Source organism: Mytilus californianus, unplaced genomic scaffold (assembly GCF_021869535.1).
Source record: "Mytilus californianus isolate M0D057914Y unplaced genomic scaffold, xbMytCali1.0.p SCAF_1, whole genome shotgun sequence".
Taxonomy (NCBI): domain Eukaryota; kingdom Metazoa; phylum Mollusca; class Bivalvia; order Mytilida; family Mytilidae; genus Mytilus; species Mytilus californianus.
This window is the reverse complement of record NW_026262581.1, coordinates 127,721,768-127,865,946: the sequence shown is the minus strand read 5'-3', so window position 1 is coordinate 127,865,946 and position 144,179 is coordinate 127,721,768. Positions and strand designations below refer to the sequence as shown.

The window sequence follows — 144,179 nt, the reverse complement described above, 5'->3', positions numbered from 1 at the left end:
CAACATTGTGTTATAATCTTCATCACTATGAAAACAAACAAATATGTTAACAAAGAAAAACAAAATGGCATATAGACAAAGCACATAAGCAAAAATGAAAGACAAGAATACAAAAAATGACCCTAGCACAATAACACAATGACGGGATGTATAAGTATAAGTACCGAGCCACGCCAAAGGAATATTACCAAAAATGGACTAAACAGTAAAGGTAATAATTTACAAAGACAAATAAAAGAACACTATAACACGTAATTAAGATGATAAACAACGTCAGTATCTAGAATTTATACTTCAAGACCATCATGTATTATTTGTGAAGTTGAAACGGAATATTTATCAACAAGGTCTTGGTATCTTCCGATGAACTTTTTTTAGAAAAAGGACGATACGTTACAATCTGAGTAGCAGCTGCAAGCTCTTTGGAAATGGGCGTATTACTTACACTTTTATTAATTTCTAAATTATTTTCGAAATGTGATGAATATAAGGGTCTTTTTGTCAGAAGTCTCCCGTTTACACAAATTTTTACAATAGGATGAAAGAACATCTTTAATGACCTAACAATACTCTTTCCTATTAATTTTCGATGAAGGATGATATTTGGTCCTTTTTCTGAAAGTTTATAACATCTCGGTCATGACCGATGTTAATGTTAATTACATGGCCAAAGGAAACATATCTTAACTTCGATGTTTCACAGGTACACGTTGAAAGAGCATTGTTTCTTATACTAATGTCGTATCAAAAAGTTTATTTGCAAGGTTGTTCTTCCGCTAGTTATTACTTCTGTCGGTAATGTGGTGATGGTTAAACAATATAGTTCAACTACTAAATTGTTGACGTATGTAGCTCTGAGTACATGTTTCTCATTAGACTCGTAGTATTGGTCTTTGGTTTAGTTTTGTCCTTAATCAATGGTGCAGAGCGAAACATCTCTCTGGAATCAGTCACATCTGTGCAAAACGTTGAAGCATTGGAGTTGGCACCATTTGGTACCTATCGTGCATGTCATTAGAACCCGAACCTACTCCCTTCTTTTTTGACTAACCAAGATGTATTTCTAATATATTTACTTTACAAAAATATGGCTATTCCAAATACTAGTTATCCTACTGATAAACCTACTCCCCAATTTGAGCTACTCCCCAATTTGAGAAATCTACATCTTTTTCAATTTCCCTTAAATTTATCAACTTCACAATTTAAGTATTCATAGTGATTTGTTAAATCGCATTAAGTTCACTTGGTAGTACTACGGTCTTTTAGTGGAATTTGTTTAGTCTAATGACACGATCTCTTTAATGATAAATTGTCTGGTTAAACCAAAAAGAAGAAGAAGAAAAACCAATTTATTAACAAAAATAAATCGAACTATACAATTGCTTCATTTTCAGCAATCATACATATAACATTTTGTATGTGCTCTCCGTAGTCCCAAAAGCCTTAAATACTCTAAAATAGGCTCTTCGTCATCGGGTTCTTGCAAGGGTTGTGGGAATAAACGATTTCTAATTTGCAAACAAATACAGAATACCCAGACTTTTAACAGCCATTCCACTGGTACGAAATACACCATATTTTGCAATGTTACTTGCAAGACGACAAATACTGTGTATCATCTCCTACAGTGAAACTGTGGTACACAGTATATTGGTGAGTCAAAACAGCCATTTCCCACTTTACGGCCGTCGTAGTGACTACGGATGTAAGTTAGACCTTCCTCCCAGTCGACGACGTTTATGATCCACTGGCCACGGTAAAACAGATTTCAATCGACTGACTACTACCATCATTGACCATAACACTGATTGGTCTAGGGAAGAGAAAATTACTCGGGAAAGATTTTGGATAAGAAAAAAAAAACAAAAAAAAACGTTGGCACAAAATGGGCGGTGCTAACTACTGCAGAAGGATGTGTTAGGTTGATTTGGGATACACAAATACTAAGCCTCTGTAAATACAAAATTTGCGTGAACTACGAAATCTAAGAATTATACAAGCGTGGTTTGGCTTTTAATTTATATTACTTTCAAGATTATTTAAGAAAGTTCCGAACATATTGATATTTATAGATCTGTATTGCAAGCCCACAGACACACATCATTATCTTTCTCCCCTGAGTTGTCATCCTAAACGTTGCACCAAGAGCATGCCTTACAGCCAGGCCATGCGAATGAAGCAAATTTGCTAAACCAATAATACTGAAAAAGAGACTATTACAAGAACTTCGCAGTCACCTGAAAATTCGGGGCTACAGAAGAAAAGACATTGATAGAGGTTTCTCTCATGCTAACAACATCAGCCGAGATAAACTTTTACAATAAAAGAGAAAAAGGTTAACAACAGAGTCCTGTTTGTGCTGACTTAACGTCCTAAATTTGACAAGTTATCACACCTTATCAGCAAAAGTTGGAAAGAAATCGAAAACCTAAACTATCCAAGATCTTCCCGGAGCCACCCGTACTGGCTTTACATAGGCCCAAAAGCAATAAAGACTTGCACAATTATCATCTCAAGCAGGCTCTTAGTCTGTGGGCTCTTTCAATGGTTGTGGGAACAAAATGTCTGACTTGCAAGCAATTACTGAATACCCAGACTTTTAACAGTATGTTAATTGCAAGACTACAAATGCTGTGTATCTTCTACAGTGTAAATGTGGTAAACAGTATGTTGGTGAGTCAGAACAGCCATTTCACAAACTATGAACGGCCACCGTAGTGACTATGAATGCAAGCCAGACCTTCCTCTCAGTCGACATTTGAGATTCCCTGACCACACTTAGGCAGATCTCAATTGACTGACTATTACCATCATAGACCACAACACTGTTTGGTCTAGGGAGGAGAGAATCTCTCGGGAAAGATTTTGGATAAATAAATAAAAAACGTTGGCACCAAATGGGATCAATGTGTAGTTCAAATCGCGCAGTGCTATTCATTTTGGTTGGATAACTATACGCACTCTTTTTTTGTAATTCTTTTACCTTCGTCACTTCTGAAATTATAGAGTTATATCATGTCAAATCGGACAGTGTTTTTTATTAGGGATGGATATCTACGCAGTCTCTGTTGTAATAAAGTAAATTTCGTCGCCTATGAAATTTTAGATTTGTACCAGCTCATACCGCACATTACTAATCTTTTTGGATGCATATCTATGCAGTCTCTGTTGTAAATACTTAATCTGCGTCAACTGGCTTTGCAATTTTAGAATTATACCAACATGGTTCAGTTTTTAAATTGTATAACGTTAAAGATTGATTTAGTTAACAGCATAGATTGATATGATTCATATTACATCATCATTCTCATACAGATGAAGGATATTTGTTATCCGAAATATTTATTCATACTTAAATTCCTTTTTTAATATTGGTGTTGTTTTGTACACTTTTTAGGCGTATATAAATATGTTCTTTGTGCTGTATTTAGACCCCTCTACCAAGAAATTTGTTTTGCATGCACACGTATAAAAATTGCGGTTTTTATCCAACGCAATCATAGGTTTGAACGTTGTTTTCAATTTAGACTTGTTTATATTTTTTCGTTTGGGCTTGTATTATATTTTCCTTCGGGTTAATATGATCCGTTCATCCTATTTCGACTCTTTAAAATTCAAGAGTCTATCCTAAATTGAGGTGAATTTTATGGCCCTCCAAATACTGTTTCGATCCCTAACATCACTGACGAGACATTTATTGTCGAAATCCGGATATGGTGTACTAATTTTTGCACCTTTTGTTTGCGTTATACCATCTTTACTGCAATTTTATTGTTTTCTGTTTGGTATTACAAAACTGTAAATTCATATTATTAAAGATCCATTTTGTTACATCTTGTGATCCGTTTATTTGGCAATCGCCAATGGCAGTCAGCAGGGTTTAAGAACATTAGTTGTTCGACCTGTAAGTGAAATGCGTTTTGTTAAAATATACTTTTTCACTTTTTTGGTCTTTTGGAAAATGTTGTTTGTGCTGTATTTATGTTATGCTGATTGGGGGATGTTTTTCAGCTTTCTAAAATAAACAGAAGTTCTTTTTTAAAATAAGTCTTTATTTCTGTAACTCCAAATATAGAATGAGGCTAAACCTTAATTTTGGTTATTTCAAATTTTTAGTCACATGATCTTTGGAATTACGAACTTCTGCTATTTTCTCCAATCAACTTCTTAATTGAAATTTAGTGACCTCCCTTATTAATTTTTTATTGGTCAATAACTGGACACTGACCCGATTTCTATCTGTCTTTCATTTCTCAATTATCTTTAGCGTCACCTTTAAAACGAATTATCTTGCTTATTACTTGAAGACAAAGAATGAGAACATTTTCTTTGCTCACTAGGATTAGCATATCTACACAAGATTTATTCGATTAATCTTATACAAAGATTTTATTTCCTAAGTGTCTAGCAAGCTATTCTTTTCCTATTTTCTAGTTAAAAACTATAATTTATGCTAAAAGTTTACGTAATACTATTTACAAATCGCTTTGTCTACTATCTAACAAATCCAAACTTATTTACGTGTCTTCTTATTTTATCTAACAACTAGCTTTTTGTGAAATACTATTTACACGTTCTTTTCTTCTCTTAAATCCAACTTTATTTTCTATCCTTAACATAGTTACTTATTTTAATAACTTATTTAAGTATTCAATGTAATTGTTGCGTTCTTTAATATTTCTTTATTTCTAACTAAAATGCAGAAATATAAACTATGAAAAATCTTTTTATATTAAAACATATTTAAGGTGTTTTTAATGTCACAATATATCCCTCAGCGACAGAAGACTTTGTTCCCACAAAGTTTTATATATACATGCAAATTAAACAACAGCTAAAAAAAATGGTTACTATGGTTAACATATATACAATTTTTGTTTCTATAGATACTACTATAACTTTACATGGTGAACATCTTCATATTTTCTTCATTTGCTTTCATTGCTCTTAGCAACTGTATTTTCCATTTTTCTGACAAAGATTCAGTTGGATGAACACCATCAACTAATTTTGAATAAATATATCTAGTTTTTAGACCTGAAGACTTGTGGATATAAGTGTGTAGAAATGGGGTTACCAAATTTTTGAGCTCATTTGTCATGGTGGTAAATTTGTTTATTTGCTTAATGAAATGGTTTAAGTGTGCTTGCATTATCTCATATTCTGGAAAATATAATAATTTTTAAGTGTTACCATTATCAAATCTGTGAGCATTCCAATTTCTAATATTCATTGTGGTTATGGGTACAAAAACCACTTTTCACTGAATGCTTTCTAATCCGTCTCTAATGTTCATAAAAATGTTTTTAATGTCTTCTAATTTGGTTGTATTTAAATAATCAAAATAACTTTCTTCATATCCATGACTTTTCACTCTAGTGCAGATATCTGGTATACCTGCCATAATATAGACAATTTTCTTTTCTTTTATGCTTTTTAATTTAGAATATGCGATTTGTCCTAAATCTTCTAGTTTTCCACCCGGTTTGATAAATATCTCTCTACACGAAATTTCATTTTGAATGCATCTTCCACGACTTGAGGAAAAGAAATAAGTGTTGTTGAGTATCTATAGAAATAGAATAATAAAAAAAAATGTGTGAAATAAAAGACAAAATAAAATACAATATTATACCTATATTTCTCTAATTCTTCGTCAATTTATCCCTTTCTGCACCCATTGTATAAAAAAAATTTAATCAACGTGTGGTTCGTTTGATCTCAGTTCTTCATTGGTTAAAATCCGATTATGACGTCGAATTTTCTTGCTTTCCTCTGAATTTCCTATTGTGACGGCATGAAAAAAGGCGACCATGCCTGATGACGTAACATAGAAAGAACACATCTTCTTGCAGATCATTCGAAAAGAAGGAATAAATTTGCCTGCGTATTGTTTGAAAATCATTAGAGAAACAGATTCCACCACCAAATCTCGTGTAATACGGTATTTATCCACTCTCGACAGTTAAATTTGAAAATTTAACTGTCTCGAGTGGATAAATATCGTATCACACTCGATGCAGTGGTAGAATCTATATAAACATGTCATCAAATAATTAATATCATAAAATCATATTCATTCAATAAGTAATATCTGAACTCTTTATAAAACAAAGCATGCAAATGTAAATATAAAATATAAAGTGTGAGCAATGTAAAATAAAATAAAAAAGCCAAAATAAGGAACATATGCGAGTGTACTGTTTACCTGTGATAAATTTAGTAAAAAAATATATGTCATTGCTCACAGCATGTATATCATGTATATTAAACACATGTATATTTTAATATTTTTATTCATGTCCATAATAAATCTCTCGCAGTCACTTATGATCCTGTTGGATGTCCTGAATTTTTCACATTTGTATTTGTAATCTCACTAATTCACACGGGTTTCCTTTTTGTATCCTTGTTGATATGAATCCTGGTGCTATTTTATATTTTTACGGATGGTACACATTGAGAATGGGTTTTTCGGCACTGTCCTGATCACAAGTCAATATAGTTCTTAAATTTACTATGTTCTATGTTCTATTGTCCTATCTAACTGATTATACACATTTGAAGGTAGAAAATTTTGTGTGCATTGTATTGAAAATTAATCTTCTATTTGGTTTAAAACTTTGAATTCATTTTGATGTGACAGAAGTATATAAACACAGTAAGGTTGTTTTAAAAATTTTTTTAACTGTAAACTTTGGAAGATTGATACTCTGACATTTTTGGGGATGGGTAATGATTTTTCAGTAAGTTTTGTTTTTTAATATGAAAGTCCTCCCATTGAATCATTAAAGTATGCTTAAAAGTACCCATGACCTCAAGTGACTCTATTGCCGGCGGCATACTGATCTCCCAATAAGAGGGACATAGTGGCGATTTAATAAGCGGAACTTTCAAACAAGAAGTTCCAGTGGTAATTTCCATTAACAGGTACGTAAAATGGGATGTTGATTTTCTTCTTTTAAATAAAATTAATCCAATAAATATAATCAAAATACCAATTATAAACAATAAAATGTGGTTCATATTGAATTCCTTCTCAAATATATGTGATATTAAAGAGTTAGTGGTTGTGGTTTCCGGTTTAAAAATAAACGAAGGCACAGCAGCAGAATAAGAATTTGATGTCTTTTGTAAAATTAAAAGAGTGGTAGTCAAAGTTCTAATTTTGAAAAATTACCAAATACAGTAAATAAAAGTAATACTTGCTAAAAAGGCTCCAATTCAACCTAATGTACCATTTAAGTTTGGCCAATTATTTTTAATATCTATTTGTCCATCTAATAAAGGTTCTTCTAAACTTTGAAAAATAATTCCTTCTTTTTTAGCCACTTTAGCCATTTTCTTTAAACTTAGATGTTCTTGTTGATCTTTTACCAAAAATGATGAGCATGAATGATTATAAATCTTAAAATCAGGAACATTAATGTTGATCTTCTTTATAAATGTAGAACTACCATTTATTTCTTTTAACTGATCAGATGTGAAGAACTGCTGTAGCAATGCTAAATTAATAGGATGAACAACTGTTATATTACTGGACTTTTTACATGAAGTAATTGAAGGGGGATAACTCAATAATTTAGTAGCAATTGAACACTGACATGGAATATTCATAATGCAAAAGTCACAACCTTGATGAATAATTTGTTTTCCTGAGCAGTCTAGTGAAATCTCTGGGGTTTTATACAAAACTAATGATGAAGATGTTAAATATATAATTTTAGGTGCTATATGGTTATGTAAAAATCTGAAATCATACAACGAGTGCACTTTATCTTTATTATTATTAAAAATAGAAACTATACACGAATTTTCACTTGATACAAATGACTGTAACAAAGGACAGTACATATTGTTATTGTGCTTTTTGCACTTCATAACTTGTTGACCTGTAAGGGGCAAATACATATTCTTGTCATTTGACAGAGCTAAAAATTCGGGAGTATCCATATTGGGTTGCATGTAGGGAAGTGTTAACAGGGACTGGGAGGGCAGTTATTGAAAATAACTCAAACTTGGCCATTTTAAATGCAACTTGGATTTTTATCATAATAAATATATCAGATCCTTTTTTTCGAATACACAAAATCTTGTGAGGAGTAGTAATAATTAACGTCTTTTTGAACAACGTAGAATCCAGGATATTTACGATGTAAGTGAAATTCAATATGTTTCAAAGTTTTACTTAGAGTAGATGGTTTTATCAACAAGGGAGATTATTTTCCTTCTACTAAATTAAAAATTCCCAATTTTAAATTATTTAATTTATGTTTCACTTCAGTATCCATAGTGATTGTATTCAAAATTGTATTTGATATAGTAAAAAATAGTTTTTCCAAGGATTTTAAGTTATTTCTCATTACACTTTGAAGTAAATCTATTTCAGCATGTGTATCTTTTATTTCATTTATAATGTCAGAAATTCTTTTATTTACTAGAGATATAAATGATGATTGATGATCAGAATGTACAGCCATTTCTTTGGTTAGTTTCACTGTTCTTTCTGTTAGGGCATTTATGTGTTTAGCAAGAATCTGTACATCTGAAATTGTGACAGTACCGAAAATTGTTTTTGATAATTCTCCAACAAAGCCTAAAATTGCTTTTTTTGTTCTGTTCTTGGCTTTTCCTTTATTTGCTGATGTTGGAATAAGGCTCTTTATAATGGATACAGTTTCATTAAGCTCTTTGATCGTTTGGAATTGTAGTAAATTTAATTCATTTGCTAGTTTATTGAAATTTTCACAAAATTCCTTTGCTGTACAAGGACTTATTAATCTTATCCCTTTTTTCACTGGCAATCTAATTTGGAAAGTGTGCATCCAAACATAGTTAGTGAAATGCACGTTGGTTTCTTTTTCAAAGAGAATGTCATAGTTTAATCTCAAGATTGATTTTTCCCTCGCCTCAGTTATCGAGAACATAACTATTACCATGAGTGTTATTTTCAATATTTTCACAATGGGCTTTAGTCTTGGAAGTGCCTTTAAGGTTGCCTACAACATAATAATTTAGAGTTTGTTAAAGCCAAGTTAATATGAACGCGTTTCATATTTAGCACTAATTTAAGTAAAATGTGTTACTAATTTACTAAAATTCATATGGCCTTATCGAAATCAAATTAATTTATTATTCTATAACATTGACATTAAGTTGTGGTTGAAATTACACTACATGTATATGAGGCGTTTCAAAAGTGAAATTTGTTTATTATTTAATTTATTCACTTGATAATACTATTATCTTGTTTTGTTTTATATGTGCGCACATATTATTAAAGTCATAATTTCTTCTTTTTTTTTTATCTATATTATTCTTTTAATCTATTTTAATTTTTTTACTGTATATTCATTTACTCTTTATTTATTCTTTATTCCTCTCTTATTTATTCTTCTATCTATTTACTATTTATTCATCTATTATTTTCTCTCTATTCTTTATTATTTTCTCTTTATTTACTTAATATTCTTCTATTATTTACTTAATATTCTTCTCTTTATTTACTATATATATATATTTCTTATTATTATATTCTTGAATTTTGTGATTGTTTCAATTATAACTTTCAATTTATTCATCATTTTTCTTATCAAAACAAGTGTTTTGTTTCCTTTTTCTTATTTTACCCTCTTTAATGAATTTTGTATAAAGATCTACTAATAATCCTTCGCCTATATCTTCTTCTGGTACCCATGTTGTTTGTTTGTAACCTAACCATTTTACTTTATAAAAATGTTTGCCGTTTCTTCTTTTCTTTGCATTTTTATTGTCATTTATTAATTCATTTTGAGTATCATTAGGGATTATATTATCATTATTTTCTGTATCCTCAGGATTTTGTTGATTTTCATCATTGACTATTTACCTATGATCTCTTGGATCTTCATAATGCTTTATTCTGTTAGCATGAATTCTAGACTTTACAATTTTATGATTTGAAGCTCTTCTTAGCTTATATGTATTATTTTTACCCACATCAGTAATATAAAATGGGCCAACCCATTTTGCCTGAAGCTTTTTTGATAAGCCTTTAGGAACTTTCATGCCTTGTAGCAAAACCCTATCTCCTACTCTGAAGTCTGGTTCTTTAGCCTTTTTATCATAATTTTGTTTAGATTTTTCTTTGGCCTCTTGAACATTTTGGGTGGATATCTTTTTTTACAACTTTTAAATGATCAATTAGTTCATGCAAATGTTGTTTGGCTGATTTTGATAAATTTTCCTTAGGAAGTACTGAAATATCAAATGGAATATTCATTTCTTTGCCAAAAACCATATGATATGGTGAAAAACCTGTTGATTCAGTGTTTGGGGACATTCTTATAGCCATCATTATACTAGGTAGTAAATCTGCCCAATTTGTTTGATTTTTATCACAATATGTTCTTAAATTTTGTGCAATTGTACTGTTCATTCGCTCACAAATAGAATTTGATTGGGGATGGTAAGAACTGGTGTGGTGCCTAGTAACCTGAAATAGATCACAAAGAGCTTTAACTAGCCTCGAGCAAAAATTGGCTCCCCTGTCAGATACAAGGCAAGCTGGTGCCCCGAAACGGGTAAATACTTGGTTATAAAGAATGCCTGCTATTTCTTGTGCTTCTTGAGTTTTTAATGGAAAACTTTCAGACCAGCGTGAAAAACTGTCGACCATCAGTAAGATATGCTTATAACCTTGAGATGGCTCAGGTAAGGTTGTCAAATTATCCATATGCCATCGATCAAAGGTATCAGCCACAGGCAAGGGCATCAAAGGTGCAGTTTGCTTGTGTGCTGGTCTCTTTGCTTTTCGACATTCGTCACAAGATGTAACATATGAGTACACCTGTTGGTACATTCCAGGCCAAAAATACTTCAAATGCAAAGCTGCATATGTTTTCTTAATTCCTGTATGACCACCTCCATCTTTACAGTCATGAAAGGACAGAAGGGCATCCTCTCTTAAAATTTTAGGAAGCACTAATTGTTCTATCATGTTTTCAGCTCTAGGTACACCCTTAGTTCTAGGCCACCACTGATGAATTAATTCACCATGTTGTCCTAATCTATAACTATCTTTATCAAAGTACACTGTCTTAGCTTTCTTTTCATCATCAGGTAATTTACCTGTTTCTAAAACCTTAATCAAATCTGACAACTCTGAACATTGCCATTGCAATTTAGCAATTTTTTGTTCATTAAGTGACGCCACAATTCATGCGATAGGGTGTTCTTGATCATATTCAAATCTTATTTCAGTGAATGAACCATCATGTGCCTCAATTTCATCTTCAGTTTGTCTGACTGAACTTATAATGCGACAAGGGGTATTCTCTAAATCTTCAATTGATTCTTTATCTACACATTTTAAATCTTTTGGTGGGTATGGGATCCTAGAAATAGCATCCGCATTCTGATTATTTTTCCCTTCCTTATAGATGAAAAATCATAGTTTTGAAGTTGCAAAGCCCATCTGCCTAACTTAGCATTTTATCTTTAGTCTTATGAAGCCATATTAAAGCTTTATGATCTGTAAAAACTTTAAATTTATGGTTTGATAAATAAGCATTATTATGTTTTATTCCTTCTAAAACTGCTAGACATTCTTTTTCACTAATTGTCCAATTTTTCTCTTCATTTTTCAAGGCCCTACCACCATAGGAAATAACTCTTTCTCTTTTATTATCATCTACTTGTCCAAGAATATATCCAATAGCAGACCCTGATGCGTCATATTTTAAAGTGAATGGTTTTTCTAAATTTGGGAAAGCTAAAATTGTGGCGGAAGTCAAACCTTTTTGAGTGTTTCAAATGAATTTTGACACTCATCTGTCCATATAAATGCTTTTTCTTTCTGTAACAATGTATTTATAGGGACTGTAATTTTTGAGTAATTTTTCACAAATTTTCTATAGTAATTACATAATCCTAAAAATTGTAACACTTCTTGTTGGGTTTTTGGAATTGGATACTTCTTGACAATTTCTATTTTATCTTCATCTACTAGAATTCCCTGTTTTGATAAGACATGGCCTGAATATTTAATTTTTGGGACTCCAAAATGACATTTAGTTGGCTTTAAAGTTAAGTTTGCATTTTTTAATGTACTGAAAAATTGAGTTAAATGGGTAAGATGTTCTTCAAAATGTTTGGAAAAGATCAAAATATCATCCACATACACTAGTACATTTTTCCAATTTAGGCCTTGTAAGACCTGGGAAACGACCATCTGGAATGTGAATCCACTATTGTCCGACATTGTCGATCGGGTGACATAATAAGAAAGTACAGGAACACTCATGATATACTGCTATGTGGAGACTTGAATGGGTCTGTACATTGATCAAAAACATCTCATGATCCTCTATTAAAGATAATTTTGACAGAAAACTCATTGGAACTAAGCCCAGATTACCCAGAGAAAGAAACATTTTTCCATCATAACGGAAAATCTTCTAGACAAATTGATTATTTTTTCTCATCAAGTAAAGAACTAACACAAAATGTACAGATCTTATATATGGAACCAGAAAAACACATCTGACCATGTACATGTCATAGCTACAATCAAAAGAAAAATAGTTCGGAAATCCAACAAACCAAAATCAATCATTGTGATAACAAAATGGGGAAAAAATCTACAAAAAAATCAATTTGATCATATCTGATGGAGTGGAAAAAATACTTCAAGGTAGTAACAAGAATATAGAGGAGGACATAACATCTACAGAAAAAATGATAAAATGCATACAATGATGCTATACCGAACTACAAGTCAATAAGAATTAAAAGCACTGGGAAATCCCTTTGAAATAAGAATATATCAGAAGCATAAAAAATTACTAAAGAAAAGCATGCTCTATGGGGAAAATGGAGGAGCACAAAAAGACAAAAAATAATCCCCTTAAATCATAGCTAAAACAACCACAAGGCTCATAGGCAAGCATATGTCTCACAAAGGGAAAAATTGGCAAGCCAGATAATGACAGCATCTTCCTCGGACAATAAACTTTTCCACAAATTACTAAGAACACAAAGGTCATATGGTAACCGATTTACCAAGATCTATGAAGGGGTAACTAAGTTGCTGAGACTATAAGCAGGATTTGAATACAAAAAATATGAGCTCTCATCCCTGTAAAATACTATAATCGAAAATATCGAAAAAGGGAATTGAACCAATAAAAGAGGAGGATGCTGTTAAAAAAATGAGAAACGCTAAGGCCGAGATTCTACCGCCCATATTGCATATCCTCAATACAGTAATAGAACAACTTGACATCCCACAGATGCTGAAAGGAGATATAATGACACCAGTATTGAAGAAAAATAAGGACCGTCAAAACCCATCACTCTATAGAGGAATAACAGGGACCAAAATCTTAAATAAAATCCTACAAAAGTGTATTAAAATCCAGAATAGACATAAAGATCCATCAAATCCAAAACCAACTACAACGAGGATTTACTGAAGCCATACCCATGATATTTGCCGTAATATATAAAGAGAAATGAGCATTAAAATGAAATGGGACGATCTTGTTTCTGACAAATTATCTGTCAACCAAGGAATTCAGCAAGAAGCAAAACTCTCAACCTCCTTAAAAAATACTATAGTAATGCCATTCTAGATATAGTAACAGCAAAGTGACTTAGGAGGCCATATGGGGACAATAGGCATTGCTACACCAACATTTACAAATGACATATTAGTACTGGCAAAATACTGAAAGTGAGCTGCAGGGTATTATAGACATTGTACACCATGATACATAGAGACCCCAGTCAAAATCAATCCACAAAATTGAAATACCATTCAAAACATCTAGCAGGTATAACTAGAAATGAAATGAATACAATTGATATTGATGAAAAACTGAAAGTAGAAAAGGCCACCATCTAAGGCATGTTAGGAGCTAGACTCCAAACAAGGAAAGTGTTTTCTCCTATTGTATTCCACAATCTTTGGAAGGTATATTCCGAAAATGACATATGGGATGGAGGTCGTGCCTATTAAGAATGATTTTTTTTTAATAATTTGAATGAAACAGAAGCTGGATAATAGGAGACTATAAACGTATACGTATATCGCTTCGTATTATCTTTACCTCTGTATTTGTATAGGAAAATGACTTATTGCTGGCAAAATAGTCAAACAATTATGATCTTTTAAAATATCAATAAGGTTTTTTTTCAAAGTACATACATGAAGCAGTCATACTTTTAATTTTAGTAAAGATTGGAATACTTCCTGGTGTGAAATTAACTCTGGTAAGATTGACCCTTTCTCTCTGTCTCATTGTCAGAAATGCATCTTACATAAGAATGCGAAGAGCAGAAAATTTGCATCAATTGATTACGTACATGTAGACAAAAATCTACTCAAACAGAACTTAAAACAAAATACATTTATATTAATGTTTCTGTTAATCAAGGAGTTTTTAATATGTTAATCAAGGAGTTTTTAATATTTTGTCGATTAAAAATATAACCTTCTCTTACTCTTTGGTATAAAACCAACAATATTTCGACATTATAGCTCTCCAATTCAGTTTGTTTTCTTTTCCATTCTACAACAGTTCTAGTCTGGGCTTTTTTTAATTATACATACTGCCCTTTAATTCAGTAGAAGTAAATATCAGTGTATGATGTATGAAACAAAACCTGCGAGATACACCATTACTACAACAAAAAGTCTTAACATCGACCAGAAAGTTTTGTTTATATTGGTCCTTTATAAAAACAGAAACAGTAGTTAATAGTCTTGGAATAGTAATGAACTCCCATCATAAGCTTCAATATATAAAATGTAAGCAAAGCCGTAAATTATGTAAAATGTTGTCTGCATTTTTAACTACTGCTGCGTTTTGGTGGCCTTCTTCTGGACATATGATACATCGTTTTGTGTTAACAGAATTCATACAAAATTCGGAATAAAATGAGTTGTTTCTGTTCAGTTCAGAAGTACAGATAGAAGTTGTTTTCTGTATGTGATTGTACGATACCGAGTTGGACCACTGGTTTCCTTTAAAAACATTGAAGACCTCAAGTGAACAACATAACATACGTGTTATCCAAATCCTTATTAAAGACAATTTTCAATATGAATACATTTGAAATGAAGAGTTTTTCTAAATCGTTATAAAAGCATTAGGCGAACTTATTTCCTACTTTCTTTGTCACAGTCATTTATTTAGGAAGGCTTACAATGTTACTAAAAACATAAATTTTGCATCATGATTTATTATTGTCAAGCTGCTAAAAGCCTTTGTCATTGCAGAGATAGTGTCATCCAATAAACAAATGAAGAAACTTTATGTTTCAGTTTATTCTAATTTTAAACACATATCATACTAGATGAAGAGAGGACAATAATTTACACGGGTCGTGGAATATCTGTATCATATAGTTTTCGTAGAACTATTTTCTGGTTGATAGTAAAATATACATTATTATTTTGGTTCCTTTTAATAACTTTTATTTGGGTTTATTTACAATATTAGAATATAGTAATAAAATTACTTTGTAGACTATTTTTGTTTACGTACTGTTGAAATAGATTCATAACGTGAATTTAATCATTTTGATAGGTTATTTTTGGTTTTCTTAATAGATTGTGGCACTATACAGATGTAATAATTGTATACATGCATATGAAATGCACCAAAAAATCTATAGGTATGATATAAATCATTGTAATTTATCTAACATGATAATGATAAATAAAATTGAACATTAATAATTCTACTATAATATTGTGTAACAGTGATAACAGTACGTCTGTGCGAAAATTCCATGTGTTGTAATACTTTTAAACCTTATTAGCCGCATGGGACCTTAGGTTATGTATTTTGTCTGTTCGTCTGTCAGTCCGTTTATCGCACTCTTTCTGTAATGTATTTAATCTATTGATTGGATATTTGGTATAATATAATCATATTATAAGAAGCAACAGATCGAATTTGAGTTTCGTTCCGGTTGAGGGATTTCTACTGTAGTTATGGCCCGTGAACATAGACCATTTGCCTTTCCCTTTAATAGTTGCTTGAAAATATCAGTTTTCCAAGGGAGATATAAAGTTGATTCCTCTACAGTTGGGATGGGCTGGCAATTGTTAAAAATATCCGCATTTTAAGTAAGTATTCTGGACAGATCAATGATAAGATGAAAATTCCAAATTATATCTGTTATTACTCTTTCCGAATACCATGATGAATTGAAAATGCAACAGTCCCCATTCCCAAATGAATGCTTGTCATATATAAGTGTACACTCATCCGATGTTCCTGTTGGCAGCGAATATTGTATTGCATATGCAATACCTTCGAAACGCTTGTTTTAATTAACTCTTAGTGTTCTGTTGTTATAGTTAACAATCCAACATCTCATGAAACTGCTCGTTGAATCACCAGACTAAAAGCTTCTTCAATGCAACTAGTCAATGGACGAGGATTTTAAAAATTTTGTCCTTCATCAATGAGCAAAACAAAAATGAAAACAACACGTTATAAATTTCATGCGTCCGAAGCGCTTTTCTGGATTTACCTTCATCAGGAACGCTCAAAGCCGAATATTTGAAAGCCAAGGATGTATAATAATCTAAACAGTTGAAGAGCTATATAACCAAAAAGGACATAAAAAAATGGCCAAAACCAATACCGTACAGTAAGCTATAAAAGGCCCCGGCGTGACAAATGTGAAACAATTAAAAAAATAAGAATAACCATTTATGCTCAACACAATAGACGAAAAACTAGTGTGACATGTAACAACTAACGACAACTACTTGATAAGAGGTCCGTCACTCACTTATTAGTCCAATGATAATCATCTGAAGAGATTGTACCCGATATTGGATAGTTTGTTCAAATCCATCCTAACTTTCAAACGCATCTAATTAAACTGTTATGAGAAACATGCATGTGTATTGGTGTCAGGTGTACCTGATAAGGAGAGACGAAAGATACAAAAGGAACATTAAAACTCATAAGTCGAAAATAAGCTGACAACGCCATGGCTAAAAAAGAAAAAGACAAACAGACAGACAACAGTACACAAAACACAACATAGAAAACCAAAGATAGAGCAACACGAACCCCACCAAAAACCGGGGTTGATCTCAGATGATCTCAAATATTATAATCAGAAACACATGTCGCGGTCTAGGGCGAATCTGATTACTGGTATTTCCAGTTTTGATTTCGGGCGTACCTGATGAATCTTGTTACCAGTCGTGGACCTGGTAAATGTTATAACCAGAAACACATGTCGTGGTCTCGGGCGTTCCTGATAAATGTTATTTCCAGTATTGATTTCGGTCGTACCTGATGAATTTCATTACCAGTCATGGTCACGGGCATACTTGATAAATGTTATGACCAGAAACACATGTCATGGTCTCGGCAGTATTTGTTAAATGTTATTTCCAGTATTGATTTCGGTCGTACCTGATGAATGTTATAATCAGAAACACGTGTCGTGATCTCGGGCGTACCTGATGAATGTTTTAAACCAGTCGTGATCTCGTGCGTACCTGATGAATGCTATTACAAGAAACTGGTGTCTTGATTTCGGGCGTAACTGAAGAATGTTATTTTCAATGACACATGCCGTGATCTCTGGCGTACCTGATGAATGTTATTTCTTATGACACGTGCCGTGATCTCTGGCGTACCTGATGAATGTTATTTCTAATGACACGTGCCGTGATCTCTGGCGTACCTGATGAATGTTATTTCTTATGACACGTGCCGTGATCTCTTGCGTACCTGATGAATGTTATTTCTAATGACACGTGCCGTGATGTCTGGCGTACCTGATGAATGTTATTTCTTATGACACGTGCCGTGATTTCTGGCTTACCTGATGAATGTTATTTCTAATGACACGTCTCGTGATCTCTGACGTACCTGATGAATGTTATTACCAGAAGTACGTCTCGTGATCTCTGGCGTACCTGATGTATGTTATTTCCAGAAACACTTGTCGATATGTCGGGTGCGGGAGTTCCTGTTAAATGTTATTTTCAGAAACCTTTGACGTGCTCTGGTTGTACCTTCGAGAAATACGTGTCGTGTGCACAGATCTCGGTATCATATATGTATATTGATATCACAGTTTTTCGCAAATGGCTTGTCTTTTCTAGCGGACAATAACAGTCTCCCTGGATTTATGCAACCTAGTTATATAGTACATATTTATAGTTATTCAACAGTTTTTAATCAGCTTAATAGCACAGCGGCGCGTATTTATATTATGTTTTGTGTTAGACAAACGTAGATAATATTTTGTCATGTCGATACTGATAAAGTATTGTTTTTAATCAATTCCTACAAGAGGATGTGTCAAGTCTAGTGTAGACTTTGGTACAATTAGCTAGAATAATTAATTAAAATAAGATTTAAGATTTGATATCTACGCTGAATAAATGCCGATATGGTCTATGTAAAGTCAATACACGTCCCGTGTTTGGGATCAATACGTAAGCCCTAATATTTGGCATGGGAAGTTATCACAGCTTAAGCTTTAATACAAGGCGTGATCAAGCACCCTAAATATTCATCAATAGATTGCACTGATATTTAGCTTTTTATCGATGTAAGCAAATTACCGTTGTTATTTCTGAGTATTTAAATCCATATATATATATATTTAACAAAGTTTGAGATTTTTCCCGTAATCTTTTACGAGTTTACCTAGACATCACGCAAAGACTTTTGTTTTGTTGGTTTTATCAGATGAAATGAGTATTTTGTTCGACATGGCATTGGACAAATTTCACTTTACTTTTATTTTTACAAAGTGTGTAGTAGAAGGATCATGTTTATGAGAGACATTTTTAAATTTTCTGTGTTGAAAGTTTGAAAGTTTTCCCAAGTCAATGGCTTTAACAACACGATACGAGTCCATTTGTTCAAATTCATCTTCACTATCATACGAGTCTAAATCATCATCATGAGCACTTGGGTAAAACGATGAAGCACCTTGGCTAACAGGAATTTCAGTCCTATCCCTATTTGTAGCATCAATATCAACACCATTCCATTCTCTTGCGGCTTCTTCGACTGCAATTGTGTCTGCCTCTGATACTATCGACCGGTTGGTATCAGAGGCTCGCGAAGAACTTCTCATCTGATCCTTGGACATCCCAGAAATTCTTATATCACTCAGAAAGTCGTTTTTAGATTTAGCATCACTATGGATACCAGGCATTAATTTATGTTTTAAACGAACCAATTCCGCTTCATTCATTGGTTTTGATTGCCTCATTTGATTTCCGTCTCGGTCTTTGAACTGATATTTAGTTTGCATTAAACGAGCATTTAATAAAGCTCTATCATTGTCGTAATTAAGAATAGGCTTTTCTGGAAGAATAACGTTTTCTTCTGGGTCTTCTGCAAATGTTACTCGCTTCTGCGATTTTTGTTTTCCATTCCTACTTGCACTGCTTGCTGTACTTAGATTTGATTTGAATGCTTTACCTACAACATTATATGTAGTAATATCAGATGTCGATTCCGATACCATACTTCCACCATCACTTAAATTAGACATTTTAGCCGAGATATGTTTGCGTAAATCTTCAAATTGTTTGTCTAACTGTTTCATTACAATCTTTTTCTCATAGATTTGATCCAGGGTAGCATAAAGCAAATCTGTTTCAGGATGTTTGAGCGATTTTGACACCTGGAATGATGATGGTCTAGGATTTGGAATTGACCGTCCTTGTAAGGTAATATTTTCTTGACTTATCATTATCGGTTTTTCTTTTACAACTTTGTCTTCCTTATGATTAGATTTCAAATGATCGTGTGTTATTGTAGTATTTGAACTTGGTTTCGACGCAAACTTTGAGTTTTCTTCTGTGTTTTCTTCAAATTCATTCGATTTTCCCTGAATATTTTTACCAACTAGTAAATTTGGCATCCCACCATACGACTTTACTGATGTCTTCTTAAATGGATGAATGTTTTGTTTCTTTTCAAAAGTCAGAGAATTCTGAGCGTCGGTTGATTTTCTGCGTTTTACCGGAAATAAGGCAGGCAAAGATTTGGCGCGATACATATTTGAATCTTGATTTGGGGATGTGGTGTACTCACGAATGGCCGAAACTGAGGATGGTTTCGGCTGGTTTATTGATTCTGTTGCATCCAATATGTCAATAGCCTCGCATGTTGATATCGACGTAGTTGCCCTTTGTTCTGGTTTCTTCTTCAAAGTCGCATACCTGTGTCGCGGACTATTTGACCTTGCTAATCTTACCTTTGTCGGAGATGATATCCAATCACGAGATCCGTCCAAACTGTTTATATCATCCATATTTTTCTGTAGAGACACTGCAATTTTGATTTCCTGTTTTGGAGCCGATTCCAAATCACGTGACAGAGGCCTTGATCTAGATAATGTTATATTTCTTTTGCGATTTTCAATTTCTTTCTCCGATGCTTGATGACCTGATTTCTTATTGAATATAGGTTTCTTTTTCGAAAATTTCTGAGGAACCTCCATGAAAGCCTGTGGTTTTGGAATTGATATTTGCCGGTCCCTTTGAAGAAACAAATTTGATATAACATTAACTGTATTGCGAACGGTGTCTGCCGAAGATGGATGTTTTTGTTTGTTTTCATTGTTTACGGAAGCAACAATATTTATCAAAGCAGCTTGTTGAAAATTATCCTTCATATCTGTGAACCTTCTTGGTGAATTTTCTCCTCTGAAGGCGACAGAAGCCGAGCTTGTTAGTCTTGGATCATTTTGTGTTTTCCTAAGATATGGATACTGGTCTTTTATTTCTTTCAGGGGGTAAACCCGCCCGGCAGATTGTGTTCGCATTTGTGTAACCTCTGTCATTATGTCAAAGTTATGAATAAAACATTTAAATTTAAATCTACTTCGGAATTATATGTAAAACATTCTTTTATATATCCGTTGTTTTTATTAGTATTACATCCATAAGTAGCAATTATCCAAGTAAATATTTCTAAAACACTGTAACATACTGTCCTCCAAGAAACCTGCAAAGAAAACATTAAATAATAATAATCCTAATTGCTGATATTTTAAATATACTTGTATGTATTCTCTGCATACTGTAATTTTATATCAATAGCTATCTACATTTAAAATCACGCTAGGTGAGTTATTTAGAAGACAAAAGAATGTTTTGATATCATACCAGATAACTCTGCCATTTACTGGGAGCTAAAACTGATAAAATAATATGTTCAAGTGGTGAATAAGGTGAAAATATTAAAAAACTAATGTGAATACATCAATGAAAAAGTAAAACGTTCTAATGTAAATATAATTGCGTAATCAACACTTTTCTTGAATTGTCCTTTGTTGAGAATACTGCTGGGCTAAAGTTATGAAGGCTAAAAGTGAAGAAATACATTGAAAGATAGAATTTAAAATTATTTGCTAAAACCTTTTGCGGCCAATTTTGAATTTGTGTGTTGTAGCAGATATTATCAGATAATATATAATAAGGGTATTTGGTATGATTGTCAATGAAACATATATCCACCAGAGTTCAAATGACGTGAATTTAAGCAACTATAGGTTTCTCTACAGCCTTAAGACAGAATGCATCAACATATATGACAAAAATACATTAAGTTACTTGTCCACGAGCATGTCACGTGTATCTGGAATGTAACCTTCATTTTCTATGCTGAAGACATAAGTTTGAAAACCAAATGTATGAAACGTATGAGAACATAAGTTGTTTACATCCACGTCATTGGGAGTCTGGTGGATACTAATAGATAGTTGTCTTCATCCACATCATTGGGGGTCTGGTGGATACTAATAGATAGTTGTCTTCGTCCACGTCATTGGGAGTCTGGTGGATACTAATAGATAGTTGTCTTCATCCACGCCATTGGAAGTCTGGTGGATACTAATAGATAGCTGTCTTCATCCACGTCATTGGGGGTCTGGTGGATACTAATAGATAGTTGTCTTCATCCACGTCATTGGGGGTCTGGTGGATACTAATAGATAGTTGTCTTCATCCACGTCATTGGGAGTCTGGTGGATACTAATAGATAGTTGTCTTCATCCACGTCATTTAGAATCAATTTGTAAGGCTAAAAAAACTGATCCCAAGGAAAAGCTATAACTTTGTAAGGCTAATCAAAACTGGTCCCACAAATAGCAAAAACTGTGTAAGGCTAATCATAATAGGTCCCAAAGAATAGCCCAAAACCTTGTAAGGCAAACAAAAACTGTCACCAAAGAATGGCCAACACTTTGTACGGCTAATCAAATCTGGTCCCATGCAATAGCCGAAACCTTGTTAAGCAAACCAAAAACTGGTCCCAAACAATACATCAGACCTTGTTAGGCTAACTAAACTTGATCCCGAAAATTTGCCAACACTTTGTATTGCTAATTAAAACTGATCTCAAAGAAAAGCAAACAACCTTATAAGGCTTATCTAAACTGGTCATTAAGCATATTCAAAACCCTGTAAGAATCACTAAAACTGGTCCTAAAAAATAGCCTAAACCATGTAAGGCTAACCAAAACTGGTCCTTTTGAATAGCCAAAACCCTATAAGACTCATCAAAACTGGTCCTTAAGAATAGCTCAAACCTTCTAAGGCTAACTTTGCAAACCCAAAACTTTGTAAGGCTTAATTTTCATAGTCAAAACCCTGTGAGAATAATTTTGCATGAACGAAAGCAACTTTTGTTCTTGTATTATGAAGTTTATGCCAAACAAAAGCAATAAATGGGAAAAACCAATATATTGACCCACTGAGTAAAGATGTTTGCCTGAAATATCTTAGTGTCTCGGGCATTGGAATCACAAAATGCTGATAACTGTGTAGATATCTGCCTGAGAGATCTGAGTCACACAGTAATTACAATTATAAAATACTGAATACTGAGTAGATGCTTGCCTGAGAGATCTTTGTCCTCTAGCAATGCCAATGACCCAGTATAAGAAAATCAAAACCAAAGTAAATCACATTTTTGTGTTCAAATTACATTAACAACAATAAGTCAGATAGTTACGTTACGAAGTTTAATAGGACAATGGAAGCTAGATTTGAATGATGAATATTTATAAAAAAAAAGGGAAATTTAAAAAAATAATGCTTTGATGTATTGATATGGGTTTCATCAAAGTAAATAAATATACAAGGACAATTTTCTATTCACATGCTAACGATCTTCTAAAATTAATAAAACTATTCATTATAATTCATATATTTTGTAATAGAGAAAATTAAAGTTATGTTAGTGTAATAGTTCAGTCACCAACAAAACTATGCATAATAATCGTTATTCATGTTCATATTCAAGAGAAACATATCTCAACAATATATCTTTTTCAGACGAATAAACGTTTATAAACGTTTATAAAAACATCATCATATAAATACAAGCAAGGCGTAAAACAGCAGGGACCCTAGGATCCTTTTTTGGGCGAAAATTATCTTTTAATACGTTTAATTGATTCACGACCCCCTAAATTTTCGTTGGGTCACATTGGTTTCCATGACATTATATTATTTTGTAGTTGTCTTATTATGAAAAAATCTAGTACCAGTGATAGTTTGTATAAATAGTGATCGTGATTACAATGCTTCCAACCAGTCGCACTTGCCGAAGCAAAAACATTATTGTATATCCCATTTGTAACATAAGCCAAGCATTAAAGATAATTTCGAATGTTGCTAATGTTTGTTTTTTTAAGTTATGACTAGATTAAAATTCATGTGTAACTGTTTAAAATATGGTATATATATATTTATATGGATATGAAGTAAACTGTTTATAGGGTCACTGGAGAAGATAATTGACTAAAATCACTAATCTTGATAAAGAAAACAGTACTAAACTACTTTGTAACAAAAAAGATATATTGCGTTAAACAGTTAGCCTAACAGATACTAACAATGTCGAAAATTTCCGTTAAACAATTGATTCTTTATCATAAATATTTAACAAAGTTTTGATCGTTTATAATTTGTGTTGAATGGGTATTTAATCAAATGATTCTTTGGATGTTCAAATATTAATAAAAACATCAAACAATTTATGTTTATTGACACCAAGACATAGAATTATATCAAAGGAATATAACGTTTACATGATAAAATACATGTTTAAATAAAAACTGAAAGTAGTTAGATAAATAACTCTGTGTAAAAGGTCATCAAATTGTCAAAAACAAAAGGATTTAGTCTAATGAAAAGTTTATGTTTCTCCGTGTTATGGATGAAAATGGCATTGGAACTAACAAGAAACAATATGTCTTCATCGTACCCTTAACTTTAAGTTTACGAGGATGTTTCATCTGAAAGTACTAACTGAAAAAAGGGATAATTGAATGAAACGACATTGTCTATATATTTGAAAGTAAAATACATGTTTTTATCTCTTGTCGTTAAGAAATTTGTATTAACTTACCTTCGTTTTTGGTATAGGGGGACTAGTGTTGAGGCACAAATAGTACAAGAATCTAAGAAAGGGGTCCCGTGGAACTTCAGAAGACCGCATTGATAAGGGTATAGAAGTGTTATGATTACTTAATTTATTGTTGATACCAACATGTTAAGTAGTAAATTTTCAAAGAAGTCCGCTCAAACCGGTGCTAAGGGGCGTCTTAAACTTGCAGTGAGGTGAGAGTTTTTGAAGGCCATACTGTGACTTTGAGATGAAGAACAGCAATAAAAGCGCTGCTCCTTTGCTTTTTTTGTTTGTTTTTTGCTTGGCATGTACTGATTTTTTGTCAGGGATAGACATCCCATATAATTTTCTATTCTATTAATCACTTAAAACGTGAAGGAGATCATCAACTGGTTAATGATCTTCAAGAGCTAAGACCCACGTCGGAAGGTAAGATATAAAAGGCTCATGATATACTGAAATATAAAAATATGCTGATGTGTAGACTGTTTCCTAGACCAGGATATCAATCAGAACACTTCTGGCAGGATTTAGTATTAAAACATAAACAGTCTCAGAAACAGTGACATTGTTTGTATCGAAAAATGAGATAAAAATACGTCATATGTAATGTATTTCTAGAGGTTTCTCTGTTGTGGTCTAACTAGCAAAATATAGATTTGAATAAATGCAGTTGATGGGTATACGTTAATGATACAGTAACAAAATGACAAAAATAAGCAAACGACATCTAAAGGGCATCATACAGTTTTCAAAAAAAAAAAGGCATCTATACAACATGTCAAGCTCTTAGTCCTGCCGAGTCTATACAAGTTGTTGTGCATAAACTAAACAAATCAAAGATCTTCCATCGACGTCATATTCTCCAAATGATAAAGTACAGTAAGATAAGACAACCGCTAAGAATGTACCGGACTTGGAACCGGCACATGAAAAGGTGGCGAATCTAAATTAGACGTTTAAATCACAATCCTCCTCTTTTTTCCAATCTCAATCAGCAGACTAACAAAACAAGCAAACTAACCAAATAAAAAGCATAATCAACAACAACCATAAAGCTCTGGCCTTTTTTTTTTAGTGCGCTTATCGAACTCCGACTCAGAAACCAACCAATCGAACTACTGTGGTGTTTCGAGCACATATTTGTACTACGTGTACTCAGGAACATATATCGATTAGATATACTGTTCCCAGGTGTACTGAGTAGAGTTTTATGACCGTTATCATACGCCTTGCGGACATAAACAGTTCAAGTACGATTATCGTACTCACATGCACTCAGAATTTAATAAATCAAAATGCTGGATTTGGTGTTTCGAGCACATATTTCTTTTTATCTAATTTAAAATCTCTCATATTCGAACACTTGTTGAGTTTTTTCCCCTTACAGCTGTTCAGTTACCGTTTTGAAGTTTCAGGGCAATTTTTTGATACTAAATTCTCAGTAGCAGCATCTTATATATCAACTTCCAAATATAGAAAATAAATATTTGTCTTACCTTTATCCCCAGTTCATAAAGAAGTTAAAGATCCTTGTGAATATTCTGTAATAAATACATGAAATTTACATTAGATAAAATATTTAAGTATAATTATCATGCTGTCTTTGTAAAACGTACACATTAAATGATATTAAAGAACAATCTTCCTTGTAAACATTTCAAATTTAAAACTTTCTGTTTCACAGCAGGTCATTAGATTTTAAATTTTGTAATTTACAGTGATTTAAAACATTTAAATGCTTGACAACGTTGCAGATGCGTAGAAACAAACACAAAAATCACGATAGAAAGTCGTAAATATTTTAAACCGACATGCGTTTGTGGGCAAGCGAAAAATTTATAGACATCGAATGAATTTAAAATTTGAGTGATTTTAATTTTCTTTTTTTTCTAATGAACATTTTTTTTTTGGTTGTTTAAGTCAGGTTGATTTTTTTACGAGTGCATGCGTATATGGAAATGGATTGAAGAAAATGTGACCAGACCATATCTAATAAACACAACGAGGCGAAATCAACTCCGATAATTTTAGTCGGTACGGCCGCGCACTTTTTTCTCCAATGATATAAAAAAATCCTTGTAAAAAGCAAATATGACCCCATAGATTGATGTCACTGGTTAAGGTACAATCAAAGTGTCTACAGCTACTCTCTCTCTTTAGAATATATCATTTATTGAAAATGAATGGAACGAGAGAAATCTGAACTTAATCCTCATTTTATATTGATTTAATAGATTTATTTGACAAATATATGCTTATTAATATAAAATGAGCGAAAACGGATTACGTCTTGAATTCTTTAATATGGAGTATGTATTATTTATCCTGCAATCAGCCAACTATTGTACAAATAACAGGTACACAAATAAATTTTTGCTTTATTTGTACTTGTACAAATAAAGTCTCCTGTTACCCCTCTTCCATGCTGAGCAAGCGGTAATGTGGATATTTCTTTTTGCGTACCAGTTCATTTTGGTGTCCTCTTCGCGGTCCGCGTTTAAACTATGTCGATTTCTTTGAAAAATTAGAGACAATGATTTAAATTTTAACAACTAAAGTTTCAAGTGTTGGGTGTAAATTTCAGGATAAAAACAATATATGTACATTGTCGGAAAATATAAAATGTATTTGTACTCGCTGCGAAACAGGAGAAAAGCTCGGCGAGCCTCGCTTTTCGTCCTGTTTCTAAAGCTCATACAAATAAATTTTATATTTTCCGACAATGTACATATATTGTATATTTATGTGTATTATAATGTCTTTACGACTGTTATTTTTGTAACTTTACAATACTTTTCATTATAAGTGTTTGATTATTGATATTTGACATACTATATAGTAGGATGTTTTCCAAAGAATGCAAGTGAACAGCAATCAAACCATAAACATTCAAAATAAAGTCAATCTGAATCTAAATCATATTACTCAGACAGAACTGCGTTCAAATATCTTGCTCTCGCTTGTCTGGATAATACTTTGCAGTCAATATTTTTCTGGCAATTTAAAAAACAAGTGACTGTTGATAAACGAACTCTGAACAAAACTGATACCCGTTCTTACTTTGTTTATGTAGATAATAAATGAAGTATTGAAGAGTCCCCCCCCCCCCCCCCCCCCCCAGATAAAAAAATCAGGCACTCTGTCATTGTTTTTGTATTATTTTGTCCATTTAGAAATGTGATAATGGCAGTTCATTGGTAGTCTCTGTTGGTATAAGAATAAGAGATGTGGAATGATTGCCAATAAGACAACTCTCCACCAGACACTAAATGACATAGAAGTAAGCAACTGTTGAATTCATTTTGTGTTTCAGGATTTCCCTGATAAAGTATTTTACTGTTAGTCATGTAACTGATCCAAAAATTCAAAGGGTCAGTAAAAGCTGAAATCATCTCTTCGAAAATTTTACGGACGTCATCATGACAGGGTTGACCGTTAAAGAAAATCCGTGTCACAGATGACTAAGAATATGTACCATTTGTCGTAGCCATCATCATTCCTTCTTTCCTCGTATAATATTATTATCACCGAACATTTACTGGTCATGCGCAACAAGACGGGTGTAACTTGTGGAGCATGACTTGCTTCTTCTAGAGCACGCACGTTCACTCGCAGATTAAAGTGGGTTTCGTGTTGCCCAATCTTTAGTTTTCAGTGGAGTTTTGGTCTTTTTTCTTTAGAGCATGTGTCCTTCTTCGAAATATGAATTCGATTGCCACCGTGGTACATATATGATGTATCTTTAATTGCCACCGTGGTACATATGTGATGTATCTTTGATTGCCACCGTGGTACATATATGATGTATCTTTGATTGCCACCGTGGTACATATATGATGTATCTTTGATTGCCACCGTGGTACATATATGATGTATGTTTGATTGCCACCGTGGTACATATATAATGTATCTTTGATTGCCACCGTGGTACATATGTGATGTATCTTTGATTGCCACCGTGGTACATATATGATGTATCTTTGATTGCCACCGTGGTACATATATGATGTATCTTTGATTGCCACCGTGGTACATATATGATGTATCTTTGATTGCCACCGTGGTACATTTTTGATGTATCTTTGATTGCCATCGTGGTACATATATGATGTATCTTTGATTGCCACCATGGTACATATATGATGTATCTTTGATTGCCACCATGGTACATATATGATGTATCTTTGATTGCCACCGTGGTACATATATGACGTATCTTTGAATGTCACCTTGGTATCTTTGTCTAAACTCAGAAGTGTGTAGAGCTGGACATATGGTCCTGAATGTCTATCATTTTTTAAACAATACACTGGTTTTGAAAATTAAGTCTAAGATTGAAAATTAAGTTTCATATTGAAAATTGAGCTTACTATTGAAAATAAGGACTTTCTAAAAAAAATGAAACAATAGTTCTATTTCAACCAAGGTTTGAATTATGCTTCCAAAAATAGCATTGAATGAAGCAAAAAAAAATTCTTTATTCTTTAAGATAAAGTTTTGCATTAATTTGCACTCTTGTTGTTTGTTTTTGTTTAAACATTCTAACCGAAAAAAATTGGTCGGCCGAATTGATATAAAACATATGAACATGAAACTCTATTAATTTGAAACGTGAACGATTTAACCACAAAATATAATAGTGTATATAAATCAACATCGTGGGAAACTATCTAAATTAAAGTTAGCTTTCGTCTTGAAAATAAAATCTTTAAAGGCAATAATTACTAATTCACATAAAATATTTCTATAATATTATAGTATGTATAATGACTTTTAGCCTTTTAAAAGTCGGCAAATATAATTAAACTGAAACATTATGCAATAAGGTAGATTTAAAAGCAACTTTTATTTTGTTCGTTTGTGATTTCCAATATTTTTCGGTCTGCATGTTGTTTTGTCTCAACCAAGTCGATTTTCATTTTCGTTTTTTTTTGTATCAAGTAACTAATTCAATTAAAAACAAATCTTCTTACCTGCATAGGTAAACTCCAGTTTTAATCAATTCAAAAAAAATTGTCAGTTTTAACAAGTAAAGGTGTAAATAGCAACTGAACGACAATTAAATTGTCAAAATTAAAATACACCATTATTTTGGTATACCTTGATTTACGTTTGATATTTAAATAAAAAGGAGCTTTAGAATGACCTCGGGTTTTATCGTAAGATGGCAATGGAAACGTTATTTAAATCCAATGAGATAAAGTAGCAAAACATTTGTAAAGTATATAATAAAGATGTATTAAATTGGTGCTATGGTTGACCTCACACCATTTCAACAAAGACAAATACAATCAAATATCTACTGCAAATAATTCAAAACTTGTTGACTCAAATATACGATCATATTTTAAATTTTATAACCTTAAGATCAACTATATCAAGTAACGATCTCTTGAAAAACCGACAATACTTTTGGAATCTTCTTCTATCTATTGTCGCAAAACACTGGAAATTAGCCTTTAAATTGAAGCTACGTTAAGACTGTTGGTGAAAGCTAATGGTATTATACATGTATGTATACAGATGTTACGGTGTTCATACTATTTGTTTTAAATATATCTAAATTTCTATTTTGATAGATCTATCCCTTCCATGCTGATAGATTTCATGGTATTTGGTTATTTAATTCATATTCAAATTACTGAGAAGAAGGTGTTATTTTACAATAATCAATAGCTTTACTTGTTGTCTCATGGAAAACAAAGCATGATGTGCAAATTAATGAAATGTAAATATTGAATCTCAGATATATGTACATATTGCAATCAAAATTTACATTAAAGCAAATAATAAAAATTGAGAATTGCTCATTCACGTATACGGAATTGTAATTACATCTTTGACTTAAATATTGACATTTAGAATGAATGTCTTCGTTGTGATAGCTGCTTTGTGTAAATGAAGGATAGTAGAGATTAAACAAAGCAGGTATCCCTGGCAGATTATATAAAGCAAACAAAACTTCAAAAATCATTAAAAAAAAACCTCGGGAGACTGAATATCCTTGCGTTGTTGTTGTTGTTGTAGAAAGTTCCTTTCTAGCGTTAATAATTTGAAGTAAAACTTCTGACTCCTTATCTTAATGATCTTATTTCATTCAATGAATTTGAAGAGATCCATCTTTGAGAAACTCATTGCAGATAAAAGAGAAAAAGTAAACAGGTAAAAAAATCAAATGACAACTTGAATGAAATGAAATGAATAAGTAGATGTAACCAAAATGACATGTCTAAGAAGAACAGACAAAAATGTGGTCTAAAGACAAACGATTTAAAAGAATTTGATAGTCTATTTAACATTTATACAATTAACAAGAACCCCACTAACAAGCGGAGATAAACTCAGGTGCTCCGGAAAGGTAAGCTGTGTTCACCACTAGTGACACCATTCTTATAGTATCAAGCAAATTATTCTAGTATACGCAATGATTATTGAGCTTAAATTTGTTACACTTCTAACTATACTGAAATGGAAGCTTGTAGAACAATGTCACGGCTTACTCAAAACCTGTAAATGAAAAATACATATGGTACGCGCACCTGATACAATGTGATCGTAATCAAAATATAAAAAATAAAAGAAACTGTATGCCATTGTGTTCTAATCCCCATCCACATAGTCACACAGTACACACATCTGAAGGTATCCTCCGATATTTTCCAGTCTTTATTTCGTTTTCTTATTCATACGTAATTCTTTCTGTTGCTCATTCGATTTTCTGAATCAAAAATAGGATAAAAAAATAAAAATAAAATCTGTTTAATTTTACTATGATAGACGAAACCTCAATATAGGTACCATTCATCAAGTAGTTGTGGATTACACGTCCAGGAAGCAACAACACAAACAAAAAACACAAACAAAACAAGAAAATGCAAGTTATTATACAGAACAGACGGTTTATCTCATGAATGCATCTTGGTGTTTATTGAGTTGATAAAAAGGTTTTTCGAAACATTTTTAGTCTGAAATTTCAGATAAAATACATTCTTTCACGCAGATCTTTAAAATGGGTCATTAAATTTTCATTTTAATTCTCGACCGACCTTGTTAGCAGATAAAATACCTTAATTGGTTTTCCCTTGTTTTAATCAGTTTACTAAATCTACAAAAACGTTTCATTTAATGATTGAATTTTCTGTCGAGACGAAACATTTACTTTCCGTAGAACATTAATTTTCGATAAAAGAAGCAAATAATGGTCAAATTAAAGTTGAAAAGTAATAACTCCAGAATGCAAAAAGAAACAATATTAGTATTTATGTTACACATGGATATGACCTATTTACCAGTATCGAACACTATAATTAACTAACGACCGTATGATTATAAAAAAAGCACAACTTTGTCTCCAAACTAGAAAAAGTAATGTAAATTATTAGGAATAAAGTTATATGCGTTCTTTGTCATAAATAATGTATATTGAATGCAACAAACATAAATATGAAAGCAATCCATTTATACTTAGGAATGAAAGAAATAGAATTGTGATTAAAAATGTGTCACGTTCTTTTATTGTCCGATCAAGAACGTGCAATGAAATCACTAAAATTGGAAATGTTATTTCATGTCAAGTTATTATGTCACAACACCTACATAGTAATCTGATTGCAAATAATAAATAAGCCATATACCGTGTCATTTTGTCAATTGCCTCTTGAAATTTGTGATTGTATTCAGAATGAAAATACAATCGTTCAATGTCGATGCCAAAATGTAATATAACTTTTAATAAGCGGTATAAAAATTATAATTGTCATTTTACTACAATACACACTCTACTATTTTTTTTTTTTTTTTGCTGTTAGTAACGTCGTTCCCATCAATGTTACCAAACCCTTACTGTATTTTTTCTTATTTTTTTTTTCTATCAGAAATGTTTCATTACAATATTCACAAAAATCTGGCTGAATTGGTCACTTAGTAAATGAAGATAACACTTTATACATTTCGCGGGACCGACCATGTTTAATCCACCATTTTCTACATAAGGAAATGCCTGTACCAAGTCAGGAATATGACAGTTGTTTTCCGTTCGTTTGATGTGTTTCAACTTTTGATTTTGTCATTTGATAAAGGACTTTCCGATTTGAATTTTCCTTGGAGTTCGGTATTTTTGTCATTTTACTTTTTTCTGGATGTACCGTTTATCAGAAACACTGCAAACGATGTATAACGTATTAATAGTGACTATACTGCACAGGCATATGGTTACCTAATTCAAAAGAAGGTTTTTTCCACTAGTGGAAACGATCAACGTTCCCATCTACCACTTTCAGTACTCTAGAGCTAGCAAAAGTTTTTAAATCCATCCATCAATTCATTGTTAGATATTCCACCAAGAGCAGCCTAACAACAAAACTCCACTGATTTGTACATTAGTATTTATCTTTTTAATTTTTGCACATTATTCTAGTTTAGAATTACATCGTGAAGAACGTTTTTTAATTGTGAGCGTGTGGCAAAACCAAGTACCATAGGTGACATATAGATCACGTAGCAATCAGAAAGGCACCAAGGTGACAATGTAGAGGACGAGCAAACAAAAAAAAAACAAACGAAGCAAAATAAAATAAAAAAAATCCCCAGAGGAACACGGGTTACGTGAAGGACTATTCAAGATCAAATACAATCAAACAGATGTAAAGAAGAAGAATAGGTATAAGAAATACAGTACGGAACCAAGCAAGAGCCAATTCTGCACAGGAGAGTCAATGAAGAGGACCTTGCAAAACCAAACACAGCCTGGCACAGGCAAAGAAATGGACTAGGCATATAGGCATGACCAAATACAGCACACAAAAAAAAGATAAAGATGTGAACGATACACCATGACACATGTAAAGGAAAGGACTAAGCCTGTTCATGTACAATGCAACGCAGATAAAGAAGAGGACTAGGCAAGACCAGATACAAAGCAACACAATACAAATCAATGTAAAACAGTATTTTATCCAAGGGATTTGTTGGGCATCAAGGAAGGCAGCAACCTGTTGCTACATATACGCCAAGGACAACACAGGCACGCACAGGTAAAACGAGGACTATACAGCCCGAAAAGGACAAGTGCAACGCGAAACAGGTTATTAAAAGGCAAGACCAAATACAATACGACACAATAAAAATCAATGGAAAACTGTATTTTCTCTGGATAATTGGGTCTCAAGAAAGGCAGTAACTTGTTGCTCGATATGCACCAGTCCATATATAAGTCAACAACTATGAAAACAGAATTCTTTTAACAGTCTATCGTCTCATAACGAAGAATTCCTTGTTTGAAAATTTGTTCGTTTTAAAGAGATGGGGCAAATTTTCCCTGTATTAAAGTTCACAGGGTCAAAATCTAAAGATACCAAAGCCTACTGGAAATTGAATATTTAAGAATCTTTATTATGTCTTTTAAATATTTCAACAATTTTACATAATTCTATAAACTCAAAATGGTACTCAGCGCTACATGTTGCTGTTGATGGCATTTTGATACAAATTGTAGATTCTACATGCTTTTGTCAAATTTTGAATCTAAGGACGTAGTTATGAAAACAAATTAACATTAATCCTTAATTTTACTTCCGACAAAATTTTGGTTTTACTTTATAGTGTCCTTCTTATATATTTGGAGACATATACTGAAATTTGCCAAAATCGTCAAGATTGCGGTTTTGGACTATCATTTGGCGTTTATAATTAGGTGATCTGTTTAGAAATAAGGCATGCTATTGTAAAAAAACATAAAGTAAACATGTTGGGCTGTGATATAAAATATCTGCTTTTTCGGTTAAGTATTTAAAATTCTAATACTCATTAGATAAGTGGAGTGCTCCGATAAAACGGAGGAATATACCAGAACAGAACAGAACAGAACAGATACTGTGAATTTATCAAAGACTGAAATATTTTTTTATTGCCCTGGTGTGCAACAACTTTTAGGGAAATTGAGCTTACCTCCAATTTGAACTGATCTTTGTTGGCAGCAGACATGACATTAATTGGTCTAGCTTGCATTAAGCACATTACTTAGCTAACAATAAAGTCTCTCTTAATAATCGAATTTTCTGTTTAAATAGAAGGAATAATGAATATATCTGTTGTAATTAATAGATTTTTATTTCCGATAACAGAGGCAAACAATGAAATAATAAACTTCAAAAGTTTCCATCGGAAAATAATTACAACTGAGAATACAACAGTATACCAACTTTCTGTAGTTAAAGGATACGACCTATTAACGTTTATTAAACATTTAATTGTTCTACAGATCACAATGTCCCTACAGTCAAGATTCAAAAGGGAACTGCATTGATTCTCTACCCTTTGTCTCTATACTGTAAACATGTCTGATATGAATAATTATGTACTGTATTTTAGATAATAATTATCATGACGAGAGGCTATACTGAACACAAGGAGTTCAAAACAGGGGTCAAAAATTGGAAAAATAGAGTACAATACATAAACATTGCAAATCAGAAGTGACAAGTAAGGACAATACATAAACATTGCAAATCAGAACTAACAAGTAAGGACAATACATAAACATTGCAAATCAGAATTGACAAGTAAGGACAAACAAGGGACGACGCAGAACATGGAAACTTATACACAAATACAAACTTCTATGAAAGCGGGAACGATCTCAATTCCTCCGGAAGGGTTAGCATATATTGCTTATAAAGGACACTCGTTGTTTTGGCCAATGCCAATAATTGTTCTCGTTTGAAAAGAGTCATAAAAACTACACCACAATGGTGTTAAAGAAAATTCATTTAAAATTAAGGAATACAATTATAAAAACTATTGTGTTCCATGAATTCCGAACTCCAACTTCCAAAATGAAATGACGACAACCTTTTATTTCCAAAACATATTCAGACGTAAAATGATATTTTGTAATTCCATAGGTATAAATCATTTTTTTAAAAAGTTTGTATCATTCAAACATTGTCATGCACACTTGACTTTAAACAAGATAGGTTGTTCTGTTTGCATCTTTTATGTATATTCAACTATTTGATTCGCATCATGGTGCGAAGCTATTAGTTTCAGTTGATATACACGCCATCTTGAAATTATTACTTAACACCAGTTATTTATGATTGGTTGCTTATTGGTGTGGCTAAGATTCTATTGGATTGAATGAGTTATAAAATTGGGAAAGAAGAAATCATATATAGATGGTCTGACAATATGGGTATTCGACACCCGACCGTTGACTATGTTGATATAGGATCGTTGTTGGATAAGCGTTGATAGTCAAAATTCATACTTAAGTTTCAATGCGTTGATATTCAAAATTCATACTTTTGTTGTAAAGCGTTGATAGTCAAAATTCATACTTTTGTTGTAAAGCGTTGATAGTCAAAATTCATACTTTTGTTGTAAAGCGTTGATAGTCAAAATTCATACTTTTGTTGTAAAGCGTTGATAGTCAAAATTCATACTTTTGTTATAAAGCATTTCCTTTGATTTAATTTGTATAACACGATTCGATGCATTCACATTATTTATTATGTATGATGTGTATGGTGTTAATATATCATCAGTCATTACATATAAGAGAGGCGAAAGATACCAAAGGGACATTCAAACCCATAAGTCGAAAATAAACTGACACCGCCATGGTAAAAACGCAAAAAGACAAACAATAGCATACAAAACACAACATAGAAAAAACAAAAGACTGAGCAACACGAAACCCCACCAAAAACCGGGGGTGATCTCCTATTTTGGGAGGTTTAGCTAGCTATGAAACCAGGTTTAATCAATCGTTTTCGTCGGTTAATGCCTGTACCAAGTCAGAAATATGTCGTTTGTTTTCCATTCTCAAGTTGAATTTGTCAGTTTTTATGAATTTCTGCCTTAATGAATTTACGTTGGAGTTCGGTATTTTTGTTTTATTTTTTAAGGGTTCCCATACTAGAAAATTGAGTGATGTTTTTTGTTCGAATAACTTAATGATGTCTACCCATTATAATCTGACGTGTTCTGGACAAGTTTTAAAAATAATGATATTTTCTGTTTTCGGGATTTTCGTATCTTGTTAACCTTGAAGAGTTCATAGACAAACGCAATGTTTTACATTCTATTTATTCATAACAGGGACTATCTGAGTATTGTTGTTATTTCCCAAGAACGAACACACAGAAGATACTATATGTTTTCATTTTTAAATTTCTATATTCATTTAACATATTGCAATTTTTCTGATAACATTGAACATAATTTGTATGGTAGTTAAGTATTATGTATGTCAAAAGGTTGAACAATGTACTTATATTTCAACATTTATTCAGTCAAGACAAATAATTGTAATTTCAAGTAATAAAAAGGGATTACAAGGCAAGTTGTCATTTGTCAATTGCTACTTAATTAGTCAAATATTGTGACCATGATTTAAAAAAAATACAAAATTGTTCAAGTACCTGATCAGTGTCAAATATATAACATGAAGTGATATACCAATTTACAATAAGATTTTTTTTTAAAGAAACAAGCTATGCCCTCCATATCGAAATCAAAATTAAAAAAAAATCTTCCACTTCAATAAGATAAATAACTATTCCTGTTCTTGAGACTTTTGTTATTCATGCCAGCATCAGTTATTAGTGGCGACGGGAATAACTTCAGATGGATATATTAAGAATTTTTACTGCCATTCTTTTTTTTTGTACGACAGAGGTGCGGCGCGTTTCGTCTACAAAAGACTAATCGGTGACGCTCAAAAGAAAAATAAGTTTAAAAGGCCAAATAAAGTACGAAATTAAAGAGCATTTAGGACTAAAAGATTCCGAAAGGTTTTGCCAAATACAGCTACGGTAATCTATCCTTCGGGCAGAAAATCCTAAGTATTTCAAAAAATTCAAAGTTTTGTAAACAGTTCATTATGATTGTGACCATATATAGCAATGCTAATTTATGTCAACACAGCAGTGCTGACTACTGGGCTGGTGATACCCCCCGGAAAGAAACATCAACCAGCAGTGGCATCGATCCAGCGGTTGTAAATATTATAAATACCAAGAATAAAATTTTGTACGCAAGACGCATGGATAAATTCCAATTTTTAATAAAGAATACAGAAACACGTCATCTATGACAAGAGAGCACACAATGTTCCCATTTTGATGCAAAAACATGTAAAATAATTTTGAATTTGATTAACTTGTCAAATAAGCTTACACTCTCTCATTTTAATGAAAAAATGTATAACTATGTTGTTCTTTGGAACTACAATTTTATACAAACAAACAAAACCAAGGACACTGTGTGAAAATAAAAGCTGTCCGCCTTTCATTGTTGGTTCTGATATAAAAAGCTGTTCAGTCATACACGTAAGGCTCTATTGTATTATATCAACATTTCAGATACGGATGCAGAAATGTAAAAAAAGTCGGGGTTCTAAGAGTCCCAACTTTAAAATAAGATTACAGTCTGGTTAATTTTGTCACATCTAAGTGTTTATAAAAATTCTGTTGAAAGGATAGGTTTCAACTGCAATAACACTCTCCAGAAAAAATGAGAACTGTCGCTTAATATGCATTCTTTTTCAAAGAAATATGACATCAGTTTTTTGTTCGTTCGTTTGTTTGTTTGTTTTTCTTTTCTTTTGATTTGAGTTGACATGACCTAAGCTTAATCTTCTGGTTTCAGTGTCTGTTACATATACACGTGTACTAAAATACTTGATAGTTGATATTTTCGTCTTTGCGTTGCATTTGACTCGTATCCTTCTTTGGGTTTTCCGACCCTTTTTCCTTGTAATGCAGTACCCGTGTACCCGTCTTTCATTAAACATAATATCATTTACCTATCACAGACCTATCTGCTTGACAGAAATGTTTGTTGAATATGTTGCCAAGCTTATTGCCAGTGCATCGACGGATTGTATGGAAACCAATGTATATCAGTTAATTATTTAACGTAACTATTAAAAACAACACGTATACACAATACTTCGTGACGACAGTTAATTCACTGATAAAAAGTTGTTATATTATTCTGTGGAACAATGCATAGAACATTTACTGTGAAAATTATAAAGCAGAAAATCTTCAATACATTTTCAAAATTAAAATATAAACTTTTTGTTAGATTCCTTATCCTATCCAAATGATCTTGTACAAAGTAATTTTGATTTAGCACTACTACTGCCAGAATATAGATAAATGTATAATGAATTTCAAGGAACTCAGTGCTATATTATTTTGAAGAACTTACCGTTTATCTGTTATCCTCAGTCTTTATTGATTCTGAACTTCGTCAAAGTAGCATGTCACGTGTCTCGGAAACATATCATCTATTGACGAGGAAATATCATCCGTCTTGGATTGAACGGATTTACTACCTATATTAATAATATGTTTTATTGATTTACAGGTATTGATGTGTTATTAATTTTATCAAATTTATCTCCGAATTCCTTGGTAGACAGTCAATCGTAACAAATTCTATAGTCTCTAACAGTTAAACTGATTGAGATTTTTATTTGATTTAAATTGGTATTGTTTTAAATAATTACAACTTGTCTAGATGGAATAAAATGATAGTTTAACTGGGCGGCAGACTATCAGGAAAAACCTGGATCATTAAACATACGGTACTCCATAAAAGGACAAATATCTGTTAGATGTGGATTTATTTCATTTTTTTTACTTAGATATACACCATAAAATAAATGTCATTACATAAGTTTACCCACGTTCAAATATCTCAAATCCATTTTGAATATACAAATCAAGTGAAAACATTGAGCTTCACGTCGACATGGTTAACGTTTCTGGATATTCATGTATCTACCGCCATGCAAATCCAGGCTCAGTCAAAATGTCACGACAGGGAATAGGACATTCGACAAATTTACATATCAGACGAATATTCTTGTATCTATTGAGCTCTAGGACCTTGAAAACCTGTGTCTCGTGAGTTGAAATATAGAAACATACTATTGGTCAACCAATTTGTGAACGTGTGTAGTATAAGCAGACTATTTGCTGGCTATCAAAGATTGGAGTCGGTATAAAGTTTAACAAAATAATAAACATCCAACAAGAATTTAAACGATGTTACAATATTGAGTCCGGTGTTTACGGTTAGAGTACCTTTCAAAAACTGAATATGAATTATTTTAAAAAAGTATATGAAAAATAATAATAAAGAAATACATGTAACTATGGATTAAGCAATTATTGTCCATAGTTAAGATAATCTGTTAAAACTGTCTTTGACACGCAGATACGAAGTCCATCAGCGGATTAGTAGAAACATACATTTTAAACCAAAAGAATACTCTTAGAAAGCTAGCTCAAAGTTCTATACCCACTAATACGAAATGATGCCTAACACTCTAATATCGGTGACTGTACTTCACAGTAGATTTTATAAAGCTACGTCATAAAAGATACAAGTAAATATGATATTGTGCTGTGCCCAGAACAATGAAGTCAACGAAGAATCAACGAAATATCCAATCAAGGAAAGCAAAATTAACAATCTGAAAGGAAAGTCGTTCCATTTAGCACAAATTTTGGATTGCAGATTACTGTGAGAAATTCTTATATCATGATCTAAAAAGGACACCGGTATATATAAATGATGGATTAAGTAAGACTGAGTTGGGATAGATGCATGCGATATGTATATTCAGAAAAATATGGGTTTTGTACAAAAAGTATATCGTCTAAAAATCTATAGGTATTGGAAACACTATTTACCAAGCGTTTTTTCGTTAGGTCATAGAATACCAATCACATGGAGGTATACTTTATTTTCAAACCGAAAATCAAAAAAATTATCATTATCAATTACAAATAGCACTACAAGTTGTATTACTGAAAAAGGAATTGTAACGACAAAAATGGATTAAGTTGCACCAAGAAATATAAAAAAAAAACAACAGAAACATTATATTTGATAAGATTATGTGATAGCATATGAGCTCAGACCAACTGACCTCAACATATTTTTACACTTCATAAATAAATCGTATGCTTTGATAACGGGTTTCTTAACGGTAGTAAGAACTTAAGTCAGAAGACCCGAAATCTTAGTTTTGAAACATTCAATGGATGTAGATATAAAACGAATTATTTTTTTTCTTGTTTAATGTATGAAGCCAATACATAGTGGGAAAAGAGAGTCAAAAGATACCAAAGGGACATTCAAACTCATAAGTCGAAAATAAACTGACTACTCTATGGCTAAAAAAGAAAACCAACAGACAAACAACAGTACACAAAACGCAACATAGAAAACTAAAGACTGAGCAACAATAACCAAACCAAAAACTGGGGGTGATCTCAGGTGCTCCGGAAACCTCATGTTTGCGTTTGCTCTTTATTTTTACCTGTTAACTTTGAAAAGACTTTGTACTGGTTTTTTGTGTTTTTTTAATTATCATTGTCATATATTTTAATTTATTTATTATAACGGTTCTATCATAATTGTAAGGTTTCTTTTAGCTTGTCAATTGCACTTTTTATATATATTAATATGGATTACAACAGCCAGCACTATATATCTTAAGCGGTATGTATTGTGTGCATTTTTAATATTTGTATATATCATAATGAGATGTGGTATGCAGTCTTTGCGATAACTGTCCTGTTAAAATCAAAAGGATCAGACAGTGCCACAATTACCGGGTCACCGTACAGTACCATAACTAGAAGAGGACGAATTCCGTAAAGAAAAATTCAAAACAAAAATGTGGAAAATTCGAGAGGCTACCAGCAGCCTAATGTAAGATTGTATGTAATTCAAAGAAAAGTTGTACTGAAAAACACTTTTCCAAACTGCAAATTATATTATGCTGTTTAAGTCAACAAGCTTACGCTAAAGTTACTTCAGGTTTGTTCAAAATCTCATACAAAGGAAAACATGGAAAAAATGAAACGGCAGAATTTTTAAATATTGTGATACAACAAACGCCTTGTTTCTTTCGATATATCGGTGTAGAAAGTGAAATATCTGTATATCATTCAACCAACGAAGAGGATTAATTGGTTGACTGATTATTGCTTGCCCCAGTCACCATTTGGTTCAACAAATGAAGACATTAAGTTCCGATATTGTGAACGATTGCCAGCCGAACTAACATGCGTTTCCATCACCAGCCCAGTATTCAGCACTTCTGTGTTGACATGAATTATCATTGATATGATCAAACTTATGAATTAACAATTTAAAAAACTTTGAGTTTTTTGAAATTCTACGAATTTTCTTTGTTATTTTGAAAAAAATGTGTATGCAATTTATCGAGTCAATTCATTAGACATAATTGATAGAGAAAACAAAACGCTTTAATGTATCTATGTAGGAACAAAGGGTGCATCTTCCGTGTGCGTTACTACTGTAGGTCAACAATGATAAGAACATGCCAAAATTTAATAAGATTTAAGCAAATTTAGTATTCGTCTTTGTTAACTATAGACAAGTTTAAAGAAGTGTTGGACCATGGAACTAATAAATAATTTGATAGTTTAGAGCACTTTTTATGATTGATATACCTGTTTTCCTGGTAAAATGTCAGAAATAAACTTTGGTGTTACCTCATGGAAAGATTTTACCAAAAATAAACTATCGAACGTGATACGGTGATTGAAAGATACTAAAATGCAAATATATGTTAACTAAAACAATCAAATGTTTCTTGTGATCATTGTCTAAAGTGAAAGCTGATTGTTAGCATTCGATTGTCCTAAAAAGGATACTTTCAAAATGTATCTTTCAAATCATATGTATGTAATTGTACTAACACAAAAGTTGTAATCTCCTTAAAAAAATTAAGTTGACCATGGATGATTTTGATGTTCTGCTTGAGCCTGTTTTCCTATGAATTGTTTTATGTCTTTGTCTTTATTACACTCTTGAGTTCGAGAATACGTAATGTTTGTCATAAAATGTGTTTCAAGCCATAAAATAATGACCTGCGTAAGATCATTATTTTCCCTGATTAAAACAACAGTTTACTAAAACATTTAATTCATTTGATGATTATTGTGTGTTGTTGCCAATTCGGGTTATACTTTTTTATTTTCCATCTTTGATATGTTTTATGGCAGAAAGAATCCTATCCTCCGTTTATTAGACTGAAACACCAGAAAACGTCGTTAATGGATATTTTAAATTTCGAAACAAATAAGTATTGTTAATTTATTGCTACAATAAAGGGACATTTTGTGAGATATATCTAATAATGCAAAACTTTCATAACACCTTTAAAACATGCCAAATTTGGTACCTCTTCATGTAAAACAAAAGTATACAATCTTGGTGGTTCACGCTGTATTGGAAATCGTACTTTTGTCCGTTTTTCGTTATACAAAAGATTACGATTTTGTGCCAGTTCTTGATGTTTTACCTTTTACTCTATCAACAACAAAACGACAGCTAAACAAGCTCAAATGAAAGATGCAGAGAGAAAGTATAAAAAGCAGATGAACTATTCTATACAGGAGTATAGAAAGACTTTCAAAAGAAAAATTTAAAAATTAAAAAACAGTAACTCTAAGGAGTTCTGGAAAATACTAAATGAAAGAAAGGAAAAACGTACACCAAACATTCCATCGATGTTCTCTTTGATTTCTTTAAAAACATGAATTCATCGGATTCAGTCGGCGATATCCCTGTTTCGCAAGTACCTAATAGTAACGATACAACATGGATCGGCGGTCAGAACGATGCACGTGTCCAACTGATACGGAATTCATCTGGACGACCTATAAATCAAATCAAAACTAATCCCAGCAATGGTTGTGTCAATTCAGACAGACTCTTCTTGTGCAGTTTAAACGTAAAATCCGTCCTAACAATTTTAATGGATGGAACTGTCACCAAAATTACAGATATGCAACCTCTTTATCCATTGTGCATTTATGTGACATCAAAACACGACATACTGGTAGGCGCAATAGGCGAACTTGAAAACTACGATATGAACTCAAACAACAAAAGAGTTGTGATAACTATGAACGACAAAGGAGAAGTTAAAAGGGAACTTTCGCTCGACGTAAATGGTGTAAAACTGTTCGTAAAACCATATCGGTGTATTCTTAATGAAGAAACTAAATAAATGATCTTATTGTACTGGATAGAACTAGTGGAGCCAATGGGAGAGTCGTCTATATTTCTCCCAACGACGATGTCAAATTTAGATACTTTGAAAGATCGTCAGATAAATTAACCTACGAATTTAATCCAACGGGGATAGAAATTGCAAGTAATAATATCATTTTGCTGGATTTTTCAAACCATGCATTAGATATAGTAAATAAAGAAGGCGTTTTGATAAAAGAGTATCTCTATTGATATAAATGATATAAATGAGATATGTTCCTTGGCCTTTGATTCCTTTGGACAACTCTGGATAGGAAATCATGACAAAATAATGCTGAAATATTCATTACAAGGTTGAAATTATTTATAACATACAACTATCAAGTACAAAGGAAAGAATTGAACCAATAGTTGATTTTGGAAACAGAACTATATACATATCTAACCCTATTTTCACGTATCATTATACTAGGTACACATTCATTCTGTATATAAAACATCCTGCAAGATACTATGCAGAAAACAAGATATTTCGATATTTATAATTGTGCATCTTAAAAGTTTATTGATTTATTAAATCAACATCTTCATTTATTAAAATATTAATATATATGTGTCATATTTTTATCTAGAATGTATGTAAGTTAAGTCATATTTGATAATAAATTGTGTGTCTTCAAAAACTTGTTATCTCTCAAGGGTATATTTGAAAAGTGTATATATATAATTGGGTAACATGTGACTAATAAAAAAATCTATATAGTTGCTTAACAAAATTTGCCTTGTGCTATCATCTTTCAAATTTAGATCCAATGTTATTTCTGTCTGTCTAACAAAAATAACATCAACGAAAAGAAAATTAATTTGGCATTGGTCAAATGGGTCAAGGAAGTGCAACATATAGGCTGCATATGGTTTGATGATATCAAGTAATTGAATCTCCGTTATTTGTATCCTTTAACTTAACTTTCCGCTATATAGATGATGTTCTCTCACTAAATAATTCAAAATTTGGTGACTATGTTGAACTCATCTATCCCATCGAACTAGATATAAAGGATAAAACAGATACAGTTAAGTCTGCCTCATATCTTGACTTACATCTAGAAATTGACAATGAGGGTCGGTTGAAAACAAAACTTTACGACAAAAGATATGATTTCAGCTTCCCAATTGTGAACTTTCCATTTCTGTGAAGCAACATTCTAGCAGCGCCTGCATACGGAGTATATATCTCCCAATTGATACGATATTCCCGGGTTTGTATTTCCTATCATGATTTCCTTGATAGAGGGTTGCTGATCACAACGAAGCTATTAAACCAAGAGTTCCAAATGGTGAAGTTCGTAAATTTTACGGACGCCATCACGAGTTGGTTGACCGTTATTGAATATTCGTTTCACAGATGATAGCGGATATGTTCCTAATGTCGTAACTACAATCCCGTTCCCTTTTCACAAATGTGACCTACCGAATTAGACTATTTACCGGTTTTGTACTAACATGAGCAACACGACGGGTGCCACATGTGGAGCAGGATCTGCTTACCCTTCCGGAGCACCTGAGATCACCCCCAGTTTTTGGTAGGGTTCGTGTTGCGTATTCTTCTGTTTTTCTATGTTGTGTTTTGTGTACCTGTTTGTACTTGTTTGTCTGTTTGTCTTTTTTTAAGCCATGGCGTTGTTAGATTATTTTCGATTTATGAGTTCGAATGTCCCTCTGGTATCTTTCGCCCCTCTTTTGTAGATTTTTATTTGTCAAATAATTTGAAATTAGTTAAATTTTACTAATGTTGGCTATTTAAATGGTCTAATTTACTGACAAATTGTTATAATCGTCTCATTTCTAGATCGAACAATCATTAGTAGACACCTGATGATTGCCCTTTGGAACATCCAAAATTTACATCCTTGTTGTGGGTAGTTGCTAGTGTCGTCTCATTAGTAGAAAAATAATATTTGATTTTAAGTATAGGAGATACCATTGAGGATGTTAGGCCGATGAATGATATCTAATTTTATCTATGGTATTATGATCAATACAAGCTGATAGCTTTCAATATTTAAGAGCGGGTCTTTTCGGAATTTTATCATATTTAAGGATACATGCATAATATCCAATTTAACATTTAATGCCATCATGGTGTAAAATGCTTTATATGCACTCTTAATGTTCTCATTAAAGTATTTTAATTTCACTCGTTTACACGAACTGGGAAAACAAGCAAGGATTTAAGCGAAATTTGTATACATAGCGGTTTATGTCACAGTTCATTCGTCATTATAATTATATATATGGTCTCAGTAACTACAGTTTAAAGAGAAGAATAGTTTTAAAAGAATTGAATGCTTCTGTTTGTAATTTTATTGAGGCGTAAAATCCGAGCCTCATGCAAAATGTGCTGCGGTCAACCCTTGTACAACCCTATGAAATAAGAAAAACCAGAGACACTGAAATCTTATAATTTTAATGCTACAACCATGAAATGACGAGTAAGCTACAGATAAAGTTTTCATGGTATGGAATGCAGTCATGAATGTTACATTTTATAGGGAAAAAATGTATTAACAAAAATGCCGAACTCCCATGGAGAAGTCCATTATATCTGACCAAACACGAAAGAATGGATGCACAATTACCGAACCAAGCCACGACCAAAAGGAAAAAAAGAGCACAAAGATAAATAAAGGAATAACTGCAATCTAAATACAATGATACATAAAGCAAGCTCCTAAATTTTACAAGTCAATACTATCCAATTACAATTATTATCCTGTTGACACTGAATATTTATCTACGAGTTCATGGTAACTTGCAATGGTTTTTTTAGAAGAAGGACGACACGTTCTTTTACTAAGTCTGAGTAGCAGATGCAAGCTCTTGAATATCGTATGACTAGAGAAATGTATAATCCATACGCGGATGAAGTTGGTATATTGCTGCTAAGGTGAAGCTCAAAATGGACATCATCTCGTTTGTCATAGACTCTGGTATTGAGATGACCGCTGGAGTCAAATTTGAGATTTATCTCTAAAATTAAGGCGGAGGAAGCTAAGTAAAATAGTTGTTTATTAAGTCTGGAGCACAGGCACTTGGATCTCTTCCCTAATATTTTTTGTTCCACAGATATTTTGGCACATTTTTGATTAATCAAAAAGGTCTATTTCTCATACCGCAAGCACAATAAGAAGTGGTCACTTAGGTGATACTGTATTCGCACAGGAGTCAGAACCAAATGTACGCACATATTGTTTTCAATCGATTTTTGACTTCATACTTTCCACTCCAAGTATCTAGGCTACATGGGAAAATATAACCTTCACTCCTTTGAATGATTAAGAATATGGCTGCAGCATTTAACATGATATGATTTACATTGTATAATAATAAGATGTGGTGTTATAACCAACGAGTCAATTAGACATTAAAAATCGAACGATCAGACAAAAATCATTATTTGTCAAAGATTTTTAAGTACAAAAATCATTAAAAATCCTCCAATGAATTTAAGAAATGAAAACGAATTTCATGTTTTGTCTTCATGAATTAGAAAAAGATAAAGTATAGTAAACATGATAAATGATTGTTAAATAGTAGAATCCTAGAAACACAAGACGCATGTCTGTCAAGTGTAGAAAATCATATGTATGAATGTTGTATTGCATATTTTCCTTACACCTTCAAATTTCTTGGATTTATAGAAAAAACTGCTTAAAAGATGTCTTTTTGAATCTTTTTATTTATATTCAGATATTAGCAACAGTCGTATCTAAAAGATATGCTCATGTGTATCCTGCTAAAGTGTTAATATTAGAATATTTATTAGTTCAATATATATTTTGGTTAAGGTCGTTTCTAACATTTTGAAGCACGCATAAACATGTTTGTAGGTAAACAACGTTCATATGGAGCCATTCCATCATCTAGGGCTGCTCTAATTGAGGATATAAATGGGTCAATTTCCCAAACTGGATACACTTGGGAGTTGCCATCTCCGACTATATGAGGTTACAAAAGAGATACAGTTTTGGATACCAAGTTGTACATCTTTGACACCCATAGCTGCATCTTGTCAGGAACTTCTAAAATGTGGCTGTAAATTAAATTGTTCCGAACACTGCAAATGCTTTCGTTACGGATTGTCCTGTACTGCATTGTGCAGCTGTAACTGTGGTGAAGGTATTTGAAATAAGGATGCAATGCATAAAATAACCATTATGTATTTTTTTAAATTGTGCACATGATTGATTGACAGTAAATCCATTATAAGAAGGTGAATGAGGTAGATCTGATTTTTACAAATTTTGTATGACCAAAATTACGGATTTTTCCAAACGTGGCGGCCATTTTGAAAAAAAAGTCAAAAACTCAAGTGCAAACAATTTATTCTTATAATGTCGCAATCTCCGGCACAGAGTTCATATCCGTTCCGTACGTACTTTGCAATATTTTACTTAATAATCAATCATATCTTCTTTTGTCAATATTTAATATTTTCGAACAAAAACTTAAATACATATTTATGGGAAACAGTTCTCCGAGAAGTGTACAGCACAGTTTTATTTGAATCTTACAAAACAAATGTCCTCAAAATCACTTTGCAAACACACTCTGAAGCTGCTGCAAAACATATCTACCAAGAAAGATTAAACTAAATAGAATTCGTTCAAATCTATAAAACAATATCTAATTGATGGTCTTATTTGATCTGCAGCAGAGCGTATTTCGTTATAATAATTAAAACACTCATATAAAAAGTTTCACATGGATGGGTGTGTGCGGAAACTTTACTGCACTAAGACTAAACTTCGAATGGTCAAAAAATGAAAGTATATTTTCAATGTAAACTTTACTGCGAATGACCAGTCATCACGTTTGTCATTGGTTCTTGTTTAAAGCAGTCCATCTCATTCATTTTCATGAGGAAAAGATCAAAAAATTAAATAGCCTTGTATTATCGTGGATATACTTAATCGCATGTTTATAATATGCAACCACTCACTTAAATGAGGGCTATTGAGTGACAAGACATCACCAATAATTCTGATATTGCAATTAGAGAAGTTTCAAGATGCTTCTTTTGTCTTTGAGAAAGGTGTGTATGAATTCTGCTCCACATGAGTGCAAAAACAAGTCAGTCTGTAGGGGTGCACAATTAGCAACCATTGGAATACCGACTGTCTGTTGAAATAGCTATCCACCAAACCCAAAATAATATTCTCGTTTGAAATGATATCTTCGTCGGTATGTTTGTTGTTAGGATCTGTGTGGTCCTGCGCAAAGTAAGATGTTTGATGATCTTAAACAAGGAACTTTTATGTACGATTCCATTTGTGTAGAACAAACATCTGTTAAATGAGACGATGTAGTCGTTCTTTAAATTGAGCATGGGGAATAGTAATTTAAAGCATAAATCATAAGTAAAATGACTCCAACTCTTTATTGTTTCTAGTTATTTTTTACTAACCAACTATCAAAACATGTAATTATCGGCATTGCAAAACAATTACACTCCACTCAAAATGATTCAATAATCAATGTCAATAAATCAACATTGGAAACCTTCGGCGAAAAAAATCTATCTTAAACCGATCACCGAAAGTTCATCTTAGACTTGATTTAGGAACTTATTACAGCATGTACAGAGCACAACCACACTGTATAAAGCAAACTCATCAAATATACATGGTAAAAATGTCTTGTTCGTGTCTAGCTAGTTATGTTATATTAGGGACAAACGAACTTGTGACATAACTCGTACATGATTTATACTTACCTCAAGTATCAGACGTATAAAACATGTGTAATGGGCTATACAACATGATTTAAAATAGATTATCTCCCGTTTTCCAAAAAAATCTCAACTAAAAAATAACTCAAATGTACATTATGTTCTATCGTCTTTTACTTCAACTGTTTCGGTACTTTAACATCCTCGGATTTCAAATGTTTGGCTTTGAGCGTTCCTGATGAAGGTAAATCCAGAAAAGCGCTTCGGACGCATGAAATGATTTTACGTGTTGTTTTCAATTTTTTACAAATGCATGTTCATATGCATGGCTGAAAAGTTCTATAAGTAACTTAGGTATCTGACAAGCTAAGATACAGACGTATGTTAACCAAAACGAGTGTGGGACATGCTCCACATCGGGATTGATTGATTGATTGATATTTGGTTGCTTAACGTCCAGTCGCAAATGTGCCATGAATGTTCAGGACGACTCCAACTGCTGGATCAGGTTCTGCTTTCCCTTCCAGGGCTCCTGAGATCATACTTTCATTTTTGTTGGGATCCATGTTGCTCTGTTTTTAGTTTTTTCATGTAGTATTTTTGAGACCCCGCGTGTTTGTCTTTTCGACGTTTTTTGCAATGACTTTGTCGGTCTCCTTTCGATTAGTTAGTTTTAATTCTCCCTTTGGCATCGTCCGCCCACTTATTTGTTTTACTGGACTTTGCTGAGTACTTTAATGTATGCTTGAAATTGTTTTGTAAACGTTAATAGATGATATATTTGAGCTTTATTGATATCGTATTTGATATTTTATTGTATCCCCTATAACGTTTGTTATAGCAAAATGAAGTAAAAAAACTTTGAAATGTCGTTGTTTTCAAAAGAATATAACTTGAAAATCATTTAGATATCTATTTTATATTTTTTTAATATATTATCGGCCACGAATGTAAGATTTTTTTCTTGTTTCAAATGAACGCTATCTGTACAATTTGCAAGAAAGGAAAAATATTAAAATGAAAATGCCTAGCTTGCACTTGCTTGTGAGCATACCATGAAAAACATCGAGCGACGGAAGATCATCAAGTAATACCAATGAAGGAACTGAATCAGGATAACATACTGGAAGCAAGTGCTCATGTCTGTGCTCGTCTTCTTAGTCGATTTATGAGATTTGAACATCGGTAAACTATTAATACCTATATTTATTTGTGTATATATATGTGGTTTATTTTGCATGGACTGAAAATCCCATGTATACAGATGAATCAGACGTCACGATTGACACCATTTTAAATCGATAGAAGATCTGCGTAGTACAATAGAGCAAAAAAAAACCTGTGATACTATGTGCAATAGATTGAATTGAAACCAAGACAAAATCATAAGCTTCTCGTAGAGAAATTGAAAAAAAATAAGAGGCAGAGAACAAAGAATGAACTGAAGGAACGGAAACAACACTAACTTTCAATAATCCAAAGCAAATACCGTAAGCTTACAAACGAATTACTCCCGAAACATTTAACAAACAACAACAAACAGTCAACAATAACCAGTCAACAACAGAGTTGACAGTCGTGTTAGAGGGTACGATGAGGCGATTTAGAGAAAATTGAGATTAACGTTCTATAAAATGAAAGTGAACAGTTTATTACAAAAGAACCCTAATGTAAAACAAATGCCCTTTCAATCAGGAGATCCTGATTTGCATTTTGGTTACGTTGGTTTCAAATAAAAACCAATCCAAATCAGATAGCTTATTATGAGCCTGGTATCTGTAATGAGTTTTTTTCCTATACACAATATATAAATCGTACGGAAAACAAATATTGAAGATGCAGACATGATTTGTCAGAATAGGAACTAAACAAAAAGGATGCGCGGTCATAAGTTAAACAATACACTTGTCCAATGATACAAATACATCTGGACGACTCATTAATGAAATAAAAAAAAATTCAGCAATGGTTTCGTTAGCTCAGACAAACTCTACCTGTGCAGTTTAAATGAAAATTTTATCAATAGTTTCACTAGATGGAACTGTTTCCAAAATTAAAGATATGCAACCTCTTTATCCATTGTGGATTTATGTGATATCAAATAACGATATACTGGTATACGGGCACAATAGACGGAGTTGATAAATACGATCTGAATACAACAAACAAAAGAGTTGTGATAACTATGAACGACAAAGGGAAAGTTAAAAAGGACTTAACAGTGCTTAGTTGTTCGTAAAGCCATATCGTTTTTTTGTAAATGAACAAACTAAAACCCTTTCTGTTTTAACAAGTTGAAGTCTCGTTTGCATTTCGCCCAACAACGTGAAATTCTGTTACTCAGAAGGAAATATGATGAAATGTATCTCTATTTTCACAGTTTTGGCTGCTGGGTCCAATTTATTGTCACAAACCTATTATATCTGTTTGGGAGGCTCACCCAATCTTGTCAATATAACAGAACCATAAACAACTTTCGTGCAAAAGGGAGGTTTGGCTAGCTATAAAACCAGGTTTTTCCACCATTTTCTTTTTTTTTTTTTAGCTTTTGATTTTGCCATTTCATAAGGGACTTTCCGAATATTCCTTGGAGTTCGGTATTTTTGTTCATTTACTTTTGACTGATTCAATCTTATATCAGAACTTCAAGCTAAGTGGAGAAATTTTAGTCTTTTTGTAAGAAATAAAAACAAGAAGAATACAAGACAAATTACAATTCTAAATTGAAAAACAATAACAAAGTAAACAATTTTCAATTATCTTCTAAATAGCAAAATAATAAATATTTTTGATAAAGTTATTAATTACATTTTATCTTTATTTAACTGTTCAAGAATATTTCACTTTGAGTTTAAGAAATTGTATTTAACAAACAAGTAGATAATACCAACTATTTCCTATATAGCCTGAACAGAACAATCTGGTTTTTTTAAATAGAAATAACTGTATTTGAGAACATAAATCGTAGTGTTTACTGTTTGAAAATTGAAATTTCCCTGGATTTATTACGATTTTTCAACTGTTGACCAATGGCAATTGCATTGCTCATTATAAGCATTGATGTTCTTATATTTCAAACATAGATTTGAAAATGATGAAAAATAAACAACTCATGGTCATATAACAACAAATTTTTCGTTAGCCAACACATTCCCGTAATTTTTTTCCCATTAAACTTCCAAGGTTAATGAATGAATCATCTTATGGGATTAAAATGAATATACGCATTAAAATTTCGTTTGATATTAATGACTGTATGTTATAATAATGTAATCATTATTTAAAGTCTTGTTTACGAAAAATTATGACCATCAAGTGTTTGATGTGAAAGTTACTACCAACAGTAGTATACACATTATTTAGCACTAAATGTCAACTAGATCATATTTATATCATATCATGTGTGAAATATTAACGTGTGTGGGCGTTGAATTAAAAGCTTCTTTTTTGCATGAAAGTCAATTTCATAACCTTTTTAATTCATTTCAGGAAACACAAAAATAAACAAGGCATAATTTGACTTTAATATTTAACATATTGTATATCAGTAATATAACCCTATGAATATATAAAGTCGAAAATAAATAGATCAAAATTTTCACTTTGCCCGATGAAATAATTTTATTTTTAAACACAGATGACCTTAGATATATATTACTAACACGAGGTTTTGACATAACGTTGAAGATATTGAGATAATTAAAAAAAAACACATTCCCATTGATAGTGATAACTGTACGTGTATTACTTACCAAAAAAACAGCGTGAATGCACATTCATGTTTTGGATGTGCATAGTGTATGTGATTTATTGTAAAACAAATGACGATGAAGGTTTTGGAACATATATTTTCTGTTTTCCAATGAACAATGAATTCAAACTGAGATAACTTACACAACTAAATGTGCAGAAAAACAGAAAGATTAAAAAAAAGTTCAAAAGACCAAATAAAGTATGAAGTTGAAGAGCATTGAAGACCCAAAATTCCGAAATTTTTTGCCAAATACAGCTAAGATAATCTATTCCTGGGTTAGAACATAATGGCAATCTTACATGAAAATTTGATCTGGCTTTAAAACATTGGATTTAGTAAAATCAAATTCAATATTTGAAGGACTTTTTTTTAAAATAAGGATGTTATGGCAAAAACCTATGTGAATAGAATAAAAGTGCATGTAGAAAAGCAGGTCAAATATGCAATGTCATGAGTTTTAGTGGAAAATAAATAATTTGTATTAGAATATTGTGCTGGACAGTTTAATATTTGTGTTTGTAAAGATGTTGTAATATGGTTTTATAGAATAATTGATTTAGATTTCAATCATTTTCTGTATAAACAAAACTGTTTCTTGGTTACAGTTATGTATAATCACTGACATTTTTTCTGGTGAAAAAGTCCTGAAATTTTAGTAATCATACATAATCACTAATCATACACTAGTGATTGTACATAATCCCTGAAATTTGCTGTACCTTGCTTTCATATGTTTAGGTTTGACCGTTCATGGTGAAGGTAAATCCTGAAAAGCGCATCGAATTCGCGAAATTTATAAAACGTTATTTCTATCTAAAAGATATATAATGCAGTCACTTCTGTGCCAGTCGGTTAAATTTTAGTTCTTCATTATTAAGTATATATCTTATATGGCACGCAGATACTGCATACATTAGATCCTCAAAATATAACGGAGTTAATGAGTTTATTACGACCGATGGACGGCGGAAATTGGTCTGAACTTTACTAAACGATCCAAAAATGCAACCAGGTTTACACGGTAGACTCGAGACCACTATTATTGCCCTTTAGTTTTCGTTGCACATAGCTTTAATGATGCAATGTAAACTTTTTAAGGACATAAATAACCAATATCTTGAAGAAGGGATGTTGTATTCAATTGCCATTAAATGTATATTATGACAATACTTTGTCGTCGTTTGGTCTTTAATGTCTCATTTCCAATTAGGCAATCACACTCCATCTTAATTTTATACAATGTGTTAGTCATTTTAAATTTGCTGAAGTTACCTATTTATTATTTCAGTTGAATGCAAGTTACGTTTTCTCATATAGCCTATGTACTAGCATTAGTACATATGCTGTTTTGTATATAAGTTATTAAGTATAGGACTATGATACAAATTTGACTTCCGTCTGTTGACTAACATATTGGCTTCCAAAACTTTTGGTGTTGAATTTACATTCTAAGGTTTCTCTTTTAACTCACACCGCGCATTGGTAGTACACTTATATAAATGGCAAATTATATAATGTTCATCTCGATTTCAGCAACTTGTTAACAACTCAAATTTTTAAGACTCCATATGCATCAGTGAAATAACTAGTTGAGAGTCTTTAATCGATAGATTTAAAATTATACAATATTTTGTCTTACTTTAACATCAAGACATTTCATACAACTTTTTAATTGCTTTAAGAACAGATGAAAAGATATAGGACAACCCTGTCGACATCCCTCGTATGAGGTAGGATACATTTGGTTTACACATGGGTCGCTTTAGCATATATTTAAGATAGCAATGGATATCAGGTGATCTAGTTATTATGAATAATCACTTTATCTGATGGTATTGGAATTTAATAAACACTAGTTTTAACTCCGGCTGTGAATTTCAAATGACATTGCAAGTACATAAATAGATGATTTTAAAATAGAAAACGTAAATCTGCTCAAGTTCCGTTTGGATTTGCTCTTTACCCAAAAGGTGAATGTTACACGAACAATGTGTTGGTTTCTATTATAGCAGATTTTCTTTAAAAGTTTTTATTTTTTTAACAAAATGCAAAATTGAAATTTTGTAAAACTTCAGTTTTTTTTAGTATGACCCCACAGAGATAGGATGTGTGATTTTTGTCTCCCTCCATCCTTATCTTTAAATCTAGCAAATATACATAACCTTTATCATTTCCTATTAATAAGTCAAGTCCACTCCTTAAATGAAAAATGATGATGACACATAGCCCCAGTATTGTATAAATAAGCAAACATTTAATACTTTACATAAAAAATAATGATCTATAATGACCATGTCGCCTTCATCCAAGGTAAGGTACACACAATAATACTGATTTAATTTCAATCAAAATATAATATTGAGAAATGAGATCTCTTTTCTTTATTTTTGCAAAAGAATTCGTTTTAAAGTTTCAACAGATATACAAACGTCACATATAAAGTTGATGTAAAAATAAGGCATGCAGGGTATATGTACACATGATGAATGTTTCCAAACAAATTTTATTGTTATTCTAGTTTCTTGTATCCTTTACTCTTCAATCATAACATGTAACTGGTACGATCTGATAAAACGATAAAAAACACAAAATATTTGACCTTTTAGCGACTGGAGTGTATGAAAAAAGACCAGCATTATAAATAAATTAAGAAACAAATTGTAATTTGCCAAAAGAATTATCGTTTACTTGTAATGCTTAGCTATTGGCTATAAGAAAGATTACAACTTGCACTGTTATTAATGTTAGGTGTAAGCTTTGAGCCGCTGGGAACGACTTTTTTCTTTCACTGAAATAAGTTTTGACTATAATTTGTGGTAAAATGGAAACGATCATCTTTCCAACGGTAAGTTATTAATATTTTTTTTAAAATTATTTTCTATTTCCTTTACCATTATAAAACCACAATTTACATTTCAGAAATGATATGTGTCAAGAACAGTGCATACTTTCATATAAGTCCATTATAAGCAACGTCACAGCATCAATCTATACGAAAATTGAAGTTTTCGGGTTCTGACACTGAACACTTCTCCAGAAAGCTTTAATGCATATTATTCTTGTTTGTATATATAGAAATACAATTATGAGAGAAAACACGACGGTAAAATTTATAAATTCATTCTGAATTTTTAAAAGCCGAATGAAATAACTTTGTTTTATCTCTGACAACAACGATTGATTGTTGTTTGCATTACGTCCAGTGGATCTCAACAACAACTAAATCATTCCATTGTTATAATATTAAAGAACTACTTGTAACCATACATTCACATTTTAGATCATAGCTGTTCTTTGTGTTTTTGTGGAATCTGTTGTTGGTGCAGCGTACCCTTTTGAGCAACCTACAAAACAGGAGTGTATAGACATGATGCCATCGTACTTTCAATCTAGTCCACAGAAGATGACTAATCGCCCATTCAAAATTAAAGTCACCGATAACATATATCAGCAGACTGCTGTAAAAGGTATTATTGCTATTTTATTATTTTAAATATTAGTATTTTAGTAGTTGTAGAAGTAGAAGTAGTAGTATTAGTATCATTACTATTACTATTATTATAATTATTTCATATATGTCCTTTTTTGTAGTATAACAATATAATGACTCTTTAGTAAAAATGTAAGTTGAGTAATGTATGTTTAGATACACTTCAGAATTTTTGTTATGTCATAGCTTTAAGGCCTCCGTGACATTATTTATGAAATTGTTTGTAAACAATATTGATATGACTAAACCAAAGCTTTTGCTATAGTTGGTTGGAGAGCTGACGAGAGGAGGTCGTGTTTTGATTTGTTTTATAATACACATAATATAAAATAAAATTCTTGCTTCCTGGAGGATTCTTTTTAAAGAATCGCTAAATGCACAAGTTTGACAATGAATTGTTTTATTGTACTGATATTTTTTTTTTCTATTCTCTTGAATAGAATAATATTTTACATTGAGCAAATTAAAACAAACCCAATAAAAATATTCCTGAAAAAGAGATGGCCATTGTATTGTGTTTGCTCGAAGAGGGGGAGGGGGGTGTACTAGACACATTCAAATCACTAGTTTATTACTACCGCAGAGTCGTAATCACTGGTTATAAAAGTGGTAAAAATGGTTGTAAATATACATTGCCAATATTCGCTTCATATCGTGCTATTTTCAAATATACATAAGAAAGGACTGGTCCCGTGCTTGTTTTGAAGATACATACTGTGCAAAAGTCTCCTATATCATATTATTGTATGCCTATGTTTGATGAGAAAGAAAACTAAATGATAGAATTTTGAAATAAATATGAGCAGATACCTCTGATTAATTACCTCGGTCTAAACTAAGTATTTTTTTTATTTTTAGATTCAGTTCAGAGGTTCATTAATGCACAAAGATGAATGTCTTTCATTATCAAACAAAAAATGCAATTAACATAACACCTACCTATGAACATAGAAACTGTGTTATATAGTCTTACCTAGGAGTGTTAGGTTTTTAAAAGAGCATCGAAACATTTGAGTACATTCTATAAATATTGCATATTACAGATTGATTGTTACAATGATTTTTTTAAATATTTCAACTGCTGACGTTGTGTTTATCTTTTAATAATTTAATTTTGTTTTGTTTATCAGCTCATAGACATAATTTTGTCATGTGACCGTGACGTCATCAACGTTTTTTCATGGTTTTCTCTGGTTTAAAATGGAATTTAGAATTAAATTATAAGAAATGACTGTAATATTTTTACTGTCTATTCGAAATAACATAAAAAATGTGGTGCACACTTTAAAATAACCCGCTACGCGGGTTATTCAGTGTGCACCACATTTTTGATGTTATTTCTTCATAGACAGAACAAATATTACAGTCATTCCTTAATAAAAAAAATTGTTTTGTTACAAATTTGACTTGATTTTGATACGGACGCTTTGCGTTCTACGATAATAAACGTTTCGTGTGCATAAAGAATTAAAGAATAACTTATCCAGGAATTAAAATATAAAAAAAATATGCAAGGAACTATCAATGTTACACTATATCTTCGCTCTATGGTCGAGTGGCGCATTGATAGCAAACATGTATATTATGTGTATAAATATGATATATTATTATACATATGGTACAAATAACTGATATTTATTGGAAATCAGAGATTTTTTATATGAAGCGAGAGGAAGACTATGGGCTCAACACAGGGTCCTGTCCAAACGCACCTATGAAAAACTGTGGATACATTATACAGACTATCAAAGATCTGCCATCAACACCTAATGCTCCTAACAACAAAAATAATTTAGATGTGGCTTTAGACAACCACTGGCGATATTTTACATGCATATGTAATTGTGACGGCGTTAAACAAAGAACAAAGAACATAATAAAAATCAATATAAGAAAAGATCTTTATTATTTAATATTGGTATGGAAGAAAATCCGCATAAAGAAAACCCTTAATACTTTAATATTGGTATGGATGATAATCAAAATAAGGAAAGCTCTTTACTCTATAATATTGGTATGGGCGATAATCAGTATAAGGAAAGCTCTGTACTCTATAACATTGGTATGGACGATAATCAGTATACGGAAAACTCTTTATTCTATAACATTAGTATGGACGATAATCAAAATAAGGGAAGCTCTTTACTCCATAATATTGGTATGGACGATAATCAGTATAAGGAAAGCTCTTTACTCTATAATATTGGTATAGACAATAATCAGTATACGGAAAGCTCTTTATTCTATAACATTGGTATGGACGATAATCAGTAAATGGACGATAAGCAAACTTGATTAGGAAAGCTCTTGGTATGGACGATAATCAGTATATGGACGATAATCAAAATAAGGAAAGCTCTTTACTCCATAATATTGGAATGGACGATAATCAGTATAAGAAAAGCTCTTTACTCTTTAATATCGGTATGGACAATAATCAGTATGCGGAAAGCTCTTTATTCTATAACATTGGTATGGACGATAATCAGTATATGGACGATAATCAAAATAAGGAAAGCTCCCTACTCTATAATATTGGTATGGACGATAATCAGTAAATGGACGATAACCAAACTTGATTAGGAAAGCTCTTTAGTCTATAACATTGGTATGGACGATAATCAGGATATGGACGATAATCAAAATAAGGAAAGCTCTTCTCTCTGTAATATTGGTATGGACAATAATCAGTATAAGGAAAGCTCTTTACTCTATAATATTGGTATGGACGATAATCAGTATAAGGAAAGCTCTTTACTCTATAATATTGGTATGGACAATACTCAGGATATGGAAAGCTCTTTACTCTATAATATTGGTATGGACGATAATCAGGATATGGACGATAACCAAACTTGATTAGGAAAGCTCTTTAGTCTATAACATTGGTATGGACGATAATCAGGATATGGACGATAATCAAAATAAGGAAAGCTCTTCTCTCTATAATATTGGTATGGACAATAATCAGTATAAGGAAAGCTCTTTGCTCTATAATATTGGTATGGACGATAATCAGTATAAGGAAAGCTCTTTACTCTATAATATTGGTATGGACAATAATCAGGATATGGAAAGCTCTTTACTCTATAATATTGGTATGGACGATAATCAGGATATGGACGATAATCAAAATAAGGAAAGCTCTTTACTCTATAATATTGGTATGAACGATAAACAGTATAAGGAAAACTCTTTTCTCTATAATATTGGTATGGAAGATAACAAAACACAAGCACAAACACAAACAAAACAAAGCAATGATAAATAATTAAGGAATGACTGTAATATTTTTTCTGTCTATGAAGAAATAACATCAAAAATGTGGTGCACACTGAATAACCCGCGTAGGGTATTATTTAAAAGTGTGCACCACATTTTTGAGGTTATTTCGAATAGACAAAAAAAATATTACAGTCATTCCTTATAATTTATTTCTGAATTCCATTTTAAGGAGTAAATCACGAAAAAACGTTGATGACGTCACGGTCCCATGACAAAATTATGTCTATGAGCTGATAGACATAAACCTTTCAGCCAATCAGAAGACGTGTTACATCCAAAATTAAATTATTACCATATAAAAGTAATACTAGTTACTAAAAACTAGCTAAAAGTTTTTGTATTGATCTTTTTAGTTACCATAGAAAGACGTGACGATATTCCAATAAAAGGATTAATACTTCAAGCAAGGAGGGCCCAGTGTGATGTAGTAAATCAGAAAAAACCAGTAGGAAAATTTAACCTAGCAGGGGAAAAACTATTGCAACTCTTCAACTGTTCAAGGGCAGACGTAAGTAAATATTTTGTTGCTTTTTGAATGATTCCATTTTCAAATGAGCATGTCAGAGAAAGAAAACACTTATCCATTCAAATGCACAAATTACATATGACATATTTTACTGATGGGTCTTATGTAGACAAACCCAACTTGGTATCTTAGATGAAATTTTTTGTTGTTAGTTAGAATTTCACAAAAAAATACGTTCATTGAAATGTTCCTTTTTTTTCTTTAAATATTTTGCACAATCTAACTTTGTTTTTCATATTAATGGCTAAAGCTTGGTAGGGTAAAGATGAGAAGAAGAAAAAATCGGTATAAATATTATCTTAAATAATTGTTGGCATAGGTTATTATCTAATATTTTAATTACAACACTAGGACACCGTTGTAAATCGGGCATGGATACCAATAGAAAGAAATATAGAAGTTCATTGGAGTAGCAATAACAAAGACTTTGGACGAGTATATTTTATGTAAGTTATGATATACATTTAAAAAGAAATTTTCTGAGAATTAAATAAAAGAGATTAATTTTGTTATTTTTAATTTCAAATATGATGAATATATGATTTCTTAGACATTTCAAGTATCGAATGAATTTTGATTTTTTTTTTCAATAGTTGTCTGGTTGACATTGCACAATATTCAAACACTGTCACATGATAGATAGATATGCGATAAACGTGCCTGACTTTCCGATTACTGTTATGTCAATTTCAGCATATCCTTTTGCAAATTTCTTTCTTATAAGTCCTTTCTTGCTCAGGTGAAAAATATAAAGAAAGAATATAAAAGGGTGCAATTTTAATCACAAATCAAAGAGGACATAAGGGGACGACAATTAATTTTCTGGTGGAAAGGAGGGGGCAGGAGGATTTTTTCACGAACGGGATATTCATTTTCACCTGTCATTAGACCGTCTTATATATAAAGCGCTGCAGAGCCGCTCAAAAAATTAATTGTGCACAACTATTTCCTGCATTTTGTGGTGAAATATTCATTTCGATACCGTATTGGGCAAGATTATTATTTTCAGTTCTCGAACTTCTCACCAGGCTATAAAACGTATTACCCCAAATCCTCCATCCCACCCCAAAATAAAAATGAAATACTCATCCCCTAATGTAGATGTGAAAATAAGCCACCTGTATAATATTTGCTATAACTCGATGTTAGGTAAGCTCGAAAATCACTTTGTGCAAGTTTTTTTTCATCAAGATTGCCATTATAATGTTTGCCACTTTCCTTCTTTCAACAGAGCTACGATTGTTGTTAAAGACAACATATACTGGACAGATGTGACCAGCGAGATTATAAGACACTTGTCAGATACCGATGATTCCGTAGGAGAAATTTGCCCCTCAACTAGTAGACAAAGAGGTAGTTCTAACAGGAACAATGCAGCTGGTAGTCTATTGTTGTTCTCATGTGCAATACTTTATTTCACTTTGTAGTTCAGAATCCATCTTCTGTCTGAGGCATTGCGTCATAACATTGAAACGTTTACATTTATATTGTAGTGGTTCGGTCAAATTAAAAATATAACTTGTTTTTAATATTACATGACACTGAAGCGAAATGATTCTGCAGATATTCATAAAATATAAATGTGAATAAAAGGAGATTCAACGTAAACATCAACGAAACAGCAACCCACATAACACAACTTTACCAAAGAAGATATGTACAGGTTAACGTATATGGTTTTCAACAATTGATAACGGTCTTCACCATAATATGTCAAAATCTAAATGTACTGATATTAAAACATCTTGTAAAAAGACTGAAAAAGAGATTGTATCAAATCTGCCATCAAACACAATTTATATAAGGGACAATAAACAGTCAGATATAAACAAAGACAACCATTCACGAGGTTCCTGACTTGTGGAACAGGACATTAATATATGTGGCAGGTTAATGCAATTTTTTTTTGTGCAATAACCTTCTTTTGCTGTAACTTATAGTTTATTGACGTTTTCATTCATGATGTATAATACCGATCTCAGTGTGTCAACCAAGGGGCGGATCCAGGTTTTTCAAAGGATTGGGCAGTCAAAAATCAGAAAAAAAAATGTATCAAAAATACCTCTTGTAAGAGGAACTGGGCTCCCTTACCCCCAGCACCATTTCAATCTGGATTCGCCCCTAGCACCAATAATATAAGAATGTGTGCATTCAACATCGACCACAAGCCTTGAATGAATGTTATATTGTATATAGAAAATAGAAAATAAACAATAGCAAATTTGGTGTATGTTTTTTTTTTTTCTTGTCGATATATGAATAGTTGTGTCCACTGAAAATCCCTGAAAAATAAATTACTAAACATATACGAATGAAATGGTTTGATTTGCTATTTCATTCATATTGTTCTTTGTCGGAAACCTACAGCCTAGATACTTATCTCACAATTAATAATGAATATCAGGTAAGATAGTGTTTTCTGATCTAGTCTTTAACAGTATGCTGTTGGCGCATTTGTTATTTACTGATGACAGTATAAAATTGGTCCAGATTACTTCCAAAGTGGTAGTCAAGTTTCCCTTTAATTTATTCACACCAGGACCATTTTCAAAAAGTCTTTCAATACATACTTGAATTAGAAGTATTACAACCCTAAGATTGCAGTTTAAGGTTTTAATAATATAATGGCTTATTTCTAATTAAGTCACCAAATTTTAAACGTCTGAAGATAGCACAAAACCGCAATTTTGACAGATTTTGAATATTTATCCCAAAAATGTACAAGAGGAACATCATCGTTAACCAAAATCAAAAAACCTGTTGGAAGTAAAGCTATTTATTGTTTTTTCTGATACAAATGAATTTATTTCGGTAGGCGACGTAGAGACAAAAACAAGTAGAAAAATTAGCAATTTTGTATCAAAATGCCTCTTTTTATTTCGTTAAACTATTTGATACATACGTTTCTTTACATGGGCTTGAAATACTTTTCGGATGCTGTTAAGAGTATTAGAAATAATGTTTACCTTAATTGGCGTGAATTCTTTTATTATTTTATATAGATAATGATATATAGTTGCCAATAGCCAACTTAAGTCAAAACTTATTTCTTGCCTCTGTAAAAACACTTCAATAGATATTATTCAACATAAACTATCTTCAAACTTCCAAATACAAGCAAATATAATGGTTTTAAGCACTTGGCAGGAATACGATACAGAAATTTTTAATTTTACTTTTTCATAAAAAAAAATGAAAGCTTCCTTCAAAAATTGTAACGATGAAAGCGCTGGCATGATTACTTTTTTTAAAACCCACACTGATTCCCACAACAAATACGCCGAAGATGGTATCGACAAAATGGTGGCCGTTTTGATCGACAACATATTTGTTGAGTTTAGTGGATTAATATTTCAGCCAAAGCACGGTATTCCAATGGTACTTATTGTGCACAACTACTGGCCGATTTGTTTCTGTGCTCATCTTAAGTTAAATTCTTACAAAACCTTCTCAAAGAAAAAAAGAAAGGCATCTTGCAAAAAACTTTAATTCGCTTTTAGATATATTGGTGATGTCCTGTCGCTGAATTACCCACATTTAACTGAGTGCTTACATCTCATATATCCCAGTGAACTTGATATTAAGGATACTGCCGAAAGTAAAAGATCTGCTTCATATACTGATCCATTCCTTGATATGTGACACAGGGGTACGACTTCAAACTAGAATCTATGTCAAACTTGATGATTTTAACTTTCCAATTGTTAACTTCCCTTTTATCCGCAGGATAATACGACCGTTGTGTCGTTTTTGTTTACATATCTCAGATGATACGTTACTCTCGTGAATGTTAATACAATACGGACTACGTTAACAAGGTTGTGCTCCTTACACGAAAACTTCTCCGACAGATTTAAGAGAAAGAATGACATAAATCGACACTACACAGGTTTTACCGTCATCATCACAAATTGGTTGACCGATAAGATGTGTAGGTGTTGTTTGTAACCTTCGTTTGTCTCTTCTTTATCGATTTACGAGATTTGAACATCAGTAAAAGACTATCTCGATTTGATTGCTGATAAAATTGATGTTAATAATTTAGAAGGAGGTTTCGTGGAGCACTTGGAAGACCCAGCAATATAAAGTTGTTTGTAAGAACACTTATGTAGTTTAGGTATCCAATACAGTGAAGGAAGATCCAGTTCTTCATCTTTGGTTGAAATTCGAAAGGAACATATAACAGACCTATGATTATCAAGGATTTCCTTCTTGGTAAGTTTCGGGGGTATATGTTGAGTTTCCATGTGAATAGTCAATACCTAATTCATTTATCAAGCAGTTTATGTAATGTGATTTACATACAAAAACGATGTTGTTAGGGGCTTTATCTGCGAGGACAACAACATATTTGTCATGGAGGTGGGACAGGTGTTTTACAACATTTGGGTTTTAAAAGATTTATGTAGCATAGATATTCAAAGACCCATTCAGATTTTTAATTCTGATTTATATCAACGACCTCACAGCCTTAATCAAATCGGAAAGTGTATCTACGTCTTCCTTCTCGCGTTTAACCCATTGCCTGGCATAATCCTCGAATTGTAAGGACACTTATGTAGTTAGGTATCCAATACAGTGAAGGAAGATCCAGTTCTTCATCTTTGGTTGAAATTCCAAAGGAAGATAGAACAGACCTTATCAAATTGGCAATATACTTCATAAATCAGTTCGTTCGAAAATACTCCCTAATTTTTAAGATCAGTTTGCTAATATCAGAGACATATATACACATGTGTATATATGTCTCTGCTAATATTTATACCTATACCAAACCACAGCGACTAAAATTTTCAATTACAAAAACGTGTAGCAGAATCTCAATATTGACGACTTCAAGTCTAAACCGACCTATTGAACCTTTACTAGTTACCCATTCATATGTAACCCGGCTGTCCACGTTATAACTGGTGACCTGAGCATTGTCAATAACCCCTCTCTGCGAAATTTGTTATCCAGAGGCCCGAAATATCGTGAGCCCAAACCCATCAATTAGAAACATAACTTCAAAATACTGAAAGATTCAGTGGAGGATAATATAAAAAAGAAAAAGAAGACGTAGATATTTTTTCCGAAAGGGTTAAAGCTGTAAGGACGTGGATACAAATTAGAATTAAAATAAACTGCTGACATAGGGATATGTCTCGCGTTTTGTTATTTTGAAAGTATAATACAAATGTTGAAATTAAAATGGCAATATTTAAACATGTAAAATATACAAATCATTCAAAGTCCATGAACCATCGCTGAAGGTGCAGAGCCAAATAACCTTAATGGAAATGAGAAATGCACATGCTTATAAAACTGCATACCAAATACCATTGGTTCCCTTTAAATTAACCTATACAACAACTTTTACTTGTAAACTATGTAAATAATCTCCATGGAAATGAGACGAGCCAATGCTTATACAACTTCATACCAAATATCACTGTCCGACCACTAATGGTTCCCCTTAAACTGACTTAATCACGAACTTTAACATGTAAATACACCAAAAGTTTCAAAGTCAGTAGACCATGACTGACGGGGCGGGGCAAAATAATCTCTATGGAAATGAGATTTGCCAATGCTAGTTCAACTGCATACATAATACCAATGACCTACCACTAGTGGTTGGCCATTAACTGACCTAATCACAAACTAATACATTGCTGACGCCGCCGCCGCCACCGGAAGCACCACGCAAAAGTCTCGATTTTTCGACTCCGTCGCGAGACAAAAAACTGAATGGATCTATGAATACACATCTATAAAGACCCAAATGTAGTTAAGTTCCTGTCCTACCAAACTAAATAAAATATAGAACTCTAATTTCGTTATCTCCATAAGAGAGCTACTACCGATGCGTAATTGGTTTCACTTCTGAAGGATTTCGCTTGTGGCTTTTCAACCTATCAGAATTCGAGTAATCGAAAGTGAACAGTGCACGCGGAACATAAACTTGAATGAGGTTAATTGAAAGGTACCGACGGTATCAAAAATATCTTATGGAGATAACGAAATCAGAGTTCTATATTTTAGAATCCGGGTCCGTTCGCGCCCAATCACGTTCGCCCCCATGCACGTTCGCCCCCTTTCACTTTCGCACCCTACACGTTCGCACCCAAAGTCCGTTCGCACCCTACACGTTCGCGCCCAATTTTTATTGGTTTTGTGTTTAATAATTTGTAAACGAGTTTTGGTAAGTGTATTGCTATAAATATATATTTTTTCATTGTTTCTAAATAAAGTGAGATTCTGACAAGGTTTTTTTTTGTGTCATGGTAAATGTATTGCTATAAACATTTTTTTTTCATTGTTTTTAAATAAAGTGAGATTCTGACGACCAGTATTTAATTTTTGTGTTGAATAATTTTTAATCATGTTTAGGTAAGTGTATTGCTCTCTATATATCTATATATATATATATATATATAAATTATTTTTTTTCATTGTTTCTAAATAAAGTGAGATACTGACAACGTTTTTTTAGGTGTTGATAAAATCTTAATCATGTTTTGGTTAGTGTATTGCTATAAATATTTCTTTTTTATTGTTTCAAAAGGAAATGGGATTCTGACAACTTTTTTTTTATGTGTTGAATAATTCGTAATCATGTTTTGGATAGTGTATTGCTATAAATATTTTTTTTCATTGTTTATGAATAAAGTGAGATTCTGACACACATGAGATCAAAGGAGCCAAGCTGTTAAAAACAATTATCTTTCATGTTTTTTATTAAAAATCTTCAAAGTTTTACTCATACCAAGCTAAATACATGCAGTATTTACATTTAAAGCAAGTTAAAACAACCATGACAACAATCATGATTTTTAAACACTCAACAATAACATCATATTAGGCTGCGTATAAATACCAATTAGCAGTAATCATACATAATTAGCATTTAATAATTCATCATCAAATCAATTTAAAACAATATTTCATTTAAAAATTCCCGAATTTTTATTTATGAAAATAAAAATATTTTACAAAACATCTAAAAATTTATCAGGTTTTTGAATAAAAAAAAGGGTGCGAATGGACCTAGGGGGCGAACGTGTAGGGTGCGAACGTGTATTGGGCGCGAACGGACCCGATACCTATATTTTAATTAGATTGCTGTCCTACCTCCGTGACAGATAAGTTGTTGTCCCTGCTTATAAAGCCCCAAATACCATCGTATTTATGTGCAAATCACATTATATAAATTGTTTGATAACGGAATTAAGTATTGACAATTCACTTGGAAACTCAACATAAACCACCACGACATTTACCAAAGAAGAAATCCTGAAATATCAAAGGTCGGTTCTATGTTCCTTTAGAATTTCAACCAAATATGAGAAATTGTCTCTTCCAACAACAGACAATCGGTATTTCCAAGGGAACCAACTGTGCTTTTCTTCTTGCCGACTTCATACAGGAGCTTCTAAGGAAAAATAGAAAGAAGCCAGCATTATGCTTTAACATCACGTTCCACTAACCTTGACGTTAAAAATAAAACTGAGTTCTCAATTGATAGAATATGGAATGAGCGTGAAACCTGCTTTGCGCTAGACTGACACGCTGAGCCGGGTCTTTTAACGTGAGAGCTCAGGAGGCAATCTTCTTACACCAAGACATCCAGTCTTTGGTCTTGCTTTTAAATACCGCGTGCTTTATGGAGATTCAACCGTATTGTCAATTTCAAAATCTTTTGTCTGACCCGACAGGGGATTAAATACACGGTCTTGTCGAGGCAAGCAATTTGCAGCAATAGAAAATTTAGAGGCAATTCTCAATCCCCCCGACTCAAACACTGGAGAATTGTACAAACCGTGAAACATGGAGATAAATTTTCACTATGAAAACGATGATGTTTTTGTGTTGTTTGATGCTGAAAGAATATTAACGCACTACATAGATAGGGGTCCAGCATGTTTTTAACCACTCTATTTTCCACTAACCTAGGACTGCGATGTAAAAGCACTATATAAACATAAGAAAATATTGTAAAAATCTGTTGGAAAGGGGTTGCCGCATTAGATCGACACGAAGCACAAAAACAAATTACAAAAAGACAAAAGACACAAAGTACCGATCTAAGAGTACTCTCAGTTACTGAAGCTTGTTCAAAGCTTTAGACAAAAAGTACCGATCTAAGAGTACTCTCAGTTACTGAAGCTGGTTCAAAGCCAATTATATCATGTTTCACAAACTTCTATTAGTACAGATCCGACGGATTTAGTGTAAAAACGTCATAAACAGTGTGAGAAAGCAAGACCTTGTGCAATTGCCTATACAGTAGACCTGTATCGAAATAACAGTAGTTCGGATTTATTATCTTTCTTTCTTTAATTTGTCAATTAAAAAATATTTATCAGATTAATACATAATGAACAAAAACATTAAAGAATCTTCAAGACATTCCATTACAGCAATATAGTGTGTTGGTAAGGATATTTGTACAGTTTTTGTATCCGGCAGAGTGAGAAAGATCCAGTGGTCATCTTTTGTTTAATTTCGATAGGAACAAAATATATACAGACCTATGATAGTTCAGAATGTGTTCTTAAGTATTAAGTGTGGTGGGAGTATGTGTTGGGTTCCACAGTGAAATTTCAATACCTAATTCCTTTATCAAGCAGTTTATGCATTGTGATTTACAAACAAAAAACTGCTTAACCACCAGAGGCAAAAAAGACATACAGCAAAAGCAACTATAGGTGTCAGACCACCAATTCAAAATCCCTATATATTTAACCAAATTTTGCAATTTTCACAGCTTTCTAAATATTTTACCTTAAGTTTAACTTCATAAAAACCAGGTATATCCTGAATCATACATGTATCACCTTTCTACATGCCAATTTTCAACCAATGTTTAAAGTATTGTAACGAAGAACTACCGTTCGGAAGTCAAGTACTACTAAAAATAACCCCTGGTTTTCTGGAAATCTTAAATTAGTATACTATGGAGGGCATTAATCCTCAATTTTTACATTTTACAAACTCATGAACAAGTTCAAAATGGTCTAAATATATATTTCCCTTTCACCAATAGTTTCATTTCTGCAAATTTGTTGGTTAGTTTGAGTAGACAACGACATCAAAAGCACTATTGTTTGTCAGGGAAGGGCTACTTTTACATACGTTCTAAATTGGAGTGGGTGAATTGGTGGTCTGACACCTAAAGGCCACCGTACGGCCTTTAGTTTTTTTTTATAATTCTGCTTTGTATCAACCTTAATCAAATCCTAAAGAAGAGTTGTTGACAATGTTAAAATCAAAACAAAATGTGTTACAAAAGATATTTGAAATATTAACTATAAAAAGGTACAGTATTTAGAAAACTGTTCCACAGTGTAGCTACGGCACATTCAGAACATTTTTTACCGTAACTTGAGGTCTAAACATGATCCAATATATTTGAATACCTGAAACTGATTACATTTTTTTAATATACGCATGTACCAAGTCATATAATCAAATATTAACTACTTTATCTATTACGTGTATCTTAAATGCTGCTAGTCGTGACCATAATTCTTATTCTTCTGATCTGTTCTTCTTTCTTCGTAAAATACTTTGGTAATTTGAGGGGTCATACATACCTTGTCTTTCCCTATGCTCACAGCTACAGTGGACGGAAAACACATATTAAAATGTTCTGGGATCTCTGTTGTATCGTTTATTTATTTACTTTTTTCACAAAGAACTATTTTCTGTTCCCCAGAGTTACATGTTATCGAAAAGAATTGTTTAATATTAAGTCATTTTCAAATGTTTGATAGGCTTCAGTATAAATAACCTTCATATGTCGTTGAGGAGGTAGACTCAAATGTTACTAAGCATCTGTCTTTAATACCTGCATGACACACATATTGTTATCACAGAATTGAAAGTTCCCAAACAACTTGGTTTTTTGTGCGTAAATCATATTACATAAACTAGCTATTTGATAAAGGAATTGGGTATTGACAATTCACTTGAAAACTCAACATATACCCCGAAACACTTACAAAAGAGGAAATCCAGAATAACCATATGTCTGTTCTATGTTCCTTTGGAATTTCAACCAAAGATGAAAAACTGGATCTTCCTTCACTGTATTGGATGCCTAAATTACATAAGTGTCATTACAAACAACGTTATATTGTTTGGACTTCCAAGTGCTCCACGAAACTTTTTCCATATTATTAACATCCATTTTATCAGCAATCATAGCCAAGCTTCAAAATTATTGTGAAACTACCTACCCTATGGGCGTCGACGTTAATCAGAGGTGGATACTTAAAAATTCCAAAGATCAGTTAGAGTACATACAATCTAAGTCTCTTTCCTCTTGCGATAGTATTAAAACATTTGACTTTTCTACCCTTTACACAAGTATTCCCGATTCCAAACTTAAGGACAAATTGATAAAATTGGTCCTGCTTTGTTTCGTAAAAAGGAATGGCCAACGTAGATACAAGTATCTTGTTTCAATGAGGGTAACATTGTACTTATTAAAAATTACTCTGATTCAAACTAGCAATTCTCTGAAACTGGCATTATCAAGATGCTTGATTTCTTGATTAACAACATATTTTTTACGTTTGGAGGACGTGTTTTTTTAACAAACTATCGGCATTCCCATGGAAACAAACTGTGCGCCTCCTCTTGCCGACTTGTTCCTTTATTCACATGAGGCCGACTTCACACAGGAGCTTCTTAGGAAGAATAAAAAGAAGTTAGAATTATCCTTTAACGTCACATTCCGCTATTTAGAGGATGTCATCTCACTAAATAAATCAAAGTTTGGTGTCTATTTTGAGCACATCTACTAGTATCCCATTGAACTTGAAATAAAGGATACGCCAGATACAGTTAAGTATGTCTCATATCTTGACTAACATCTAGAAACTAACGATGAGGGTCGGTTGAGAACAAAACTTTACGACAAAAGAGATGATTTCAGCTTCCTAATTGTGAACTTTCCTTTTCTATGTAGCAACATTCAAGCAGCGCCTGCATATGGAGTGTATATCTCCCAGTTGATACGAAATTCCAGAGCTTGCATTTCCTATCATGATTTCCTTGATAGAGGGTTGCTGGTTACATGTACAAGGAAGCTTTTAAACCAAGATTTCCAAGTGGTGAAGTTGAAAGCATCCCTTCAAAACTTTTACGGACGCCATCACGAGTTGGTTGACCGTTATGGAATATCTGTTTTCACAGATGACTACGAATATGTTCAAATTGTCGTAACCACAATCCCGTCCTCTTTTCCTCGAATGTGCCCTACCGAATTAGACTTATCACCGGATTTGTACTTACCTGAGCAACACGACGGGTGTCAAATGTGGAGCAGCATTTGCCTACCCTTCTGGGGCATCTGAAATCACATCGATTTTTGGTGGGATTCGTGTTGCTCAGTCTTTGGTTTTCTATGATGTGTTTGGTGTACTGTTGTTTTTCTTTTTGATCGTTTTTCGTTTTTTGCCATGGCGTTGTCAGTTTATTTTCGACTTATGAGTTTGGATGTCCCTTTGGTATCTTTCGCCTCTCTCTTAATTACAGAAGATATATAAAAGTTATGACAATCATTACACCCGTAGGAATATTGTTTTGTATTTATACACACAACTTGTTTTCTAGTGAGAACAACATCAACCAGAAATGGTTACAGTCCTTTATTTTGAAACAGGGGACTATTGACTAGTTGTGAAAAATTAAAAACTGCTTACGTATCATAATGAGACATGTTTGCCATTAGTATTTCAAAATATAAATTACCAAAAGTAATAATATTTGCATTGTGTAAAAGATACTTATCTATATGTTCTCAACACTGATAGTAGGGAGTTTATAATCATATTAAACATGTGTTTTCTTAATTGTCTATTTCTAAACATAGGAATCTGATGTTCAGTAGTTGTCGTTTGTTGATGTGGTTCATAAGTGTTTCTCGTTTCTCGTTTTTTATAATAGATTAGACCGTTGATTTTCCCGTATGAATGGTTTTACACTAGTAATTTTTGGGGCCCTTTATAGCTTGCTGTTCGGTGTGAGCCAAGGCTCCGTGTTAAAGACCGTACTTTGACCTATAATGGTTTACTTTTATAAATTTTGACTTGGATGGAGAGTTGTCTCATTGGCACTCATACCACATCTTCTTATATCTATGTACGAATACTAATACTAATACGAAGCTTTATTTAAATTCGGTATATTTACAAACTGCAAAACATAAGCTCTATAAAGCTTTTATCCTAATACATACAAACATATACAACAATATAAAAAGCATAATCATGCAAGCAAACTAAAAATATAAAAGCACACATAAAAGTAAGCACAACACAAGCATGGCAAAGCAAATTATAAATGCTAGCATAACTATAAAAGAGCAAAGTTGTGTAAAATAAGCACAGTGAAATAAACTGAAATCTTGATATCTACAAGTCTTTCTTCATGATGGAGTTTCAGATTTTAACAGACAAATGATTCAGGTACATAAGATAAGATATAAGATAAGATATTTTGTATTCCAATTAAAGGGACCATGAAGAGCAAAGTAATTTATACAATGATTTTAATAATGGACACAATAATTTTAAAAATCATATATAAATATGAATATAATCAACTAAATTCTAAGATCTTAAACCGGCACAGCCAGACCAGAGCCATAAGCATATAAATAAAAAAGCAATAACTTAACAGTTCTTATATCTATCTATATACATAATATTTCAGGCAAATATTCTTAATGGGTTACATATAAACATATCTGCACTTTTTTCAAAACATTACCTCTAGGTTTTCTTGAATAAAAAGCCAATTAAACTTAATTGGCACTTGTGTTTAACATTTCGAAATTTTTACAACTTATCAAAATTTTATCATAGAACTCTTTTCTCAAGAGATTATAAAGGGGACATTGGCATATAAAATATTCTTCATATCAGGCCAACTTTATCCAACGGTGCACTTTTTACATAATCTTTGTGATTTATCTATTATGTCCCAGGTTTACCTTTATCTGATTTAACCGTATGTTCTTTAAAATCTCTCCAATAATTCAGAAAACTTTCACATAATTTATCCTTAACTATAGTACATAATCGACGAACACTTACATTTAAAGTCTAGTTATTTCATTTTATATTAAAAATCAATACTAGCTTCGGAAAACCATGTAGTAATATTTTTTACATGTAACTTTTTATTAAAAAATATGAATATTGGTTTATATTTTTAACAAAGCCTAGGGCCTGTGCTAACTACAATCATAGATGCCTATATGGCTATTATATATATGCTACAATTAAATTTGAATATATATTACAGATTTTTCGCAACGATAGTGAAATACGGAAAATTTATCCCGTCATTGTCTCGTCATATAGACTAGCCAATTGGCGGCAAATTTATTTTTGGAGGGACATGTCAAATTAGCCCGATTACATCCAATCTCAGAGAATATTTACCAAAGAAAATACACAAAGCAAGTATGTGCGGTAATTAACTGAACTGTAAACCACTATTGTATTTTATTTATGTTCAAATAGGAAACCAAAGCCGAAACAAATACTTCATTTCATTTAGACATTCAGCAAAAACAAAACACACTTACACAGTATCCAGTACTCTCACAACAAGGTTAACACTGACTGCCATAAGAGGGGGCCCGCTACAGCCATGCTTCAGTGATTCCCTATATAATCACCCACCGCCCCCCCCCCCCCCAAACCCCCTGCATCTGCTTATGTTCAAGAATTTACAGCAAGTCAGCATGCACCTCAAAATGCATAGGTTTGTGCTTTCAATTATACATTGACGGAATTGCTTCCCTTGAGTAGTAAATACATAGCCATGTATATATTTAAGCAGTTTAGCATGTGTTGTACTTAACCCTTTCAACGCTACACTAAAAAATAGAAAAATGGCTGCTGCTGCTGCATTTTTTTTTGTTCATTCATTAGAACAGTATATTCCTTTTCAGACTGCTGTATCTTTTTTATTATTAGAGATACAAAGTTAGTGCATGAAAAATGCTCAGGAGAGCATGAACTGTAATGTGATGCAATTATTTTAGTAAAATTTTCATCAAGCTACCTGCATTTTCAGGTAATTAACAGGTAAAAGGTGTAAGTTATTGTATTTGTGTTGAATTTTGAATAAAAACAACTTTTAATCTTCATTTATTTTGTTGTTTTATCTGCCATATAATAAAGAATACACCAGTTGCTCGATTCTGTAGCGTATTTGCACCATACACAACGTATAATGTAAACATGGCGCAAATAAGTGGCTCCGTCCTAAAAATTTTCAGTCTACCTCCGTTTCCCCCCCCCCCTTTTTCTACGTCTCAAAAGATCTACCAAATCATATTTCCCACACGAATTGAATGTAATCAACACATTGAGATAACGGGAAACCTTTTAACTATTCCTCGTTGACAGTTTCGCCATAGAAATGCTGAAATATTTCCATATTTACAGCGTCTTTTTCAATTTCCGCCATTTGCATTTGTCAAAATATTTTTTTTAATTTTTCTTCTACTGCATGCTTTTACTATTAAAATTCCCGCGATTCCAAGCGCAAATGGGACGTTGTATATCCTCGATTCATACGAGGAAAAATAAGAGCGGACCCGAATGAAAACCAAATGGTAACGAGTCTGTATGAAAAATCCATCGTTATCTAGACATATGCCGCGAACAGCAGTGGCGGGCGACGTACGTCATCGCGGCATATGCCGTGTATAGCGTTGAAAGGGTTAAGCTCAGGGATAGAGAGCAGACTTCATACACAGGTCCTAGAGGAGACGATGCAATTTCTAAGAGAATTGTGCTCTCCAGTTTCATTTGGCAACCAACTGAAAAACCCACGGTGGTGAGAGGTTATGTGTTGTGAGAGTCATTATACACCAATCTAGAGTTGTTTTTTATGAATGAGTTATACCAGATGACCAGAGGTCAATCTGCGTTAATGACGTCATCGAACAATCAGTTTTTATTGTGAAATATTAACATCAGCATTGTGACGTGGGAAATTTATGGGAAAGTGCATGAATTCGAAAGTCGTCTTATGGTATGATGACTGGGTCAAGTAAGTGGATTGCTTCCCTTGAGAAGTAGATACTTAACCTGCCTTCGGTGGTTCAATCCCTTTTGGGTTTCTGTGTCTGGAGCGATTTTCTGATTTGGCCACCCTCAGAATTCCTTATTTCTATAAAGTCTATTCAGTCAATTTTTTGCCAGCATCACATCCAACTGGTGCCTTTTAAGCCTACAGAACCATTCTGTACACCCGTTAAACTTCTTTAGCTCAGTCAGTTAGAGCGCTGACTTTAAATATAGAGGTCCTGGAGGATCATAACTAAGGTTTTATTTGACCAAAGCAAGGTCTCTTGTTTGCTCAAGGTCCTTGGTGGATACAAGGTCAGTTGAGGCAGCATAACATTGAACATTCCTTTCTCATCAAAATGAATGTCCAAATCAGTTAAGCAATTAGCAATTTTGTTGTTGGGCAAGCAATAATTTCCTAGGATTTTGAGATTTTCAAGATAATTCTATATACCTTAGGAAAAATAATGTCTGTATCTGTGTGATAAGCACAGGGGTCACCACACTACATAATTTTAGCAGCCAATTTGGCAGCCAAATGGATAAATGAAGACCCAACAGGTAGAATTGAGGGATCACATTAATGTTTTTATCTCGCCTTTCCTAAAAGAGCTTTTGCCATCACTTGGTGTCCGTCGTCCTCCGCCAGGTGTAAACTATTTCAAAGATCTTTTCCTCTGAAACTACTGAACCAATTTCAACCGAACTTATGCTGAATGATCCTTAGGGTATCTAGTCAGTGATATTGTTTGCCTCAAATTACAGCCGAAATTCAGCTTTTTCCCCTACAGAAAATTCCCAATTACTAAAAAAAATGGCTTAAAATTCCTCCCAAAAAGTTTTACATTTTCCCCAAACACTGATTGCATTGGTAGTAATGTTTGTAAATATTGTATTCATGTTATTATTTTGATATTAGAAAGCACTTTTGAGATCCAGTTTTCTGATCAGAATTATCATGGTGTTTGTAACATGTGGTTTTCAATGCATTAAGTACCATCATCGCTTCTGTTTCTTTCCCCTCCCCGAAAAGTACCTTTTAGGTTGAAATGTCTGACAACCAAAATAAACATGAAAAAACAGTGCAAAAAAGACAGCAAAGGTCAGCAAAAAATCGGAGATGTGTTTAGATTAAAATATACAAATTTCCCAATTTCAATAAAAAATATGCATTTTTCCCAATAAAAAACGGTAGAGGTAGTTTTGAAAAAAGACAACAATATCACTGCCAGTATAAAGTTTGTTTTATTTTCTATTTCGTCAAAAACATGGCCGCCATGGATAAAAATAGAGCATATGGGTAAAATGCAGTTTTTGGCTTATATCTCAAAAACTAAAGCATTTAGAGCAAATCTGACATGGGTTAAAGTGTTCATTAGGTCAAGAACTACCAGGCCTGAACATTTTTCAAACATATCCACACTACCGATTTTTGGGTTATTGCCCCTAAATTGATAATTCTAATGAAATTTTGCAGTTTTTGTCGAGCCTGCGACTTTTGTCGCAGAAAGCTCGACATAGGGATAGCGATCCGGCGGCGGCTACGGCGGCGGCGGCGGCGTTAGCTAACTTCTTAAAAGCTTTATATTTTAGAAGATGGAAGACCTGGATGCTTCATACTTTGTATATGGATGCCTCATGTTACGAAGTTTCAGTCAGTCACATGTCCAATGTCCTTGACCTCATTTTCATGGTTCAGTGACTACTTGAAAAAAAAGTTCTGATTTTTTGTAATGTTAAATTCTCTCTTATTATAAGTAATAGGATAACTATATTTGGTATGTGCGTACCTTGCAAGGTCCTCATGCCCTTCAGACAGTTTTCACTTGACCTCGACCTCATTTCATGGATCAGTGAACAAGGTTAAGTTTTCGTGGTCAAGTCCATATCTCAGATACTATAAGCAATAGGTCTAGTATATTCGGTGTATGGAAGGACTGTAAGGTGTACATGTCCAACTGGCAGGTGTCATCTGACCTTGACCTCATTTTCATGGTTCAGTGGTTATAGTTAAGTTTTTGTGTTTTGGTCTGTTTTTCTTATACTGTATGCAATAGGTCTACTATATTTGGTGTATGGAATGATTGTAAGGTGTACATGTCTAGCTGGCAGGTGTCATCTTACCTTGACCTCATTTTCATGGTTCAGTGGTCAAAGTTAAGTTTTTGAGTTTTGGTCTTTTTTTCTAATACTATATGCAATAGTTCAACTATATTTGGTGTATGGAAATATTTTATGATCTATATGTCAGTCACGCAGGTTTTATTTGACCTTGACCTCATTTTCAAGGTTCATTGCTCAGTGTTAAGTTTTTGTGTTTTCGTCTGTTTTTCTTAAACTATAAGCAATAGGTCAACTATATTTGTTGTATGGAAGAATTGTTAGCTGTACATGCCTGCCTAGCATGGTTCATCTGACCTTGACCTCATTTTCATGGTTCATTGGTCAATGTTTAGTTTACTTGGTTAATGTTAAGTTTATGTGACAGTTGTAATAAAGCTTTATATTTAGGACTATCAACATAATATCAATGATTAGTAAAGAAGGCGAGACATTTCAGCGTGTGCACTCTTGTTGGTTATTATCTTGAATATTATCATAGATAAAGATAAACTGTAAACAGTAAAAATGTTCAGCAAAGTAAAATCTACAAATAAGTCACAATGTCCAAAATTGTCAATTGACTCATTAAGGAGTTGTTGCCCTTTTAAGGCAATTTTACACAATTTGTTCATCATGATTGTTAACTTTAAAAAATCTTCTCCTCTGAATGTCAGCTAAACTTACGCTGAATGATCCTTAGGGTATCTAGTATAAAGTTTGTATTTTATATTATTTTTCATAAAAAAACAACGCAGCCATGGGTAAAATAGAACGTAGGAGTAAAATGTGGTTTTTGGCTTATATTTTAAAACCAAGGTATTTGAGCAAATCTGACAATGATTTCAAGTGTTCATTAGGACAAGATCTACCTGCCCTGAAATTTTAAAGCAAATTGGATAACTGATTTTTAGGTTATTGCCCCTGAATTGATAATTTAAATTTTATTCTTCCTTGCACAACTCACAATCCAATAATTTTAGTGGATGTCATTTGTTGCTGTGTTTCATAGTTGCTTTTCCTTTATTGTTTTTAGCTCACCTTTCCTAATTGTCATGCAGTACTCTCAGAATGCTGGATACTATCCACACTGGTTTGTGTCCACACTTATTAATTATACATTAAAAACTTACATGACTTAAAAGCAAAAGAAAAACTTTGATGAAAAATTTAAATAAAAAACTACAGGTGAGCAATTCAGGCTCTTGAGAGCCTCTTGTTTATGAATTAAATTTCCCAGCATCTATACTTTTTAGAAAATGACGCAGTCAATTTTCTTTTACCATTGACCAGACTTCCAACCCGCATTCCGAACTCGGTTCCGTATTTTACATACTTAAAGTGAATGTTAGTATGCTCATACATTGGTAAAAGAAAGACAACTCCAGCGTTGCAAATGTACATTTTAAAATAACAGATGGTGTTGTCTCCCTTCAATATGTCTTGTTGTGTACAAAATGGAGGTAATTAACCTTCGTGACCGTCGGACAATTTTCAATCATATTTATGGAAATACAACTGGAACAGAATTAAATTTGTAATTTTCATTCTTTAACTTCTTAACCTGTCATACCTGCCAACTTGCACGATTCAGGCGTGAAATACTCGATTTTGACCCCTTGTCACGATTGCACGATTGTGATCGTGTAAAAACCTCTAAACCACGATTTTGTTAAATTCTACTGTTCCCAATATTTCGAACTTTCCTCAAACTTTTCCCAAGGGAGACAACTGTGATCAGCCAATCAAAATCGTTGTTTCTCCTGATCTTTGGGTATTGTAAACTGCACATGTGCTAAATTTTGAACTTGTTAGGAACTCAGAATATTGTAGAAATCGTGATCATGGCAGACCAATTTTAATTACAAGAAGGTTCTTACACAGCTGAAGAAGTAAATCATGACTGATTGACAAAGTTCAAAGATACAGTTCAACCATAAACATAATAAACAGTAGCTAATGGACAAATTTTACACTTATGGTAACAGATCATACATGTTGTCATTCTTGAAATTAAATTACCAAATCAATTAAAGTACAATGTTCTATCTTTTAATTTTCACAAGGAATCAGATATATTTCCTTCTTTGTGCATATTTTTATATTTGAAAAGTAAACAATCACTTTAATATTCCTGTGACCAATAATCTGATAATCCACCTTTAAGGTTCATCTAATATACACCAACAAAAATGGCTGTGTTTACAGCATGAAATTTTCTCTGAATGCAGACAAAACTGTGTAATTCTAATAGTTTTAAATCCTGGCAGCACCTGGCCACAACAACTCTTTTTCCTGTGGTACCTGAAAACAATAAACCGGTTTGGTACATTGTTGAGGTCTGAAAGTGACTTATAACTGCCAACAGCCACATTATTTGGACTCTGGTAGATAGTACATCAGACTGTTATCTCATTGGCAATCACACCCCCATCTACTTATTTTATTACGGGTCAATTATTTGAAATAAATGACTACGGTACTCAACATTAAATCATTTGAAAAAAAATAATTTTGCAATAATTTATGATTTCAGTGTAAGCTTGCTTACTACAGCCTCTTCACAATGAAATTAAGTTGTATAGATGGTGTCACTTTGTTTATAATTGTGAAACTAGTATAACAATACTATTGTCTAAATCTACAGAAATTGATCATGTTTAGGTAACTGAAATAACAATGTGATTTTGTCACTAGGTCACCTGTAACTTATCTCTTGAATAAGGACTATGTTGGGTATAAGAGCTTTCTTACTACAGGCTCTTCATAATCATTTTGTTAAATAATTCTACAAATAAGGGAAACACATTCACATATTACTTTGAATATTGTAGATTGTTCAGGTAGTCTTAAGCTATTTCTTTGTACAGCAGAACAACTAGTAGTTATTTTCACTTCACACACATATATATATATATCTTGACAAACAAATAAAAACGCTATAGATTGTGGAAACAATTCATATCTATTCTATCAGTCACCCTACCTACCATAAATTGAAACGTCGCCTAAGATTCAGTAGGTAAATTAAGTAAAAATCAAGACTTGTATCAAAAATATCCCAATATGAGAGACAATGGCGTCATTTTTACTTAGAGCTTTCAGCTCTTTGATTGTTATTTTTAGGAACCATGTGCGTGAGTCACAATTGATAAGATGTTATTTCCTTGCCTTGTATATGCAAATTTGAGAATTATATTCTAGTCTATAATGTTGGAGAGTGGTCATTGTTGAAGATACACATTGATCCAGGTGAATGACAAGTGTTCTACTTATACCCCGTTTAAAAAAGTGGGGTATACTGTTTTACCTGTCTGTCCGTCCGTCCCATGAATATTTTTTCGTCACATTTTTAGCTCACCTGGCCCAAAGGGCCAAGTGAGCTTTTCTCATCACTTGGCGTCCGTCGTCCGTCGTCGTTAGCTTTTTACAAAAATCTTCCCCTCTGAAACCACTGGGCCAAATTTAACCAAACTTGGCCACAATCATCATTAGGGTATCTAGTTTAAAAAATGTGTCCGATGACCCCGCCAACCAACCAAGATGGCCACCATGGCTAAAAATAGAACATAGGGGTAAAATGTAGATTTTGGCTTATATCTCTGAAACCAAAGCATTTAGAGTAAATCTGACATGGGTAAAACTGATTATCAGGTCAAGATCTATCTGCCCTGAAATTTTCAGACAATCTGACAACCTGTTTGTGGGTTGCTGCCCCTGAATTGGTCATTTTAAGGAAATTTTGCAGTTTTTGGTTATTATCTTGAATATTATTATAGATAGAGATAAACTGTAAACAGCAATAATGTTCAGCAAAGTAAGATCTACAAATAAGTTGTCATGACCAAAATTGTCACTCGTCCCCTTTAGGAGTTATTGCCCTTAATAGTCAATTTTTAACCATTTTTTGTAATCTTTTACAAAAATCTTCTTCTCTGAAACTACTGAGACAAATGGCCATAATCATTATTAGGGTATCTAGTTTAAAAAATTTGTCCGATGGCCCCGTCTTCCAACCATCATGGCCAACTTGGTTGAAAATAGAAAATAGGGGTAAAATGCAGTTTTTGGAAAATGACACTATCAGCGGCATGTTTCCGATACCATTAACCAGAACTTACGGAAGTCGATTATTGCCTCCGCCTACCGCATTCAGTTTCATATTTACTATTTTACATACTAACTGGAATCTGCTTGTATTACGCTACACTGGAACAAAGTGTTGTAGTCGGACGGGAAACCAGTTTACATACTTTATTTTATTTACCAAAAAGATATCTTGACCTGTCCATATGTTTTTTTTTTTATTAAATGGTATTTGGAGCTATCCCTTTGTTATATTTTTCATATTTATTCGAGCTTTCACTTTTATGCACATGTCTTACAATCGTAAACAATCGGTATGTATACATGATAAATAGATCCGTTTTGTTATGGTGTTGGACTTTTTACCCTCCAATGATCAGCAATCGCTAGACAAAATAGTTCTCCTAAATAATGTCAGCCTTTCATGCCATTTCAACTTTACAATCATTAAAAAAAGTGAAAATCAGAATCATTTTGATATCCATTGGATAGAAACTGGTCTTTATCCAGATTAACGAAGATTTTAAAAATCGGAAATTAGTAATATGGTTATACCCACGCGGTGCGTATGAATCTTTGTTTACAAAACAGGATTGCGGAACGTCTCTAGTTTTTAGATCGTAAGTCACGATAAACTCAAACTGAAAGTAAACAGTTGTTTGTAAGACGCAGGTTTACTCACCATAAACAAGCTGAAACGTTCAGTATGGCATATATTTTAGGTTAAAGACGGTCCCATTCATTTAAAAAGCATTTTGAAAGTAGACGATGGGATTATTTCAGGTTTGGGGAATGAGTATTCATTTCTTGACGACCTCATAATTTCATCATGTCGATGGTACAAATCGATTTTACTGTTTACTGTCGCTTCTCATGTTTTGTATTTAAACGGTCGTTTATTTTTAAACCCGAACCAGGCATATGCATTCTGTAATTGTGCAAATCTTCGTTCTTTGGTAAATTGGCTTATGGATAGTTGTATCAATTTCAACTCTTACATTTTTTTTTTTTTAAATATATTTGCATTACACATGCAATGGCAGAACCTTTCCAATTACTATTTATGTGTTGTGTCTAAATTAAAGTTGTAACACTTTATAGTGACTGGAAAGGGTAGAAAAATTCATCAGATGAGAAAAGGCTAAAGATACTTCAAACCAAGGGTCCGGAAAGGGTCATATTTGCCAGTCATGTTCTAAGATAAAACTATTTGTCCTAAACGAGTAATTTGGGATTTAGGACAAATTTTATTTTTTTACAGAAGTAATTTCGGTCATTTCATTGACTTCTCAATCTCAATGTTTGAAATCGGATTTCGTAATCGCCATTTTGCACTTGTGATCACTTGTTTTTGTTTATAATCCCTTTCCTGTAATAAAGCTGCCACTACAGTAGTTTGATAATCCTGAGGGCCCTCTTAATATCTATATCAATGCCTCTGGGAAACATAGGCTAATGATCGCTAATCACTTTTTACCTGTGGTTTTAATTCACACCTGACAGTGATCACAAGCTCAGAATAATATCTTTAAAACATTAAAGTTCCCTGACAAGTGTATTCATTATTTATTTACTTTTCATCAAAGACAGTCATCAATTCTGATTTAAAAATTAAATCTAAATTTACGTAGAAAAAAGTATTTTTTCATGAGTAACACATGTGCTTTATTTACTATGTAATACGCATGCGTGATATTGTCTTCAGCAAATTTAAAATTTAATCGTACAATGCAAATTGATTTCATGCTAAATTAAACGAGTGCAACTATTATCTGTTATATTCAAACACTTTTAAAGGTAATAAAATAAAAAAGCCATAAAAAGCCGGTAATTTCCTGTCAATATTTGATAAACAAAACAAATCCCGGAAATGAATCCGGAATTATTCGTACTTTAAAATATCACAAACTTCCGGTTTTAACTTTTGTCAAATCGAAAGAAACGTAAGCAATGTCTGAGAAATTAACCATTTTGAGTCATTAAAATCATTTCAATTTTAGACTGCTGCCTTCCCTAAACTGTCCTTCATGGTAATGGTAAGACATTTACTTAGTAAATGTGATGAAACAGCAATACAAGTTCGTCATGTTCGTTGATGCTATGAATATAGTCAAATTGATATCGACAATTTGAAAAGGGGCACCAACTTTTCAAACATCTCAAAATGACCGAAATTGTCTGGAAAAATTTCCGGATCCTTGCTTCAAACGGCACCGAATCATTAGATATTGCATCTTATAAAAAGAAACTGAGATTTGGATAGTTCCACTTCAAGGTAAAAATGTTTATCCCTTGTGAAATGAAATAAAAAAAATATTGTAACACTGTAGTTAATTAATAAAGATACTATAACGTGTATTTCTGTATTGGTCTTATTATTGGTTCTCTGCCAGCAGTCAAACGGCACTGAATCATTAGATATTGCATCTTATAAAAGGAAACTGAGATTTGGATAGTTCCACTTCAAGGTAAAAATGTTTATCTCTTGTGAAATGAAATAAAAAAAATATTGTAACACTGTAGTTAATTAAAAAAAGATACTATTACGTGTATTTCTGTATTGGCCTTATTATTGGTCCTCGGCCAGCAGTATTGGCCTTCCGCTTCGCCTCAGACCAATACACTCAAGACATGGACCAATAACAAGGCCAATACAGAAATACTTACGCAATGATATTATAGAATGACAGAATGGTTCAATAGTGGGAATCAGCCCCTCAACTACTTTTTACATAAATATTAACTTTTGGCTTCAACGCTTTGTTCGTCTTGTCTGGAGATCTTGCTGTAGTTCCAGTTCAGCAAGCATTTAAGAGACGTATCCCGTCCATCCTCTTTTGACTTGTAATCTCTGGTGATAGATTTTGCCGCTTGACATTGTATCCTTTCAAGCTTGTTAGCTCACCTGGCCCAAAGGGCCAAGTGAGCTTTTCTCATCACTTGGCGTCCGTCGTCCGTAAACTTTTACAAAAATCTTCTCCTCTGAAACTACTGGGCCAAATTTGACCAAACTTGGCCACAATCATCATTGGGGTATCTTGTTTAAAAAATGTTTTCGATGACCCGGCCAACCAACCAAGATGGCCGCCATGGCTAAAAATAGAACATAGGGGTAAAATGTAGATTTTGGCTAATATCTCTGAAACCAAAGCATTTAGAGCAAATCTGATATGGGATAAAATTGTTTATCAGGTCAAGATCTATCTGCCCTGAAATTTTCAGATGAATCGGACAACCCGTTGTTGGGTTGCTGCCCCTGAATTTGTAATTTTAAGGAAATTTTGCCGTTTTTGGTTATTATCTTGAATATTATTATAGATAGAGATAAACTGTAAACAGCAATAATGTTCAGCAAAGTAAGATCTACAAATAAGTCAACTTGACCAAAATGGTCAGTTGACCCCTTAATGAGTAATTGCCCTTTATAGTCAATTTTTAACCATTTTTCGTAAATTTTAATAATCTTTTACAAAAATCTTCTCCTCTGAAACTACTAAGACAATTTTAACCAAACTTGTCCACAATCATCATTAGGGTATCTAGTTTAAAAAATGTGTCCAATGACCCCGCCCGCTAACTAAGATGGCCGACATGGCTAAAAAATAGTACATAGGCAAACAAATGCAGTTTTTGGCTCGTATCTCTGAAACCAAAGCATTTAGAGCAAATCTGACGGGATAAAATTGTTCATTAGGTCAAGATCTATCTGCCCTGAAATTTTAAGACCAATCAGGCAACACGTTATTGGGTTGCTGCCCCTGAATTGGTAATTTTAAGAAAATTTTGCAGCTTTTGGTTATTATCTTGAATATTGTTATAGATAGAGATAAACTGTAAACAGCAATAATGTACAGCACAGTAAGATCTACAAATAGGTCAACATGACCAAAATTGTCAATTGACCCCTTAAGGAGTTATTGCCCTTTATAGTCAATTTTTTACAATTTTCATAAATTTTGTAAATTTTTGTAAATTTTTACAAAATATTTTCCACTGTAACTACTGGGCCAAGTTCATTATAGATAGAGATAATAGTAAGGAGCAAGAATGTTCAGTAAAGTAAGATCTACAAACACATCACCATCACCAAAACACAATTTTGTCATGAATCCATCTGTGTCCTTTGTTTAATATGCACATAGACCAAGGTGAGCGACACAGGCTCTTTAGAGCCTCTAGGTTTTTTTTTGTTACCATGTAGGGGTCCCATACTATGGCTCCATATTAAATTATAAGATCCATTCCTAAAGATCTATATCATTGTTCTAATCTGACACAAATTTCAATAACTGGAATGCTACCCAAGTTGAATATATGGTGACCCACGAGAACAGCATTATCACTATTGAAATTGTGTTTAATACCATGATTGTTCAATGTCATTAACTTAAATGGAGACAGACATTTGACCTGAAAGACATGAAAGGTGGTGTGGGAGTGCAAAATCAAAAACTAACTGACTATGATATATGGTTAAAGAATGAATATCAATTACATGGGTCAACATGGTCAAGGGCAGAGCTGTTATAAAAAAACAATATGGCAGAGAACATGGAGAAGTGGTTTCAAGTTTCATATTAAGCGACCTGACTGACATGAAATAAAAAATCGAAGGAGTATCCCTATTTGTCTAATCTTCAAGGCGAAATAAAACTAGTAAAACAATATTATACTATTGTCTAAATATACAGAAATATAATTTGCTTCAAGTAACAGAAATAACTAGGTCACTAGTAACTTATTTAATGAGTATGTGGGGTATAAGAGCTTGCTAACAACAGGCTCTTCATAATCATTTGGTTTGACAAGGATACTACAAATGTAGTAGTCTATATTCTTGATTTAGAAAAATGTAATTGCAAGAAAAAAATCACATTACTTAGAATACTTTAGATCATTCAGGTAGTCTTTATTTATATGTACAAAAGAACAGTCAGTAGTCATTGGATATTGTAGATCATTCAAATAGTCTTGACCTTTTTATTAGTACAAAAGAACAGCCAGTAGTCATTGGATATTGTAGATCATTCCGGTAGTCTTGACCTATTTATTTATACAAAAATACAGCCAGTAGTAATTGGATACTGTAGATCATTCAGGTAGTCTTGACCTATTCATTTGTACTGAAAAAAACAGACACATATACGAATATTAATTATATGCTTACGAGACATGTTACAATGTTAAACTTATTACAGTATGTGAAAATCAAGACTTGCATAAAAAATATCACATTATTAGAGACAGTGGCGTCATTTTTCCTCAGAGCTTTCAGCTCTTTGATTGGTTTATATCTCTGAAACTAAAGCATTTAGAGCAAATCTGACAGGTGGCAAAAATGTTCATCAGATGTAGATTTATCTGCCCTGAAATTTTCAGACAAATCCGACAACCCGTTGTTGGGTTACTGCCCCTGAAATAGTAATTTTACAAAAATTTTGCAGTTTTTTGTTATTATCTTAGATATCATTATAATATCTAATATCTAAAACTTTTAATTATGATTTTAACCTTATTTTACATGATTTCCAAAGCATCAGTAAATACAGGTGAGCGACACAGGCTCTTGAGAGCCTCTAGTTCTCAGGTACTACATTACAAGGATTTTTGAAATTTGGTTTCAAGGTTTTTACGAGTGATTAATACAGTGTGATGCGTTTTCAGATTCATCACTCAACAACTTCCTGTTTACCGAACACTTACATATTTTTACACTATTAAAATTATCCATATTTGGGCGGGGGTATCATCAGTGAGCAGTAGCTCGCAGTTTCACTTGTTACCTCTAGTTTCAAATCTGCTAACTTGGGTACATGTACATTTAACATAAGGTTTCTGTTGATTATGCATATTAAGTTGAGTTATGTTAATTTCGAAATTCATTTCAGAATAATTACAGATTGGTAGTTTTTATGATAATGGATACTAGACAAGCCAGAAAAAGAAGATGGACTCCGTCACCAGAAAAAAGGACAGCAAGGTAAATGTACTGCAGATAAAAACTACATGAATTACATGAGATAAATGAAGCATGGATTTAAAATAAATGCATTGATTGAAATACAAAATGAACACATGAAAAAACATGTTACACTCGCACACCAGGAGTGGAGCCTATATTACAATCACCTTTTCATTTTGCATACCTCCACTTTAGGAGTCTTGCAATCACTTTGATATAATATAAAATTATGAGATGTGTGATTACAAATGACTCCACTTTACACCAGAGTCCAAATGACATGGATGTAAGCAACTATAGGTGACCATGAAGTACCTCTTATCATCAATGAACAAAGCCTATACAATATAGTTAAACATGAATTAAAAATAAATACAATGATTAAATTTCACTTAAATATGATGTGATATTTGGTCCAGAGTGTTGGAACGTGTGATATAAAGGCTTACAATTGTAATAAATTGGTTTAATTATTTATTTTTCTAAATTCCACCGCTTAAATTCATTAAATATTACTTTTGATTAAAAGACACTACAATTGTAAATTACATTTTCATTGACTGATTTTATAATCGCCATAATGTTTCAACAATACTGAAATACCAGTGATTCCATTTCATGCACAAGCAATTGTTTTTTTTAACTGCTCATCTGTTTTGGGGTCAAAGATGGTGGTTGCAAAACATTGCCATTGGCAAATAAAAAAAGTAGTCGTAAAATTTGGAGAATTCATACCACAGAAAGTAGCTGAATATAATTGAACCAATGCTTTAAAGTTTAAAGCTGTGACATGATTAGTTTTGCTGGAAAATCTCTGAAATAGAAGGTAGTACAAAGATTAAATCCCCAAACAATCTTTTTCTTTTTGGTTACACAATCTTCTTTGTCAGGATTAATTGCCACAACTGTCTAACTGAATGTAATACAGAAACTCAAGAGAGTATAGCACATTTAGTACTGTATCAAGTGTCTAATACTACTTGTTAAAGTAATCAAATAAAATTCAGTTCAATCTGTGTATTGAGATACATGTATGAAAATTGATTTCCCACACTTTTTTCTAATATATATATAAAGGGAGACCATTCGATCTCTGATCAGTTATGAACTTATCTGATCTTATGAATAGTTGAAAATACAATTTTTATGCCCCACTTAGGGGCATTATGTTTTTCAGTCTGCGTCCGTCCGTCTTTCCGTCTGTCCCGCTTCGGGTTAAATTTTTTGGTCAAGGTAGTGTTTTATGAAGTTGAAGTCCAATCAACTTGAAACTTAATACACATGTTCCCTATGATATGATCTTTCTAATTTTAATGCCAAATTAGAGTTTTGACCCCAGATTTACGGTCCACTGAACATAGAAAATGATAGTTTGAGAGGGGCATCCATGTACTATGGACACATTCTTGTTTACTGAGCAGATGATTATAATTCAAATAGATAAAGTTTTAAAAAATCTGCTACAGTTGTGGCTAAGAAAAGTGGGACATAATCCAAAATAATCTTACGTGTGACATTTATTTCATACCAGTCAACTATTTCATGATGGCATACATGTATTTTGAAATGATGCGTCTTGGACTTCATTATATAAACTGCCATCAATCAATCACACAAAGTACTTATCTAAGATAATATATATCATAAAAGTTACACAATAATAAATCTACACAGTCAAGTATAGTATTTCAGTGTCAATGAAATTCATGACAGCAGTTCTCTCAGAAAAATAATTCCTCAACATTTTAGTCACCTATATATTTCTTGGTTCTACTAAGGTCACATTTATCATTTGATCCCTAGTATTGTATGTATCAATATTTTACAACTGTATTCTATATCTCATCAAGATATGATTTTATATGAAGGTAATCTACAAATTTTAGAACTTGAAAGTTTTCAGTTTATTAAAATCTGCTGTATATTGATAGATATTTTTTTTCTGGCTCTCTTATTTTAATGATAACATTTTGTTGATAGGACAAGTTTGGACTTTACAGAGAATACACCACCACCACTTAAGAGGGTTAGAGAATCATCTACAGAAAGTGATGATGAATCAAAGTTTACAGTCAAATCATTTTATGGTGGACGGGAAAAGAAGAGCTTCCCACATTCCCCAGGAAGACGCAAGGCGGCAACTAAGGTTTTGAGCAAGTTGGAAGGAGAAGAGGAAGAAGAATTTCTAACACTCAGAAAAAATGTGCCAGGGAAGATCTTAAAAACAAGCAGTAAAGTGAAGAAAGATGTCTTCAAATTGTCTAGTACGAGCTCAGATTCAGAACCTATTGAAGTCCTTAAAGATAGGTAAATAGCTTGGCACAGAAGGAATGACTTTGTATTGAATTCTAAAGTTTCAATTTGTATAATATAGCAAACATAATGGCCTGATAGCCTCAAAGAATAGCTAGTCTAAAACACTTATCTGCCTTACAAATGATATAACTATTGGCAATTTTGTGATAATTTCTGTCAGACATCTTGCCTGACATGTCATATATATTTGATACCTCTTATATTGGACTGAATCAATGCCCCTACTTTAACCATTTTATATACTGGTAATAAAAAAATTTATATATGTCCGATTCCTGCCTCTAGTCATGAAAAAAGGGTCAGTCAGTCAAAATCCTGAAAAATTACATATTTTCTACAAGTCTGAATTCTTGATTTACACAGCACGTTAGGTAATCCACACATGTAGGATGGTACATAAGTAATTTCCCATGTTGCGACAACATTTCACTTGATTTTGGTTAATCTTGTTACAAATTTGACTGAATGATCCAGCAGAAATAGGATTCTTAGTCTACTCAAATGACACAAAACACTCTTTCTTGAATATTTTTGTAGAAAGGTAAAACAAAAATTTAGGGTCAGCAATCTAACTTAGGTTTGGTAGGGAGCAATCTGATCAATAAATAATCAAATTTTCATCGTACTGATTTTTTACAGTAATAATATTTAGAAAATCTGATAATCGGTTCCTATATGATAATGATACCTAATCAATGCTTATGTATAATAATTTTCTTTGATACTGTACACTTTTATTATTTTTAATACAGAACAAGAAATAATAGGTTGAATAAAATTTCACCAAAATCAAGTGGAAAGAAAGCTGTACCCAGAAGTGGTAAGAAGTCATCACCAAAATCTGCGAAGAAAGTGTCCACTGCCAGTACCAAAAAAGTGACAGCTACCAACAAGAAAGAGTCAAAAACTCCTGTAACACCTGTGCCTGTTCAGAATATTATTAATGAGCAGATCCCAGGACGAAAGTTTTTTAAGTCTAAAAGTCCTGCATCAGCATCAAAAGCCATGGGAAGTGTCATCATTAGTAAAGGATTTAACTTGAAATTTCTTCCAAAGAGAAGAAGTTTATCCAGTCTTCCTAAACTGAGTCCTTCAAATATTATTATGAACAAAAGTAAAGTTACAGAAGTGTTTGATGACTCACCACAAAGAAGAACCAACCAAGTCAAAGAGTCTATCAAGGATTCTTTGACAGAGGATGGCAGTAGTTTAGATTCTGGATTTGACGGAAAACTGTCTGAGCCTCCTAGTCAGTGCACCCCAAAAAAGTTAATGCAAATAAAAACACAAAGTCCATCAAGGAGCCCAAGAAATAGATCAGTGTCTAACAAATCACCTGGAAAAATTGTGAACAAAAGTTTAAGTCAGACACAACAAGACAGTGACATTGCTTCATTAGATGGGTCAGCTGATTTGCTCAAAGACAGTACCAAAACAGATGATATTTCTGAAACAGGAAGTGAGATTTCTGGACCCTCTGTCAGAAGAAACAATAATTTTTTCTCTATATTTAATGGTACACCAAACACTTCACCAATAGTTAAAGCTGGGCCAAATAAATCGCTGAGGTTTGTTAACTGATTGCTTACTTTTAAAGTAGCTTGTTTCAAGTGCAGACACAAATATTTCTGAAACTGTAAAGACCAAGAATAACACAAACACTTCAGCTATCTTAAGAATATACTAAAATCTGTCTTCCTTCATCATATAGTCTATATGTGGAGAAAATACTTGGAATTAACGGATACTATTCATATTTATTAAGTTGTGTATACTTAAGCTTCATTTTTGTCGAGCCTGCGACTTTTGTCGCAGAAAGCTCGACATAGGGATAGCGATCCGGCGGCGGCTGCGGCGGCGGCGTTAGCTAACTTCTTAAAAGCTTTATATTTTAGAAGGTGGAAGGTCTGGATGCTTCATACTTTGTATATGGATGCCTCATGTTACGAAGTTTCCGTCAGTCACATGTCAAATGTCCTTGACCTCATTTTCATGGTTCAGTGACTACTTGAAAAAAAAGTTCAGATTTTTTGTAATGTTAGATTCTCTCTTATTATAAGTAATAAGATAACTATATTTGGTATGTGCGTACCTTGCAAGGTCCTCATGCCCGTCAGACAGTTTTCACTTGACCTCGACCTCATTTCATGGATCAGTGAACAAGGTTAAGTTTTGGTGGTCAAGTCCATATCTCAGATACTATAAGCAATAGGTCTAGTATATTCGGTGTATGGAAGGACTGTAAGGTGTACATGTCCAACTGGCAGGTGTCATCTGACCTTGACCTCATTTTCATGGTTCAGTGGTTATAGTTAAGTTTTTGTGTTTTGGTCTGTTTTTCTCATACTGTATGCCATAGGTCTACTATATTTGGTGTATGGAATGATTGTAAGGTGTACATGTCTAGCGGGCAGGTGTCATCTGACCTTGACCTCATTTTCATGGTTCAGTGGTCAAAGTTAAGTTTTTGAGTTTTGGTCTTTTTTTCTAATACTATGTGCAATAGTTCAACTATATTTGGTATGTGCGTACCTTGCAAGGTCCTCATGCCCGTCAGACAGTTTTCACTTGACCTCGACCTCATTTCATGGATCAATGAACAAGGTTAAGTTTTGGTGGTCAAGTCCATATCTCAGATACTATAAGCAATAGGTCTAGTATATTCGGTGTATGGAAGGACTGTAAGGTGTACATGTCCAACTGACAGGTGTCATCTGACCTTGACCTCATTTTCATGGTTCAGTGGTTATAGTTAAGTTTTTGTGTTTTGGTCTGTTTTTCTCATACTGTATGCCATAGGTCTACTATATTTGGTGTATGGAATGATTGTAAGGTGTACATGTCTAGCGGGCAGGTGTCATCTGACCTTGACCTCATTTTCATGGTTCAGTGGTCAAAGTTAAGTTTTTGAGTTTTGGTCTTTTTTTCTAATACTATGTGCAATAGTTCAACTATATTTTGTATGTGCGTACCTTGCAAGGTCCTCATGCCCGTCAGACAGTTTTCACTTGACCTCGACCTCATTTCATGGATCAATGAACAAGGTTAAGTTTTGGTGGTCAAGTCCATATCTCAGATACTATAAGCAATAGGTCTAGTATATTCGTTGTATGGAAGGACTGTAAGGTGTACATGTCCAAATGGCAGGTGTCATCTGACCTTGACCTCATTTTCATGGTTCAGTGGTTATAGTTAAGTTTTTGTGTTTTGGTCTGTTTTTCTTATACTATATGCAATAGTTCAACTATATTTGGTGTATGGAAATATTTTATGATCTATTTGGCAGTCACGCAGGTTTTATTTGACCTTGACCTCATTTTCAAGGTTCATTGCTCAGTGTTAAGTTTTTGTGTTTTGGTCTGTTTTTCTTAAACTATAAGCAATAGGTCAACTCTATTTGTTGTATGGAAGAATTGTTAGCTGTACATGCCTGCCTAGCATGGTTCATCTGACCTTGACCTCATTTTCATGGTTCATTGGTCAATGTTTAGTTTACTTGGTTAATGTTAAGTTTATGTGACAGTTGTAATAAAGCTTTATATTTAGGACTATCAACATAATATCAATGATTAGTAAAGAAGGCGAGACATTTCAGCGTGTGCACTCTTGTTGAAGATTATTTTAATTACCGGTGGTAAATGTTAAGCTTTTATTAGAAAATGGGGATCTGTATATACATAAAAAATATTATGATTATAAAGAGACACATTATGTTTTGTTCTCCACACTAAAAAATCGATAAAAAAACACAAACATTTGGTAAAACCTTAGGATCATGGGGGCAGGAGCTATATATTGCATCATTTGAATTAAGAAAAAAGTTCAGATATACGCAATAAAGTTAAGGCCAGATGAAAAATAATTTTGTGTGAATGGTTCCAACCTATGTATACATGTATATTACAGAAGAATGTCACCAAGACAATCACCCAGAATTAGAACCAGAATGGATAAAGAAAGTAGAGAACAAATGGTTGTGGTATGTTGATTATTTGTAATAATACATGTATGTGAAAGCATATTTGACAAGTTATCTAATGGAAATGCCACCTCAATCCCACTTCCCTTCTCTTACTAAAAAAACAATAGGATAAAAATCTCATTGTCTACCATCGAGAGTCAACATTCTCAATTTCACACATATAACCATACAGATTTGGAAATATAAATTATTAGAAGAATGCTTAACGATGTTAGTATTTTTATGGCATAATACAGTTATTTTATATTTTATGTCTTCCTTTATTTTATTTTTCTTGTCTTCCATGACAAAAATGAGACCGTTTTATTGCACATAACAACAAATTATGTCCCTGCTTTAAACATGTAATCTTAATGGACTAGGATTGTCCGTTTTCCTACCAAGGGTCCTAGTTCTCTCTAGGTACTCCACAGCTTCCTCCACCAATAAAAACTGACTGCCCCGATTTATCACAATAGTGCGGAAAGTGACGTTAAACACCAATCAATCAATCAATAAACATGTAAGTACGTTTGTATAAATTTATATTTCGTAGAGTAAAATAATTCTGGGTTGGAAGTTTCCATGTTTGCTATTTGGACAGTGCTCTGATGTCCCATTGCCCATAAATCATAAAAAATCCATCAGACGTCAGAAGAATTGTACAAAAGATGCAATTTATGGATATATCAAGCAGAATGGGTGTGAAGAAAGAGCAAATTAGGTGTTAATGGAAGATCTTTGATAGATTTTGTATATTTATTCTCAGATTCGGGTTGAATTAGTGCTGAACATGTAGATACATGTGTGCAGTGTCAAGGACAATATGTTGATATTTCGAAGTCTCTTGTGGTTATTTGTATAGTTGGGTTGCTGTCTCATTGACTTAAACCCCACATGTCCTTGTACTTATAGTATTGCAATCATTTAACAAACACAGAGTGGTTGGTATACTGCAATCACATACTCTGTCTGAAATTTCACCTGTCTAGAATTGGAAAACCTTGCAGACTTTTGAACTGGTCATTTGAGGTTATTGCACTTACACAGTTCCAAATAAAAACAGCAAACTAATAGAGCAATTGTATGGTACATTATTTTATTGCAAAAAAGAAAAGTTCAAAGGTGGCAATGAACAACCATAAGTTGGAGAAAGACAAATATCACCATTGCTAAACGAAAAAAAGATAAAGACTAACAAGTTCAAAAAGATGTACACTACTCGTAAATAAATTGAGTGTCTAATATATATCTTAATCTACTTGGCCTGTTAGTCTAGACTAAATTTAAGAAAGAACTTTGTCATGACAATTTTGTTTGGAAGTTAAATGTTATTGGAAAGAGAACTTTTTTAACTGTTATTTTAAGGATGCTGGACAGAAGAAGTTTGGAGCAGTACAGTGTGAAGTTTGTGGAATGGTATACAGACATGCAGATCCAGGTGATGAATCAACACATGAAAAGTTTCATCAAGATCTCCTTAATGTCTTAAAGTTCCCTGTAAGTTACTATGCAAAAAACTATCAAGATTATCTGAACAGATTAAGATTACTCTGTTTTCTCCTCACAAATTTCATAAATCATCCTGCAGGTCAACAGGGAATTTGAGATACCATCTTGTTTCTAGAAATTAAACCATTTCATTCATCTATAAGGAAATCATTTCACATAGCTTCACATTCATCTATTAGGAAATTATTTCACATAGCATCACATTCATCTATAAGCAAATCATTTCACATAGCTTCAAGCTTCACATTCATCTATAAGGAAATCATTTCATATAGCTTCAAGCTTCACATTCATCTATAAAGAAATCATTTCACATAGCATCACATTCATCTATAAAGAAAATCATTTCACATAGCTTCACATTCATCTATAAGGAAATCATTTCACATAGCTTCACATTCATCTATAAGGAAATCATTTCACATAGCTTCACATTCATCTATAAAGAAATCATTTCACATAGCATCACATTCATCTATAAGGAAATCATTTCACATAGCTTCACATTCATCTATAAGGAAATCATTTAACATAGCTTCACATTCATCTATAAGGAAATCATTTAACATAGCTTCAAATTCATCTATAAGGAAATCATTTCACATAGCTTCACATTCACCTATAAGGAAATCATTTCACATAGCTTCACATTCACCTATAAGGAAATCATTTCACATAGCTTCACATTCACCTATAAGGAAATCATTTCACATAGCTTCAAGCTTCACATTCATCTATAAGGAAATCATTTCATATAGCTTCAAGCTTCACATTCATCTATAAGGAAATCATTTTTCACATAGCATCACAATTATAATGCTGCTAAAAGGCCATGGGGAGAACAGTAGATTACTAATAAATAGCTACATGTTCTAAAAAAGGGGTCAGCAAAATTTGCAAAAGACCTACACTATTTTGGTATTTTGCAATAGAAATAAGTGAGGACCAGCAGATTTTCTTTTAAGTACTAAAAAAGGGGGAAAAAAATTTCGAGAACTCTGGTGAAAAGTACTTAGAAGTTTTTCATGTAGCAAATGTGTAGTAAGATATCTTCTGGGAATTCCCTCTGGATATATTAAATATATGTGTGTGTCCCAACAAAATTTCCTGGAAATCAGTTATTGTATATTTTAAAGTTGACAAGCTTTATCTGACACCTAGTGTCATTGATTAAGATAGCGCTTGTCATTTACGAAATGGTTTTCAATATTTCTCAAAACAATCACATTTGTAGTTCGATTGTCATAGTTTCTTTATATGAAAATTTTTTCGTCACATTTTATATAACTTTTCATCAAAAACTTTCGACAATTTCGATTAAAAAGATGGAACTTTATTCAAAACATTCAGAAATATTTTCTTATTCAAACAGGTGCTTTCTGAACTATGTACTGCACATACGTGAAAGTATTCTTATAAATTTCTTACTAAGCAACTTAATTTAAAAAATTATAATTTCCTGCCTATTGTTAAACACAAACCAATCCGTAGATGAATCCGGATTCATTCTAAATTTATTATCCTCTTGTCACTTCTCGTTTTCATTTCATTTAAAAATCAAAAGTATACGTGATTTATTCTTGATTAATTTACAATACACAGTCATTAGAACCGTTCCAACAAAAATTTGTTGAAATCCTTGGTTCCAAGTTTATAGAAATGAATTTCAAATATCGATTTAAACGTTTTTACAGTGATAATGATTATGCAATCAAATAGTCGTTACAATTTCATTTATCAACCTTTGTTGATCAGGAATGTCCCCTGAAAATAACTAAAGTGAAATTGCAAACAAGATTTCCGGATCCTTGTTCTAATCTTCATATTTAAGCATCATCTCAGTCAATTCATGCAATAACTGCCTATCATGCCTAAGTCCTTCAAAGATGTATAGCTAGTATTATACGTCCTTGGTCCCTTGCTGGTACCCAAAATAAGGTTGGTTTTCATCTCATGTGGAAGTGACTAAAGCCCTCAAAATCCTAGTTGAAACCCTGCTTAGTCTATAAAAAATTAAATATTTATTACATATAGATTTTGTTACATTATTTATTGAAAAGGGTTGGAAGAAAGAAAGAGTTGTACAAGAATTCGCAGAAGATTGTAGTAGGATTGTAATGGTGGTACATGATGATCCAAAGTATGCTGTTAAGAAAGTAAGTAAATTATTTTACTTTCAGGATATCATTGCAAACAGATCACAATTGTTAAACAAAACAAATTAGTAAAGAAAAATAAATTATTTTTAGAAAGGAGAAGGTACATTCGTAACTTGTTTAGTCATGCTAATGCACCTATAATAGAATCTTATTTGTCCCCTGCGCGATGTGTTGTGACAGACATAGAAATACCTAGTGTCTGTCCGTTTGTCCCTTCTTGTAAGTACTCTCATGTGTACATTTCTTGCCAGAGTTTATCAATTTTTTATCACCGGTTTATATTAGCAAAGTTTTGAACAAGTTGAAAATCCATATCAATCAACTATTTTTAAAAGAGTAATGCTCCTTAGAAATATATATTAATATGTCAAATTGCGTTGAAAGGGCTTTCACATGGATAATTCTTTCGAAATATTTATGAAATTATTTTCAAAGGTTTAGATCAGCAATGTAATGGACATGTTTTTAAATCAGTGCCAATCAACTATTTTGAAAAGAGTTAAGCCCCTTGGAAATATTAATTATATGGAAAATTGCAATTGTAAGTGCTCTTAAGAAATTTATAAAAAGTTTTTAAGAACCAATCAAAGTTATTTTAGACATGGGTATTGCTTTTCCGGCAGCGGTGGCGTCAACAATTGTTAAGTTGTCTGCTTAAGTTAGTTTGATAAAAACAATGGCCAGTGATATTTTGTATGAAGTTGCATTACTATCAGTACATATCAATTTGACAACTATTTCATGGCCCTGTCCCCTAGGTCATGGTCCAGTGACTTTGAATTAAATAGCAATTTTCATCGTTAAGTTTTCTGCTTAAGTAAGTTTGATAGGAACTACTTGTGATAGACCAATGATATTTTCTATAAAGTTGCATTACTATCAGTTCACATCAGTTTGACAACTATTTCAAGGCTCTGCTCCAAGGTTATGGTCCAGTGACTTTCTATTAATAAGCAATTTTCAATGTTATGTTTTCTGCTTAATTTAGTTTGATAGGAACTACTTGTGATAGGTCAATGATATTTTCTCTGTAGAAAATGTTTATCAGTTACTCTTCAGACAGATAATATATTTTTAAACTTCTACATAGACTTTTAAGACATTTAAATATTTGACAGTGAAAACATAAAGAGATTTCCATGCAAAAAAGTTGATTTCAGGAAAATTTTCACCAAAACTTTTTTTTTATCAAGAAGTTAGTCCAAAAATATGAATCTAGTCTTAACATCTTTACAGGCAATGGGTTATACTCAGCATGTTAAAATAAAAAAAAAAGATTTTGTATGATTTTTCCTAACATTGTATCATGATTGTATATCTCATGTAAATGTTTTAAACAAAATAGCAAGGATGGTTTGTAATTAATGGATTAAGATTATATCAGCATGATCAGATAAATGAGATCTGAAAATATTTAATGTATAATAAGACTGAAAAGTGTACCATTTCTTTTACCTATATTTTTGTTCTTTATATGTTAACAAAAGAAATGGTATATTTTTTGCAGTATGAATATAAAAAGACATAAAACTAAGCATCATCAGTTATTCAGAATTTTATTTCAACTTTTTGGTTTTCGGCTTGAATGATTATTAGTTTGAGAAAATATTGATAAAATATATTTAATGTTTTTTTTGTAGATTGAAGATATCAACAACATAATGGGAAAAGAAATGGGGTTTCCTGAAGCCTCTCTAGCCTCCAAGTCAAAATATAAGGTAAACTGTCTGTGATTTTTAGACTGCTTGGCCCAAGAGGACAAATACGAACTTTTGCCATAATGCAATCACTTACCATTCATGGTCAACTTTTTCAAAAGTCTTATCCTCTGAAACCAGTTTGCAAATTGGTCCCAAACTTGGGTGGCATTTTCCATATTGGACTGCCTTCAAAGTTACCAATCAAGTATGGCTTCAAACATTACCTGGTACTTTAAGTAGGTAATTTTCTCATGTATCCAAGCTTCTGAATAACAGTCATTTCTGTCATTAGGTAATTAATTTATTGACTTTAAATTTGAAGACTCAAGCTACCTGCTGTCTCATCATCTGCCTTCATTATTTCAGTTTTTTTTAATTTAATTTTATTATTATAGGGGTGTCAATTTCCTTGATTACCTAATTTTAAAAGTGGAACAGTGGAAGCTTATTTTCTAACTTATATGGTACCAAAATCTTTAAATAATGATTCACTTAATCACTAACTTTTTCATTCATTATTTTTTTAACAGGCATTCTTGTTTATATCAGAAGACAAGAAAGTTGATGGGTGTTGTATTGCTGAACCAGTTACACAGGTAAGTTGACTTCAAAATACTTGAGACAAACAGAACCTTTTCAAATGAGTCTTAAGAGATTCTTAATTTATTGCTCATGGCAATAGAAGTATCAAAAATGTGTAAGAGGTCCTGGGAACCCTGCGTCTCGCCTGCAATTGCTGCTATCAGCGTAAAAGTGTAATGTTGACCAAGGATCCAGAAATTTTTACACACAATTTCGGTCATTTTGAGATGATTGAAAAGTTGGTGCCCCTTTTCAAATTGTTGATGTCAAACTAGATTTATAGCATCAACGAACTTGTATTGCTGTTTCATCGTATTTACTGAGTAAATTTCTTACCATTTTTCTAAAAACCTTCAAGAACAGTTTAAAACTGAAATGATTTTAATGACTCAAAATGGTTAATTTTTCAGACATTGCTAACGTTTCTTTCGATTTGACGAAATTAAAACCGGAAGTTTTGCGATAATATTAAAAGTACAAATAATTCCATATTCATTTTCGGGATTTGTTTTGTTTATCAAATTGACAGGAAATCACCGGCTTTTTAATTTTATTACCTTTAAAAGTGTTTGAATATAACAAATAATAGTTGCACTCGTTTAATTTAGCATGGAATCAATTTGCATTTTACAATTAAATATTTAATTTGCTGAAGACAATTTCACGCATGCGTATAACATAGTAAATAAAGCACATGTGTTACTCCTGAAAAATTTTTCTACATATATTAAAATAAGGTTTAATTTTTAAATCTGAATTGATGACTGTCTTTGCTGAAAAGTAATTAAATAATGAATACACTTGTCAGGGAATTTTAATTTCTTTAAGATATTATAATTTCTGAGCTTGTGATCAATGTCAGGTGTGAATTAAAAACACAGGTAAAAAGTAATTAGCAATCATTAGCCAATGTTTCTCCCAGAGGCATTGATATAGTTATTAGGAGGACCCTCATGATTATCAAACTATACTGGAGTGGCAGTTTTATTACAGGAAAGGGATTATAAACAAAAAAATGTGATCACAAGTGCAAAATGGCGATTAAGAAACCTGATTTCAAACATTGAGTCAATGAAATGACCGAAATTATTTCTGTTAAAAATATTAAATATGTCCTAAATCCCAATTAGTCGTTTAGGACATATAGCTTTCAGTTTAGGACATGACTGGCAAATATGACCGTTTCTGGACCCTTGATGTTGACTTAAAAAATGAGTCCATTTATCAGTAAAATACAGAATTTAAAAAAAAAAATCAAATTTTTTCTTTAGATGCTATTTTCTGGTCTTGCAGATTAGCTTCTGTCCAAGTTTTAAAACAATCCATGAAGGTTTACAAATTTATCATTTGAAAAAAAATGTAATCCCAGACTGTCTGTAAATGTTAACTGTAAAAAACTAAGTCCATCTATCAGAAAAGTGCTGAAAATGAAAAATATATATTTTCAAAAGTTTGCTTCAGAAATTGTCTTAATCATAAAAATGCTTCTGCCAAAGTTTCATGAAATTCTATGAAGGTTTGACAAAGTAGTTATTAAAGAGTGACAAACCTTAAACCCCAGACTCTATCTACTTGTTAACTGTAAAATAAAACTAAGTCTATATATCTGTAAGATAAGAAAAAATGAAAATAAAGTTTTGCTCTGAATATTGTATTTTGGTCATAGCTAAGCTTCTCTCCAAATTTCATAAATTCCATGAAGTTTTGACAAATTTATTGATGACTGAAAAACTTTAACCTCAGACTGAGACTGAGTGTTAACTGTCAAAAGGCTAAGTCCATTTATCAGTAAAGTACGGAAAAATGAAAATAAATATTTTCAAAATTTTGCTCTAGATACTGTCTTTTGGTCATAAACAAGCTTCTGCCCAAATTTCTTAAAATTCCCTTAAGGTTTGACAAAATTATTGATGAGTGATAAACTTTAACCTCAGACTAAATCTGAATGATAACTGTAGAAAAATAAGTACATATATCAGTAAAATACGGAAAAGTAAAAATAAATATTTTCAAAATTTTGCTCTGGATAGTCTTCTGGTCATAAACAAGATTCTGTCCAAATTTAATAAAATTCCATGAAAGTTTGACAAAGGTATTGATGCCTAAAAATTAACCACAAACTGAACCTAAATGTTGACACCGCCAATGATCTGTGATCGCTAATGTCTTGCTTTTGCGACAGGCTCGACAATAATTTTGTCCATACTTTCACCTATAATGACAAAAGTTTGTCTTGAGGATGCTCATGATGAGACCATGTCAGCAAATAATCACCAAACCTTGACCTCTTCATGCTCTACTCTCCAGGTTAAATCACCATTACTGTGCATAAGTCTTCAATTTTTGATAATACAATTTGTTAAGAATACATGTCCCTTTGACAATTATCATATGGCCTAAACCTCGTTTCAGTTGGACATTTACGATTTTGGATTAAGTGTGTAACTCAAAAATTATGCATGATACATGTTGGTTAAAATGCATTGTATATAAATTAATTGTATGTGCTTGGACATGTGCCCTTGACAGATTTCATTTGACAAGTGAGTCGACCTCAGCTGTAGACTCCGATGTCCTTTTAAACAATCCCAGTATTGCAGAATGTGAGTTTTTTAGGACTTTTTTAAAGGAAGATAAAAGCTGCACAAATGAAATACAACTTTAAGTCATTGCAGATCAGTATAAATATCTCACTTTTAATTGAAAACAGCTTTTGCTTCATGGTAATAGAAGTCAGTTCCATTGAAGTCTTAAATTGTAGTACAAAATGGTAAAGAAATTAAGTTTGAAGTTAAAAACAGATCCAGATATATTAACCATTGATACTACTTTGTAGGGTTACAGAGTGATCCCTGAGAGTCAACCTTCCCAATCAGACATCCCTCAGCCTGGACACAGACCATGGTATTGTAATTCTGATCCTGAACCAGCTGCTGTTGGAATCAGTAGGATCTGGGTATTTGGACAACAAAGACGGAGAGGAATAGCTTCCAAATTGTTAGATGCTGTTAGGTAGAAAAACAAATATTTCCTTTTGATATACCCTTGATTGGTAAACACAACACAGTACACGGAGCTCAACTAACACTTTAAACAATACAAAAAATTAATAAATGCAATAATTACTTCCCAGTTCGTATAATGAATAGCTTTTTGATTTGTTAATATGTATGATTAAGTTGTAAAGGTGTAATATTAAAATATATAATGTAAATTTACAATAACAGAAATGTAATTTGCCTTGCATCTTCAAACTTTTATAAACTTGGCATTTATAATTCACTATCCCAATACTTCATTATGGACTGCTATTCACTTGAATAAAAAAATTTCAGTGCTAGAGACTATCTTCACTACATTAAAGAAAGAACCTTTTTTCCCTTAATTATATCTTTATAACCTTTAACATTTCAGACAATGGTTTCAGTATGGTGCATATATTGAGAAGAGTCAAGTTGCATTTTCTGATCCAACAGGTGATGGAAAAATGTTTGCCAGTAAATATACAGGAATGACAGACTTCTTGGTTTATAAGTATGGATAATCTGGTACAGATTATTAGAGACGATTACACTTTGATTATACAAGAAACAGTCAACTGTAGTCACTTTATACAGGGAAAATTTGAATGAAATAACAATAGAGACTATCAATATATTGTTTCTAGTCTATAACCATGTATGTAGAGTAGTTTTACTGTGATCTTTATAAATTGTTAAGCATGATAAGTTTTAACATTGGAGATTATTGTATTTATGTTATATTGATTAATACAAGTATCAATGCTGCAAAGACAAAATGAAAGAGGAGGTGTGCCAAGTGCCCAATTTTGCTTAGAAAATTATAGTATTCCTGATTTTTTAGTAATTATTATTGATAAGTATGTGTAAAGATTAAATTGTAAGATCTTGATGATTATTCCTGGCGATTTGACTGTTAAAAGATAGCATAATTCAAATTTTTTACCAAAAATTATAAAATTTGCATATTTTCACAGATATTTGTGAGTGGGTAATATTAAGTTTTCTGAATGTTTTATTCAGATTTAGTACTTGAATGATGCATCACCAATGTTTGGTATACTATTTTATCAGTAATTTGTACATATTTCCTTTGTTGTGTACTCCCTGATAATGTCAGTATCAGTGGACAGGTGATAAAAACAATTTGTGGTATACTGGTGTATTAACATACATGCACTTCAGTTTCAGGGAGATGAGTCCTCCAAGTCATGCTTCAGTGGTTCTGGAATTTTGATATTGTTCAAAGTTAAGTTCTCTGGTAAGGTATATGTATAGTACTTTATACACAATGTATACGAGACCTTTGATATTTGGTATGCAGTTGCATTAACATCCTTTAATTTGGCTTTTTAGGACAGCACCCCTCAATTGGGAAATTTTTAAGCTTTCAATAGATATAGGAAGATGTGGTATGAGTGCCAATGAGACAACTCTCCATCCAAGTAACAATTTATAAAAGTAAACCATTATAGGTCAAGGTACAGCCTTCAACACAGAGCCTTGGCTCACACCGAACAGCAAGCTATAAAGAGCCCCAAAAATAGCTAGTGTAAAACCATTCAAATGGGAAAACCAACGGTCTAATCTATTTAAAAAGCCTACATTTCTTCTTAGATATTTATAAAAGGTTTTAAAGAACCAAGGCAAATTTTAAAAAAAATCAAGTTATTGGCCTTGGACAGATGAAATATTTGCAACACTGAAACTCTGTTATTTTATCTTTTTTTTTCAAATACTTGTAATTTACCATTGGTATTTTAAATGTGATTATTTTGAAATCTGATCACTTGTATATTATTTCTTATATATTGTGAGGTCTATATCTTTTTAGTCATGAAATAATAAATTTGATGTAATAATGTTTACTGTAAACATGTGTGATCCAGTCAGGTACTCAAAAACAGATATCCACTCCTGTATGCATAAATATGCAGTAGGTTGTTGATGTTACTGCAAAGCAAGTGAAATATATTGTTGTGAATCATAAACATACTGTATGCCATTGTCCATCCACATTTTCACACTTTGACCAAATTTTGTTATTTAAAGGATTTTTCTTGCTATCTTGAACATTTCCAATAGTTTTCATTCCAAAGTAACAGAGCTTCAATCATATTTTTTTGACTCAAAGATTACTTTCACCTTGCTTCTATACCTATCATGCAAGACCCTTGTGTGCTGTCACGATTCTTAAACCTCTTTGTAATAGTATAGTCTACTTCTACGACTTCGGGGGTGTTTAATGAAAGTGATTACCCATGAGGGTCTAGCACTGATTATAGTAGACAAGATTTTACATGATATAAATTTCAATTTTGAAAATTTAATGAACGGTGTTGAAGATAAAATATGTATATTTGCACATTTTACATGATAATTCAAGTTTTGATATCCAATAAATAAAACATTTAATATGCACCTTAACTAAAAACAGATCGCCAAATTCATCTAAAGGTAAATCCTGAAAAAAAGTACATTTGTTCCCTATAAGAGTGAAGGCTATTTTACAATTGGAGGATGTGAATATATCTTGCATTCATTTAACAACTTTAAAAGAAAAGCATGTATGTTAATATATGTATCTTGACAAAGAACAGGAAAATAATCTACTTTCTGAATACCTGATTTTGGGCAGATCCATAAAAATTATATATGGGACCCAGGGAAGCATTAATATAGATGATTGATAAAAGACTATTTTGTAAAGTGAAAATGTAATAAAAATTCAGAAATTTCCTCTATAGACTCACTTATTTTACCAAAAAATTCTCTGAGTACCATGTATGTTTTTATGGAACAGCCCAGATAAGAAAAGTATTATCATTGATCTTGATTTAAATGACAGTTATTTTACAAGCAGAATAAGGGTTTATCAGGTGTTTGTTCTGCCTTTTTTACTGAAACTTGTTTAAAATTATAAACAACTTTATTATTTTTAATAAATCATAATCCTCTTAAATACTTTTGTGCTCTTCTATATTCACCATTTTATAAAATATGTATACAATTACTGGTAAACTGAAAGCACAAGTTCACAATAGTATAGTTTGATGCAGTTCATACAAGAAGTGTGGGTCCGAGGTCCGGGACCTGTCTTTTCTAGGAGAGGACTTTTCATTTTTAAATTACAAAAGTCAAGGACCTACCATTCTTTACACTAATGCTTGATACACGATCATTGATTTCTTATAGAGGACCCTTTACTTAAAATTTTAAATGTTCATGGACCTTTCATTATTTAAAGCAAATTTGAACCCCTGTCATATTTATATAAACTTTTGTAAAAGTAAACACTTGGTAGCTGTTTACTTATTAAAGGGAGATAATTCAGTGTACTTTTACTTAACTAAAAAACAAATCCATACAGGTTAGAACAACTGCCACTAATTCGCAACAGCTGTCAAACATTAATGATATTAATGTGACAGTGATGATTTGTTTAATCTGACTTTTTTTAATGTGAATAAAAAGAGATGTGGGGTATATGTTAATGAGACAGCATCCTAACAACAGAAGAAGACATCAAGAGGTCAACAAAGGTCATCAACAATAGACAGTAGGTTTTGGTTGTTACAGTCAATTTATGTTTGATTCAGCAAGCAAACTATAACTAACTTTTTTTTCTGTAACAAAATGTTTTAATTAATTTTTTCGTCCACAAAAATGTACCGGTACTCTGCCAATTCAATGCTCCTACAGTGTAATATTTGCTGTTTGACAGCTTAAATTGACTTCCCTGGCTGGAGGTAATTTATAGTACATGTATATATAAAAAATGACTCACACTGGCATTGAAAAGATTTGGTGTTTTTGGTACTACAGTGCTTGTGATAGTAAAAGTTTTATATAATTTTTCATGATAATTTTGTTGTAAAGTTTTTGTACATTGTTTTAGAAATCATTTTGCATGATGTCTCTAACCTAACTGTTTATTATGTCAAAATAATGAAATCTATGAAATAATATAAGTGCATTATATTGCCTGATAACTTTAAATGTGCAGAATGATGAAGATTCTCGCTGTTTGTTATTCAAATTTAAATCCTTTTCTATTAATGTCAGTCCTCATTTCTTTCCATTTTTAGCCAAACTCTGCTTTTGAGAATCAAGATATTACCTCTGTTGTTTCTTCTATTTTATAGTAATTTAAAGTTCAGTACAACAATTTCCACTCCTGTTGGTCTGAAAAATTTAGTGGTAGATATCACAAAAATAAATGAAATGACTAATGTCAAATGATTAAATACTTATACTTATTTACAGTAAAGTATTTATTTTACATATAAAAAAAAAGTGATGATATAATGTTTTAAAGAAATTAAGTACCCTTGATTTATTTAATAAAAATTAAATAATAGATAATGAAATAAATTAAGTGTGTAGTGTTCTGATGTACAACTGGAAAATTCATGATAAAACAAAGCCAAGAAATAATTTAATATTTTTTATTATTCAATAATCTCTTAAATCCTGAAAGAAATTTAATTATATTAAGGATGTACACCTCTGAAGAGCCAAAAATTTCTAGAACTTTTTTTCTTAACCTGATTTTTGGGTTTATATGACTGTAAGAAAGTAACTGATGAAGTAAAAATCATATGGTGGTGCACTTCTTTTTTTTTTTTGCTACAGCCATTTGAAAGTACCCATTATTATCATGAAAAAAAAAATCACTATTTCACAATTAAACTTTTTTTCATACTTTTACTCAAGATGAAGTGGACCAATCTGAATAAATTTAACTTAAAAGAATATAGGTAGGTGTTAATATAAGAAAGTTTTATAACATTTTGTTGCTTTTTTGTGTCAAATTGACCATGCTGACAATTTTGTTAATTTGGGATTATTCTCATTTTTTTAGAACAAAAAGCATATTATTTCAACTTCTTTGTTATATATGATTGAAAAAATACATATCTACGAATTTCGAAAGGAAAAAATTGATATGGGATGTACATATATATATAAATTATTTCTTTGTACCCACACCTATTTTCTCAGCATTTTGGCTGATGACATTTACCAGATTGGTTATAAAATTTGAAAATTTCATTACTCAAAAACTACTTATTGTAATGACACAATTTTTTAACAGAGTTTAGTTTGACTATAATATTTTTTATATTCATTGATATTTTCCACTTGTATCACATGTTTTGGAAATAATTCAGAACGAGACTGAAACCTCAGAAGAATACATCCTTAAGACAAATACAAAGAATTTCATTATAATCAGTTATTCTGTCAGATGAGAGCTTCCAGCTGTCACACTTTGTAATGCACACCTCCTTGAAATCAGCTGCACAGAATTCAACCAAACTTGCAGAGTTTTTTCTACAGGATATAAAGTTGTCATTCTGCTATTTAAATGTTTTCAGTACCTGATATTTGTCTCGCTTCAATTCAGTTATATTATATAATTGGAACTTGTTTGTTTTGTTACTATTTGTTGTAAGGAAAAATGCTGATTGTATTAGCTATATGTTTGTTAATTTTTTGTAGGAATTTGTTGATGGTTTGATAAAAATAAAAGATATCCATTTAAATACAAGTTGTTTTTTCTATACTGCATCTTAACAGGAGGCATGACATATGCTTTTACTTATCGAGGTGCTCTCACATCTACAAATGTGGCCAGATTTTTATGAAATTTATACCAACGGTTTATATCTCCAATATCTCAAGACAATTTCAAAAAACAGTGTCGATTAACTTTTTTTAAAGGAGTTATGCTCCTTAGGAATATAAATTATATGTAAAATTGCATTTTAAGTGCTCTCAAGTGTTCAATTCTTGCCAGATATTTGTGAAATTTACATCAAAGGTTTATACCAAGAATGTTTTTTTTTGTGTTTTGGTCTGTTTTTCTTATACTGTATGCATAGGTCTACTATATTTGGTGTATGGAATGATTGTAAGGTGTACATGTCTAGCTGGCAGGTGTCATCTGACCTTGACCTCATTTTCATGGTTCAGTGGTCAAAGTTAAGTTTTTGAGTTTTGGTCTTTTTAGCTCACCGGGGCTCGAAGGGCCCCATGTGAGCTTATGCCATCACTTGGCATCCGTCGTCGTCGTAAACTATTTCAAAAATAGATATATATAAACTGTAAGCAGCAATAATGTTCAGCAAAGTAAGATCTACAAAAAAGTTAATATGGCCATAATTGTCAATTGACCCCTTAAGGAGTTATTGCCCTTTTACACAATTTGTTCATCAAGTTTGCTAACATTTAAAAATCTTCTCCTCTGAAACTACTGGGCCAAATACCTTCAAACTTTAACTAAATGTTCCTTAGGGTATCTAGTTTATAAATTGTATCCGAAGTTTTGATCCATCGACAAACATGGCCACCCTGGCTAAAAATAGAACATAGGGGTCAAAAGCAGTTTTTGGCTTATATCTCAAAAACTTAAGCTTTTAGAGCAAATCTGACATGGGGTAAAATTGTTCAATTGGTCAAAATCTATCAGCTCTGAAATTTTCAGACGAATCGAACAACCCATTGTTGGGTTGCTGCCACCGAATTGGTAGTTTTAACAAAATTTTGCAGTTTTTTGTTATTATTTTGAATATTATTATAGATATATATAAACTGTAAGCAGCAATAATGTTCAGCAAAGTAAGATCTACAAAAAAGTTATATGACCATAATTGTCAATTGACCCCTTAAGGAGTTATTGCCCTTTTACACAATTTGTTCATCAAGTTTGCTAACATTTAAAAATCTTCTCCACTGAAACTACTGGGCCAAATACCTTCAAACTTTAACTAAATGTTCCTTAGGGTATCTAGTTTATAAATTGTATCCGAAGTTTTGATCCATCGACAAACATGGCCACCCTGGCTAAAAATAGAACATAGGGGTCAAAAGCAGTTTTTGGCTTGTATCTCAAAAACTTAAGCTTTTAGAGCAAATCTGACATGGGGTAAAATTGTTCAATTGGTCAAAATCTATCAGCTCTGAAATTTTCAGACGAATCGAACAACCCATTGTTGGGTTGCTGCCACCGAATTGGTAGTTTTAACAAAATTTTGCAGTTTTTTGTTATTATTTTGAATATTATTATAGATATATATAAACTGTAAGCAGCAATAATGTTCAGCAAAGTAAGATCTACAAAAAAGTTAATATGACCATAATTGTCAATTGACCCCTTAAGGAGTTATTGCCCTTTTACACAATTTGTTCATCAAGTTTGCTAACATTTAAAAATCTTCTCCTCTGAAACTACTGGGCCAAATACCTTCAAACTTTAACTAAATGTTCCTTGGGGTATCTAGTTTATAAATTGTATCCGAAGTTTTGATCCATCGACAAACATGGCCACCCTGGCTAAAAATAGAACATAGGGGTCAAAAGCAGTTTTTGGCTTATATCTCAAAAACTTAAGCTTTTAGAGCAAATCTGACATGGGGTAAAATTGTTCAATTGGTCAAAATCTATCAGCTCTGAAATTTTCAGACGAATCGAACAACCCATTGTTGGGTTGCTGCCACCGAATTGGTAGTTTTAACAAAATTTTGCAGTTTTTTGTTATTATTTTGAATATTATTATAGATATATATAAACTGTAAGCAGCAATAATGTTCAGCAAAGTAAGATCTACAAAAACGTTAATATGACCATAATTGTCAATTGACCCCTTAAGGAGTTATTGCCCTTTTACACAATTTGTTCATCAAGTTTGCTAACATTTAAAAATCTTCTCCTCTGAAACTACTGGGCCAAATACCTTCAAACTTTAACTAAATGTTCCTTAGGGTATCTAGTTTATAAATTGTATCCGAAGTTTTGATCCATCGACAAACATGGCCACCCTGGCTAAAAATAGAACATAGGGGTCAAAAGCAGTTTTTGGCTTATATCTCAAAAACTTAAGCTTTTAGAGCAAATCTGACATGGGGTAAAATTGTTCAATTGGTCAAAATCTATCAGCTCTGAAATTTTCAGACGAATCGAACAACCCATTGTTGGGTTGCTGCCACCGAATTGGTAGTTTTAACAAAATTTTGCAGTTTTTTGTTATTATTTTGAATATTATTATAGATATATATAAACTGTAAGCAGCAATAATGTTCAGCAAAGTAAGATCTACAAAAAAGTTAATATGACCAAAATTGTCAATTGACCCCTTAAGGAGTTATTGCCCTTTCAAGGCAATTTTACACAATTTGTTCATCAAGTTTGCTAACATATAAAAATCTTCTCCTCTGAAATACAGGTGAGCGATTCAGGCTCTTGAGAGCCTCTTGTTTTCTAATACTATATGCAATAGGTCAACTATATTTGGTGTATGGAAATATTTTATGATGTACATGTCAGTCTCGTAGGTTTTATTTGACCTTGACCTCATTTTCACGGTTCATTGCTCAGTGTTAAGTTTTTGTGTTTTGGTCTGTTTTTCTTAAACTATAAGCAATAGGTCAACTATAATATTTGTTGCATGGAAGGATGTAAGCTGTACATGTCTGCCTGTCATGGTTCATCTGACCTTGACCTCATTTTCATGGTTTATTGGTCAATGTTTAGTTTTCTTGGTTAAGTCTGTTTCTTAGAAACAATAAGCAATAGGTCTACTATATTAAGTGTATTGAATGATTGTAAGGTGTACATGTATTTCTTGTTTGGTGTATATGACCTTGACCTCATTTTCTTGGATCATGTTAAGTTTATGTGATAGTTGTAGTAAAGCTTTATATTTAGGACTATCAACATAGTATCAATGATTAGTAAAGAAGGCGAGACATTTCAGTGTGTGCACTCTTGTTTAACAAAATATTAAAATTTATTAAAAAATTTAAAAAAAGATTTTTTTTAATTATTGCACTTGGGCCAATGAAATATGTGCAAGTGGGGGACATAAGAACTCTTCTTTTATTAAGATAAAATTCCTTGAATTCAATTTTGCATGCCACTAAATGTTAATCAGTCACTGGACCTGTGCAACAGATAATTTTTTACATGCTGTCATAGAGTCGAAATGTTCAAAGATACCAAGTTACAAAAAACCATAATAAACAATCAGGATAGATTGTAGTGGAAAAAACATAGGCTAGCCTAACATGAAGCACTAGCAGGGGAAAGCAACACAAGAAACCAGAAGTTAAATTTTATATGAAGATATGGTGTAGGTAAGCTATCAAAAACAATCAAAATGTGTGTCCGAAATCAGGAAGTTTGCAAGAATTGGTGAAATCCTTAACGGTCATTTTTTTAACTATAACTCCTCTTCTGATGACTACCTTTCAAGAAAAATTTAAAACAAGGAAACCAATTCATAAAGTGTAGACTTGAAATGGTTATGCTATCCTCAATCCCAAGATGTTAACATAAAAAGCCTCTGCACAATCCCAAGATACTGAGTTAAAAGGATAAGCCGCTCAAACCGGTGCTAGGGGCCACCTTAATCTTGCAGTGAGGTGAGAGTTTATTGCTCCGTGTTGTAGGCCTCACTGTGTCTTAGAGACTGGAACAGCAATAAAAGCGCAGTTCTTTTGCTTTTTGTGTTTTTTTGTTGTTGTGCATGTACTGATCAGTGTTCTCCCCAGGGCCTTTTACCATCATGGTAATTTGATGCTGTATTGCTAGAATGTGATCCTATCTGAGATTATTAATTTATAGATTGTGTTATGAATGTGATGCTATAATTTCTAGAAATAAGATGGTACTTTAAAAGTCCCTGTTTACCAGGATGCTATATAAAGTTTGTGGGGAGAACACTGCTGATTTTGTGTCATGGATGGATACCCCATAACCTTTGTATTTTGGGATTGTGCAGAGGATTACCCTGTTAACTCAGCTCCTTGAGATTGTGCAAATGACTGATTATCCTGTTAACACAGCATCTTTGGTATGTGCAGAAGACTATCATGTTATCACGACATCTTGGGATTTTGCAGATGCTTATCCTGTTAACACATCATCTCGAATTTGTGTTGAAGTTTCCATGCGAACACAGCATCTGTGGATTGTGCAGAGGATTACCTTGCTAACACAGCATTTTTTTTATTGTACAGAGGCTTATCCTGTTAACACTGCGTCTTGGGTTTATGCAGAGGATTACCCTGCTAACACTGCATCATGGGATTGAGCAGAAGCTTATCATGTTAACATTGCATCTTGGGGTTGTGCAGAGGATTGTCGTGCTAAAATAGCATCTGTGGATTGTACAGAGGATTACCCTGTTCACATTGCATCTTGGGATTATGCAGATGATTAACCTGTTAACACAACATCTTGGGATTAAAATTGTGGCTGTTAACACAACATCTTCAGAATGCGCAGAAAATTTCCATTAAAATAACATCTGTCGATTATGCAAATGATTACTTTGTTAACACACTAGCTTGGGATTGTGCAGATGCTTAACTAGTTATCACATCATTTTGAGATTGCATCGAGGCTTACCCTGTTAACACAATATCTTTGGATTGTGACGCTCTGGTTCATGCAGAGGATTATTCTGTTAACACTGCATCTTGGAATTGTGCAAAGGCTTATCCTGTTAACACTGCATCTTGAGTATGTGCAAAGGATTACCTTCATAACATAGTATCTGTGGATTGCACAGAGGATTACCCTGCTAACACAGCATTTTTTGATTGTACAGAAGCGTATCCTGTTAACAATGCATCTTAAGATTGTGCAAAGGATTATCTTATTAACACTGCATCCTTGGATTGTGCAGATGTTTATCCTGATAACACTGCATCTTTGGATTGTGCAGAGACTTACCAGGTTAACACAGTATTTTAGGATTGTTCAGAGGTTTATCCTCTTAAAGGAATTCTTTGCAATTTGGATCGTAAGATGTAACACCACCAAATCGGATGTGTTAGCAGGGTTATCATCTGTACAATCCCAAGATACAGTGTTAACAGGGTAATCATCGGCACTATCCAAAGATTCTGTATTAACCGGGTAATTCTCTGCGTAATCCCAAGGTACAGTTTTATCAAGGTAAGCCTCTGCGCAATCCCAAGATGCAGTGTTACCAGAATATTCATCTGCACAATCTTATGATCCTATGTTAACAAGGTAATCATCTGCATGATCCCGATATATTGTGATAACAGAGTAATTCTCTGCACATCAATCCAAAGATGCTCTGTTTTAACAGGGTAATCCTTTGTTAAATCCCAAGATGCTGTGTGTACAGGGTAATCCTCTACATAATCACAAGATATGTGCTTACAATGTAAGCCTATGTGCAATCCCAAGATGATGTGGTATCAGGGTAATACCTTGCGCAATTCCAAAAAGCTGTGTTAACAGGGAAGACCTCTGCACAATCCCAAGTAAGTGTGTCCTCGGTATAATCTAAAGATGCGGTCTTAAACGGGTAAGTCTTTGCACAATCCAAAGAAGCAGTGTTGTCAGTGTAATCGATGCAGTGTTATCGTGGTAAGTCTCTATGAAATCACATAATCAAAAACCCCATGAGTAGGCTCACTTACATCTGATTCAAAAACATAAGCAAATATATTACAGGTACAGTTCCAAAAAGCATTCACACCTGTAACAGATGACCCAATACCTGAAAAGGGCGTCAGTAAACATCCACAGATTCCTGATATTAAAATACGAAAACAGGGCATAGAAAAGCTTCAAAACAATATTAATATTAACAAAGCAGCTGGGCCTGATCTCATCCATGGAAAAATCTTGAAAGAGTGCAAGACATCTATCACCATTTTGTCAATCATATTCCAAATATCACTGAACTCTGGAAAGATTCCAGATGACTGGCGTCACGCAAGTGTATGTCCAGCGTTCAAAAAAGGCGTCAAACACGATCCTATAAACTATCACCCTAATCATTAACATGCATCTGCTGCAAATTATTAGAACATGTTGTAGCTAGTAATATCATGAAACATATAGAAAAAAAATTCTATATGACTTACAACATGGTTTTCGATCATCCCGTTCCTGTGAAACTCAGTTAATATCCTTTATTCAACATCTTGCAAATTCAAATAATAAAAACATTCAAACAAACACCATAATAATGGATTTCGCAAAAGCATTTGACAAAGTTTCACATCATCACCTCATGTATAAAATCGGTTTCTATGGTATAAATTGCAATGCATTACATTGGATTCAAGACTTTTTAACAAACAGAACACAAACTGTAGACATCAAATAAAATTCCTGTAACATTTGGATACCACAAGGCACAGTGCTTGGACCAATTTTATTCTTAATATTTATTAATGATTCGGCAGAATATATTGAACATAATGCATTAAGATTGTTCGCAGATGAAAGCATTATTTATAGGGAAATTAAGAAACCAGATGACACATATAAATTACAGTCTGATTTGGAAGCGGTCGGCAGACGGGAGCGGGACTGGCTCAAGCATTTTCACCCGCCTGGTAAATGTTACATTCTCAGTGTAACACAAAAAGAAAACCTGTAGACTTCACTTACAATTTACTTAATCACTCTCTCGAAAAAGTTGACTCTACAAAATGTTTAGGCCAGACTCTTCAATTAAACTTAAAATGGGATAAACATATCAGTGATAACATGACATCAAAAGCAAACCAGTCTCTTGGATTTATTCGCAGAAACCTTAAAATAGCCTCACCTTAAGTTAAAGCTCGTGCATTTAAAGCTCTTGTCCGGCCAAAATTAGAGTACTGCTCAACCATTTGGGATCCACAGCAAAAACAGCAAAGTTCACAAATTGAAAAAGTTCAGAGAAGAGCAACCCGCTTCACATGCAACCGCTTCCATAACACCAGCTCAGTTACTGAATTGATGACAGACTTAAATTGGTACCCACTTGAAATTAAGCGTTTAAGATACAGACTTGTTTTCTTCTACAAAATTATACACGAAATTGTTGCAGTCCCTTCATTTAACCCTTTGATCCCACAGTGCACTAGACAACAGAACCAGACATAGCAATCCACAGGCTCATTTAGGCAAATACAAACATCTTAAGACATTTTATGAATATTCATTTTATCCACGTACAGTTATAGATTGGAATCATTTGCCATACCAAATAGTTTCATGCAGTACAGTACAGGGATTCAAGAGTATGATCTCAGAATCTGCTCTCATCCTATTTTCTACCCTTAACTATTATTAATATTGTCATCAAAACTTTTTAGTTTTAGCTTAATGTTATTTTTCAAATGTACATAGGGCTCTATATTATTTTGATGTTTGATTTTGTTTCTTTTTTCTGGTTACCTTGTAACTTATAAATCAAATTTTATAGTCGACGCCCGGCGTATAATCTTCAATAAACGAAGGATCTTAAAGAAGAAGGAGGTTCTCCTATCTATTTGGGAGGATCATAAAGTTTAAAAAAAGTAAATAAAGTTAAGGTGCATTGTGGGAAAATTAAGTAGTGAAGCATGTAACCACGTTCAGTTATTTTAAGAAGATGAATGTCAAAACATGACATTGAAATAACATTTTGAAAACGTACCTAATAATTGAAATCTTAAAAAGTCGTTTCATTTAGCTGTCAAATTTGGATTGACATGAAAGAAAAACCAAATTCAATAAGGACATATGATGCCGAAGGCTTCCGTCGTCGTGCATCATGTTTATGCTTCAGAGATAAAACAGAGCAAGAGGTAGCGTAAACATTAATATTTAATTTTTCAGTATTAAAATTTGCTAAATAATTAATTGCCAGACTTTGAAATGCAGTTTAACATATTTGCATCAACATTCAAGGATCATTTCATGATGTATGTACATTATAAATAATTAATAATTTTCTTTTTCTTATAACTGTTGTTTAATAATTAATTCTTTGGTTTTAAAACCTTATTCTCGTTCGATTTGGACATTGATATTGCGCTTAAACGTATCCCTTTGATTATTTTTCACAAAACATGATCTTCACTTATGACAGCTATGTTAATGTTGACATTATCATTACTTGTCCTATTTTTTATCCAATGAAATTACATTATTTGTTGTTGTCATCTAAAAATAGAAAAACACATGGTAGTGTTACTGTTTTCATGTCAACACATTTGTTTTGCTTGTGAACATGTGTGGTTAGGAGCAGTAGTATGTGATCAGGTTTACAATAAGAGGGAGAAGATGGTTTGCAGATGTAAACATAGAAAGAGATGTGTGAAAGGGGTCTCTTTTGTGTGGAACAATTAAACAAATAATTACATGAGATTGTTGAAGGTTCATTGGTGTAAATTAACAAAGTATGAATATCATGAATAACAGAATAATGTAAAATACATATTTATATGAATACATACATATAAATATCACAGACAATTATTGTAATTTGGTTTAACTTAATTAAAATTCAGACTGTGTAAAACTAAATATTCAAGACACATCTACAATGGAATGTGCATTCATTAATTTAGTGAACTGTACATCGTATGTAACATATACTTGAAGAAAAACAGTTTCTGTGACCAAGTTCCACATATAAAGCCTGTGATATTGTTTGCCTCAAATTACATCCGAAATTCGGCTTTTTCCCCTAGAGAAAATTCCCAATTACTAAAAAAAATGGCTTAAAATTCCTCCCAATAAGTTTTACATTTTTCCCAAAGGTGATGGCAATGGTAGTAATGAATGTAAATTTCATATTGATGTTATTGTTTTGATATTATGAAAGCACTTTTGAGTTCCAGGTTTCTGATCAGAATCATCATGGTGTTTGTAACACATGTGGTTTTCAATGCATTAATTATCATCATTGTTTCCGTCTCTTCCCCTCCCCAAAAAGTACCTTTCAGGTTGACTGACAATCAAAATATACGTGATGAATTTCATAAAACTGTGCAAAAAAGACAGTCAAGTTTAGCAAAAATCGGAGATGGGTTTAAAAAAAATAAACCCAATTTCCCAATTTCAATAAAAATTATGCATTTTTCCCAAAAAAAAACGGTAGAGGTAGTTTTGAAAAAAGACAACAATATCACTGAAAGCTTATAAAGTTAACTGTGAACATTAATAGTTGGATTATACCAATCTTTAAAATAAGTTATTGTTTCAAGTACATACATGTAAATGGTAAAATTTATTTCTAAACTTGAATTAAGTTTTTCCACAATGTAGTTTATAATTCAATTTCTGAAAATATAATAAGAATAGGTAAATGATATAATAAAACCATAAGAAGATGTGTTATGATTGCCAATGAGACAATTTTCCTCCAGAGACCAAATAATGTACAAGATTATTCAATGCTCAAGTTATTTTCAAACTTCAGTTGTTGCAAATTATCATACACATTCCTGTCAACTGACCCGGATCCTGCGGGTGTGACCCGAGATTTTCACAATTCTGAGGGGTCACCCGGAACACCCGCCGGGTGACCAAATAACCCTGGAATTCAGAAAATAACCCGTTTTCACCCGGATTCCTTAACCTTCAGACTGATTAGATATAAAGTGATTTCAATGAAATACCGGCAAATTCGTAATTCTTCCTGGACAAGAAGTTCAACTAGCTGTGTAAACTCAGCTCAATTGACCCATTTCAGTGCATGGCTTCACTTGCTTTGGTGTCAAACACACTGTTAATTAACACCAATTACCTTAGCTTTAGGTCGTAAAAAATTTGTGTATTTCAAAGTTGTTTTTAAAAACAATTTGAGTTACTTCCCCTTATTTGTCAATTCACAATATACTCCTTAAACTTATGTTTTTTTTGTAAAATGATTAAATCTAAAATGAATTGAATGCACAAACATATCAGAATAATACTTTTACTTATTGTTCTACCTTAGAACAATTAAAAAATAAAAATTTTGAAAATTACTTTTTTCATCTATACCTCCTTTAATTGTTTAACTTTATTTTATTATATTCTAATATCAACATATGATATGTTGTACTGTTTAAAAGCTGCACAAATGAATGTAAAGAAAACACAAATTGGCACATGCATTGTATGTCATGGAATGAATATGGACAGGAATTAAGGCAATGTAACACAAAACTATCAATGGCCTCCAGGTGCAATGAAATAATAATATGTTCAATTTTAAATTACTTAACCATGTGGACATGTTTTGGAAACTTTGATATAAATTATAAGAAAAATGTCCCCTAAATACTGAAATTCAGCTCGAAAAAGTTCGTACGCGTTATGACCTGAGATTTCATTCTTCTATGCAGGTCATCACCTGCATTTTCATTGTCATAGGTTGACAGGTATGCATACAGATAGTGGACAAAAGTGAGTTCCCACTCAAAAAATGTCCTATCATTTCAACTAAAATCTATATTTTACAAAACAATATTACCAAGTAACTACATGAATGATTTATATCAAATAAATACCATAAGATGCTGAAATGTCTGCAGTTTTATTGATTATTTGCCCATAATTTTTGTGAGGATCGTTTTCATTTTCTGATGGAGTAAACACAAATGCAAATTTTTACGATTTTATTTTGGTTAGAATGCATAGCAAACTTTTCCAAAAATTTTTTTTTTTGTGTTCACCTCATCAGAAAATAAAAGTGAGTCTGATTAATATTATGGCCAAATAAACAAATAAATTTTAAACATTTCTACATCTTATGGTATTTAATTTTAAAAAATCGCACATAAAGTTACTTGGTAATATTTTTTTGAAAAATATTGATTTTAGTTGAAATGATTGGACATTTTTTGAGTGGGAACTCACTTTTGTCCAAAAAAAAACTAATCTGTCATTCTGACAAGAAAATAAACTGATTGATAGAATTTTGAAATAAAACATGAAAAGATAACTGTTATAAAATGTTTTTAGAAAATAAAAAGAGAAAAAATGAGGCCACTGCCTCTCTTTCTTGCTACATGGACACATTTACAATATATTAAGTTATTTGAATTATCTCTCCCTTTAATTAAAGTTTTTATATCTTTTAATATTTCAACAATTTTCTGTATGTTTATAGTGTATTTCCCACAAATAAATTGCATTGCTGCATAAAAATTGGCTAATTACAGAAAAATTTCTAACTAATCATTTCTAAAAAATATTTCTCTCATGTATAGTACATTTGTGCATGTACTTATGAAGTGTCCTTTGCAACAGTTGTACTTGTGCTGTCATTAAAATTGTTTTTTTTACATTTGACATGTTGGTGGGGGGAAGGAAACTCAAATTTAATAAAACATATCAGTATGCCAACTTCTGTTATAGCTAATGTTATTTTATTATAATTACTAGTAAAAAGCTCTTGAACGGATATTAAAAATGCCTACAACTGTAAGAGTACAAGCATTTTATGTTTGAAGTATACTTGAAAATGAGAATGGATAAACACTTGAGTTTGATAGAGTCCTTTTTTTTTTACACATATCTGTCTTATATAAAAACTCTTGATTTCACATTGTTCATGTATTTTACAGCTTCATGTCCACAGCTTTATTCACATCTATAATACTTAAATAACGAGGTCCAATTTGTTAGCCGGCATGGCGTAAAAACGAATCAAAGATTTCAACTTTATATTTAACTAATATGACAATGGTGTAGATTACAAATTGCACCATTCCAGGCCCTTTTGTTTTCCACATTATCAATATTACCAATAATTAACAACTTCGGGGTCGAATCCGATACAGATACCAATAGTATATGTCACATGTAGTTTCCGGTTGTAGTATGTACGTATGTCATGTATCTTCCTCCTTTGATAGGAGCATCACCATGGATTATGGTGTTAAGGAGGACATCAAAGTTCAAATGAAGTGAATGTAAGCAATTACAGGCAACGGTACAGCCTTCAACACTGAGAAAAAACCATACCGTATGGTCGGCTATATAAGACCCCAACATGAAAAATCTGAAAACTAACGGCCTAATTTATAACAAAAAAATTTATGAAAAAACAAATATGACAGACATAAACCAACGACAACCACTGAACCACAGGCTCCTCACTTGGGATAGGGGTAGGGTTAAACATGTTTGTGAGCACTCAACCCTCTTCATAACCTGGCTACCCAGTTTCCCAGCCTGGCCATCCTCAAAATATTAAAAATAAAAAATATAAAAACATGTAAGAAACCAGGACAGGTTCAAACAGAAAGATTTTGAAACCAGAGAAAACGGTGTACAAATACAATCAGCATGACTTGATCAGATGACAATACGAATACTAAAACTTGCTAAAATAAGACATAGGCACTTTAATTCAGTCAGGGTCCCGCGATGTCACGGGTGTGTTCTAGTTTTTATTGAAAATTAAAGTTGTTTTTAAACAGAACAGTGACTGAAGACTTTTAGTCCAATCTGTTAATTCCATGTTTACAAATAAAGTTTACATATATTGTCTCCTGGAAAACTGCTTCTGTTTTGAGTGAACTTGACAAAAACGCTACTGTTTATGTCACAGCTCATTTTAGGGTCCTCTTTGTATTCTGCTTTAAACCATCATGACCATGTTGATTTTAAAAAAAATCAAAGACAACGAATGAGTTTTGAAAAAAAAAGATTAAATGCAAGGTAAAACAATATATATTGCTTATTGATACTAAATTGTATTTATATACTGTATGCATGTATCTAAAAGCATCTTCGTCAAGTGTTTTTGTGATTTAGACTTTTCTTACAAATGTAGATAATATCATAACAGTAATTTCTCTGTTTAAGTCTCTCTGGTCCCTTTTTTTAAGAAATTTAATAAAAGCATCATTGCCTAATTAAGAAATCTTTTGTTCTAGTCTAATAAGTAGATTAGGCTTTTTATGGCTTTTGGGGTTTACATTACCTTTACCTCATTTATTATTCATTGATCTTCTTAAGGTTTACATAATTAGGTCAGTTTTTCAGTTAAAGTTTACTATGAGTAAAAGCTATAGGACTACTACATTTTGTCAAAAGAAGTATTGCAAGTTGTAATATCCATCTGACAGGGTTCCTCTGGCGATAATATCATTTTCATTGTTTATTTAACGTGTTTTCTCGATACATGTAGTAAGATATTTTTCTGGAAGACTGTCAGCATGTCTATCAGTTCTAACCAATTAAACAGCAAAGTCCCTGATTGTTGTTATTAATTATTAGCAGAGTTGCAGCAAAGTTTAACTTGGCTGATAATATTCATCCTGAGTGATGTTTATACTTGACTCAAAAATCTGTTTCATCTACTACAAATCCATAAAGAATCGGCTTAAAAACACCTTATACTCATGTAATTTTATTTGTTTGATGTCAGCAAGAAAGATAAAAGAACCTTTTGTTCTTGCATTATTCCCTTAAAAATATATGATAAAACCGCTGAAAGGCATCATATCTATTGAAAGGCAATCTGGCATACTTATTTCTGCTTACTGCTGAAAGGCATCATATCTATTGAAAGGTTACAGTCCGGCATACTTATTGCAGTTTATTTTTCAGATATTAACTTGTGTGTATAGTATTTGTGACAAATGTGTCATATTTGTCACTTAAAATGACAGTTGACCACCTAGTGAGAATACAGGGACCAACAATATCTTTTTTTGTAATTGGCCCGAAAATTAATTATACAGGTGTCATGCTTAATTCTGACAACACGTTACCTCATATATTATTTAGTGCATAAATGTTTCTTGTCAGTTTATGTATTAGAGTAGATGTAAAGTAAATATATATGAACAGTTCGCAGTGTAAATGGTTAATCAATAAGATTGATATATACTGAACATGCTGACGAAAACAAAATAGATAATTTCCTGTAATAGGTGTATTATTTGTAGGTTATTGAACCTACAATTTATGGGCTACTTGATTATAGAATCAACATCATTAATCCTACTGAGATTATACTGTTTACCAGTATGACATATACAACTGTAAGAGGGTATTGCACTCATTTTATTATATATTTGATATTTACTTACTATATTTTTTCAAGTATACAAGGCTGAACACCTGTATAGAAAAGTAGTCTTATAATTTTTGTCATGTAGAACACTTATAAACAGGTGCGGATCCAGCCATTTTAAAAAGGGGGGGGGGGGGGGGGGTTCCCAACCCAGGAGAAAAGGGGGGTTCCAACCATATGTTCCCATTCAAATGCATTGATCGGCCAAAAAAAAGGGGGGGTTCCAACCCCCGGAACCCCCGCCTGGATCAGCCACTGCTTTTAAATAACATATATACACATATTAACAAACACATAAGCAGTTGTCTAGGTATCAAGTCTCCCCCTTTAAAAAAATCTTTGACTTAATTACCTCAAAAGAAACTTAGACCATTTAATAGTAATATACATGTATATAGAAAAGTCTAACTTTTAAAGAAAGTACTTTTGTTTTCATAAGCATGCAGATACTCTGGCCTCATTGTTCCTGCAGTATCTTTGGTCAGTTGCAAATGGCAAGGTACACATGAACTACAGACATGTTTGTCTGTTTGGAGAGTGTTTTTTATGCCCCCATCGTAACAGAGCCGTTACGGAGGGGGCATTAAGTTTTACCCTTGTCTCCATCCATACGTACATCCTTCCATCCGTACGTCCCAAAGCTGGTTTCCGTTCTCTTAACTTTAGTTTGCCTCAACCAAATGTTATGGAACTTATACACAATGCTTTTTACCACATAATACAGATCAAGATTGAAATTGGGTGACGTCACTTTTACGGTTCTTGAGTTATGCCCCTTTATAAACATAAAAATTGCTGAATTTTTCGTTTCCGTTCTCTTACTTTGGTTTGCCTCGACCAAATGTTATGAAACTTATACACAATGCTTATTACCACATAATACAGATCAAGATTGAAATTGGGTGACGTTACTAATACTTTTAGAGTTCTTGAGTTATGCCCCTTTATAAACATAAAAATTGCTGAATTTTTCGTTTCAGTTCTCTTTCTTTAGTTTGCCTCAACCAAATGTTATGAAACTTATACAAAATGCTTTTTACCACATAATACAGATCAATGTTGAAATTGGGTGGCGTCAATTTTACTGTTCTTGAGTTATGCCCCTTTATAAACATAAAAATTGCTGAATTTTTTGTTTCTGTTCTCTAACTTTAGTTTGCCTCAACCAAATGTTATGAAACTTATACACAATACTTATCACCACATAATACAGATCAAGGTTGAAATTGGGTGGCTTCATTTTTACGGTTCTTGAGTTATGCTCCTTTATAAACATAAAAATTGCTGAATTTTTCGTTTCCGTTCTCTAACTTTAGTTTGCTGCAACCAAATGTTATGAAACTTATACAGAATGCTTATTACCACATAATACAGATCTAGTTTGAAATTGGGTGGTGTCAATTTTACTGTTCTTGAGTTATGCTCCTTTATAAGCATAAAAATTGCTGAATTTTTTGTTTCTGTTCTCTAACTTTAGTTTGCCTCAACCAAATGTTATGAAACTTATACACAATGCTTATTACCACATAATACAGATCAAGGTTGAAATTGGGTGGCGTCACTTTTACGGTTCTTGAGTTATGCCCCTTTATAAACATAAAAATTGCTGAATTTTCGTTTCCGTTCTCTAACTTTAGTTTGCCTCAACCAAATGTTATGAAACTAATACACAACGCTTATTACCACAAAACACAGATCAAGTTCAAAATTGGGTGGTGTCACTTTTAGGGTTCTTGAGTTATGCCCCTTTATAAATAAAAATTGCTGAATTTTTCGTGTCCGTTCTCTAACTATAGTTTGCCTCAACCAAATGTTATGAAACTTATACACAATGTTTATTACCACATAATACAGATCAAGTTTGAAATTGGGTGGTGTCACTTTTACAGTTCTAGAGTTACTTGCATACTTGCAGATCTTGTTAGTAACAAGTAGTAAAGACAGAGAGAAATATGTTGTTCCTGGTGGTGGGATTGAACCTCAAGAAGAAGCAAAGGCTACAGCAGAAAGAGAGGCCTTAGAGGAGGCTGGAGTCAGGGGAGATCTAGGTCGTTACATTGGAACATTTGAGGTAAAGTCTAAGGGTAATTACAATGAAGATTGGTTTAAAGTGAGGGATTTAGGTATTTAAACATGTGCCTTAGAAAATTTGAAGTTATAAAGATTGAGATTCTGAGGTGGACAATAATGGAAGTAATATAACAATTATGTTTGTGAGTCAAAGTTTAGTAATTTGAACTTGTATTTTTTGTTTTGATCAACTATCTGTTGTTTTTTTATCATTTTTTAGGGACAATCTCATGTTAATTATATAAGGTAGAAATATGAATGAGACATAATATATATACAAACCTGAAATTATGTTTAATTATTTTTAGTTACATTTAGAAATATATAGGACAAATACATTAAAGGGAAACTATAATCAAATACAAACTGATTATGCACCTGATCCATTCATTTCAGATGACCAATTGTAATTTTTAGTCTGATAGGTCAACACTATCATGGCTTTTGAATGTTAAGTATGATTTTCTGGGTCTGTTATGACATATATATTGGAAGCATTACAGGAAGCAATATTTCAGTTTGATGGTATTAGTCAACAGTTGTATAATATATATATCATATATACCATATCTGTACACACAATATTTTATTCTACTTTTATCACATTCTATTAACTTTATTTGAAAGAATCCTTTCTCAAGTTTCCAAGAGAAATCCTGTAACCATCAATTCCATATGGAAATTGCTAAAAAAAAAGGTGAATATAATCTCAGATGGGCTTGTCAAAATTTAGAAATATTAGCCTCTCGACTAACTGAATCAAAATCCTACTAATACGCTTGTTTATTTAACCAAAGAATATGTAAATGATTTATTATTGATCAGACTGCCATACATAAACTGATTTTTTAGGTGAAATTACTTCCATCCTGATGTTTTTAAAATTGATAATGAAATGAAAACACAACATTAATGATTGACAACACCTGACAACAAAAGATGGGTTAAAAACATGTTTATGTTTATATGTAACATTCTGTGTAGTGTAGTAATAGCTTATTTATATGTACATGTATTATATATGAACTGATATTAAGTTCTCTGTAGCTCTTTACTAATTTATGAGACTAAAACCATTTATTCATTAAATGATTAGTGACCCAAACATGCACATCATTTGTTTCCATCTTTATATATTTTTTACCATTATTGTCACCTTTTGATTGATTGATTGATTGATTAATTGGTGTTTAAAGCCACTTTCACCACTATTGTGCTATTTCGTGGAGGTCTAGTTTTAATTGGTGGAGGAAGCCGGAGTGCCCGGAGAGAACCACCGACCTTTGGTAGGAAAACTAAGTCAATTAAGATTGGAGTCGAGTGCACCTGCCCCTCACAGGATTCGCACTCATAACCTCAGTGTTGATTGGCTAGTGATACAGTAGTTGGACTACTTAGACCACTCGGCCACAGAGGCCCCTTGTCACCTTTTGGCTTCAGTTTGAGTTCAAATTCAATACTTAAGCTAATACAAAAAACATCAAAGAATTCAAAGAATTGGATGTATCTTCTCAGCAATTTTGTACAATTGCCAGGCTGGTTGTTACCTCCCTGCCCCTTTTAAAGGAATAAATCTGTTTAAGAAATTTAGATATTTTCAAGGGGAACATCTGGTGACACAACAGAATGTCAAACTGGAAACAGAATTTGTTACTTTATTGTGTATCCATTTCTAATAAATTCTTATGCAATACAAACACACACACACAAGTCTTGATGGCATAATGTAAGAGTATATATATATATATAACATGTTATATCATTCTTTTGATTGCTTTTTGTTTGCAGAATAAAGAGAAGAAACATAGGACATTGGTATTTGCATTTATAGTAACAGAATATTTAGATGACTGGGATGACAAAAGATCTATGGGTAAGTTACTTGTCTACATAATTCTATTTCAGTCTTAATTTTCTTTAATAGCAGTCTTCAAGCTGTGAGGGGGAGGGATGGGGGGGGGGAGGGGGTCCCTGATTTACACTTTCTTCTACCAACCCCCACTGCCCCCTTATCCCCCCTTAACCCTGTCAAACTCATCTATATATGGCATGGGATGAGCTGTAAAATTTGACATCATTATTCATATCTTATATTATCCTGTAATAATAGAAATTAAAGACAAATTTCTGTGGTTGCCCTAAAATTGTGTTGTGTATATCGCCTACTTTAATATGGTTACATTGTAAGTTAAGGTTTAGATAAGGGTAAGTTTAGTGGAGACTGTAATATAAGATATCAGGACTAAATTACAGATTGACAGTACATTTGATTTATTTAAGCAAGTTTATTTTAGATTGAACTTGCATGTAAACAGCTAAACCACAGGACATAGTGGATATTAGAACAGTAATTGATATGATTTCAGTTGAAGTGGTGATGTAATAATATTGATATGATTTATAACTTTTACTGATTTATAAAGATTGTTTGTTCATAACATTGTGCACTTGAAGTGAATATAATTATGTTGCCTTTGGTGTGTACACATATTTGTCTAGATATATATGTTTGTAACATTTGACTTGTTGATAGATAATTAATATTATTATTATAAATAGGGAACTATCCAAAGGGGAAAAGGAGGATAGCATGTTTTGAGGAATATACATCATCATGATGTATTTTTCAGATTAAGATGCATGTTTTTGCTCCAAGCCCAATGATTTGTAACGTGTTTGGCTTATAAACTATCTGTTCGTATCCGTTTTCACAGAATCTGAGATACTCCAATATCAATCTTTTACTTAACTCAAAATCTAACTACAACTTGGAGGCTTCACTAAAAACTACGAGACCAACCTTCAAACTTTGAAACTTAATAAAGAAACAACAATATTTACACAATTAACTTTGTATCAAAAAGTAGTCTAAAAACTATAACCTCAATTTATCCTTAATCCTTTCACTGACTCCGAGGTCCCAACCGATTTGCTCAACAATTATAACCTTTCAAAAACTATAAGAGGACAAGCTTCAAAACCATAGGTTCCTGAGACACCTAGTTCTGAGACACCTAGTTTTGGAGACACCTAGTTCCTGAGACAACTAGTTTTGAAACACCTAGTCTCCGAAGCACCGAAGTCACCAGACAACTTGATGATTTTATGTTAAAACTTGATATTTTTTTCCCACTGGTGGGGGGTGGGGGGGGACTTTAATTCCTATATGAAGTTGAACACTCTGGAATGTTGAATGGGTTCCTTAATTTTTATGTTATGTCAAATAATTATATCAATGGGTTATAATTTCACCATGGTAAAATGTGAATTGGTCAGTAATTTTCATCTATATCTGTATACATGCCCTTTAAATCAAATTAAGTGAAAACTGAGAAATATATGAATGGGCTATGATTTTGCCATGAAATATGTTTATGGGTCATGATTTTCACAAGACTTCAATATATGAATGGTTTTTTTTTTTAAATCCCAGCCGCACATCTGTACCCAAAATTCAATTTTGAGACCCCCCCCCCCCCCACTTGCATGATTTATTTTTTGAAAATAAGTGCATCCCATGCCCCATGCATTTAATCCTGGAATAGCCCTAAGATACATTCTTTTAAATTTTCAGTTTTGTCTCATTTTGATGGGCATATTAAGATAATTTTATCTTTTTCTTCATCAGTTTTATAAATAATAATCTGTTTAGATTGTGGAAAAGTTTTGAAATTCTCTAGAGCATTCAATTATTGAATGATAAATACTGATTTCATAATATATATTGTATTATAATATAACTTACAATAATCAAACACTTCATAGTTTAAGATGTTTAAAAGAACATTGAGACTTTTAACAAGTAATAACCATCAGCTGTGGAGCACACTGCAGCACTAGACTGGATTCCAGCTATGTATAATCACCTTGTTCTATACATAGACAGGTGGAGGCCGACTCCATTTTAGTACTTTTTTTAACTAAACACCGCACAATCAGTCGCGCAGGAGATTCTGGAAGTTATTTATGCTGCCATTGTTTATTGTTGTGGTCAGTTACCAGTGCATGCTGGGAGAAAACACTCGACATCACTATTTTGATGACGTCAATATTTTTAAACTTAGAACAACCACGATTTCAAATAAAAAGATGGCATTGGACCCTACCTGTCTTGATATATGAAATATGTAATATGAACATTTATCCAGTCTAGAACCAGTCTAACTGCAGCACCAGACTATTTCTACTGTTAATTTCATTTACTGTAGATAGATACCAGTTTTGTGGATTTTGAGGCTAATAGGAAACCACTAATTTAAATGCTTTACAAAATACAAATTTTAGTGACTTTGAAACAAGCAAACAAATAATGAAACAATAAAATTAGGTACCCTCAAAATAACAAAGTTTTCTTCAACTGTGTAAAATTGATACCATGAACAAACATATGATCCACAGTATAATTTTGTTTTCAATTTATTTTCGTAGGATAGGCAAACAAAGGGAATTTAGAATTCCAGGAATCTAATTGTCTTTGTGCATGTTAGCCATACAACACCTACAACACATATCAGGTTTAAATTTTGCTATCATTACAGCTGCAGTATGCAAGACATAGGTATTACTATCCGGTGGCGACAGCGTAAACTATTTGTATAAAGCTTTATATATCAGAAGGTAGAAGACCTGGATGCTTCATACCTTGTATGCAGATACCCTATGTTCTGTCTGTCATATGCCCATTGTCCTTGACCTCATTTTCATGGTTCAGTGACTGCTTGAAAAAAAATTACAGTTTTTTTGTCATGTGAATTTCTCACTTATTATGAGTAATAGGATAACTATATTTGGAATATGGGTTCCTTGCAACGTCTACATGTCCGTCAGACAGGGTTAACCTGACCTTGACCTCAATTCATGGATCAGTGGTCAAGGTAAAAGTTAGGTGATTAGGTCCGTTTCTCAGATACTACAAGCAGCAGGTCAACTATATTTTGATTTATGGAATGATTGTAAGGGGTACATGTCAGACTGGCAGGTTTCATCTGACCTTGACCTCATTTTACTGGTTCATTGGTCATTGTTATTTTTTTGTGTTGTGGTCTGTTTTTCAAGTACTGTAAGCAATAGGTCAACTATATTTGGTGTATGGAATGATTGTAAGGTGTACATGTCTGTCTAGCTGGTATCATCTGACCATGACCTCATTTTCATGGTTCATTGGTCAATGTTAAGTTTTTGTGTTTTGGTCTGTTTTTCAAGTCCTGTAAGCAATAGGTCAACTATATTTGGTGTATGGAATGATTATAAGGTGTACATGTCTATGTGACAGTTTTTATCTGACTTTGACCTCATTAATTGCCATCTTTGACCTTATAATTGCCATGGATCTTTAAGAATGTTAAGTTTATGTGATACTTGTAGTAAAACCTTTATCTTTAAGACTTTCAACATAAAATCAATGGTCAGTAAAACAGGCAAGACATTTCAGGGTGTGCACTCGTGTTGATATATGAATAGGAAAAACAGTATGGTTGTAGTTGGGCAAAAGATGGTCCCAGTGATATTTTACCTAAAAGTTGCATAATTTTTAAACAAAAAATTAAGTAGGGGGTGTAAAATAAATGGAATCCTCCTTTCCAAGATGTGCCATGCAATTCTTAAACAAAAAACTAAGTAGGTGGTATAAAATACATGGAAGCCTCCTTTCCAATATATGCCATGCAATTCTTAAACAAAAAACTAAGTAGGGGATGTAAAATACATGGAAGCCTCCTTTCCAAGATGTGCCATGCAATTCTTAAACAAAAAACTAAGTAGGGGGGTGTAAAATACATGGAATCCTCCTTTCCAATTCTTAAACACAATATAAATTACAGCCTTTCTCTATAATTATGCAATAAGGAAAATAAAAAAAATATTAGAAAATTTGAAATATCTACATCTGAAATAATTTAATAGATAATTTACCTAATGATAACCTACAGATAATGATTGCTATTGCTGACTCAGTAAAACAAGATAGAATAGAACACAAACATAACATGTTGCCAAAATGGTTTTATGAATTGGCATTCAGGTAATGTAAGTTTTTATTTCCAACAGGTGCACTAGGTGTATATAAACATATGTAAAACAAGTGGTCATATTTATGTAAGCAATTCATTGATTTACAAAATAACACTATTTGTTTTATTTCATGAGTAGTGCATGCAATATACATGCAATTAATTTTATTTCCAGTTTGAAATTACCAAAATTTGACAGCTGAATATTGATTTACTACAAGACTGTTTGATTTTGTTTTTTTTAGACTTTGACTGAGCATGACATATTGCATTAGGAGTAATAAGTTTAATCATAGAGAATAGAGTGAGAGGTGAACTGAAATTTTGGAGAAACCTGTGAGTTAGGCTTTTATTATCATCAGGCGATGTTAGTAAGGTGCAACATCATATACTTTACTATATTTTATGAGAAATTTATTTATAATTTTCTTCACTTTCTTCCATAATAGTATCTAGTGTCTAGAATATGGATAGTTATTTGGGTAAACAGAAAAAATAAAATTCCAGATCTACATTTAAATCATCCTCTTGTACTTATTTTATAATCTGAAGTACTGCATAGAATAATAAATTTTGTATGTTCAATGCATTTGTAATATAATAGCAATGCATTTAAATAGTTGTAAGTGAAAAGGAACAATAATTCTCCTCAATGTCTTCAAAATGATATACTACACTTCAATTGTATTTCAAATCCAAAATCTTACGTCTCTTGACAGTTGACATTGACAAACGTTTTGAAGTTGATCATTACATAAGCCTGTTGATGAATGACAGCAAATTGTGGAAATAAAATTTCTTGCTGAAGATATGGAGTAATACATTTTTTGTATTGATCATCTAATACCCAGAGGATGTAAAGTTCTGCATTGTACTAAACTCAGGTTTCAAGCAAAGCTGGCAGTTTTGTTCTTTGTTTGCAAACATATTTTTTACTTGTTTTGACGCTTATGTATTTTCTATTTCATGTTTACTGAAAAGTTATATGTGAACCTTGTCGGGGAAGGCTTTACTTTGATAGTGATTTCAGATCTATGGTTGTCTCAAATATCCTCGTCATTTGAACTCTGGTGAATATATAGTTGTGGTGAAGTGACAATCATACCACATCTCCTTATTTTTATATCTACTCAAATTTATTCACAGTTTGTCTAGCTTCAGAATGCTTCAGAGCTTGTCATATGGTATAGAAACTTGTGTTTAAGACAAAATGTTGTAAGTGTTAGTTTTGGTTTTTGGGTTGCTGTCGTAATAAACCAGACCCAAAATGGCTTTTATTAATGTACATATTTTATTGGTGATTGTTCTAATTGTATATTTCCTATATTTCCCCATATCCTGTCTTTTTCAAAGAAAAACTATGGAATAGGAAGGTCAACATCCAATTTTAATATTATGAACAATATAACTTAAAAATAGAAATTTTCCAGAATGAAACAGGAAGATAATGTTCTAAAAATCCAGTATACATATGGTGCATTCTAAACCTAATTGTTATGTTAAGGTATTAATATGTCTTGACTAAAAACAGGGGAAATATTTATTGTTAAATATTACCACACAAATTGTGAATGGTAAGACAATATAGAATGGATAGAGCAACATAATGTAACTTAATTCCCAATATCCTAATCAATTTCCATGAAGCATTAGCTTTTGATTCCTAGTGAAATCAATATCCCTACCACTATGCCATATTAAAGTAACATTGCTCCTTTACTCCACAAATTGTAAGTTACAGACATATACAGACTTGATAAATGTATGTTATATTTACAAGACTTTGTCTATATTAATTACTACAATAATATATTAAATTTGATCAACAACAACTTACAGATGTTAATGTTTGATATGTATATACCAAATTTATCGCTAATGTGTTGCCCTGTATTGATTTTCTAAATACATTAATAGTAATCTGATTTCAAGTACAAAATTTCATATAAAACCTCATCTGATGCATTAATGTAATAGCTGCTGTGTTTTATTGAGAAGTTAACTATTACCTTGTAGTCCTGTATTATTAAGGCCATACTTCACATCTCTTTTAGATCATTATAAAATCTCAAATTAAAAACATGATATTCATAAAAATGACAATGGTAAATCAGAAAATGTGTGACAGACACTGGTGATCTGAAAACTAAACAGAAGAGGTTTATCAGTAATGATCATGGTGATCATACTTTACTTCATGAAAAAATATTAATACACAAGTCATTTTTATACGACCGCAAAAATTGAAAATTTTTTGGTCGTATATTGGTATGACGTTGGCGTCGTCGTCGTCGTCTGGCGTCGTCCGGCGTCGTCCGAAGACACATTGGTTTTCGCACTATAACTTTAGTTTAAGTGAATGGATCTCTATGAAATTTTACCATAAGGTTCAATACCACAAAAGGAAGGTTGGGATTGATTTTGGGGGTTATGGTACCAACAGTTAAGGAATTAGGGGCCAAAAAGGGGCCAAAAATAAGCATTTTTGTAACTTCCAGACATAACTTGTGTGTTAGTGTATGGATCTCTCTGAAATTGTACCACAAGGTTCCATATCACACAGGGAATGCTGGGATTAATTTTGGGGGTAATTGCCTCAAAAAATTAGGAATTAGGGGCCAAAAAAGGGGCAAAAAACAAGCATTTTTTTAGTTTCATGACAATAACTTGTGTGTAAGTGTATGGATCTTTCTGAAATTGTACTACAAGGTTCCATATCACAAAGGGAAAGCTGGAATTGAGTTTGGGGGTAATTGCCCAAAACGTTTAGGAATAAGGGGCCAAAAAGGGGCCAAAAATAACATTTTTCTAGTTTCCAGACAATAACTTGTGTTCAAGTGTATGGATCTCTCTGAAATTGTACCACAAGGTTCCATATCACACAGGGAATGCTGGGATTAATTTTGGGGGTAATTGCCCAAAACGTTTAGGAATAAGGGGCCAAAAAGGGGCCAAAAATAAGCATTTTTCTAGTTTCCAGACAATAACTTGTGTTCAAGTGTATGGATCTCTTTGAAATTGTACTGCAAGGTACCATACCACAAAGGGAAAGCTGGGATTGAGTTTGGGGGTGATGAATCATAAGGGGGTTCAAAAAATTGGGGGGGGGATTTTTTTTTTTTTCCTTTTTTTTTTCTTTTAAAATTTTCCATGTTAAGTTGGTTATTTCTGTTTTATATTTAAAAGCAAATAATAAATAATATGGTAGGAGATACACACCAAACAGGATGTGTAAATTATTATAAAATAAGTATTGTGCAATAGCAAGAAATTTTCAATTGCACAGTATTGCACCATAGCAAGAAATCTTCAATTGCACAGTATTGCGCAATAGCAAGAAATCTTCAATTGCACAGTATTGTGCAATAGCAAGAAATATCCAATAGCACAATATTGCGCAATAGCAAGAAATTGTCAATTGTACAGTATTGCGCAATAGCAAGAAATATTCAATTGCACAGTATTGTACAAAAGAAGATACTTCGTATAAATTGCTTATTTCTTGACCAATTTCAATGGGGTTTTATTCTTGAATTCTTGGGGTTCTTTAATATGCTGATTCTAACCGTGTATTAAGTTTTTGGATTTTGGGCCCCGTTTTTAAATTGGTCCACATTGAGGTCCAAAGGGTCCAAAATTAAACTTTGTTTGATTTCATCAAAAATTGAATTATTGGGGTTCTTTGATATGCCGAATCTAACCGTGTATTTAGATTCTTAATTTTTGGTTCTGTTTTCAAATTGGTCTACATTAAGGTCCAAAGGGTCCAAAATTAAACTTAGTTTGATTTTAACAAAAATTGAATTCTTAGGATTCTTTGATATGCTGAATCTAAACATGTATTTAGATTTTTGATTATGGGCCCAGTTTTCAAGTTGGTCCAAATCGGGGTCCAAAATTAAACTTTGTTTGATTTCAACAAAAATTGAATATATGGGGTTCTTTGATATGCTGAATCTAACCATGTATTTAGATTTTTGATTTTTGGGCCCCATTATCAACTTAGTCCACATTGAGGTCAAAAGGGTCCCAAATTAAACTTTGTTTGATTTCATCAAAAATTGAATTCTTGGGGTTCTTTGATATGCTGAATCTAACCATGTATTTAGATTTTGGATATTGGACCATAATAGTTGAATGTCCGATTTAAAATTTTTAAGTTGTTAGACCACATTCATTCTGTGTCAGAAACCTATGCTGTGTCAAATATTTAATCACAATCCAAATTCAGAGCTGTATCAAGCTTGAATGTTGTGTCCATACTTGCCCCAACTGTTCAGGGTTCGACCTCTGCGGTCGTATCAAGCTGCGCCCTGCGGAGCATTTTATTCTTAATTTTTATGCCCCACCTAGGGGCATTATGTTTTTCGGTCTGTGCGTCCATTCATCCGTCCATCTGTCTGTCCCGCTTCAGGTTAAAGTTTTTGGTCAAGGTAGTTTTTGGTGAAGTTAAAGTCCAATCGAGTTGAAACCTAGTACACATGTTCCCTATGATATGATCTTTCTAATTTTAATGCCAAATTAGAGTTTTTACCCCAATTTCAGGGTTCACTGAACATAGAAAATGATAGTGCGAGTGGGGCATCAGTGTACTATGGACACATTCTTGTTCTTTAAGTGTACATTGGTTTTGAAATGGGAAAATTTCTTTTACACATTCTAAAGGGTTGACAATAAATTAATCTATGCATGATCCAAGTCAGTGCAGGATGAATACACTATTTTAATTCTTTAAAGTTTCAAAAAAAAAAAAGATGAAAAACTTCATTTCACTTTTATAATACACCTTTTCCTAATCATTGAGCTTTTCGATCTGATTACTGTAAATTCAGAAATTATTGCGTGCATATTGCGATTTTTGAAAAATGGACAAAAATGTGAGATTAATGATTTTGCAATTTCAGGGAAATTTGCCTACAGATATATGTATCAGATATCAGAATGCCAGTTCTTATTATTGCGATATTCACCCAGTCACATTATTCCCATTAATAAAAACCTCGCAATAATTTCTGCATTTACAGTACTGTAATATAAAATAAGGAAATGTGATATGATTGCCAATGAGACAGCTATCCACCAGAGACCAAGTGACATACATGTTAGTAACTGTAGTTTGCTGTATTAGGTCTTCAACAATGAGAAACTACTTTTTAATTCCTGATTTTATATCATGAAATCAAGGAAACAAGCCCATGAAATTAATATAAATATATCTTTTGGTATTTTCAAATCTAAGCTTAAATTTGGTTACTGTGGGGTGGTACAGCTGGTGGATTGACAAGCAAATGGTTGGGCGGCTCTATTTGTTTCTATCTGTTATCTTATGAGCTGTTCCACTGATACTTTTCAAATTTTAATTAGTATGTTGTTAGTACTTGTTACTGATGAAAAAATGGTGGTCAAATTCGATGTTGACTATTTTCTTCTTTTTGTGGTTAAGGAGTTATGTAACATGATTGGAAAATGGCACTTTATGTTCTTTCTATGCAATAACATGAGAACTGGTTAACCAATGCTTTAAGAATGTTAATATGTTGTTACTGATGACAAAATTGATATAAAGTTGGATATTGACGATTTTCAGTTTGCCATTCAGGAGTTATGGTCCTTGAATGATTGGAGAATAGCAATTTAAGTCATTTATGTGTAATAATTTGAGAACCTTTGAACTAATGCTTTTAAAATTTTAATATGTTGTTACTGATGAAAAAATCGAGGTCAAGTTTGGTATTAAAAATTTCACTTTTGATTTTTGCCATTCAAGAGTTATGGTCCTTAATTTCATTAACAATGACACTAATAATATGTCATAAAAATTTGGCTTGCTGTCATTTTGACAGCCTCTTGTTTCTATTAAATTTGTTGTTGTATTTACACATTTACATTGACTACTTTATCATTACTGTAATAGATTTGATGGTATCTCCTGAAGAACTTGTGTTGTAGCATTATAGCCTAACATATGTTTTAGCATATCAAAGTCATTTGCAGACAGAGATAGGAACAATTAAAAACAAGGAAATGTCTGCATTGATGTAGACAAATGATTCAGTCCTGTAGTTTTCATCACACCATAAAACATATAAAATGTAACTGACAAACAATATTATAAAAACAAAAATGATTTGATTCTTGATTATTTGTGCAAACAAAATAAGACAAATTTTCACTTTTAGAGTTATTGCTGGTAAAAAGATAATGTTTAAAAAGAAAAATGGTGTGTGACTAATTCTGAAAAGTAGCATTGTTATTCTTGATCATATACTGAAATAAAAAAGAAATGCACAAAAAGTTTCTATACATTATATACTGTGTAAAGGGCTACAACCCTAGATAGACTGACTAAGGAAAGACTGACTAAGGAAAGCTATAATATTTCATATCTGTTAGTCAAGTGGTCAAAGGCCTTTGACACGGTGTAGGGGTGTTACAGTTACCTGACTAATGAAAGCTATGTATAATTCACATTTTGTTCTTGGCCTTGTGGTTTAAGTCCCTTTACACAGTGTATATATAGAATGTGTTGTGGTTTATATATCATAAGCTTCAGTTTGTTCCAGCTGAAGAAATAAAGGGGGGAGGGGGGTCAATTTGCAAGTGCAAAAAACCATTATCATAATACATTGTTTGGATGAATTCAAGCAGGATTTGTGTAACATTTACTGTAAATTCAGAAATTATTGCGTGCATTTATTATTGGGATTTTTGAAAAATTAACAAAAATGCGAGGTTAACTATTGCGAATTTTGGAAAATCTACAGACAGATATATGTATTTGATATCAGAATGTGAGTTTTTATTATTGCAATACTCAGGTAGTCGTGTTATTCACATTAATAAAAACCTCGCAATAATTTCTGAATTTACAGTATAATTAAAAGAACAAAAAATTACCATTTCAGTCAATCAAAGTAAGTAATATTATTAATACATTATTTGATCTTTGCAGGGAGATCAAGACAATGGTTTTCATTTGAAGAAGCAAAGAAAAGACTGTCACATAAACCAATACAAGTGACTTATTTACAACTTCTGGACAAACCAGAAAGGATCACATGACGTGGTATGAAGGTCTAGCTTATTACCATATCAGATCATAATTTGAAGTATTCATGTAATGATGTGCCAATTAATGAACAGATGAAATCTTCATAGGTTTAGAGGATAAAAGGAAGCCAATCAAAAGATCAAAGCACTTTTTAAATGACTGCCAAATTTAGGACAACTTTTAGGTTGTAATTTGTTATTTAATTAAATATTGTAGTGGGAACAAAGGGGATTTTCATAAATATTCAGCATTACTTGTACTTATAGAAAACTGCTATATTTTTAACTGTGAATAGTATGCAGAAAGGCTGTAATCAGTTTTCTATCATTTTGTAAAACATCTGTAAATGTGTTTTATGAGTTGTGTACATCTATATATCTACTCATATTTGAGCAAGCTTTGTGATTGATATGGCCAAATTACTAAGTACTTCCAATGAAGGCCATTTTGCCCTCATGAATTAGACAAGATGGCTCAATGTATTTCATCATTTAATTAGTTTTATACCTCTATTCTCAGATTCCAAAAAAAGAAATAACAGAAAGAGCAAAAAGATAAATGACTTGGTAAACATTTTCAAAAACCTTATTTTAAAATGAGGAACTTTTGGCTTGTAGGCTCATTTTCAGATTTCATGACCCCACCTTTAGATGCAATGGCATATTTGGTACCCATGTCCATCATACCATCCTTCTTAAACAACCAATTGTCGACTTTTTTCATTATGCCAGCAGATATTGTCTGATATTTTGGTGCAATTTTGAACAATGATGACATACTGATAGAGTTTGCATTTAGTTTCAGTTGTTGCAGAATTACTGTCCTTACAAATTTCATGAAAACTTTACTTGTCCTAATTTTTGTCCCCCAGCTGCAATGTGGTGCGGGGGACATAGAAATAAAGGAGCCTGTATGTTTAGTCTTGTATATGCTCTCACATGTACAGTTCTTTCCAGATTTTTATAAAATTTGTATCATCAATGTCTGGGACAACTTTTAAAATCAGTTATGACCTTTGGAAATATAAATTCTATGGAAAATCACTCCAAAGACTTCATTTCTCATAAGATTTTTATGAAATTGATATCAAAAAAAGATTTGTCTCAACAATATCTCAGAAGAATTTCCTATGCATTATTAGGTCTAGTCATCCAACCACCAACATTTTGGGTAACAAATACCGGCATGATCATATTTATTGGTAATGTTTTTTCCCCCAATGAATAGATACAAACTTAAATGTTTTCTGTTAAAAGTTTTCTTCTTTATTGTCAATCTTATCCATTTTAAACATTTAACATTATTGTGTTGCTGTTTGTATTCTATGTTAGAATAAAACTTTTACTACATTTATGTAAAAAAAAACCGGTACAAATAAAACATCTTATTAGCAATTGCATTTTTTATAGATATATTATTATCTGAGAAGTAGCTCTTTCTTTCTTCAGGAAAACAATAATATATTGTCAGAGTAAAATGTCTTTTTTTGTGCTTTTGCGGAATTTATTTTAATTTTTTTTACACCTATAGCCCTATTCCGAATTTTTAAATCTTGGTTGCTTATATGTTTTTTCTATGCTAAAGAACCAACTGTGTAATTTGTAGGCAGGCTATGTGAAAAGCTTTTTCCTGAAACATTAAACTTACATTGAATCATGAAAATTCCTTAAGTTTAAGAGCACTTGTTTGAAACTGCCATAAATTGTTTACCATGGTGGGAAAATTTAGGATTACTTGAATAACAGATACAGGGTATATTTTAATTTTGACCTTATTTATAGACAATTGCATTTTTTTTTTGTATATTTGATTAATTTCAGGGAATGGAATAACAGAACATATATTATTGTAATGTTATTATAAAAGAGCAAAGGGTTTCTGTAATGCAAGTGATTTTCTTGTTGTAATTACTTTATTTACTTTGTTGTAATTACTTTGATTACTTTGTTGTCATTATTTTGATTACTTTGTTGTATATTTTGATATGTGCCAAAATTATTATCATTATTTGTTGTAATAAGGTTGACAGTACTAATTAAGATTAAGTTCAGTAAAAAAGTGCTGGGGATTGTAAATAAATTGTGGAAAAATGTCAATATGACTTTATTAAGCTTTATATATTGTCTTTCTGTACTGCATTTCACAGAAGCTAAGATAATCCACGACTTTTGTTGTTATTTATTTGTTACTTGAAACAGTCAAGTGCATGAATATAAAAATTGAACTGTAAATGAAATGTCAACTTTACCTTTTATATATGAAAAAAAAAATAGTGCCATGTTTTCACCTACGATAAAGACAAAACAATGAGACAATGCATGCTTAGACTAAGCACAATAAAGAATTGCATGATTGTTATTAATCACACATGTACATACCACACACATAAGTATTACCTTTGTCCTGAATATCCATGAAATTATTGCCGCTAGACGTTAAGCAAGCAACAATCAATCATTCAACCATGTGAAATGATACATAGTGAGAAGATTCTTTTTTCATCTTAAAAATGGCATATATAAAATAAAGATGCTAATATTTGTTACTTGATCATAGATATATAATAGAAAAACAAAGGATATGGGTATCCATCAGTACATGCACAGCAAAAAACAAACAAAAAGCAAAGGAACAGCGCTTTTATTGCTATTCTTCATCTAAAAGTCACAGTGAGGCCTTCAACACGGAGCAAAAAAACTCTCACCTCACGGCAAGTTTAAGACGGCCCCTAGCTTGGCTTGAACGGAATTCTTTGCAAAAATATTTTGAATAAACTTTGTATTAAATATGTAACACCACCTACAGAAGATCTGTTAAATGAGAAATTTACCTTTAATTAGGTATTTCATTTGCAGTTTCAGTGTGCTGTAAAATTTAAGAAAAAATAACAAATAATTGGGAATTTCACAATACTTGTTTTTATATTCAGAGAAAGGATATTTAATAACTTTAAGATACATTGTCTTTTTATCTTTGTTGAATGTGATGTGTGGTTATGAATTAAGAAATTATTGAATACCAACTATTATTACCCTTATTAGAATATCGGCCATTGGCAACATAGGTTGGCTGCCTATTTATTTTTATCATACTTCAGATCGGCAACATTCTACATTTTGACAACTGTGTGGCTAGAATAACTATAATAAAGACAGGTTTTTGCCAGATCGTAGCCCAATGATTTGCCTTTAACAGCAACAATTTACCTAGGAAAATTGTCTTTTGGTGACATTAACAAAAGCTGCAATATTACAGTTATATTTACAGAATGATGTTTCTTGGGAAAGAGTATAGTTTTATAAGACATAATAGTTCTTATTGGTAAATTAAATCCCAGTGTGCTTTATAGTGTTTGCATTCCACTTTGTAATTTAATTAAGTCAATTTTTTTTTGTAATTGTCACCTAATGATATTACCAATAAAATTTAATTTTTGTACTTGAATTTTTCTTTGATCTGTAGATTTAAAGATATTGTATAGTTGTGTTGTCACCATTGTTGATTTCCACTGAGCATCTTCAATATATGAACACATGATATAAAATGACAGCAATGGTTACACAGGAAAGTTCAAAATCAAAAATCCAGAGAGCTTAAACATGTTTGACCACAGGAAACGTTCTTAAATTATAGGTAAATTTATGATGTCATTTATAAGTCAGTGTGGGTAGCCTATATTCCTGATGTCATTTACAAGTCAGTGTGGGTAGCCTATATTCCTGTGTCATTGAGAGTTTTGATAGGGATACATTTTGAAATCAGACAAGCATAAACATATTGCAGGTTTGTTTTCTATTGATGTATCTAAGCCAGTCTTGTTCAAAATGAGTTTTTTTTTTCTATTTCCAGACTTACAAATTACAATGCAAAATAGTCTGAAAATATTCCTGAATTGATATGACTTGAATCAAAAGTATTGCAGGTCCCAATTATTATGTGAGTATCGCAATAATAAGAACTCGCATTCTGATAACTGAAATATAGATCTGTAAGCACTTTTTTTCGAAATCGTAATAATAAAACTTGCATTTTTGTCCATTATTGAAAAATCGCAATAATAAATACAATAATTTCTGAATTTACAGTAGTAAATCAATGTTTATGAAAATGTGCCAAGGATAGACGAACACTGGAAGACATGTACACCTTTCAATCATTTCATTCACCCTGCAATAAGAATATGTGCGACTCGCAAGAATTTCACACACCAAATACATTTGACATATATAGATTATGGTATCTGAGCTACTTATCTCACCACAAAAACTTAACATTGACTAATGAACCATGAAAGTGAGGTAAAGGTCATTTAAACCCCGCCAGACAGACATGCACACCTTTTTATCATTCCTTTTACCAAATATAGTTGACCTATTACTTATAGTATCTGAGATATGGACAAGACCAAGAAAACTTAATCTTAATCACTCATTCATGAAATGAGTATACCAAATATTGTTGTCCTAGTGAGAAAATCATATGTTTGAACCATGAAAATGAGGTCAAGAACAACGGACATATGCCAGACAGAACCTTCTCAGCATAAGGCTTTTGTATACAAGATATGAAGTATCGGAGTCTTCTACCTTCTGAAATATAAAATACACAAAAATAGTTTATGTGGTCTCGCCAAAGGAATAATAAATAAAAGAACAGATATTTTATCGATCCAAGGGCAATAACTAAAAAAGTACTTTTTTTGTTCTTTAAATCAATTTATAAATATCTTAGAGAAATGAAGGCTTCAGAGCAAATACAATGTGATTTCCGTTATAATTAATTTTCACAAGGGGCATAACTTGTTAAAAATATTTGATCAGCACTTATTTTCGAAAGTGTCAAAGACATTGCTGATATAAACCTATGATATAAGTTTCATAAATTTCTGGCAAGAATTGCACATGAAAGCGCTAACAATGCAATTTTCTATATAATCAATATTTCCAAGGAACATAACTCTTTTAAAAATAATTGATCGGCATCAATTTTCAAATTTGTCTGCGACATTGATGATATAAACCTATAATATAAATTTCATAAAAATCTGGCAAGAATTGTACACATGAGAGTGCTAACAATGCAATTTTCCATATAATCAATATTTCCAAGGGGCATAACTCTTTTAAAAATAATTGATCAGCACTGATTTTCGAAGCATCAAAAACATTGATGATATAAACCTATAATATAAATTTCATAAAAATCTGGGAAGAATTTTACACATAAGAGCACTCCTAAGGCAATTTTCCATATAATTAATACTTCCACGGGGCATAACTCTTTTAAAATAATTGATATGCATTGATTTATCAAAGACATTGCTGATATAAACCTATGATATAGGTTTCATAAAATTCTGGCAAGAATTGTACACATGAGAGCGCTAACTATGCAATTTTCCATATAATCAAAATTTCCAAGATACATAACTCTTTTAAAAATAATTGATTGGCACTGATTTTCGAACTCGTCCAAGACATTGCCGATATAAACCTATGATATGCGTTTCATAAAAATTTGGCAAGAATTGTACACATAAGAGCGCTCATAAGGCAATTTTCCATAAAATCAATATTTCCAAGGGGCATAACTCTTATAAAAATAATCGATCGACACTGATTTTCGAACTCATCAAAGACATTGCTGATATGAATCTATGATGTAAGTTTCATTTTTCTGGCAAGAATTTTACAGATGAGAGCGCTAACTATGTAATTTTCCATATTATCATTATTTCCAAGATACATAACTCTTTTAAGAATAATTGATCATCACTGATTTTCGAACTTGTCCAAGACATTGCTGATATAAACCTATGATATAAGTTTCATAAAAATCTGGCAATAACAGTACACCTGAGAGTGCTAACAAGATGGACGGATGGACACAACACGCTTCATGGGGGACAATTATTTGAAAAAACCTGTAGTTTTTATAAGCAGTTGCTGAACAATAAAAACAGACAAATGTCAGATGGAAACCTCAGAAAATTTTTTGAAGAAAATACAAAGATTGCTAGGCTTTTATTCCTGCACAAATCATTAAGTCTTCCCTGCCATAGAAAGCATGTCCTGCCTTGAGCATTTGTTTTTATAGAGAAAAGAATGTCCAAATTCTTAACACATAACAGACATAAGCATGAATAACAAATTTAAAATGATTTGAAGGCATACACATCTTTAGATGCAGACCCTTATTTTATAACAACTTCTGTAGAATGGTAAATCTACACAAGTTATAATGAATTCTAGTATAACTAATAAAATGCTTTTAAATTATTTGAAGTATATAAATTAATTACCTTTCTAAAAATTGGCTTAAAAGAAATACCAAATTAAATGAAATTAAGAGAATAGTGAAAGTTAATACCATAAATTTTCTCAGACCACAGATTATGTACTTTTCAAATGATGAAACAGACACTTGCCAAAACTAATAAATATAGAACCTCATAGCAGTGCATGTAAATAAAACATTTTTTTTAAATTTGATTAT

General features: G+C 32.4%; 3 protein-coding genes and 2 long non-coding RNA genes across 6 annotated transcripts; 3 read left to right on the top strand and 2 right to left on the bottom strand.

The window, feature by feature from the left end:
• Window positions 1-18,760: 18,760 nt before the first annotated feature.
• Window positions 18,761-38,771, bottom strand: LOC127733851 (uncharacterized). 2 transcript variants are annotated; one of them, XM_052243276.1, is made up of 3 exons: window positions 38,631-38,771; window positions 25,910-25,954; window positions 18,761-20,999 (listed from the first exon to the last, which is right to left on the bottom strand). In XM_052243276.1, the coding sequence occupies exon 3, from the start codon at window positions 20,833-20,835 to the stop codon at window positions 18,763-18,765; it is 2,073 nt and encodes a 690-aa protein (XP_052099236.1). In that variant the 5' UTR covers window positions 20,836-20,999; window positions 25,910-25,954; window positions 38,631-38,771; the 3' UTR covers window positions 18,761-18,762. The 2 variants fall into 2 exon arrangements, with proteins under 2 accessions (XP_052099236.1, XP_052099228.1); XM_052243268.1 differs by lacking the exon at window positions 38,631-38,771 and adding an exon at window positions 29,387-29,543.
• Window positions 38,772-60,083: 21,312 nt separating this feature from the next.
• On the top strand, window positions 60,084-62,444 carry LOC127714472 (uncharacterized). Its single transcript, XR_007987748.1, has 3 exons — window positions 60,084-60,234; window positions 60,604-60,698; window positions 61,484-62,444. It is a non-coding gene; the product is annotated as an uncharacterized LOC127714472 (long non-coding RNA).
• A 14,622-nt stretch (window positions 62,445-77,066) lies between these two features.
• On the bottom strand, window positions 77,067-77,592 carry LOC127733847 (uncharacterized). Its single transcript, XR_007997182.1, has 2 exons — window positions 77,463-77,592; window positions 77,067-77,315 (listed from the first exon to the last, which is right to left on the bottom strand). It is a non-coding gene; the product is annotated as an uncharacterized LOC127733847 (long non-coding RNA).
• A 9,820-nt stretch (window positions 77,593-87,412) lies between these two features.
• On the top strand, window positions 87,413-104,594 carry LOC127733841 (N-acetyltransferase ESCO2-like). The gene is made up of 10 exons (XM_052243252.1): window positions 87,413-87,498; window positions 89,461-89,787; window positions 90,549-91,364; window positions 93,703-93,775; window positions 95,126-95,257; window positions 97,330-97,425; window positions 99,069-99,146; window positions 99,659-99,724; window positions 102,547-102,722; window positions 103,125-104,594. Exons 1-10 carry the CDS (start codon window positions 87,431-87,433, stop codon window positions 103,252-103,254), a joined length of 1,962 nt encoding a protein of 653 aa, XP_052099212.1. The 5' UTR covers window positions 87,413-87,430; the 3' UTR covers window positions 103,255-104,594.
• Window positions 104,595-116,092: 11,498 nt separating this feature from the next.
• Window positions 116,093-141,122, top strand: LOC127733837 (diphosphoinositol polyphosphate phosphohydrolase 1-like). The gene is made up of 4 exons (XM_052243237.1): window positions 116,093-116,340; window positions 124,471-124,626; window positions 126,414-126,498; window positions 137,586-141,122. Exons 1-4 carry the CDS (start codon window positions 116,245-116,247, stop codon window positions 137,693-137,695), a joined length of 447 nt encoding a protein of 148 aa, XP_052099197.1. The 5' UTR covers window positions 116,093-116,244; the 3' UTR covers window positions 137,696-141,122.
• The last annotated feature ends 3,057 nt before the right edge of the window (window positions 141,123-144,179 follow it).

Bases quoted from the DNA above. Each gene is read 5' to 3' on its own strand.
- LOC127733851 (XM_052243276.1), bottom strand. From the start codon at position 20,835: ATGACAGAGGTTACACAAATGCGAACACAATCTGCCGGGCGGGTTTAC.
- LOC127733841 (XM_052243252.1), top strand. From the start codon at position 87,431: ATGATAATGGATACTAGACAAGCCAGAAAAAGAAGATGGACTCCGTCA. The intron at 91,365-93,702 runs GTTTGTTAACTG...TGTATATTACAG, and splicing joins GGGCCAAATAAATCGCTGAG to AAGAATGTCACCAAGACAAT. The intron at 99,147-99,658 runs GTAAACTGTCTG...TTTTTTTAACAG, and splicing joins CCTCCAAGTCAAAATATAAG to GCATTCTTGTTTATATCAGA.
- LOC127733837 (XM_052243237.1), top strand. From the start codon at position 116,245: ATGAAAGAAAAACCAAATTCAATAAGGACATATGATGCCGAAGGCTTC. The intron at 116,341-124,470 runs GTAGCGTAAACA...GCATACTTGCAG, and splicing joins GAGATAAAACAGAGCAAGAG to ATCTTGTTAGTAACAAGTAG. The intron at 124,627-126,413 runs GTAAAGTCTAAG...TTTTGTTTGCAG, and splicing joins GTTACATTGGAACATTTGAG to AATAAAGAGAAGAAACATAG.